Source organism: Polypterus senegalus, chromosome 1 (genome assembly GCF_016835505.1).
Source record: "Polypterus senegalus isolate Bchr_013 chromosome 1, ASM1683550v1, whole genome shotgun sequence".
In the NCBI taxonomy this organism is placed as follows: domain Eukaryota; kingdom Metazoa; phylum Chordata; class Cladistia; order Polypteriformes; family Polypteridae; genus Polypterus; species Polypterus senegalus.
Genome location: NC_053154.1, coordinates 62,763,748 through 62,907,926, shown reverse-complemented (window position 1 = coordinate 62,907,926; position 144,179 = coordinate 62,763,748). Strand labels below are relative to the sequence as shown.

Genomic DNA, 144,179 nt, shown 5'->3' with positions numbered 1-144,179 from the left:
AGTTCTACTTTATCCTTAGGACCCTTGGCCATTTTTGTAATCAGTCAGAGGCAAAATACAGCAGTACCTTTAATTCAACCACATAGTCAATGAGTAACACTCAGAAAAGGTCCTAAGTCTTTAAAGATTACACCTCATCCATACAGATAAACAGTTTGAACCCAGACGAGGCATTTAACATTTTGTCTATTTATGCTGAAAATTCAGTGTTAATAATTAGCCACTTTTGTAGTTGTCAATGTTAGAATGCCTAAATTTGAAAGCCCAGCAGCACAAGAAAATGTTTTCCATGTGACAGGGTTTCTGACATTGAAAATAATTGACTGAACTTGCTGATGATGAAATTGCTACTTTGATATTACATGTCAGCACTAATGATATTTGTTTATAGCAATCTGAGGTATTAAAGAGGTACTTCATATTGATGTGCACACAAGCTAAAAATGTCACAATTTAATTGTGTATGACCTCTTACCAGGATTATATAAAGACTTTGCTCTCCTACTACTCTTGTTACAGACTTACACTGTATCTGAAAGCATACTGTAGCCTATATAAATAATTTTAATGTTTTCTGAAATATCTCCAACCCTCACATGTTTTTTTCCAAAATATGTCTAGTTGACAACTTAGAGCACATTCCAGCCTCAAGCTCTGTGATCATAAATTACAGAGTATTTATTATACCATACTTTGGTTTTCTCTGACTTATATCAATAGTCATTATGTAGCAACATCTCAGAAATTACTTTCATTTGCGGTTTCAAACCAGTTACAAAAGATTTTGCCTGCAGCTTATGAATATCACAAAATAAAAGTGGTTAATTCATTTGTGTTAATAAGATTTATCTATTGCATATATAGTTCACTTACTACTCTACAGTTAATTTAAAACACACCAACAATTATCATGAACAGAATAGAACACACTGCTTAAAAAATTAAGGGGACCCTTAATCATGTGGTGGGCGGCGGGGTCCCATGCCCGGCCGGGACACCCCTTCTACACATGTTTCGGGAGAGCAATCATGGACTGCTCAATACCTCCCCCGGGACGCTTGGTGGCAGCCTCCCTGGCTGAGGAGCAGTTTTCTGCAGGACTCCATGGGAGATGGAGTTCTCCACAGCCCTGTTGGAATCTGGGGTCGCCGCCAGGGGGTGCTGCATGGGTCCCTGAGACGGCCTGGACAACTCTGCAGACCCGCCCGGAAGTGCAATCAGAAGCAGGCGATCAAGCACCTGGAGCAGTGCCGGGTGGAGTATAAAAAGGGCCGGCAACCGGCAACGACGCGCACGTGTGTGCTGTGAAGTGCGAGTCCCCATTTTGTGCCCCAAAAAGTGCAAGCTGAGTCTCAGTACTTTAACACCACCAGCCTTATTCAGCTTGAAACAGCAACAGAGCTGTTATTTATTGTAGCGGGATCTTTATAATGTTCTTCGTATCACCCATTGACGGCAGGCGCTTATAGCATGTCTGCGATCTTATTGGATGCGCTTATACGGCGAACTGCTACAGCGCTGGGAGACTGCGATTGCTTTGGGACACTCTTCCGCGTGTTGTCCCGTTGGGTGGAATCCCACATGAGTTTAGGAACTGACTCACACCTGCCATAATTTTTTTAAAGGTAAAGTGCATGTTAATTTGTTTTATGTATTTTTACTTTATATTTTGTATTAATCATTTTTATATGAATAGTTTTGGGTTGTGGAACGAATCATCTGAGTTTCCATTATTTCTTATGGGGAAATTCGCTTTGATATACGAGTGCTTTGGATTGCAAGCACGTTTCCGGAAACGAATTATGCTCGCAAACCGAGGTTCCACTGTATTTGCTTATTAATTCTGTTTTTAAATACTGTGCTATAGACTCTTTATTCTCTGTCTTTAAGCTCTTGGCAGGCACGCCATTAGTTTTAGAAGACATTATTGGCTTAGCTTTCTCCTCTGATCATCGCATAAGTTGCACATCAGACAAAAGAAGACACAGATCAGGAGCACTGCTAACTCCCCTTAACTATGCCACTGGTGTTGAGCAACATTACTTTTAAAAGTAACTTAGTTGCATTACTCATTACTCACAAAATATAGTAACTTCATATGCTATATAGTTACTTATAAAATGTAATGCATTACATATGATGAATTACTTTTGTACTACTGTTTCTTCTTTTGAATGAAAAACTACACAATTCACTGCCCAGGATTTGTCTTTAAATTATAAGCCCAGAGGCAGCTTATGCCAATATATTGGTGTGTGTAAGCAAAAAAAGATACTTTCATATGCTAAAAGAAGGAAAAATAGTTTAGCTTCACTACATTACAGTTTTATTGTAGTATATGTATACGCACACATATTTATATCTTATATACATTTAAAATATAAAAATTGAACATTTTATTTTTGTTTGAAAATGGAGCTCTTCTTGCTTTCAGTCTTGCAAACTCTAATCTCAATTCATCCAAATTTAGTAAATGCTAAATTTTTATTTGCCATTGATATGATGGCCAGTTCTTTCATTTTTTTTTGGCTCACCAATGACAGGAGATTTTTTTTTATTAATTTTCATTTAAAGAAGCTTTTCTCCCTTAGGCACACAGTTACAAGCAATGTTAGTATAATTCATAATACAATGCAAACATTTGGAAAACGCTCTTCAAATAAATTTTCATAATTAAATTTGAGCACAGATTTTGGAGTTTTGTCCTCATTTATTTTTTGCAATAACAGTTTCAATTCAAAGAATACTGCTGTGGGCTGGCACCCTGCCCGGGGTTTGTTTCCTGCCTTGCACCCTGTGTTGGCTGGGGTTCGCTCCAGCAGACCCCCGTGACCCTGTAGTTAGGATATAGCAGGTTTGATAATGGATGGATGGATGGATTCAAAGAATAAGTCTTTTCCATTTATATCCTGTGAGTCTCCAACTGTCAAATCTGCCTGGTTTGTATTTATTCATGAACGATTCTTCTGGTGTTTCTAAAATTTTGCAAATTTCATAAGAACTTTCATTTCTTATAAAGTTTTCAAATTGCTGTTGTATAGATTCTCTTTGGTGAGGGGGTGATATTACTGCACATGAAGAATGGAACAGTGGAGGGCTGGGGATCTGCAATGGGCACCCTGAAAATGGTCATCATAGAGGAAATTTAGATGTGGGGCAAAAAGACAGTTATGACTTACCACTGGCCATCTCCGGTTTGAACACAAATTCTGGTTGGCTCCAGTTCAAGACCAGTGCATCCTTGGAGCAGATTTATTGGCTACACTCATGAGCTAGATATGTGATACCCAAAATATTGCAGGACTGATTTAAATATGCGAGGGACAAATCAGTGAGTCTGCACAGCACGTCATGAAAAGAATTCCACCTTGTAGTTGTAGGAACTATAACTTTATCTGCTAACTTGCTCCATGCATTCTAATACCACAATGGATCAAATAACTTTGGTCCATGAGGTTGAACACTGTTCATTTTGCTATACACATTTGCCATCAGCCATTTATTCACATCGCTAGTACATATTAGATGGAGAGTGTGGGATCTGCAATCTCCTCTTCTCCCATTTCCTCATCTAATTCCACATCTGCTTGAAACAGGCAAAAAGCTTTAACGGAGTTGGAGCCAATTTTTCTGACTGTACCCATCAGCTTGTTAGTCAGGCAATGTGAGGAATGAAGTTGATCTGTTTCAGCTGCTATTGCGTCACATGTGTGTCTTCCCTGAAACTGTTGGCAAGCGATTACCGCTTACTCACATTGCAAAGTAGAGTGATGAATACAGTGTGCTGTCATTCCCAAAAAACTTTTCTGTCCACATTTCCATGGTGGTGGAGACGTTTTCTAAATCAGCAGTTTTGTTTTAGTTCTGTCTCCATTTCCATATAGGCAGTATTGTGGTAGCTAGCAAATGTTTTATGATCAGACACAGTGCCCTCTCCTATACCTATCACAAGGATTTTACTTAAGAATTTGCAGAAAGCTGATGCTTTCACAGTGCATAGTGGCTGCATCTCCTCTACCACATATGCAACCACCATTTTGTCGAGTTCTGTTGAGGAAATAGTTTTGTTACTACCCGTTAGACCGAATAAAAATATACTTCCTATTGTTTTGTTCTGGTAGGGCCATCATCATCACAAACATCTTTCTTCTCAAGGCATACTTTTTTAAAGTATTTTTTTGTAAGCCATGCTGTATTTATCTTAAATTGTTGCTAATATGCTGTGTCACTTCAAGCAAAAGCAGCAAAAGTCAGGAGGTATAGAAAGTTTTTTTTTTTTTTTTTTTTATTAATTTTATTACAATCCATACAAAGCAATCAAGTTTTACAAAAAAAAATTAGTTAAGAACAGATCGATCCCCACCCTGAGAGAGAGAGCAAGCCAAAAACGTTAAAATTTAAGGCTTGTAAAATACCTAAATTAAAAAATTCTCTGTGCTTTATAAACTTATTTTAAAATATTACTGATTAGATCCTGCCATGTTTTGAAAAAAGTCTGTACAGATCCTCTAACTGAGTATTTGATTTTTTCCAATTTTAAATAATATAACACATCAGTTTCCCACTGACTTAAAAGAGGAGAGTTTGGGTTCTTCCAGTTTATCAGAATAAGTCTGCGTGCCAACAGTGTAGTGAATGCAATCACAATTTGTTTGTCTTTCTCCACTTTAAACCCTCTGGAAGAACCCCAAACACAGCTGTTAATGGGTTAGGAGGGATTGTGAGTCCAAGGCTGTCTGAGAGGTAATTAAAAATTTTTGTCCAGAATAATGTTAATTTGGTGCAGGCCCAGAACATGTGACCTAGTGAGGCTGGGGCTTGGTTGCAACGTTCACAGGTTGGATCATGCCCTGGAAACATTTTGGAGAGTTTTAGTCGAGACAGATGTGCTCGATATATAATTTTGAGTTGTATAATTGTATGCTTTGCGCATATGGAGCTTGAGTGAATTCTCTGCATTGCTACTTTCCACTCCTTTTCTGATATATTAATTGAGAGATCTTTTCCCAGTGTCCTCTTGGATCTTTGAAAGGAAGGGATTGTAAAAGGATTTTATATATTGTAGAGATGGAGTCTAACTCCTTGAAATTGAGCAATAATTTTTCCAGCGGATGAGGGTGCAAGATGAGGAAAATCTGGAAGGTTCTGTTTAACAAAGTTCCTGATTTGAAGATAGTGAAAGAAATGTGTAGCTGGAATGTTAAATTTGGAATGTAATTGTTCATAGGATGCAAAGACGTTGTCTATATAAAGATCTCTAAGCAAGTTAATTCCAAATTTTTCCAGATATTAAAACTGCATATGTTTGTGAAGGTTGAAAGAGGTGGTTCTCTTGCAGGGTGCCACAGAAGAAGCTTCTCCGTCTTAAAATGCTTTCTACATTGGTTCCAGATTCTAAGTGAGTGGAGCACAATTGGGTTATTAGTGTATTGCCGATAACGTGTGTTTATTGGAGGGCACAGCAAGGAATACAAAGAAGTACTGCAGGATTTTACTTCTATTTGGTCCATGCCTGTGTATGTTCTTCTATTTGTGTCCAGGTTCTTATCTCCTGTATATTTGCTGCCCAGTAATAAAACTGGAAGTTAGGTAGAGCCATGCCGCCTTCTGCCTTTTGTCTTTGTAGGGTCGCTCTTTTGATGCGTGGATGTTTAGAATTCCAAATAAATGAGGTTATTGTTGAATCTAATTGCTTAAAGAATGATTTATTAATGTATATTGGGATGTTTTGAAATAAAAAGGAGCTTAGGAAGAATATTCATCTTAACAGTGTTAATTCTTCCAGCTAGTGTGAGATGAAGGGTTGACCATCTATGCAAGTCTTGTTTAATTTTTTCCATGCAGACGAAATTTTGTTGATAAAGAGCTTTATGTTTACTTGTGATGTTTACCCGAGGTATTTAAACTGTTCTGCAATGATAAAAGGTAGGGTGTCTAATCTAATATTATATGCTTGAGAATTCACGGAAAGAGTACACTTTTATTCAGATTAATTCTGAGACCAGAGATCTTTTGAAATTCTGTGAGTGCTGCTAAGACTGCAGGCACAGAATTTTCTGGGTCCGATATATACAGTACCATGTCATCTGCATATAATGAGATTTTCTGTTCCAGTCCTTCTCTGCTAATCCCCTTTATCTGATCAGTATTTCGACAATGTATTGCCAGTGGTTCAATGGCAATTGCAAACAGCAGTGGTGACACAGGGCATCCTTGTCTAGTGCCACGTTCTAGTTTAAAGTAGTCTGAGCAAATGTTATTGATGCAAACTGAAGCTTCTGGGTTAGTATACAGTAATTTAATCCATGCACAAATGTTCGGGCCAAACCCAAACTTCTCCAATAGTAAAAGGTATTTCCATTCAATCATGTGAATGCTTTTTCTGCATCCAATGATAATAATATTTCTGGGGTGTTTGATTTAGTTGGTGAGTATATTACATTAAACAGGCGTCAAGATTTGAAGATAAGTGTGGCCCCTAATAAATCCAGTTTGGTCTTGTGATATTACGAGGGAGCACTTTCTCCATCCTTCTAGCTATGATTTTAGAGAGTATTTTAACGTCGTTATTCAGAAGTGAAATTGGTCTGTATGATGCACATTGTAATAAGTCCTTATTTTGTTTTGGAAAGACAGTGATTAGTGCTTGGCGAAAGGTTTGTGGAAGAGATTGGTTATCTCTGGCTTCTGTAAATGTTGCTAATAGGAGGGAGCTAGCTGAGCGGAGAATTTCTTGTAAAACTCTGCAGGGTAGCCATCAGGGCCTGCTGCTTTTCCACCTTGGAGTGACTTTATAGCATCTAGTAATTCTGATAATGACAGAGGTTTATCAAGTTCCTCCACACTAAAGCGTCAATTTGTGGTATCTGTAATGTATCCAGAAATGCATTAGATTGTATATTGTCTTCTTTAAACTCAGTAGTATATAGGGATTTATAGTAGTCTCTGAAAGTGTGCATTATATTTTTGTGTTCGATGATTTTATCTCCATTCGTGTTAGTAATTACCGAGATTGCTTGCACTTCTTGCTTGTGAATTTGTTGAGCTAAAAGCTTATTAGCTTTCTCCATGTTCATAATAATGATGTCTGGATTTGTAAATTAGTTGTTCAGTTTCTTTAGTTGTCAAGAGGTTTAATTCTGAATGTAGAGCCTGCCTCCTCCTATGTAGAGTCTCGCTTGGTAGTCTGGCATGTTCTTCATCTATTTTAGTAATTTCGCTTTTATCTCTGCTACTTTCTTGGCTTCGGATTTATTTCTGTGGGAAAGATATGAGATAATCTGTCCTCTTAAGAAGGCCTTAAGAGTTTCCCAGAGTATTCCTGCAGAGATCTCGGGGATGTATTTGTCTCTAGAAAGAATTTGATTTGTTTGGATATAAATTCAGTACAATTCTCGTCAGCTAATAGAAGCGGTTGAGCGCCATCTGTGGGTGAGTGTATGGGGCTTAGTAATTTCAGCTCCAAGATCATAGGTGCATGGTCAGAAATAACAATAGCATCGTATTTACAAGATTTAATCTTAGGCAAGAAGTTATTATCTATAAAGAAGTAATCAATCCTTGAGTAGCAATGATGTACTGGTGAGTAGAAAGAATATGTTCTTGAATTTGGGTTTAAAAACCTCCAGGGATCTGATAAGTTGTGATCAGTTATAAACTTTGTAATTATCTTTGCAGTGTTAGATTGTTCCCCTGTGGAGGAAGTCCTATCTAAAAGTGGATTTAAACACAATTAAAGTCCCCAGCCATTATAACTTTATGAGTGTTCAGATTGGGAATGGATGCAAATAAATTTTGTATAAATTCCTTATCATCAACATTAGGTGCATAAACATTTATCAAAATCATTTTACAGTTAGATAAGTCTCCCATGACCATTACATATCTCCCTTCAGGATCCAATACTACATCTGATGCTACAAATGGTACTGTTCTATGTATGAGAATTCCCACACCTCTAGTTTTCTTCATAAAACTAGAATGGAACATTTGTCCAGTCCATTCTTTTTGCAGCCGGAACTGATCCTTGCTTAGTAAGTGGGTTTCCTGTAAAAATACTATTTTAGCATTTAGACCTGTTAGGTGAGAGAGTACTTTCTTTCTCTTTAATTCGTGATTCAGGCCTTTAACATTCCAGCTTACGAAGTTAACTGTCCCATCATGGAGACACTGATTCTGAGTTTTTGATGTCATTTTATAGTCTTAACTGGAAGTGAGAATAGTTTAGGTCTTAATTTCCTATTTCCACTAGAGTTGTTGCCATATAGCTTATTATTATGTTGGTAGTAATAATTATAAAGATTGTGAGGATAGATTAGGTATAGATCAGGCCTGCTCTCTTTCTCTTAGTTTTAATTTAGAATTTAGCTTTTTTTACTGAAGTGGATAATTTTACTTCATTAAAATAAGCATTGCGTTACGTTACTAGCTGAGTCAAGACACCTACCCCATTTCACTTCTATACAGTATCTTCTTTGATAATTTGGCTTTGTGAATGGCTTAATGGTTGCATTGTAAAATACTGAAAACAAAACCAAAAGGTTTTTAAACCCCTTAACGCGCACACGTACCGGTCCTGGGACATAACAGCGTTTTAAAAACGTTATAGTAATGTGTGCATGCCCCTCTGCTATGCACCTCGACATACTACCCATCAAATGAAACTTCAAAGTCTCGTCTTTCCGATGATATAAACCATTTTGACACACAACAACCACAGCACTGACACTAAAGCCTTTTTTACAGAGAGGTAAATACTTTTAAGAGTTGACTTTCCCTACCTTTGAAGACCCCCTGCAAGTCAAACATCAATATTTCCGAGCAGTATTGGTCTCATTCTGTCCGTAAGGCTCCAGCGAATATAATCCAGTAAAACGATTAGGTCCAAAACACATGATAGATCCTCAAGGGGACAAAAACTCCAGAAATCGTCACTTAACTTGAGACTAGCTCCGACATTTTTTTTCATTTCCATTGATCATATCAGACGTAATTTGTTTCTGTCGGTGATAACCATGCTAAAGCATGTTACACAGAAGTGTTAGCTTCTGATTGACACCTAAGTTGGCCAATTACGAGGGTCTGGGGGGTGACTGGCACCTCGTATAGCCAACGAGTGCCACAGACAGCTGGGACGATGACGTACCACTCCAACCCTGGTAGAATCGACCAGTTTGATTGGACGCTGTAAGTGTCACTCTCATCTTATAGCCAATGAGCAGCGGAACACATTGATATGTAACATGCCATGCAAAACGTGTAAACAAAACCGAAGGGAGCCTGTGTAACCGGCATTTCGCCAGTCTGCAGACGTGGTGCGTAAATTACGCGTGGTTGGCATTGTGAGTTCACCAAGTTGTTTCGCTTTGTAAATATGGATAAAAGTACAGGTAAACGTACAGAAAAAAGGAAATACACCGTTGATGAAGTACTGGAGGCATGTACGCGGCGGGACAGTGACGAATCGGACCAGGAGAAGTCTGAGACAGAGAGCGACATTTCTGATGTGGACTCAGTAACTGAGGACATGTTTTTGGACGGGATGGATGCCATGCTTGATAGGTAAGTGTGTTTTGATTGTGTTTTCACACTATTTTACATAAAAATTAGATTGGCAGACACTACAGTATGTACAGTGACAAATAAATAATGACACGTTTGCTCACTTTTACAGGCAAAGTGACCCTGATTGGGAGCCAGAAACTGTGTTGGCTGAAGTCCATGTTGAAAAGGATCAGTAAGTAATAGTTTTTTTATAATAATAAAAGTTTTTAAAAGTAATAAAAGTTTTTTTCTCAGTGAGGCCCACCACATGTCTTCCCAGTGATAATTAGCTTCTTTGGGATAGGGTGTGGTCTGGTCTGGGGGGCTTGCGGGGGTTGAGTTTCTTGAGGCTTTCAGGACTGAGAGGGCGTGGGGGGTTTTAGTGAGGTGCCTCCTGGGGAGTTAGAGGTGTGAATGTTCATGATGATTGGATTAGTGGAGATATCAGGACTGGCTGATGGCCCATCAGAGTGACTGGAGAACTTTCCAGACCTATGAAGGAGGTTGTCTTTGTGCTGTCAGGAGTAGTATAGTAGTACTTGTTTTTATTTTTTTTTTACATATTATATATAAGATTATAATCGTTTATTGTTGTTGATATTACTTTTTAGACCATCTTTAGAGCCAGCACCAGAACCAGGTCCTTCCTCCAAGACTCCGGTTGACAACAACCAGAAGAGGCAGCAGACGGGAGGAGCAGAGGAACGGGACGTGGTGCCTGTGCTAGAGAGCCACCACCACTACCTGCAGAGGGGAAGTGGCTTGATGTTGAAGATCCAGACATCACACCTACCCACCCCCCCTTTTGTCCTACAAGGACTCCTGGACCCCAGATAATCAGCACGTCAAACTACACTGTGCTTGAACTATTTCAGCAGTTTTTTACGAGCACTGTGTTATTGACTATTGTGGCAAATACAAATGTGCACGGCAGATCCATTTACAGCACATTAGCATTAGCATTGAAGACCTCTACTCTTTTCTGGCAGTTGTAATTTACATGGGCCTCTTGAAAGTACCTGCACTAACTGATTACTGGAGAAAAGGCAGATTATACAGTCTTCCATTTCCTCACTCAGTCCTGTCAGGTCGGAAATTTTTTTCAATTGTTCACGGGCTTCATCTAAGCAGTCCATACGAGGATGCTGAAAATGAAAGGAAAAGAGGCACTGCTGATTTTGACCGCCTGGGCAAGATCAAGCCCATCTACAACGACATTAGAACTGCATGTCGTCAGAACTTCCAACCAAATCAGCATATCTCCATTGATGAGATAATGGTTGCTTCAAAAGCTCGAGTGGTATTCAAACAATACCTGAAAAACAAACCTGTTCGATGGGGTTACAAGCTGTTTGTGCTTGCAGATTCTCAAACAGGCTACACGTTGGACTTTTTTGTCTATGAGGGCAAAAGTGCAGGAGCATGCAAAAAGGGGTTGAGCTATGACTCAGTTATGACTCTTGTCAACCCCTCTTTATTGGGCACAGGGTACAAGCTCTTCGTGGACAATTTTTATACAAGCCCAGTTCTGTTTCAGAATCTCCTGCAAAAAAATATAACAGCCTGTGGCACTATCAGGACAAACAGACAGGGTTACCCCAAAACTACTGTCAACATCCTGGACACCAAAGCTACCCGTGGCAGTATCAGGTGGATTCGGAAGACCCTTTGCTTTTTGTCCAGTGGAGAGATACCAGAGATGTCTTCATGTGCTCCACCATGCACACCGCCCATGGAGAGGAGACAGTGCCGCGTAGGGTGAAAGATGAGGCAGGCCGTTGGACCAAGATAGATGTCCCCATTCCACCAGCCATCAAAGACTACAACAAGTATGTATAATATAATATGTATTATATTGTATATTGTATTTACCCCCTGTTGAAATAGTATTTGTATGTTACTAATATATTTGCAATTTTTTTTAGGCACATGGGCGGAGTCGACCTGTCGGATTCACTTATCAGCTATTATGAGGTTCTCCACAAGACAAAGAAGTGGTACAAGACTTTTTTTTACCATTTTGTGGATATCGCCATTGTTAATGCCTTCATATTATACAAAGCCCAGTGCAAGGCAAAGGCAGTAGTTCCTGTGCACCAGAAGGCATTTAGGGAAACCGTAGTCTTGGAGCTAGCAGCTGCGGGATCCACCATGACAGCACAACAAGAATAGAACAGGGAAGACCATCATCGTTTGGTGCACATCAGCAGTGGTGGGGACAAAACTCATGGCCGGCTGAGGTGCAGGAGGTGCCAAGCAAAAACCCCTGTAAAATGTTCTACATGTGACATGCCCTTGTGCTTTCTGCCTACTAGGGGTTGCTACAATCAGTGGCACATGGAAAAGCGCTGAGCTGTGTTGTAATTGTTTGCAAAAAATGTATATAGTTTGTGTGTTTGTGTGCATCTAGAAGAGCATTTGTTTATTCATTTTATTAAAATTCTTTTCAAATATATATATATATTTTGGCCCATAACACTTGTTTTGACTATTTTTATATTGTATTGTGCGTATTTTTTATTGTTTTTATTATGAAATATGAATTTCCATAACTAATAGAGTGACACTGTGTGTAGATATACATTCCTCTAGGTGTAAGCTTTCAGTAGAGCCCTCATTGATATCTGTGGGTTGAAGCATTCAAAAGTGATTGCACTTTTTCCATACGTTCCCAAATTTGTACAATTTGGATAGGTTTGGATAAACCATGGGTACCCCTAAAAAGCGACTGGACATGCCCACATAAAAACTGGTGTAAAAATGTCATTTTTACAGGTATTCTTTTCAAATTTGAAATGTGAGTAGTCAACAAGTTATTCTGTTGGTACATAGTGTGTTTCTGTCCTCACCTACCTACCTCAGCTTTATTTTCCTTTATTTTCACAAAAAAACTTAGGCGAGAACAAAAAAATTCATTTTTTCTGTGAGTTCTAATGTGCATAACTTTTGATCAGTCACACCTACAGTGATTTACTAAGGGTGAAACTAGAGAATGTTACCTTTACAAAGAGACCAAACATGTGTTTATACTCCAGATAGTTCAATAACAGCAATGATTCTAATTTGGAGAGGTCAAATTACAGGCGATTTAGCAAAAATGACCCCGCTTGATAAGGGGTTTGGAGTGATAGATAGATAGATTGTGGTATAACAGGTCCACAGCTCACGTCAAGAGACCAGTTTTAAATAAATAATCGCTGCGCTTGCAGCTTACGAGGGGGCGTGGTGTGGGTGTTTCTCACCTAAGTGCACAGGTGAGAAACCGTCCACATCCGTAATTGTTCCCAGGAGCTGCTGATTGCTACAGCTGCCACGTCCTCTTCATAAATAGAAGCGGGAGGTGGGTTGGGGGAGAAAGAAAGAAGAAAAAAGGGAAGAGAAAGAAAAGAAAACGGAGGTTGCAGGAGTGTGAAAGAGAGCAGGAAGCAGTGTGGCGCGAGAGCGAGTGAGTGAGCACGCAGGCTCGCAGGCAGGCAGCTGGACAGTGAGCTCAAGCAGGGGTGTTTGGCCAACACTTGGGGCAGTTGGAAGTGGTTGCTCCCGTGGAGCATTTTATGAAGGGACAGGAGTGACCGGTAGAAGGACGGCTGGCCACGTAAGGTTGGCAGACATGGAAATAGACGCCCCAACGTGAGCTTCCTGGCCGCTGGGTGAAAAGCCAAATCTTGGTCTGGAGAGTGCGCAACCGAAGCCAGGGATCGGGATGCCTCCAGACCAGCAGAGTGAGTGAGAAGGTCAGCTGCTAAAAGGGAGACTCTCCAGTTGCGGGGCCCTAATGGAGAAGCATAAGAGCCACCAGGTAAACAGAAGACACCGGGCTTATTTGAAAGGACTGCTCCCAGCATTGTTTTAACCTCATCGTTTTAAAGGATTTATTTATTGTTTTAACCTCCACTCTGCACTTATTTTATGGATTATTTATTTGAAGATTTTTGAATGCACTGTACTTATTTATGTACATATTGTTTTTGTTTGTTGTTTTTAGTAAAGCACTTTTGCACCTTTTTTTATACCATCCCCTTGCTCCATTGTTGTGCCTCACTGCTGTGCTCATCGGTAACATTACTGAGGGTGATGGGTTCAAGGGCTCCCGGATGGAAGATGGGAGCATGCAGCCAACCCGCATCATCACATAGATAGATAGATAGACAGAACAAATGTGCAAGTTCAGATTTTTTAACAACTTTTTTATAGCCCAAAAATCAAAGAAGGAATGACTCAATGGGTTTTAAAAGCTCCTGTTTTTTGATAGACCCCCACCTTGACTCCCTAAGAAGACAAGAAGAAAACAACCAAAAAAAAAAAAACTTGTAGGGGAAAAAATCCTGGGAAAGGTAATTTAAATGGAGGCGTGCTTCCAGGTAGGTTGTGTGTGCAAAGGCTGTCAAGAAGTGGGGTGAATACAATACACAAAACAAAACACAAATAATCCTCTTCACAGATCTATCATTGCCACCTCAGGCATACAACATAATAGTACAAACTACAAGGCAAAATGCAAGAATAGATTATAACACTCACTAAATACTGAACTATCACATATGTGGATACAGATTTGTTCAATTAAAATAAATGAAACACAACAATATCTGTCCATCAGTTAGATTGTAGAAAATGAGTCAGACAAGCCAGACACAGTCAAAGTTCTCGAAACCACTGCCAACTAGTCGTCTACCCTCTACTAGCCATTCCACAGCTGAGGCAGTGCTGAGCGGACTAATCTGATGAAGGCCAATCTTACAGAAGTTCAAAATATAAAAAAATATTATGCTGATGTGGGACGACTGGGATCTTTTCCTGAATAAGAAGTGGCATTGCACATGTACTTTGTCAGCATGCCCGTGTCAATGAAACACAGGAAGCTCTGCAGTTTACTTGTGAGTTTACGCTGTAGGAAGCTAAGTAAATAAATCAATGTAAATAACATTTGATGTGACTTTTACATAAGTAACATATAAATGTTTTCATATAAAGACCATCCAAAAACATAATGACAAACAGAACTTTGCACGATACTTTGGCAAGCTCGGCATGCCCTGTTGTTTGTTGAAGGACATGCATGTGTCAGGTTCACTGACAGGATGATGCCCAGTTTTACTGCATCCAAATGGTGCCATCTTTCGCCTTTACGCCTGGTGCAGCTGCGTTATTCTTATATGTGAGTGGACGTTTCTTACAGGGAGGGCTCCTGTTCTCTTTCTGCGATGTAGAACCATCATCCTCATCTGAGTTCACCTCTGCTATAGCACATCTTTATTTGAAAACAGCAGTGTCAGATTGGGGGGAGCGTGAATGTGACTGAGAGAATAAAACTGAATTAAAAAAAAAAACGCTAACCTTTACAAGTACCTCAAATCAAATGTATGTTTTATTGTATAATAGTAACAATAAGAGCAGCTCACTACTCAAAATGGTAGTTCTGGGAAGCGCCCGAAATCAACACCGCGACCCCTTGCTTATGAGTCAGCAGTTCTTCCCGCTGCACCACCCAAGCGGATGTGTGAGCATCTACCCTAACCCAATTTCTTTTTCTTCGGTTATACTCTCGACTAAAAGCACACTTGTTTTGTTATACATGTACCTTTTGTTAAAGTGTTTATTTGACTTCAGTCTTCACACATTACACACTTAATGACAAAATTTTGTCTTTAGTACTTGACATGAAAAATGTTTCTGTTTTAGGTATGTGTTCAACATTTCTTCCTTTGCTTTTCCTGTGATCCTACTGTACATTTACACAGATCGTTGCAGACATGGAACACACATGAAATGCATGTGTTCCAAATCGTGATATATATTATTTACCCTATACAACTCCAGGGGCCTCATGTATAAACGGTGCATATGCACGGAAATGTTGTGTATGAACGTTTCCACGTTCAAATCGTGATGTATAAAACCTAAACTTGGCGTAAAGCCACACATATTTCCATGGCAGCTCATACCCTGTTGTACGCAAGTTCTCCACTCGGTTTTGCAGACTGGCGGCACCCAGCGTCAAAGCAACGCTGCTGTTCCTGTGTGGTTTATCTTTCTTTTTCACATCAACATCCCTGATGCGGCTTTATAAATACACTGAAATTAACTGCATATTGTTTATTAGTTTAATGCATCTGATTGTAATTAACCTGTAACAATATAATGGTCCACAGAATGATCAAACTATTCAAAATACCATAGCTGCTTTAGCATTGTTACTCTCACTGCACCTTCTTCTTCTTTCAGCTGCTCCCGTTAGGGGTTGCCACAGCGGATCATCTTTTTGCATACAGTGGTGTGAAAAACTATTTGCCCCCTTCCTGATTTCTTATTCTTTTGCATGTTTGTCACACAAAATGTTTCTGATCATCAAACACATTTAACCATTAGTCAAATATAACACAAGTAAACACAAATGCAGTTTTTAAATGATGGCTTTTATTATTTAGGGAGAAAAAATGCAAACCTACATGGCCCTGTGTGAAAAAGTAATTGCCCCCTGAACCTAATAACTGGTTGGGCCACCCTTAGCAGCAATAACTGCAATCAAGCGTTTGCGATAACTTGCAATGAGTCTTTGCAGCTCTGGAGGAATTTTGGCCCACTCATCTTTGCAGAATTGTTGTAATTCAGCTTTATTTGAGGGTTTTCTAGCATGAACCGCCTTTTTAAGGTCATGCCATAGCATCTCAATTGGATTCAGGTCTGGACTTTGACTAGGCCACTCCAAAGTCTTCATTTTGTTTTTCTTCAGCCATTCAGAGGTGGATTTGCTGGTGTGTTTTGGGTCATTGTCCTGTTGCAGCACCCAAGATCGCTTCAGCTTGAGTTGACGAACAGATGGCTGGACATTCTCCTTCAGGATTTTTTGGTAGACAGTAGAATTCATGGTTCCACCTATCACAGCAAGCCTTCCAGGTCCTGAAGCAGCAAAACAACCCCAGACTATCACACTACCACCACCATATTTTACTGTTGGTATGATGTTCTTTTCTGAAATGCTGTGTTCCTTTTACGCCAGATGTAACGGGACATTTGCCTTCCAAAAGTTCAACTTTTGTCTCATCAGTCCACAAGGTATTTTCCCAAAAGTCTTGGCAATCATTGAGATGTTTCTTAGCAAAATTGAGACGAGCCCTAATGTTCTTTTGCTTAACAGTGGTTTGCATCTTGGAAATCTTCCATGCAGGCCGTTTTGCCCAGTCTCTTTCTTATGGTGGAGTCGTGAACACTGACCTTAATTGAGGCAAGTGAGGCCTGCAGTTCTTTAGACGTTGTCCTGGGGTCTTTTGTGACCTTTTGGATGAGTCGTCTCTGCGCTCTTGGTGTAATTTTGGTCGGCCTTGCCACTCCTGGGAAGGTTCACCACTGTTCCATGTTTTTGCCATTTGTGGATAATGGCTCTCACTGTGGTTCGCTGGAGTCCCAAAGCTTTAGAAATGGCTTTATAACCTTTACCAGACTGATAGATCTCAATTACTTCTGTTCTCATTTGTTCCTGAATTTCTTTGGATCTTGGCATGATGTCTAGCTTTTGAGGTGCTTTTGGTCTACTTCTCTGTGTCAGGCAGCTCCTATTTAAGTGATTTCTTGATTGAAACAGGTGTGGCAGTAATCAGGCCTGGGGGTGGCTACGGAAATTGAACTCAGGTGTGATACACCACAGTTAGGTTATTTTTAACAAGGGGCAATTACTTTTTCACACAGGGCCATGTAGGTTTGGATTTTTTTTCTCCCTAAATAATAAAAACCATCATTAAAAAACTGCATTCTGTGTTTACTTGCGTTATATTTGACTAATGGTTAAATGTGTTTGATGATCAGAAACATTTTGTGTGACAAACATGCAAAAGAATAAGAAATCAGGAAGGGGGCAAATAGTTTTTCACACCACTGTAAATCTCGATCAGTGTAAAATATAATGCACTTGCACGCGCCTGCTGTCCCGCCCCAACTCCTCCCAGAATTACTCCTCTTTGAATACGTAAATCAATATAAACAGCCCTTAAGCTCAGCATTCTGTGAAAAGACAACGTTAAAACCACAAGGAAAAATAGAACAATTTCAGCAAATACCAAGTGGAGGCAAAGAAAATGTACTATTTGTTGGTTTAAACAGTGGTATAAACAAGAAAAGGAAGCTGATTGAGTGACTTAGCGTGTCGGAGAAACTCAAAAGCACAAGTTTACAAAGTCGCACAAAGAAGTCACATATCAAAGTCACTGTGAAAAGGCGAGTCGTAGCCCACCGTCGGATTGCCAGCTTATTAGGGTACAGAATCAAAAAAAAGCACACAGTGGGGAAAAGCACGAAATGTCAACTTTAATCTTGAAATTTCCACTTTAATCACATAGTTTATTTTGTCATTAAAGTAGAACATCAAAAACTTAATCTTAAAATCATTTATTAATTTCCTAAATCTCATCGTAACTAAAGTAGTACGTTAAATACTTTGTTTTGTATTTGATCTTCTATGTGCTCTATGTGTGTGAATCACTACGTGCTTCTTAAACCGGCTTTGTCTTCCTCCGACAGGACACAGAATCCATTACATTCATGATATTGCAGCTCTCTGAATAACTAAAATACTGAGATGTATAGGTGATATCATTTTTATGATGATAGGAGTTAAAGCATGTTATTAAACATGGGAACACGGTGGCGCAGTGATTGTGCAAGACCTTCCATGAAATAATTTATTGCAGCAGTATTGTCTCTTTCAAATGTACTAACCTCCAATTCCTGTCCTTCCTTTTCTTTCTCCAAATACCCAGTCGCCACACAATCAGCTCTGTAATAGACGTTAAGCCATCTGTAAGCTTATAACGCCGATTCTTCAAAACTTTTAAGGAACACTGAAATATCTTCGTAGTACATGTTTAATTATTCTATCCTTCACGCCAGTCCCAGTGAAGCATACAGTGCGAGGCAGGAACAATCCGTGAACGGAGCACCAGATCCTTACTAGCGTAGCGACACCGTGTCCTTTAATTATTAACAATATAGATTATTTAAATAAAGTTAAAGTTTTATCTGTATAATATAATAAACATATTTTGCTGCATTTCATCTGCAATATTATAACTGTATCACAAGTTTACAGTGAGGTAATTGTACTTATAAGTATAAACAGTTCTACAAGGAGTAGTTGATGGACTAATAGAGTGCGTTTATAGGTCTTGGGATGAAACTGTTTCTGAACCGCGAGGTCTGTACAGGAAAAGTTTTGAAGCGTTTGCCGTGTGAGAAGCAGTTCAAATAGGAAGCATGGCTGAGGCAGCGTGTGCTTGATGCTGCATACTGATAATTCTCTTTTCCGATCAGCTGCTCCGAGTGGTGCAGTGAGAGTAATACAGTGGTGTGAAAAACTATTTGCCCCCTTCCTGATTTCTTATTCTTTTGCATGTTTGTCACACAAAATGTTTCTGATCATCAAACACATGTAACCATTAGTCAAATATAACGCAAGTAAACACAAAATGCAGTTTTTTAATGATGGTTTTTATTATTTAGGGAGAAAAAATCCAAACCTACATGGCCCTGTGTGAAAAGTAATTGCCCCTTGTTAAAAATAACCTAACTGTGGTGTATCACACCTGAGTTCAATTTCCGTAGCCACCCCCAGGCCTGATTACTGCCACACCTGTTTCAATCAAGAAATCACTTAAATAGGAGCTGCCTGACACAGAGAAGTAGACCAAAAGCACCTCAAAAGCTAGACATCATGCCAAGATCCAAAGAAATTCAGGAACAAATGAGAACAGAATTAATTGAGATCTATCAGTCTGGTAAAGGTTATAAAGCCATTTCTAAAGCTTTGGGACTCCAACGAACCACAGTGAGAGCCATTATCCACAAATGGCAAAAACATGGAACAGTGGTGAACCTTCCCAGGAGTGGCCGGCCGACCAAAATTACACCAAGAGCGCAGAGACGACTCATCCAAAAGGTCACAAAAGACCCCAGGACAACGTCTAAAGAACTGCAGGCCTCACTTGCCTCAATTAAGGTCAGTGTTCACGACTCCACCATAAGAAAGAGACTGGGCAAAAACGGCCTGCATGGAAGATTTCCAAGACGCAAACCACTGTTAAGCAAAAAGAACATTAGGGCTCGTCTCAATTTTGCTAAGAAACATCTCAATGATTGCCAAGACTTTTGGGAAAATACCTTGTGGACTGATGAGACAAAAGTTGAACTTTTGGAAGGCAAATGTCCCGTTACATCTGGCGTAAAAGGAACACAGCATTTCAGAAAAAGAACATCATACCAACAGTAAAATATGGTGGTGGTAGTGTGATAGTCTGGGGTTGTTTTGCTGCTTCAGGACCTGGAAGGCTTGCTGTGATAGGTGGAACCATGAATTCTACTGTCTACCAAAAAATCCTGAAGGAGAATGTCCAGCCATCTGTTCGTCAACTCAAGCTGAAGCGATCTTGGGTGCTGCAACAGGACAATGACCCAAAACACACCAGCAAATCCACCTCTGAATGGCTGAAGAAAAACAAAATGAAGACTTTGGAGTGGCCTAGTCAAAGTCCAGACCTGAATCCAATTGAGATGCTATGGCATGACCTTAAAAAGGCGGTTCATGCTAGAAAACCCTCAAATAAAGCTGAATTACAACAATTCTGCAAAGATGAGTGGGCCAAAATTCCTCCAGAGCGCTGCAAAAGACTCATTGCAAGTTATCGCAAACGCTTGATTGCAGTTATTGCTGCTAAGGGTGGCCCAACCAGTTATTAGGTTCAGGGGGCAATTACTTTTTCACACAGGGCCATGTAGGTTTGCATTTTTTTTTCTCCCTAAATAATAAAAGCCATCATTTAAAAACTGCATTTTGTGTTTACTTGTGTTATATTTGACTAATGGTTAAATGTGTTTGATGATCAGAAACATTTTGTGTGACAAACATGCAAAAGAATAAGAAATCAGGAAGGGGGCAAATAGTTTTTCACACCACTGTATGTAGCGGAAGAACGTGGAAGTTTGCGTACGCACAGATTCCTGCATCTGGATTTTTCTGTGCGTACGCACATTCCCGCTTTTGTGCTTACGCCATGTTATAGTATGAGTTCTCTGCACGGCATTATACATGAGGTCCCAGGTACCTCACATTAAGATAAACAGGTTTGAGCTGGGAGAATGTTTTGCCTGCCCCCTCAGGGCAGGGGATGGGACAGCCGGCTGCTTGCTGCTATTGCACATTTATAAAACATAAGACGCTGATGTAGAGGTGTGAAGAAATTTAAGGTGGGCTGGGTTTACGAGTGTTTTTGTATGTTTCAGGAATTCTAGTGTTAAGTCTACTAAAACGTGTGATTGGATTTGTTATTGACTTTATAATAATTAGTGGCACCATCTTCATAAATAATTTTAAATCATCAATTTTATGTCCTCTTGCTGTTGTTCTTAGCTTAGATTTTGATAAAGGTCTCCTGATAAAGGTAATTTACAGGACATTAAGAAACATTTGTCTGTACCTTTTAAGCAAATTCTAGAGAGGCTACAAACGTATTGCCAACCTGGGGACATTATTGTGTCACACTACACCATCTTCATATGTTTAATTGTAATTCTTTTACACACAATTAAAACAAATGCATTGATGTATGAAATTGGGCCTAGTGGATTTGTGGATATGGAAGGCAAAGATATGTGCGGTATACATAAATACTGGGGAAAAATTCATCCGGACCATCACAGATTAAAGTATTGTTAATGTGAATGATTCTGAGAATTTGTATAGTAATCAAAATAAGTACGAAAGTACTGCCTGTATCAGATTAAAAAGTGGCTGATTTTAAGCATAGGAAAACTGCACTAGCCATACTATGAGAATTTGAATCTATCCAGTCTCCTTCAGGCAAACATGTCAATGAACAATATCCCTCTCAATTGCTTAAAACACCTTACCACTGCACTGCTGTTATTAAGTGCCATTTGGGATTCCTGCCCTTCAGCAATGCCTGCCAATTGCATTGTATCTGTTTTGGCATCAGGCTCCTTATTGGAATTGCGAGTCATTATAGGTCATCTTTACACACATGTTTTAAACATAAAAATATATCCTCAATTCTGTATACAGTTCTTGACAATGTAAGGTCAAATAAATTCTCTAAAAGAAGAATCGAGGTGCAGCGATTTGTGTTTTAGTATTTGATTACTATCAGACAGCTAAGCAGATATGATCTTTACTACTGTTTAGTGTCTTGGAAATGCCTACAGTGGCTTCTTACAATTGAGCCTCAAGATTTTCAGTACAACAGTAAAAATAAAGTAAAATGTATAAATATGCAGGCAGCAATAAACAAGATATAAACAGGTTTATATTGTGAGGGAGCATACAAGGTAAATAAAGGAAAGAGAAGCCAGCCATAAAAAAATGACTAAGCTCTTGGGGTGTAGTAGTCCCACTTCACAAATATCCTGTTTTGACAGCATCTCAAATAAAAGGACCAGACAGGATCATGGATCAAATTGTAAAGCAGTAAAAACCATAATAAAGTTGCAGTCTGTTGAGTCATTAAAATATTCTGTTGCTTTGAAAATCCTAACTAGTTTTATGCTTAATTGCAGAGTAGCACAATGTTTGCCTTCAAGCAAGCTTATTTCAGAGAAGGTAAATCATAAACCTGTCACACTCTTTCCATCTGTGTGTAAATCAGCCATAGCATGTTTTTAAATATAGTGTATATATGAACTAATGAGTGAATCTATAAAATACAGTTACTTCTTTGAGGAATGGGAACTTGGTGGGGCGATTTGTGCTCTCCAGAAGGAGCCTTGCAGATATACAGCTAGGAAGCCATCAGATATGTTTAATTACCTTTTCTTTTTTCTGTTGTGTCATTATGTATGTCTATGAAGAATATTCACCCCTTTGGGCTAATTAACATTTTATTACATTACAATGTGACACATATTAATTGGGATTATTTCTCACTAACCGACATTAAATTAAAAAAAAAATTAAAACAAAACTTTACATATTCTTCTAAATGAATAATGTGTACATAATAAATATTCAGCCCCACTCATCCGCTATGAATCAGTATTGGGCAGAAATTATAGTATTTTGTAGGTTCTATCAGACTTGTATATTTAAACACTGAACTTTTTTTCTTTACACTTTTAAGACTTTTAGCTTAGAATAGCTTGTCTTCTGCAAAATGTCATCAAGTTGTGATTTTAATGTCTACGAAGCTCTACTATAAACCACACTATTCTGTGATGTAATCCATATGTCTCTGTTCTCTGTTGTAAAGTAAAAATTTGTAACATTTGTGCAATTTACTCTTAACCAGTATTGATGTGTGCCCTTGTGTTGTTGTTAAGTAATTTATTTTAAAGTACAAATGTAATAGCTGGAATGCTCCATACTAGTTTTCTTCATAATTTGCAAAACATCTACTGTATCGTGTCCTAACCTCCACTTGGTTAAACTGAATAATTCATCTCCTTTAGTCTTTCTTCATAACACATACCTTTACAGTCTTTACGGTAAACCTAATCACTTTTCTTTGGACTTTGTTTGGAGCTGCTAAACCCTCTTGGTAACAGACAGACCAAAGCTGCACACAGTACTGCAGACAAGGCCTTCATTGATTTGTACTTCACACAGCATGTAATGCATTTCAATAACATATTAGCTTTCTTAACAGCTTCTGTACTAATTTTAGCACAATTGCTCAAGCTCCCTTGCCTTGGATGGAGACCATTCTCTAAATAATAGTTTTCTACACTACCCACTTATTCTGCATTGGAGCTTGTGAAACTTATTCTTTTAAGCTACTTCTTCATCTTTCGACTGTTCTTGTTAGGGGTTGCCACAGCGGATCATCTGTTTCCATATCCTTTGTCCTTCACATCTTGCTCTGTCCATCCTTAACATCCTTTTCCCAATATACTCAGCCCACCATACACCCACCACCTTCATTCCCTCTCTCACCACATCCATAAACCTTCTCTTTGACCTTCCTCTTTTCCTCTTACCTGACAGCCCCGTCCTTAACATCCTTCTCCCAATATACTCAGCATCTCTCCTCTGCACATATACAAATCAACACAATCTCGCCTCTCTGACTTTGTCTCCCAACCATCCAACTTGAGTTGACCCTCTAATGTACTCATGTCTAATCCTATCCATCCTCGTCACACTCAGTGCAAATCTTAGCATCTTTAACTCTGCCACCTCCAGCTCTGTCTCCTGCTTTCTGGTCAGTGTGATTTTTTACTATACATTTGAAGTCATTGTTCCACTAGCATATGAAATGCCTATCATGTCTCAGATTTCTTTCTACATGCTAGACAAAACACAAAGCATAGCTTAAACCCCTGTTCAGAGCTCAAGGTTAACCTCTGCTCTTGAGAATGGAGATCTCAGAATGGCAAAATCAAATCTGGCAACATTATAAAGAGATGGATTCAGAGGTGACAGCTGGTGGACAAAGAACATAGACAAGGTGAGTGAATCCTTTGGGAAAGAAGTGAAATGAACAGGTCTGAAGGTCTCAAAAAGTCTAAAGATCTTATGCCAAATGAGCAGATGTAAAGAAAAATTGTTAAGCCAAATATTAAAAGTAATGGGTCAAAATAGGAGAATTCAAATTTAAAAAGAGCACAGGAAACTTGGAAAGACAAAGTGTCAAAGGAAGGAGTGATTGTCAGGTGCCGGTTAAATTATGCCAGCAGGTAAGCTGAAAGGCCTCAAACAATCTGCTAGGTTATTGCAGTTTGGAGGTGGTGGCAATGACCAAGGTGTGACAAGGCTATCTGAGTTGAACATCTTCCCCACTTGCTTTGTAGCAAACTATTACTCAGTATTTCATCTGAGTTTTGTCTATTTTTCTTCCATTGGTTGAAAAGCTTCCCCCGTCTCAGAAATGAAGTACTTTGTGTACTTAACAGTTGTCAGATGCTTTTTGCTGCCATGATGTTTGCCATTCTTACACCAATACTGTGCTTTTTTCAACACAAACTTACTACATTGTCATGTATCTTCAGTTCTTTACCTTGGATCTTATTTTGCTAAGCAAGTCTTCCATTAGTTATAGATTTAGTTTTTTTCTTTTTACAGTATTGCAGTAATATACTATAATAATATGCTAGTGAGATTAGTCAGTTTTAGACTGAATAAATAATGTGGGGATTATGCTTTTTTGAGAGAATCCACAACTTTCCCAAAAGTATAAAAATGGACAAAGATTTTGCTTCCCGAATACCTATATGGATTTTGACCCACTGATAACAAAGATCACCTTTACGTTTTCCTGTCATGTACTGTGATCATTGCATTTGTGAATGGGACAGCCGAACTAAAGAGTCTCGTTACATCAAAAAGAACTGGTAGCTCTTTAGCTCCAGAGAAAAAAAAGCTTGTCATATAAACCACTTGCCAACCCAACAAAGACATTTTTGCCTTCTCTTTATATAAAACTTACACTGATTAAAAAGTTAATGAAATCATTGAAGAGAGAAGGTAAAAGATTTCACTATTTGAGGCCGATTTTTCCATGAATAACTGGTGACAAAATTAAGGAAGACATTTTCATTGGTCGACAGATCAGATCAGTCATCAATGACAAGCAATTCAAAGATCTGCTAATGGGTTTGGAGGAAATCATATAGAAGACATCCATGGATGTTATTGAGAATTTCCTTGGTTACTATAGTGCACTAGACTAGCCAGCTGATTGACAACATGCTTCAAGCACAGAAAACTATGATATGCAACGTGTCAGTAAAGATTCATTTTCTGCATTCATACTTGTAATTTGTCCGTGGTAGTCTTGTTGTAATCGATATCAAATATGACGAAAGATTGAATTAGGATATTGCAAAGATGGAAAAGCAGTTTCAGGGCAAATGGGACCCCATCAATGTTGGTCACTGAAACGCTAAGCATCATATGCTGAGTACAAATGAAAAACAGCAGCAAAACATTTTATCTTACTTCAGCTAATGCAACATGTCAGCTTCGTTAAACACATTAAATTAAACAAAAGTTAATGCCATGTTTCTCCAAATTCCTACATGATACATGCAATCTGAGATCATAGTTGGTTGAAGCTGTTTATCATAATCACCAAATAATTTTCAGGAAGGAAAATTCATGAAAACAAAAAAGTTATCTAATGTAGCAGAATAAAGAAAACTTGCTACCTATATCTACAGTAGGTGATGAAGACTCATTCATATTGTGGCTTCTTTATTTTATAAAAGCTGTGGCTTGTTACTTGTGAAGTGAATTTTATCTTTTCTGGTCTGAGATAAGATAACAAACATCTGTGAACCAGTATGATATAAGAGATGATGTAGGATTTATCTAAATTAGACATTGTGCGATGAAGGCAAATACAGATAGTACATTAAATTGCACATTCTTTTAGAGCTGTGCTTGGAATAATATCAGACGGAATGCTTTAACTGAAATAACACTTCAGGGTGATGACTTCTGTTACATCAGTCACTCTCCATGTTGCCTTACTTATTTGGAAAAGACCCAACCAGTTCACTGTATAACGAAATGTGATCTGTGAAAGTCAGTATCACTTTACAACAGTATGCCCTTTATCAAAGAAATGAAATCCAGCATTTCCTAAACTTACGGTTTATCTTGTTTATTTTTTAACAAACTTGTAAATGCTTTAGTTATCATTGACTGTTTATTCCTTTATTGCAATTTCCTTTCTTTCTTTTAACCTGTCATATTTTTTAGTAAGGACAAGAACTAATGTTCACCGCAAATAATTGTACAATTCTATTAAACCCTGACTGCTCTTTTCTTTCATTACCTCTTTCTGATGGCTTCTTGAAGCTTATGTGAAATTGAAGAGCTTGGTTGGATCATTCTGGGAAAAGCTCTGACATGCGATCATCTCCAATGAGGCTGTGTTGACATCATTGTAAGTGACAACACTGTAGTCAAAGCACTGTTGCTCTGATCACCACTTCTAAATGCTTACCTGTACTTTTCATGTTTGGTTTGGTTTTATTTTATACAATATTGTAAAACTGAGTCACAAATGCACAAAACCTCATATGTGACATAAACATTTTAAAATGATGATAGTGTTGAATGCAACTTTTAAACATTGATTATTAACTATAATTGGGGAGCGGTGCAACCTAGAAAAAGTGGCTTCTGATAGGGACACAGCACAGCAGAGAATGGCATATGTAATTCTGAAAGATTAATTAATGCTTCATAGTGTGCAGTTATTATAAAGTGTTACCAAATGTTACTATGGAGAGCTGTCACTTTCAAGGCTTTTAGTGACTCGGGGGTACAAGGATACCAGGTAACTCTAGGTGAAGCTCTAGCCTAATTTCAGTTAGAGAGCCACCATGACCACAGAAGTAATTCTTGGGCATGGCTGAAAGGGACCTTGTCATGGAGTAAGGCAGCACTTCAGGCGGCATTTGAATTGCAGAGACAAGAAAAAGTAAATGGCAAGAGGGAAAAAGGCCCAATCACAGTGAGAGATACAAGGTGGAAAATGTTAGTTTACAGAGTCCCACAGGGACTTTACCCCCTTGAGGCAGGCCCACAATGAAGTAAGGTTGTTTATTGTGTGTCTGTGCTGTATTTTACATTCTCCCTTTTATTATGCCTCCATTGTTTACTCTCTACATAAACCCCTTAATTTGGAGTGTCTGGTCTCCTTGGTATCTACTGTATGTAGGTTTGGGAATGGATTGAGAGTACTCCCTATGTACCGTAGTATAAAAGAGGCAGCTAAAAAAACAACTAGAACTGCAGTTATCTGTCCAACATCTTCCACATAAATGAAAATGCAAATATAATCAATACATAAGAAATTATCTTTTTAGCTTTCTTTCATGTAATGATGAAACATCAGAAAATAGGTTGGCAGCCTGCTTCTGATTCCTTCTTGGTTGTTCCTGGAGAAATGGTATGACCGTGATTATAGTAAATGAATAACTGTATTTAACATGATAATTTGTTACATATGCTATGTAACACAGTACATCTCATATTGTACTTGTATATCTACTCTCTATATATAAAATCCTAAGCCTAAAAGTGCAACGATTTTTTGTCACACTTTAAATCAGGCTTATTTTAAATCCTACATATATATGTTTGGTATCATTTGTTTCAGAATTTATCGAACCTTAATATGATGTTTTTAGATTTTTAGATTCTTATTCTGTTTTTAAATTATAAACTAAAATATCAAGAACTCATGTCCCACGAGATGAGACTTTGTGCCAAGAGATTTAACCACCCCCGGGGCTGGAAATAAGATTAGAGTAAGATAAGAGTAGATGACAAAGACAGCTGCTGTACAGGCTTATAAATGTTTGGATTGCCACACAAGATACAGATCATGCGACACAGAAGCAGCAACAATCCACCAGCTGATCAAGCAAAGTGGAGGTAAAAAAAAAACTATTTGTTTTCCCATCGTATCACAGGCCGTTTAAAAGGGGATTTCTGTGGAACGACCGCGTTTCCTTGGAGTGCGTTCAGCCCCCCTCTTCACAAAACCAGCGGCAGAGACGTGAAGTAGCTGGATCATAGCACAGGCCACGGGAGTTGGTGAGCGACCTGAGCAGGGTGTAAGCCCCCTAGTAGTTTATAAACTTTAAAAGAACTAAGACTTAATATTGAAGAGTTACATTTCATTAATTATGACTATGAAGGGAGTATACTGTAAGTGATTGTGGATTTATTGAGATATCTTGAGCACTCAAAAGCTCAATTAAAAATCCTTATCATAAAGGTAAAGAATAGGGATTAGGATACCCTGCACTAGAATAGTTTGCATATCTAGAAACAATCCAATACACCTTCTATAACTTTGTGGGAAAGCAATGTTCTATATTGTCTTAAATTGGAATAAAATGTAATTCTTTGTATGAAGATCTGTTCAAAATATTTTTACATCTGGAAAATCTCATTAATATAATTCTAAAGTAAACATGCTGGGCTTGTGCTTAACTGTTTTGCAGGAGGTTTAATTATATACAAAGATATACTGTATTTTAGATGGGGCCTTCTGTTTACATTGTTCTTTTTGTTGGGTGGGGTTGAATGTCAGATTTTTTATTTTATATTGTTTTTAAAGCACATGTTACTTTAATTTGTCTGATTGAGTTATACTGTTTTATAATATTTTATTTCCAAATTTAAAAAGTAATAAAAAAGAGCAGGGCCAGAACCTATTCTTGAAGGAAAGCTGGCATCTACAATATCAGTCAAAAGTTTGATACCTGAAATGAACTTTAGAAATTCCAGTACCTTGGAACACAATTGGTTTAGTGGTGCTAGTGCAATTAGATCAGTTTCTCTAACAACCAATTAACATTAACACTAATGACTGATTAAGGAAAAGCTAAGGGGCTTTGCAGTCACATTTGAATAATATATTAGAAATCAGACATTTCAAGCAGTAATATCCATAATACATACTAGTAATGTGTTGGCCATATTTTTAAATCAGTTTAATGGTATCTTAATAATAAAATTGATCAATTTCTATCAAAACCATGTAAATCTCTGGGTGACCTCATACTTTTGACTGGTATTGTACTTAGATTTATTGTTGAAGAGGGGTAAAAATTCTTAAAGGTGAATATGATGTAAGTGAATTAGCCCATGTCAAACACAAACTGAAGAAGAGTGGACTCACAGACTGAACAAGGCAGGTTCTAAGCAGAGCAGCTTTCTGCACCTTAGCTAGTAAGATGGTTTGATAGTTCAGGTCCAAGGTAAGCCATTCATTGACCACAGAACACATCTGTACCTGCCTGGTATGGTATCGAACATCAAGGAGAAAGATTTCAGTGGTCTCACTTGGGTGAGCTTCATTCATTTGTAGTGAGTATGTGCACATGTGCAACTTCACTCTTATTTTTATAGCGGGAACTAATGATACAATCTACCAACTTAGAGAGTGGTAACTTGAATCTCAAAACTGAGGGAAGGATAAAGGAATATTCTATAAAACATTATGAATAATGTTTATTTAATTAGAACTTACACTTTTACGTTATGGAGAATGGCTTTTGCAAAGGTGGATTGGGTTAAATATTTTTATTTATTTTATTATGTACAAATTTTTAACTCACAGTCAGCCTATTACTTAAAAGCTTTCCCATATAGAGGCAAGAGGTATCTTTGGAGGTTAGACTGTATAATTGTACAGTTGGTTGTTTAAAGTATGACCTTACTTAGCTTAAGAAAAGTTTTCCTAGGCTGTTTTTAAGTAAGTACAGTTTGTTGTTCAGTGCCTCTTTACTTGTTTTTGTTTTGGAGTTGAACAACCACTCCAGATGTACAGACTGATTTGATTGACAACCATCAACTTGAAATTCTTTAATTTTCAAGTCCTGTTACATTTTATTTCTTTCTTATATACTTTATATACAAATTACAATTCTAACTTTTTTCACACCCATCTGCATTTCTATTCTGGTGCCACCCTAATCATAACAACAATCACTGGGTCTGACCTCCTTTAGATGTCAACTCATTGAGTTCTCTAGGCACACAGACTAGAAGTAAGACAAAGTTTTTGCTGTCCTGCTGCAGTGGATACCCTAAAGAATGAATGTACAATACTTCACAGAACTGGCATTTGTGTTATTTGATGCTAGAGGCTTGGTTCGTAATGATACCCTAAAATTGACATGCCACCTACAATGATACCCACTTTTTAAAGAATTCTGAACAACCAGATTTCAGCTCTGATTTACTACATTTTATAAAGGGAGCTGTTAATAAGATATTTATACACCTTAACATTGCAAGGCTGAACATGACTTTTTTTCAATTTTCGGAATGAACTGTAAGCCCCCCATAGGTTTATCATCCCTGTTTTGCCTAGAGGATTGTTTTCTCTGATTAAGTGAGAGACACTGCAGACATTTCTGAAAGACAGCAAGTGTGCTGCATTTTCTTCTTTATCAGTATGTCTTTGTTTTACTGTTTTAGTGAAGCAGTTAATTAGACCTGGCGCTCCCGCATCTATTTAGATGGCAATTTAGATGAAATATAAGGAATTTGTTTGTTTTGTATCTTCCGAAAGAATTTTATTGCCTATATATTTGGAGAAGTTAGCATAAATGAGCGAGGAGAAGTTTATGGATTGCTTTCAACAAGCAAACAGCAAAAAACTGAAGCAGAAAAAAAGAAGTATTTCTCACTTTTCAAAATATAGGGAATGCTATGTTTTGTGCCTCCTCCTTTGCAAAATCTGCCTGAAGTACATGGTACATAACTAGGAAGGTGACTGAGGATGTGATGCCCCAAAGCATTTGCGGTGCTTTCTTCATAAAGGAATGCAAAAGCATTACAAAGGGCACACTATAGCAAGGTGGCCAGATAGACATTGTGGCCAAACCAAGAGTATCTGAGAAGAGGGCAGAGGATGTCCCTTTCTAGGTTGCGCGCCTATATGGGGCTATAAAAGTTATTAGAAAAAGGGGAGAAGGCATTTCTTCTATCTGATTTGTATAAATGCATGTTGTAGGCAAAAGAGCAACCACTTATCCTGATTCATCTCGAGCAGCTTTACAGTGCAGCATAGACTCCTCTGTCAGCCCTAGTGGTCCCACTAATACAGCTCCAGTTAACACGGCCTTGCAGCTAACACTTCATAAGTAGTTAAAATAACAATAGAATGAACTTATAAAACAGATAAATCTTTAAAAAAGATCTTCCATTTCATTTTAAATTGGTTCTTTGTAATACATTGAGAGCTAGGAAAATAAACAGTAATTGAAAAGACAATCCCAAAATCTGCTGAAAGCTCAATTAACACTAGAATTAACAGAGCCTATGAAAAAACTCGTAGATCTGTCCCACCTTAAATCGCTTCCTAAATCCATTCACACCTCTCCGCCAGCTTCTTTTGTCTTCTAAATGTGCCGATAAAGACAAGCTTCAAGCAACCAGCTATTCCATCCCCCCACCAACTTAGAACATGCACGAACTTCTCCCAGCTCATGCCTTGATTGATTATCTGAGAGTGAAGTGGAGTTTTAGAGTGGAAATAATAGATCGTTATTTGGAACACAAGCACATTTCTACAGTAATCTGTGTAAACACATTTTTAAAACACAAATGTTTTTCATATTCTAGTAGTAAATGACAAAATGCAGGCATAAACTATATAATGTGTGAGGCCTGAATTCCAAATATCAAAGAAACACTTTCAGAAAAGGTACAAATAAAACAGAACAAATGCACTTTTATTCAAAAATATAACTGCAGAAAAACAACCCGCGTTTACTTGTAACATTGACATGCCTTCATTATCACAGCTTCGGTGGTGCAACAGTATCAGCCATTGACTGGTAATCAAAGCTTCGTGGGTTCGATGAGTCTGTTTTGAAAACTGAACTGCTTGTATTTTTACTATTTTAGAATAAAAACTTACATTTGATTCCAGTCTGTAACAGCCGGTGTAATTTATGAGACTTGTTTTTTTTATTCTGTTATTTTCTCAGACGCGTTCACGATCCCAACTCCCCATACTACATCTGAACTGCTGTTTTCACATAGACACGCTATAATAGAAGTAAGCTCAAATCATGATGACAATTCTACATCGGATCAAGAATACACTTTTGCCATCGCAGTTCTTTGTATATGTACAAGGGAAGCTCTGCACTCGTGATTTTAGGCTGTAGATCTGGCTCCTACATACAAAGGACGGTGCATGTGCCCAAAACATTAACATTTATATGTTACTTACATAAAAGCCAGATCTAATGTTATTTACCTTGAGTTATTTACTTACATGACGAGGGTTCTATATCGGATCAAGAATGTACTTTTGCCATTGCTGTACTTTGTATATGTACATGGGAAGCTCTGTATTCGTGACTTTACGCGGTAAATAAAATAATGAAAACAGCAATGTTACTTAGAGTCAGATCAGGACAGGCGGTTAGATCATGATCGTCATTGACAGAATAAAACTGGAGCTTATTCAGCACAGCCCTCCAGTTTTATTGTCTGATTCACGTTGAAGCTTCCAGACACACACACCCCCCTTCCGATCTGACACCGTTTTGAAATAAAGACATGCTATAACAGAGGTGAACTCAGATCGGAGAAAACAGAGGCCCTCCCCACAAGAAATGTCCACGCACATATATGAACAACGCAGCTGCTCCATGCGTAAAGGTGAAAGTCCTGCATCATCCTGCCAATCACCTGTTCTTCAAAGAAACAACACGGCTTACAGACCTCGCCAACACTACACTGACCAGATCTAAATTAGCGTGGTGTATGTGTCCAAAAAAAGCCTAACTGCATTCTTGTACCATTGCTCGCATACTAAAGTGTCAGAAGGTATTTTTCGTGGCATTACACGTGTAATTTGTGAGCACGTCCTTGACGATCAAACAGAGGAAGCTCTGCAGTATACTTGTGACTTTATGCACTAGGAAAATAAGTAAATAAAGTAAAACTAGTAAAACTAAAAAAAAGACGCCAACTTTGACAAGCACTATACATTTGTACAGCGGCTGTTACAGACGCAAATCAAATGTATGCTTTTATTGTATAATATTAACAGCTCACTACTCAAAACGTTTATTTTGGGAGACATTAAGACTCAAAACCCAAACCTTCTGAATTGGAGTCAGCAGCTCTAACCACTATACTACCCAGGACAACAAGCAACACTAACCTGATTTCTTTTTCTTCAGTTATAGTCTTGGAGGGGAAAAAAGTGCATTTGTTCTGTTATATTTGTATCTTTTGTGAAAGTGTTTCTTTGATATTTGGAATTCAGGCTTCACACATTATACACCATGTCTACATTTTGTCAATTATTACTAAAACATAAAAACCATTTCTGTTTTAATGATGTGTTTACTGTGCATATAGATCGTTGTAGACACGGAACACACATGAAATGTAAGTGTTCAAAATAACGATAAAGTATTTATAAAAGGTGTAATTTTGCTCGACTTCTCACTCTATACAACTCTAAGCAACTGACACGCAGGTAAACAGGCTTGAGCTAAGAAAACTGTGCAGGGCGGGGGATGTGATAGCAGGCTGCTTATCAACACATTTAAAGGACAAAAGATGTTGACGGAGAGGTGAGAAGCATTTCAAGGTGAGACGGATCTACGAGTTTTTTTCTAGGCTCTGGTAATTCTAGTGTTAACTTATGGAATTTACTTGGGCCTATGGAATTAGCTGACCACTACGACATTCCCATTAATGTTTACTAATAACATAGTTTTTTAGGATTATTATTCATTTTTTAGTATTAGTTAGTTATTACTTTGTATTTGCCAATTTGAAAGAAAAAAAAAGCGGCAAGGAATTATTTTTCTTTATCTCTCATTTACACTGAGTGTATTAAAATTATAAACAAATTTAAGTCAAAAGTGCCATAGAGCCCAGTTTACATACAGCATAATTTCATGCTTACACAACAGTGTAGCACGTTCTTTTGTAAAGTTGGCCTTTTTTATTTTATAGTAACTGTAATGGATACTGGATAATGGACTTCTCATTCCCTATGCTGTGATCATAGGGTTGGACATGAAAGAGTTTCACTGTGTACCACTCTTAGAACTGGCACGATTATAATATACGCCGCCCTCCTAGAGCAGCAGCAAAGGAAAAAGAAAAAAAATAATTTGAGGCATGAGTGACCAACACTACTTTCCTACTACACCACCCCAAATATAAAGACGCACCAGTGAAAGCAGGGTTAAGTAAATAATTGATTATTGGAAGACGATACACACACTTACTGTATCAAAAAAACCTTATATACATAATATCTCACTGCAGCACTTCCCATCCAACACAAATCATGGCACAAAACATTTAAACACTGTGGACTATTCGGACCCGGACACAAACAGGGCGACACAGATTGTCCCATTTGTTTATTTACAACCCTCACCACAGTACACAAAATAACAATAATAAAAGACTTTCTCGCTCTCACTTTTGCCACCTCCAACTCGTCCCTAACAAGCTCCGTCCTCCTCCACCCGACTCCGGCTCCCAATTGGAGTGAAACGGCCTCTTTTATACGGCACCCGGAAGTTCTCCAGGTGCTCCCTAATAAAGATCCGGCAGCACTTCCGGGCGTGGTGGAAGTGCTGCAAGCGAGTTCAGCAAGTCTTCTGACAGCACTTCGGGCTGTGGTTGAGCTGTCCAGGCACCCCCTTGTGGGGGCCACATCCCTCCATAAGGTTGAGCTCCCAAGCTTTGTGGCTCCCATGTAATCCAGGGAGGTAGCCCTCATGTGGTCCAGGGAAGATACTGCCCTTTTCCCGGTCCTTCACTTCTTCCGGCATTTCGGTGGGGCAAGGTCCCTAGACATCTGTCACAACACATACACTACTAATACAGAAATTTGAGCAAGAGAAAAAAAAATAATGTACTCATAGTCCTTTAAATATTATCTGTACAGAATGTCTAGCTCAGTTTGCGGTGGGGAATGATGCGCAGACCGTACCTCCTGTTTCGGGAAATGTACAGATCAACAGTTCCTGTGCTGGCCCATCAGGTCCTCTCCTGAATACCTTTTACCAGAAAGTAAAAATAATTTGTCTTAAAATGAACCCGGGTTCACATGACGTTTTCCATGCAGTGTCAGTCCTTTCCCTCTTGCCTTTTCCTGTGATTGCGTCCACTTCTTTCTTGGCTCTGCACTTCCCTTCTCCTTTTTCTGCCACCCATTTACATACTGTTGGCCCTCCAAGCCAGGTGCTTCCCTCCCCCTGTGCAATTGGCCGGCCTTACAAATTAAGCCATTCCACTAATAACAGGAATGGTAAAAGGTACAAACTCACAGTGAAACACACATATTCCAGACGACCGTTACTCTGCATAAGTAACAAAACAATACATTTATATTTATTTATTTATTTATTGACATCCTAAACATCAATCAGTTACCGATCTTGTGAGATCACTGCTGAAATCGACCCAAATCCAGACCCAGACCTTCCCCATGGCCATTTCTTACTGTCACATCATTTCTGTGTGCAGGAGAGAAGGAACCACTTCTATTGCCGAATGACAGGGAGATGGCAAAGGACCAGGACACTACTAAAACTGTAGTATGCAAGACAAAGTGATATTTTGCTTGACTGAAGAAGAGGGCAAAAAGATATTGAGTGAGGAGGAAAGAAAAGCCAGTCATGATTTTTTGTGCTCCTTATAACTGTCACAGCTACGCAGTAAATGAATTTGTTTTATTTCTTTTGGTATTACTGCACTACTACATGAACTGCAAATGGAATCGTTAATCTTACATTATAATAAAAACATAATGCAAAGGTACATAAACTATGCGGGAATACAGAAACAACATTACACATTGATATGTTTTATTCTGCATTTTCCATTTGATGAGAAGGATGCAAAATATGCCAGGTGCTTAAGTTCACTCTCTTTTTTCAATATACTTTCCCAAATCCACATATTAGTGACTCCATTTTGACTGAGCCTCATCTCTTCTAATGGCATACATGCTGAAGATGAATTTTTGCCAGATTCAGGTATTTTGCCCTTAATGTTTTAATGAATTTACAAATAATCAAGTAATAACATTAGTTTTCTGATCTTTGAGGCAAACTATGCATATATTTGTAGTTCCTGTACATCCTTTCTTGTTTTTCAGAAGTACCAATTAATATCCAATTATTTGAATGCTTTTTAAAAAAAATAATGACAACAGGTACTGTGAACACTTTTTCAGCCCTAAAATGACATTGCTGCTGCATTAAATATGCAACACATGTATTTTTAAGCAAAAAACAAAGGCCACATAATTTGAACTTTAACTCATACTTCACAGACCGATGCTTCAGTCACACTGTGAGGAAAAAGCAATTATTGCACTTGAGCTAGCACTGGGAAGAGACTTATAAAAAAAGGTCATTGACAAGTCGTTTCATTGAAGAAAAGACTTGTGGTAAAAATCAATTTTGCTAAAAGCACTGTAATTGTGCCTCTCTGACTGAAGGACCTTTCAAATGTGAAGGTATACTGATAAGATATTAGCTGTCTGAAACTCTAAACAGAGTTGTACCAGTAACTCTGAAATTAATATTTGCATTGTAGAATAGGAAGCGGTCACATAATTGTGATTTAGAAATTGCCATTATCAAAGCATGGTAAACCAAAAATACATTAAATAAAAAGGATGCTATATAATTTAGAGTTTTAAAATGGCATCTAATAAGCTCAGAGTGAATCAACTTCTTCTGACTATGGCAACTATGAAAATGATCTGCACCCCAAATACCTTTTTTAATGTAAATATTTTCTTGCAATTAAAGAAAGTCAGATTTTAGATATGAAACATGTTTTTCAGAAGCCACCAACCCACAAACTAGTTTTTGATGATTCTTTACAGTATTCAGAGTGGCTTGCTGTAGATCACTTCAGCTGTTTAGACATATATATGTCTGTATGTTTATATATATATATATATAGTGAGTGCCACAGGGGATGGATGGTCTTCACAGAGGGTGATTATTTGCCCACATGGGACACCATAGTAAAGGAAACTGGAAGAATGGGCTCTCTGATCAGATGGGAAGAAGAATCTTTACCCAGCAGGGAGGCTAGTATTTTGGAAATAGCAGGGGAGACTGCAACATGGGGTATTGTATCCTCTGATACACTAGGGGGCAGTGTCCCTGGAGTTTTGCGTCACCTTCTGATACCCACAGGGCATCATGAGAGTTGGAATCCTAAAGTACAGCCCTGTTGTGTTCCATAGATGCCACCAGGGGGCACTGCAGGGGAGTATTGTTTCTATTTTGTAGAAATTGTATTTCTGCATTGCTTATACTTTGATCCTGCTTACCTCTTTGTTAAGATAACATCTATATATAATTCACTAAGGCAAGACACCCATGGAAAGCACGCCAGAAGGGGCGTGGATTCACTAAGCCGCCGACAAGTAAGATGCCCATGGCGCATGCAGGAAGGAGCCACGCCCACCAACTCTAAGACCATTGGATACGACAACAACTCGCAGAACCACGCCCACCAACTCGGATGCGACGACGCAGAAAAAACGGCATCATTTATGTTTGTATGTCGTAGAGTCTACATGCAGCTCTGAGCCACGTTGACTATTCATAGAGTCATGTTTCTCGCGGAAGTGAATCGCTGTATGCAGCGTGTAAAACGCTGTATTGTATGTTGCCCTCTCCAGAGTTACATTTTTTCATTCACCTACAGTCGTATACACAATGAAGTAAGCAGTCTTTAGAAACCGAGTTTTCGGTTACGACACAACAGCAACCTGTTTTACACACTACATACAGCAATTCGCATCCGCGACAAACATGCGTCTTCTTAGATGCTTCTGCACTTTGTACACACCCCCCTCTCACCTCGCTACTACCATGGTCGGGTGTCTTGGTGGATTATATATAGAAAGGCAGCCAAAACTGCACAGAGCAATGAAAAGTCTACGTGTGTCACAGGTGCATCTGGACTGTGCAAAGACGACAACGACTCGAGTGACTAGTTGGAGGTGGGCACATGAGCAGGCAGTGCATACTGGACGAGAAATCAGCAGACTAGCATGACGGAGGGAGCGGAGTGGACGTCCTTCTCCTCTCCTCCTGTTCCACCCTCCGCGCCTGAGTGCCGCACAGACAATTGTGTGTTGGTTCGTTACGTGCATTGTTCCAATGTTGCTTTTCTTGCTGATTTATTACATTACCGATTTTTCAAATGTTAATTTTCTCCCTGTGCTTAAAAATCATTAAAAAAACCAGCCTGATTATGTGGCATATGGTACGCCGCAGGTTGACTAGTTATTAATAAAAGGGACAATATTTGAACCCATGACTGTGGTGAGTTTGGCTGTGTCTGGGATTTGAAACTAGGTGGTGCCCGTATATAATGTATTTAGATCTCAGTTCATTGACGTATAGTTATTACATCAAGGTAGTTTGCAATTCCAGCGCTTGTCAGTAGAGGCTGATGTATTACATTTAAATACTTATTGGCTGTGTAAACAAAAATCAGACACAACACTGTGTTTTTTGTTACTAAGAGATATGAGTAAGGCAATGCTTGTTTAAGGCTATGTAAGAATAAAACAACTCTTGTATTAAACCATACCTCTTGATTTATACATAAATAAAATGGTATACACCTTTATAGAATAGCATGTGGAGGACAAAACCATTTACGAAAATTCATGAAAACTGATTTTGGAGATCTATGCAGTTGCAGCATGGCAAGAAGACAGAGAGATATGGCATAATGGTCAAGCAAGCATCATACTACCTTGCTTAACCCAAAATTACACTGTGCTGACTTGCTTCTCCAGCCTACACCAGTATGCACTGTTCTACATCTATGTAATAAAGAAGTAGGATAGTTTTAAAAACAAGAAAACATTCTGAAGATGGGAGAATTCTGCCTTAAAAATTTAGCAGACTGGATTTAAATTGTGGCCAGTTCACTGTCTGTGTCCAGTTTGCATATTATCCTTATTTACACGTGAGTTTTCTTTCACATCCCAAAGAGGTGCATTATAGGTTCATATAGGCCCTATATGAGTGAGTGTGTGTACTCTCCAGGGTGAGTTCCTGACTTACATCAGTATATTCTTTGGCTCCAGTGATCCTGAATTGAATGGAGTAGGTTAGATAATGGTCACGTTTTTTACATTGAAGACAGAGTAGTGTGATATAATGGGGAAAGGGGACTCATACACCCCATTAATCCAGAATTCAACCATATAACAGCAAGATATCCAATTTAATGTTTTTACGAATCAAATACTTTCCAAGAAAATACCTTTTTTCCTCAGAATACTTTACTTTTTCTCTCCATCTGGAGCGCTTGCCACTCCTACCATCTCGAATGCAAACTCATGTGGCCAAGTCAATGAGGCTTCTTTTAAATCTAAAAAACAACTGTACTTCCATCACATAAAGGGCATAGCTTGGAAGCATTCCTCAATCAGAAAAAGCATCCAAGGAACAGTAAAGCTGTCTCCTCAGAGTGCTGTCCAGCAGCCCAGGAAGTCCCCTGCCAAAATTTAAATTCCCAGGCAACTCCACAGTAACCCAAACTGGAACAGCCAGAGGAAGATGCCACCACATGGCCATGGTTCTGTTCTTCCATTATGTTGGCTTCTCATCCTGGAAAAGTACCACCAACCAACCAGGACTCGTTACAAAAACATGTCATTACTCCACTCCACTATTATTCAGTTTATTTTTGTATAGTACTTTTCACTGAGTGCAGACACAGAGCACTGGCACAGGTTCTCAGGTAAAATGCAAATAAAACTTTATAAATTACTAATTGCATAATGAGTACAAATAAAGATATAGACTTGTTTAAACAGACAGGGAAACACAGCAGTTTGAAACTGAATAACATAAATGGAGCTCAGAAATATCTGTTCATTAATTGTTGAACTATGGTCAGTTGAAAAAAACATCGAAAAAGCAATGCAATTATGTTTCCATAAAGATGTTAAATAAAAACAAGAAGAATTAATTAAGGAAAAACAAAAACTGGAACAAGAATTACAGGAAGACAAAACTAAGATTAAAATAATTGTGAAACCACACATAGCAGGACAGCTATAATTTAAATTTGTTTATTTAATAATTTTTCTGTTTGTGATTATCTCTCATTTTGTTTCATACATCTATAAATATTGACATAATTTTTCTTTTGACCTCTTTCTTCCTGTTTAGGGAGGCCCAGAGAGGTGCCACCATTACATATGGTCACATATTATAAACACATATTGTTGCTCCAAGAGCTTAAACTTCTTAGTCACCATGTAAACTTATTTGCAAGTTTCCAGTTACATTTGACTTTCATTTAAGTTAAAAAAATTAAAATGAATTAATATGTACAAAATTCTCATCTAAATATTAAAAAAAAGATTGCTTACCAATTGCCATGGATATGGTAAAGCACCCACATTAGGATTAAAGTAGGGGTTCCTCATTCTTTGCTGAGGATTCAGTCCAAGATGTTTCTTAGGATACTACATGAAGTAAAGAAGAGTAAAATGATGTTGTAGGTTTAGCCTTATTTCAAGTTTAAGTGCAGCATCAGAAGTAAATGCAAAAGCAAATGTCTTAGAAGGAATTTCAAAAACAGATAATTTATATGCTCTACTCTCTTGAAAACTCACCTATGTGTGTGTTTAAATTAGCCATTTACTAAATGAAAAGAAAATAAGCTGCAAATCTAACGCTGGCCTTTTCACTTCCCCAAAGCTTGCGCTCCATCTTTGGCAGGCAAGGCAACCCCAGACAAATAACAAAGACAGGCAAGATTTTATTCATAGATAAAAAGACTATATTGCACAAATGATCATACAACAGCTGTTCTGTCTCCACTTGAAGATGTCTGTGCTCCATGCATATATTACTGTAAAAGGCACTCTGCTTACTATTTCACTTTCTTTCACTCTCATTTGTTTTCAGATTCTGTTCTCGTGAATTGAGATGCTGGTCTTCAGTCTTTGGTTTTAAAGGTCAGGTGTCAACGTTCTTGCAATCTGACTGGTCACATAAGAATTACGGGGAGAAGAAAATCTAGTTCGATAGTTATACCTATCAGAATCAGTATAACTTTCCTAATGCAGGTGTTTAAAACAGTAAAATAGGAAACAGAAAGAACAGCAAATTACAAAAACAGAATTAAAAATAACAATATGTCAGACTTTCAGGGCCTACCTAAGAAAGGATTGATTCTTGCTTAGCCAACTGGATGAGTTACCCAACTCAAAATATTATAAAAGCACGCCTTTCACTTTCTCTGTCTCTCTTCTTAGTCCTGTCTTTGTTCCCACTGTAATACTCTTGCCCTTAACTCATCAACTGTAAACTCAGGGTGACTTTAAACCATGAATTCCAACCTAAAGCAGGAGAGGCAACTAAAAAAAGGCACTTATCAAAATAAACAGCATTCGCTGACTGGGAACTGAGTCACAAAGGTTTAGCATAATAAGAAACATTAACGTGATCAGAAGTACTGTAATGTTTGGGAGAAACCAGAAAATACAGAATCAAAAGCAAGCAGAAGTTAAGAACACCTCACTTTATAAACTTCCAAATTGTATTGCAGATTGGTTTGTTCACCAGAGGAGTAGGCAACAACAGAGCATTCCCAACAAACAGCATACTTCACTATTATCAATAAATGAGACAAAACACTGCAATGAAAATTGAAAAGCAAAATATTTATTACAAAGAAACAAAGCAAAAAAATTTTTCAGAAAAATTTTGAGTCAAAAAGGGTCACCAGAATACACATGGAGGTTTAACACTAGAATTACCAGAGCCTACGAAAAAACTCGTAATTCCGTCCCACCTTAAACTGCTTCTTAAATCCCTTCACACCTCTCCGCCAGCGTCCTTTGTTCTCTAAATGTGCTGATAAAGAGAAGCTCGGAGCAGCCGGCTATTCCATCCCCCACCAATTTAGAACGTGCACGAACTTCTCTCAGCTCATGCCTTGATTGAGTATCTGGGAGTGAAGTGGAGTTTTAGAGTGGAAATAATAGATCGTTGTTTGGAACACACGCATTTCATGTCTGTTCCGTTTCTACAGTAATCTGTGTCAACACATTGTTAAAACAGAAACTTTTTTTATATTCTAGTAGTAGATGACAAAATGTAGGCATAAACTATATAATGTATGAAGCCTGAAGTCCAAATAGCAAAGAAACATTTTCACAAGAATAACACAATTGCACTTTTATTCAAACATATAACTGCAGAAAGAAAAAGCCGCCTTAACATGCGACATTGACACCAGTTTACTATAACTGACTCCGTGGTTCAATAGATACAGCCCCCGCTTGGGAATCAAGGGGTCACGGGTTCGATCCTGCACTCCTCCCCTTTGAGAAGTAAACTGTTCTTAGTCTTACTGTTTTAGAATAAAACATACATTTGATTTCAGTCTGTAACAGCCGGTGCAATTTATGATCTTTGTAAAGGTTAGCTTTTTTTTTTTATTCACTTTTCACTCTCTCAGTCGCGTTCAGAATCAATCCATACAACCCCATCTGACACGGCTGTTTTCACTAAAGACGCGCTATAGCTCTGCAGTGTACCACGATGCATACTAACGCCCCGGTTCTGACACACAAGCGCTGGCGAAGCTGCCTTCTTCGTATCTCACCGTCACTTGCTTTTCTTTTTATTCAGTTTTATTGAGTGTTCCTGCCAGTCCCGCATGTTGCTGTATGCTTTTCTTTTGCACCCAGGACATGCAGAAGAAAGAATGGTAAAGACCAGTAACCGGCGCTATATGCAATCATCAGACACTCCCCATCTGCCCGTGTCGTTCAAACACAGGAACATATATTGGTGTAAAAGTATAACAAAAGTGCACTTTTATTCAAGTGCACTTTTTCCATCGCCTTTTCCTGTAAGAAGCAGTGTACACACTTCTCTCTATGCTGTGGTTTCTATTACACACCTGAAAGAAAGACAATATATGTGAAAATATAATCGCACTAATGCAATATTATTTGAAAACGAACAGCGTCAGATCGGGTGTGAATTTATGCAGGAACTGGAAATTCTCTGATGCGGACCTTCCCCAGGGAAGAAAGTACAGTGTCAGGTGCTCATTCAGTGTAATAGAAACCATAGCACAGAGAGGTGTGTACACGGCAACAAGTACACGTGTCGTAAATGTAGGAAGGACGGTCCTTGGGTGTGTGGAACTGTTAATATTTGAATGTGATGATTTTATATAGCACGGAATGAAAATCTTCACTTCTTAGCATTGCACCATGCAAGATGTCGTATCAATCGCCTACTGTATCTTGCTTTCTTTTTTCTTCGGTTATACAGGTAGTTTTGAATAAAAGTGCACTTGTTTTGTTTGCGAAATGAAGTGTCTGCGTGCACTTTTCGTGGCATTACACGTGTATTTTTTGAGCATGCCCGTTTGAGCAGTATAAAAGTATTGAAAAGTATAACAAAACAACGGGCAGATGGGAGTGTCTGATGATTGCATATAGCGCCGAACTTACTGCTCTTTACTATTCTCTCCTCTGGAGTACAAAAGAAACAGAATACAGAGCGCTATAGCTCTGTGCTGTACCACGATGCATACTAACGCCCCCACCGGTTCTGACACACAGGCGCTGGCGAAGCTGTCTTCGTATCTCACCGTCACTTGATTTTCTTTTTATTCAGTTTTATTGAGTGTTCCTGCCAGTCCCGCATGTTGCTGTATGCTGGATATGTTCATATGTATTGTCTCTTTCTTTCAGGTGTGTAATAGAAACCACAGCATAGAGAGAAGTGTGTACACTGCTTCTTACAGGAAAAGGCGATGGAAAAAGTGCACTTGAATAAAAGTGCACTTTTGTTATACTTTTACACCAATATATGTTCCTGTGTTTGAGCGACACGGGCAGATGGGGAGTGTCTGATGATTGCATATAGCGCCGAAGTTACTGGTCTTTACCATTCTTTCTTCTGCATGTCCTGGGTGCAAAAGAAAAAGCATACAGCAACATGCGGGACTGGCAGGAACACTCAATAAAACTGAATAAAAGAAAAGCAAGTGACGGTGAGATACGAAGAAGGCAGCTTCGCCAGCGTTTGTGTGTCAGAACCAAGGGGCGTTAGTATGCATCGTGGTACACTGCAGAGCTATAGCGCGTCTTTAGTGAAAACAGCCGTGTCAGATGGGGTTGTATGGATTGATTCTGAACGCGACTGAGAGAGTGAAAAGTGAATAAAAAAAAAGCTAACCTTTACAAAGATCATAAATTGCACCGGCTGTTACAGACTGAAATCAAATGTATGTTTTATTCTAAAACAGTAAGACTAAGAACAGTTTACTTCTCAAAGGGGAGGAGTGCAGGATCGAACCCGTGACCCCTTGATTCCCAAGCGGGGGCTGTATCTATTGAACCACGGAGTCAGTTATAGTAAACTGGTGTCAATGTCGCATGTTAAGGCGGCTTTTCTTTCTGCAGTTATATGTTTGAATAAAAGTGCAATTGTGTTATTCTTGTGAAAATGTTTCTTTGCTATTTGGACTTCAGGCTTCATACATTATATAGTTTATGCCTACATTTTGTCATCTACTACTAGAATATAAAAAAAGTTTCTGTTTTAACAATGTGTTGACACAGATTACTGTAGAAACGGAACAGACATGAAATGCGTGTGTTCCAAACAACGATCTATTATTTCCACTCTAAAACTCCACTTCACTCCCAGATACTCAATCAAGGCATGAGCTGAGAGAAGTTCGTGCACGTTCTAAATTGGTGGGGGGATGGAATAGCCGGCTTCTCTTTATCAGCACATTTAGAAGACAAAGGGCGCTGGCGGAGAGGTGTGAAGGGATTTAAGAAGCAGTTTAAGGTGGGACGGAATTACGAGTTTTTTCGTAGGCTCTGGTAATTCTAGTGTTAATAAAGTCTCAGAGGGTGCTAATTTGCTACTTGATCACTTCAGATAGATAGATAGATAGTGTAAGACGCTAGGGGTTGTTATTGCCCCTTTCATCCTAACAGACAGACACACTGAACACTCGGTAAAATCATGAAGAAGGTTTTTAATTATTTTCCATCTTGTTGTAGTGCCCTGAAGCACCTCCGCCACCATAAACAGGCAATACAATAATGATAAATACAATCAACCAATACAAATCTCTCCTCACCACTTCCCAGCAAGCTCTGTCCTCTACCTCCCAACTCCAGCTCGCTTGCTGGGTCTCCAAAAGTCCTTTATACAGTCCTTGACCCTGAGGCGGTTCTCCTCTTTCATTCTTCCGGTCAGAAGGAGAACTTGCTTTTTCTTCAGCCCGGAAGTACTTTGGGGCTTCCATCTCCGTGACTTGGAAGTACTTCCAGACTATACAGAAAGTAAAGACTCCCTGGTCTCCCTGCAGCATCTTCTGGCAGCAACCATGGTACCCAGCAGGGCTGTGTAGCCAAACTCCAAACACCATGCTGCAGGGACATCGCCATCTGACATCCTGAGGAAGTCAGTGACCCTTAGTAGCTGCTTTCCCCCATCTTTCTTGAGCAGCCAGCCATCCGATAGATAGATAGATAGATAGATAGATAGATAGATAGATAGATAGATAGATAGATAGATAGATAGATTTTTTTTTATTTTATCTGATATACATTGCTAATCCCCAGGGGGAAATTATAGATTAGAAGATCTTTTTTGATCTAACAAACTACTCATAAATACTCCCTGTGGTTAAATAATGACAAGATTAATTTATATTGCTAAACATGACTCCGTCTAGAAAGACATGCCTATGTGCCATGTGCCCATTCAGAGACTTGGAAAAATTATAAATCCTGAAGGATATTTTGGGGTTACAGCAATAGGCATAAAAGTACAAATATACATATAATAAGAATTATCTTAAGTATACTAACAAGATACAAATACATATATAAGGAGAATAATCACTAAATAAATTCACAAGGTATAGGCATTTACTAAGTGTAAAGTGACTAAGATTGTATATACATATCAGTTCCAATTTCACAGTACAGAATGTAAATCACTGGCACAGTATATTGCATATAGCATCATTGTAGGTTAAGATGTCTGCTAGACCAGCTCAGTACCATTCAGCACATAATAGCACCTTGGCTAAGGGATGACTTACTATAGAGTCTGATGTCTGAGGTTAGAAACGACCTCACATAGAGGAACTTGCAGCAAGTTAAGTTTCCATGGCAGCTACTGGGTTCCAAGCCTGCTGGAGAAACATTACCTGACACTTCCCAGGTCACATTTCAATCTTTCATTCACAGGCACTCCAATCAGTTTCATTTGTCATGCAATTAGTGCACTGATAGGCACAATATCCCAGGGGGTGTGCCAGTCTTTACCCAGGCATACTGATATGGTAACACGGTCTTTGTGTGTGTGCATGTCTGTCTGTCTCTCTCAGTGTTTTGTTTGGCTCTGTCCCTTTTTTTTGTCCTGCTAGGTGTTATGGTACAGTCAAGGATGCTGTCCCAACTAAGGATTATTCCTTGTTTATTTAGTCTTTTTGTTGCTAATTCAATAAAAGTTTTAATTTTTATTATTATGTTTTTGGTTTCATTTTGTTTTTATGTGACATTATTGCTTTGGTATAGTATTGTGTGTTAAGATATCTGTAGGGGTTTTTGTTATCTGCTATGTCTTGTCAATGCGGACACCAAGAAGATGGGTCCCCCTTGCTCTTGGATAAGGTACTATTTTTGGACTCGGAATTTATGCAAAAGTTATGTTTTGCTATTTTGGTCCAGTGTTTCTTTCTGTTCTCCCTTTTATGTATTCTTTAAAATAAATATTTCAGTATCAAAGGAAATTTTCTTTATGTATGCATTAGACGCTTTAATGATTTTCCTCTTTCACATTTTTGATATTTTCTGCTAAAAGCCTTTTCCCCATTTGGGCTTGGGCAGTCTTGAAACTGCCTTTTGAGTTTGGGGCTAGACAGTCTGGTAATGAGGCACAGAAGTCCCTGAATAGAATTTAGGAAATGTCTGATTTTTTTTTTTTGCATTTTGTTTTGATGCCTGCTACCCCTTCTTGTGCTTTATTGTCAGGAGAACATGACACTAGGCATCCAATCATGATGTATCTCGTATATTTGGAACTATATGCAGTATAGACACAACAGGTGACAATTTATACCAAAGAAGGAACAATTTTCACTCTGCAGTTTTCTTCTCTTTTAAAACTTGTTAATATTATCATTAACTTATGTTTTGTTCTGATATTAGCCTTGAGGATTCTTCAAATGAAACGAACAAATAGCACTACGCTTGCCCCCTCCCCCAACTATGACATTTGCTGTTTGTCCACCTGTATCTGAAACTGACATTTCTGGATTTCCAAGTAACTCCTGCTACCAATACCACTGTAACAACATATTGATGTGAACACTTGTGGTAACAGCACCAGAGTGTCTTTCGTGAAGTTGGTCTTTAAAATGACAGTGACTTCCTGTATAATATCATCTTTTATTGGCCGTCACTGGGAAAGAAGGGAATTGGATGAACTGGAGGAAGTGCAATGTCGCTTTTCTTCTTATAAGGGTTCCTCAAGGTTAAATGTTAAAAGTTAGTGATGGTATTACAGCTAGTTTTCCCTGGTATCACCCTAAAATTGGCCTCCATAAGTGACTCGCCTTGTACACTCTGTGGCATTTGCCTTTTACGTGTCTATTGTCAGCTATGTCTTTAGTAAGAGTGTAACTGTAGAGTGCCATTTCTTTGCTTATCTCTGTTAATCATGTAATATGTAGCAGTGTTTGATTTCTTAAAATAAAGAAATGGGCCGCATAACTGAGTAAGGTAAGGATATGAAATGATGTGAAGTTGTCTGTAACTTAAAACATCTGTTGCTGTTCTTAGTGTAAATACAAAGAATTAAGTAGAAAATAAGGCAGCAGGGTATAGCGTTAAAAGATAGGATATAGATGTTTAAACACTGCCTTAAAATCTAGATTTTCAAGGACATTATATGAATTATTATCTTGGCTTCATAAGGACAAAATTATTGGCCAGAACTGACTAACAAACTATGTCCATGACTCTTATCCCCGTGAAGCAGGCCTTTTAAATTATTGAAAAGCCAAATAAAAAGTCAATTTAAAATTGGATGGTGCAGAATAACAAATAATACATTCAATAAAAAGCTCTATTTTTGTAGGGCTGCCGCTATTGTACTATATGTTTCTAGAACAACTTCATACATAATATGTTTAACACCACAGAATAGATGATACTTTTCGACAACTTTGACATTAATTTAAAAAGGGGGTGCAGTCATGTACACTTGCCAAACAAAAATCTTCTGAAACATTTTACTTTACATTTTAATAGGAATTCAGTGCTACTAAAATAATATATTTTCCTAGCAGTAATCAAAGCACTCACCTTTGTTTGCTATCAAAAAATTGTTTTCCAGTAGTTGCTCTGGGTTGTTTAGATACTAGATGTGCTTTATTAATTATGCCACTATTTAATGCAGCTCCCTACGATGCACAGCAGTAAATAATCAGTATGTAACTGGTCTATACTTTAAATTCATTTATTGAGAATGTTTGCCTTATTTTTGCTACATTTACATATTTACACCTACATATATCTCATCTTTACATATACAAAGTGCTGTTTCTGCAATTAGGTGCCAAAATAAGTGGAAAAAAAATAAGCTTCTCTTATTATTAAAAGGTTTATAACAACCCTTCAGCTTTATCTTCTTAAGCATTTTTCCAATACTGGATTATATGATCAATGTAGTTACTTTTCTAAAAAATATTCCTTTTGAAGTCTATGAAATTGCTATCATCCCAGGTGCTGCAAGCCTATTTCAACTGGACCAATTGGCCCTGCAGTGTCCTCTATACTCTAAAGTGTTTGTGCACGTATATAACCTGAGCTTTTCAGTTTTGTGAATGGGTTAAAAAAATTTCATCAACTACAGTAAAAGGAAACACAGCCTGTTGTTGCTGTTTTAATTTACAGTGTTGTTTGCATGAGATTGTGTAAAATGAGGTTGTTTTTTTTAGCTTGAGGTGGAATGTTTTTTCAAGTAGCGAGATACGAGACAAGTAGGGTTCATGCACACTTACTCCTACTTGAGGAGTAGGAAGTCTGTAGAAAATATGAATTATTATGAAGTAGGGAGTATTACGTATTGCTTAACCTATTCATAAACGTTCCTTCTTTTCTTTATTTATGTTTTATTTATTGTAAAGTGGTTATGCAGATATATACTAGCAGAAATTGTGACCATTGAAGGATCTTGAAATTGAACGCAGTTAGATGTGGACTTGGTCTTATTAGAATCTAGGCAGTTTACCAGAACAAGTGATAGAGTAAAGTAAATGAAGAGCCGCAAGATTTCACTAGGATTTCTGAACTGATAATTTCTTAAATTGGCAGAAAAACTGATGTTAGAGCCAATCTTTCAGCAGGTGACCATTTAGCACAATAACATTTGTTTGAACTCTATTCAAAATGTTGTTGTGCAGACTTTTGGAATGCTTTGGTTTGAATGATTGTCTCATGGGTGGCATGGTGGTGCAGTGGGTAGCGCTGCTGCCTCGCAGTAAGGAGATCCGGGTTCGCTTCCTGGGTCCTCCCTGCATGGAGTTTGCATGTTCTCCCGGTGTCTGCGTGGGTTTCTTCTGGGTTCTCCGGTTTCCTCCCACAGTCCAAAGACATGCAGGTTAGGTGCAATGGCGATCCTAAATTGTCCCTAGTGTGTGCCCTGCGGTGGGTTGGCGCCCTGCCCGGGGTTTGTTTCCTGCCTTGCACCCTGTGTTGGCTGGAATTGGCTCCAGCAGACCCCCGTGACCCTGTAGTTAGGATATAGCTGGATGGATGATTGTCTCATACATCATTATTTTGTGGGAAGGTATCCACAAATATCCATTAGTTAAGGAAACAAGTTTCATGATCAGAAAAGACATCTGCAACACTTAGGCTTTACTAGAGCATCCAAATTGCAGGTTTTCCTTAAGGCTGCAATGAAAAACTGCTGGCAGTTCATGTTAAGTCAGTTGATTTAGTACAGAGTGTACTGAATTAGATTAATGGCAATGCAAATCATTGTTTCATTTGTGATTCTTTTACAAACTACTGCTTTTAAATAACTGCCTTTTACAAAAAAATATGTTGGATGATATACAATATTCAAAATTATCTTTATTTTTATTATTATTAAAATAAACCTTTAATTAAGGTGTAAGGATTTGTAGTGAACAAAAATGACTTAAGCTGCTTATTTACTTTATGAAACTATGCCTTCTTTCAATTCTTAAAATGCATTGCTTGATTCACATCTTAAAATTTTAAATGTTCTGATTTTTAGTTTGGTGCAGCTGTTGCTATCCATACTATGCACATGAGACAATTGAAAAAATGTGGAATAAGCAAAATGATGCTATTGAATTTTTATTGCTTCCTCTGACCCGTGGCGCCGCAGTTTAGTGCGGTTATATAGTCATACAATACAGAAAGGCCGCCCAGAGGAATATGACATATGCATGAAAATAATTGAATCTGAGTTACTATCAGAAGTATTCCAAAAGCTGCCATACTGCAAAATTGCAACTTCCTGGGCTTAAACGTCTTGCACTTCTGTGGTCCGGCAGATGGCACGAAAAACCGGAGTATAAGTTTAAAAAAATGTTTTTTCTTTTTATTTTGAGAGTAACAAAGTCATGTAACAATATGGTCACTTAGGTTGGATAGATGTTAATAATTTAATGCCATTCATTTCTGGTTCTATTAAATATAATGCTTGCTTAAATATACAGTGCAGCATGAAAGTACTAAACCATTTTATTTTTCAAGTATTTATCATTATTGTATATTTGATTGGATATAATCCAAGGTGGCCTAGAAGGTCAGGAAACATTTTTTGACAATTGGTGCACAGGGCAGATTAGATTTGCTCAGATTCACCCTGTGAATTGCAGGCAGTGGTTTAAAGTGCAGAGGCTTAACTAGTGCACCACACAATACCCTACAGACATCATCCATACTGCATCAAGCTTACTTTACTAACAAAAACTTATCACTATGCTCAAAATGAAGGAACTTTTAATTCAGGAAATGACTGTATATCCTTTAACAAGGAGGACTACAACCAAACATTTCCTGTAGTTGCATATTGATCTTGCAAATCTGCTTTGGGATATTTTTTCTCATACTGTCTTACAAAACGTCTTCTACAGTAATTGATTTTTTGCCTGTTTTACATGAACAGTCCATTTCAGGTATTTTCATAACATTTCTGTTGGATTAAGAATTAGGCCAGGCAAAAGTTTCTTCTTTAAATACAGTAGTTTCATTGAACTATCGGCTGAGATGTTTAGCATCATTGCAATGCTGGAAGACCCATGTTATGCTCAATCTTATCTTTTCTTTAGCACAGTTTGTGATAGCTGCATCCAGGTAATAGCATGAGGGTCTACACTTTCTCAGGTTTTTGTACTGTGTGTCTTACCACGGATTAAAGATTTCCAAAATGTTTTGGTATGGTTTTATAACCACTTCTGAGGACCTCTGTATTCTACTTTGCAGTCTACCTCTCTATCCAGAATGGCTAAGACAAAATCAAAAATGTTTACTTCCTTTATAATCTAGATATCCTATTTATCTGTGTCAAGTATAAATGCCTCTAAGCAATACTTAGAATTTTTAAATATTAATTATTTCAGTAAAAGATGACATCATTAAATATAGATTTCAAAGCAAAAATATGACATTTTTGGTTCACTTTAGGTTGGTAGGGCTATTGCATGGCTGCAGTTTCCCTCTCCAGCATATTTATTTTCTTAATTGTTTAAAATAAATTGTTTGCTCTTTCTAAACTCTTTTTCTCCACTGAAGAAAAGTAAACATGGCCTATCTGCCTACCAGTATACTGATTTGTGTCCTGCACACGTATTCATACAAAAGGGTTCTTTGATGCATGTTAAATACTAAATAAGCTTACTGAAGCATTTTGTAATGCAGTGCCCTCTACACCTGCATGGATACAAAAATGCTTAAGGACAAAATAACAGAAGACATATATATATATTATATATATTATATATATTATATATATAATATATATATTGAAATATGGAATAGAAAAAAAACATAATCCTGACTATTATAGGAAAAGGCTTTTGTTGTTCTCATTCTGCAGGTCACAGCATTGCCACACTAACATCCCACCAGAGTGCTCTGAATTCCATCTCCCAATTACAGGAAATGTAGAATTACTTTTGAGATCATAGTCTTTAGGAAGCCATTGAATGCTCAAAAATATATTCTTATCAGACTTGGCACCAAGAGCAACATCCGAGCAGTGCACTCACCTTGATATTGTGCAAGGTCAAGTACTTCCTTGCTGTGGCTCCCTCTCAACTTCCTGTGAACTAAGAATGCTGATGTGGAATAGAATATGTTGTAGTAAAATCTAAATAAATGTGCATTCTGAAATCTGGACTACCACCAAATGTCTCATGTACAAAGCTATATATAATTAGTGATGAGTGAAGCAACCAAGTTTCATTTGTATACAGTAATTGATGCTGAAATGACTTTTGCACAAGATTTCTCAATTGAAAAATGCAAAACTCATGAAAACTTTTATGGGGGGCTCTTAATTTTTTTTAGAGTGTGGAAAATAAAGGATATTGCCATGTTCACACTTCTGTGTTTACATGTATTTTTCTTCAGGTGAATAACACAGCTAATCCACAGCACATCACTAAAATCAACTATATTTTATAACTTTTGTTGACATCACAATGGAGTGCTGTGCATTTTTTAAAAAACGTGACTTGGTATAAATTTTCCACACAAAAACACTCATGCACTCCTTGCCATTACCTAGCAATCACCCTTTACTGCTTCTTGATTTTTGCAGATGAGATGGAGGATATGCATGCTCCAAGTACAATGGAAGAGTATGGCAAGTATCGCTTCTGTCTCCAATACATCTTTAGGATTGCATTTGCCAGGATGTCCATGATAATTAATAAAACAGGCGTTGTACTATCAGAACAAGCATAAAAAATGTCCAACTGCTCAAAGAAATATCTACTTATGACAGGACATTGTCTTGATTGAATTCTGATATTTTTTATGGTCATTTTTATATTATTTTTATTGATTTGTTGTACCCAGATGGGAAATTCAGGGTTAACAATTCCCTTTTTGGTGTTAATTTGCCCTGGCTTCAAGTATTTAGAGCTTGTAATTTTATTTTGTAGTACTTTTAATATTTCATTAGAACTTATCACAAGGTTTCTAGGGGATGTGTCCTCAGAGATCAAGAACATGACATTACAATGTGACGAGTTAAAAGGTTGGCAATTAACGTTATGTCCTCATTCAAAATTGCAGGCAACATGAACCTTTCTGAATGACTATATCTCTAGTTTTGAACTCTTGATCTATACTTTTGATTATGATTTTTGCATAACATTCTAGTTTTCAATCCCTTTGATTTTCAAGGTTTCATCCCTTGCTTTGTGATTTATCTACTTCTTATCTTCTGGTCACTTTATTTCTTCCTGGTAGGCCTCACTAGTTTAACTGAAATGAGTCAAATGATGTTTTTTCATAAGATAATTTTATTTAATACTAAATGACAAGGCAGACACATGCTGAATTAGCACAAGAAATTGCATCCATTCAGGGACTAAACACTCAAGTTTCACTGCAAACTCAATTTCATGTAACTCACTAACAATAATTAAATGTTGTTGATAGCAGGGAGTTATAGATGACATATTTGGAAAACATACAGTATATCAAAGCTTTCTCAATGCACATTATCAACATTCGATAGAAGTTTTAAAAATGAAATGTTTGACCTCCATGAATAGGAAGGTTTAGGTTTTTTGTTGTTTCTTCTGTTGGACATGATCCTAAATATACAAGCCGGACACAGAATGTTCTGTAGCAAACTGACAAAGTGGAAAGAGCACAGGGCACACAGTGGTAGAGGTGGTCACTTTAATGGCATGCTGAAAATCATCATAATGCATAAGGTGATGAAAGGCAGATGAGGTCATTTGGACCTGAAATTCCAAGCACTGTATATCTGACCTATAGTGTCAGTACATGTCCTTGTCTACTGCGAGATCATTGCAGCTTACCTACAGTTTTAATTTTTATCAGGAGCACCAGAAACCACAAAGCTAATGAATGACGTATGAATGGAGATTTTCCTCATTCTGCAAGATTAACTGTATTTTCAAACAATAGCTTGAGAAAAAGCCAGAAATTCTACACAGTACACACTGAAAAAGCATTGCAATGTTGTTTTCCATCCTGGATTCCTGAACAATTCTGTGATTGAGCACATGTTCTATATGTTCTTTTTAAACATAAGTCATATTTAGTAAAATAAGTTAATCTTTTTATTATTAACTTCAAGGACTATGTATAGGTAGTTAGATAGATCTTATTTGATCTAACAATCTATCTATCTAATTGTTTATCCAGTAACTATTAACCCATTCCCTGCTTTTCTCTGCAGAAGTACACATAAGGAAGTACATTTTTTGTTTCTTGACCTTATTCAAAAATGTGCTACTTTGTAACTTGTAGCACATCTGATGTGACATATACTGATTATAGAGTCAGGAGGGATTGAGTCAGGCAAACAAGGACATAAATGTTAGCTTCTGCCTTGCACTCATTGCCTTAAAGTTACTATCTGGCACCCTATGATCCTGAACTTGGGTGAACTGATGAACATTTATACTTAAATTTGTTTGAGTTTATTTGTATTTTGGGTTTTATAATAATGTACAAATTGGCCATTTGGATGTGCAGGATGATCATCTGTTGAAATTCTGATAACTACCCTGTCTCTTTACCGGAGAAACAAAAAATAATGAGGCATCCATCTTAAAACTGTTTTTTCTTCATCTCTGGAGTTTAGAGATGCATTGCTGTGTAGAGGAAGTGGAGCTGACAGCTATTTGATGTAAACTCTGCCCTGGTGACTTTATTCTGATAAAAGTCCAAAATTTAACTCTAGGTTCTTGACTGTTATCAAATGTTTTGAAATCAGATATTCAATGTTCAATACATTTACATGCTTCCAAGATTTTGCGATAGATTTTAAGCATAGTCTGTAAGGTTACTTCAAAGAAAGGTTTATTGGTCTTCATGGGAGTTTAATTTTGGCTTTAAAATGTGAATGTTAAATGTTCACATTCAGAATGTTAAACTTTATTCTGCGCAAAAATTGAAGTAAAATTCCTATGTTTGTAACAGATAATGGTTTCAAAACAGGTTCTTCCAGTGATTACACCTGTCATCATAGTGAAAAGGTTTGCCATCTAAAGCTTATCAAAAAACAACAAACACCCTCTCAAATACACACCAGAATGACTATAAAGAAAGAAAATTTCAAACTTAGCTAAAGATAAGAAGAACAGTTCCAGTGCCAGTGAGGCATTATACAGCCGAGTTGCTGGTGTAAAGGAGTCCCAGTAGCATTCATTCACACAGTTTTGTTAAATAACTTGTTGGATGAAAGTGTTAGTGTGTCAAAGAGAGGATGTGCAGCACTGTTCATAATGACACCCAGTTTTGTCTTCATCCTTTCCTCCACTACTCCCTTCAGCGGGTTAAGAGTACATCCCATAACTTAGTAGCCCAGCACACCACAGCACAGAAAATTGGTCTGGCCACCACAGAGCTGTAGAAGATGTAAATACATTTGTGACTTATTTACTTTCATTAGATGAGTTGTGACGTTCATGTTGTTTGAACCATGGAGCATAAATGTTTTGCCAAAAAGAGGGATCAAAGTACAGAAAAAATGTGTGAGACTGGTCTTTTAAAACTTAGTATAATATTATATAAGAGGAAGTAGATGGCTTACATAGTACAGCAGCCAAAGTTACCTACTTAATGAGGCAATTTTTAAACCTAAAATAATGTGCATCATGAATTTTATTTTTCTTTTCTTTATGTCACACTGCATAGTAAGGCTGGCATTACATAAGCTTTAAATTGTCTTGTTCTCATTTCATGAACTGTCTTAGTGACTTAATCATCTATATATATATATATATATATATATATATATATATATATATATATATATATATATATATATATATATATATATATATATATATGGTTAAGACGGAAGTAAAAAACTTAGGGGTAACCATTGACTGTAACCTGAATTTTAAATCACATATTCATCAGACCACTAGGACAGCATTTTTTCACTTAAGAAATATAGCAAAAGTTAGACCTCTTATATCATTGAAAGATGCTGAGAAATTAATTCACGCTTTTGTTTTTAGTCAATTAGATTACTGTAACGCACTGCTCTCAGGACTACCCAAAAAAGACATAAATCATTTGCAACGAGTGCAGAATGCAGCTGCTAGAATCCTAACTAGGAAAAGAAAATCCGAACACATTTCTCCAGTTTTGATGTCACTACACTGGTTACCTGTGTCTTTCAGAATTGACTTTAAAATTCTGCTTATAGTTTACAAAGCCTTAAATAATCTCGCTCTATCTTATATATCGGAATGTCTGACACCCTATATTCCAAATCGTAATCTTAGATCATCAAATGAGTGTCTCCTTAGAATTCCAAAAGCTAAACTTAAAAGAAGTGGTGAGGCGGCCTTCTGCTGTTATGCACCTAAAATCTGGAATAGCCTGCCAATAGGAATTCGCCAGGCTAATACAGTGGAGCACTTTAAAACACTGCTGAAAACACATTACTTTAACATGACCTTCTCATAAGTTCACTTTAATTTAATCCCGATACTCTGTATGTTCAATTCATCATAATAACTATTCATGGTGGCTCTAAAATCTGTACTGACCCCTATTCTCTCTTTTGTTTCTTTTTCCGGTTTCTCTGTGGTGGCGGCCTGCGCCACCACCAACCTACTCAAAGCACCATGATGCCCCAGCATTGATGGACTAAAAGCCAGAAGTCCACATGATCATCATCATCATCAAGTCCTTCCGTGAAAACCATAAATACAAAGAGGACTGTTTCATTTATGTTAGGTAGATTGCCCAGAGGGGACTGGGTGGTCTCATGGCCTGGAATCCGTGCAGATTTTATTTTTTTCTCCGGCCGTCTGGAGTTTTTTTTTCTGTCCCCCCCGGCCATTGGACCTTACTCTTATTCTATGTTAACTAATGTTGACTTATTTTATTTTCTTACTGTGTCTCTTATTTTTCTATTCTTCATTATGTAAAGCACTTTGAGCTACATTTTTTTGTATGAAAATGTGCTATATAAATAAATGTTGTTGTTGTTGTATACAGTATATATAATTCACTAAGGGCATGCAAGACAGCGAGCGCAAACAAGACAGAGAGCCATGCCCGCCAACTCACAGAGCCCCGCCCGCCAACTCTAAGACCATGGGATACGTTCGACAGAGCCCCACCCACCAAATCTAACCCTCCTCCCGCGTCATGGGATACGCACGACAGAGCCCTGCCCGCCAACTGTAACCCTCCTCCTGCATCCACCGTCGTTCTCGAGGCATGTGGACTGCCTGCTCATGTGCCCGCACGCAACAACTCACCAAACACAGCCTCAGTCACTGTGTCGTCTGTGTTACAGTCCACATGAGACAGACACACACAGAGAGAGAGAGAGAGAGAGAGAGACACACACACACACACACACGCGCGCGCACGCAAGAGAGAGACACACATACACACAGAGGCGAGAGAGAGTGAGACAGACAGACAGACAGACAGACACACACACACAAAGGTGCGCACGTGCATTGTTGCCATGATACTTTTCTTGGTTGTTTATAAATTACGGATTTTTCAAATGTTCATTTTTTATCCTGTGCTTAAAACTCATTAAAAAAAAAGTGTTTTTAGCACGCGGTTCGTAGCGCTCTAGCACGAACTCTTGCAGTGTTAGTTTTCTCTGTTGTTCAAGGTTTTCTCAGTGTTATTCAATGTTTTTACATTTAGTTTACTATTACGCTGTGCATTCTATGGTGTAATTAACTATATTTGTGCTTAAAAACTTAAAAAAATATACATTTACATACAGTTCGTATGGTCTGGAACGGATTAATTGTATTTACATACAATCCTATGGGGGAAATTACTTCAGTTCACGACCAAATCGGTTTACGACCAGAGTTTTGGAATGCATTATGGTCATGAACCGAGGTTCAACTGTATATATAATCGACCAAGTCGGTCGACCATGGGGTATACACGACAGAGCACCAACCGCCCACTCTAATCCTGCCGTGTCATGGGGAACGCACGACAGAGCACCAGTCGCCAATTCTCACCCTCCTCCCGCGTCCACCCTCGCTCTTGAAGCATGCACACTGCTTGCTCATGTGCCTGCCCCCAACACGTCACCAAAAACATCTCCTCACTTTGGTCTGTGCTACAGTCCACATGCAGCTGTGAGCCACGTTGACTGTTCACGTTGATAATTATGCAGTGTATGATATGCCGCGGGTTGGCTAGTCTATTCTAATTATTCATAAAATTTAATTTATAACATTATATGCCACAAAAAACTACAATGACTACAAATGATTAAAACGAGTTGAGTGATTGGAGTCCATCAATTACTATATGGAGACTTTTTTCCTAATAAGCTCCACTTTATCATTAAAGATCCTATTCATTTTCTGTGCTATAAACTAATTTCTCTGTAGTTTGAATTGGAGAACCCTATTATAAAGAATAAACACATCACATCACAAGAAATTCATGCTTCTTTCCACAATTCAGCTTTAAGTGTTAAAATGTACCTACTGTATGTAAAAACTGCAAAAGATATTTTGTTTATCCTGTAAGACTTTTTCCTTTTTATCTTACTGTTTACTTTCTTTTTAGTTCTTCTTTTATTAAATTATAATGTGCACAAATAACTAAATACTTCTCTCAGAAGTAATGTTTCACTTTGACCTTGACTGTAAAATAATAAATTGTTGCTTCAGAGCTTGACAAGTGAGGTTGGGAAGGTTTCAAGCATGTGCTTTTCAGTGACATAATTTCAGTATTCATTATATGCATTCCTGTTGTAAGCCTGAAAAGAAATGTTTATACAGATTTTTTGTTGAGATTCTGGCCATCTTTCCTTTCAGTCATCAGTCATTTGGAAATGAAACGATTTCTATTGTGTTATTCTTTTTCTTCAAAAACTTCTGGGTATATATTCAATTAAGGGCACCAGTTGTAACTTTGCAGGTTAACAGTAGTTTTTCAATGCTATTATTTTAGAATGGTCTTGCAGCCTATGCAGGGTTCTGTTCACAAAGAAAACTAATTCACAGCTGACAGTGCCTTTTTCCAAAAGAGTAACGGCACACAGCTATTTGTACTTGAAATGAGTCCTTTATTCTACAGCATGCATGCTTCAGCTTGTACTGCAATGTTACCTGTTTTATAAAGCACCACACACATGGAGCTCCATGAAAGGCAATTTTAGTGTCATTATTTTGCTGTTACAATTATGAATGTCAGGGAGAGACATATTTTAGCAATTACTGTTATTGCATTTCATATGTAAGAACACCTGCTACTCTGAGCCACTAATGTCAGCACTGTGTCAGCAATATTTTTACGTAAAAAGTTTTATTCTCAGCATTTTCTTTATTAATTTGGTTGCAAATAATTTTTCATTTTTTGTTTCAACAATTTTCCTACATGCGTTTAGCTATTTCATGTCTTTACAGTGTAAAACCATCTATTTATTCGCATAATTAAAACACTTCATTTAGTTTCACATTTGCTAGGAGCTGACACTTAGTTTAGCTGCTTTGGGCTCAAGCCATGAACCAGCCCTGAAATGACCGTGCACATGCTTATATATGGACAGTGAATGAATTCAGAGTCTTAATTTAGAGTTGATCGAACATACTTATCTTCTGGATGTACACAGAGTTATACCCAAGAAGACACAAGGAAAACATGTAAAAGACTGTGTCACACACATGCGAGTAGGAGGCAACTAAACGGCACAAGTAATTGTAATACCACATTGGACCAGGAGGTGGCAGGGTGCACTGACTGTCTTTCTCAATTCCTTGCAGACCCTTCCCGCTGAGAAAATCCCAGCGAGTTCTGGCGCCTTTGATGATGTCACTTCCAGTTCTGGTGCCATCAGATGATGTCACTTCTGATTCCAGCGCATTGGATGACATTCCTTCCAGTTCTGATAACATCACTTCCAGTTCTGGCTCCCAGGATGATGTCATTTCCTATACGGTGCTTTAAAGCCGCCATCTTGCCTTTTGGACTCAGTCTTGTAATCAACTCTCTTTGAGAATTCAACCATTTTGCAGCCAGGACATATTATATGGGTGACTGCCCCAAACCTTTATTATGTCTGTTGTCTTATTGTGTCACAACTGTAACAGAGCAGGATTTAAATCCAGTCTTGTGTTTCTGTGAGACAGGATAGCTAACCCCTGTGCTGACTTCAAAATATATTCATGCACTTATTTTATGGACTTTGAAAACTGCTGATTTTAGCTATTTTTTCCAATTTTGCAAAATACATTTATACAATTTATAGTGTTGCATATTCTTAGCAGCTAGTATGGTGCTCGGTTACTGAGAGATCACTGCTGAAACCCTACCATCTTACAAATTATTGAACTAATGGGCACAAAATTGCTTTCGTCCATCTATCTCTTTTCAAAGTCACTTATTCCATACTAGAGTTTGAATTAGTTGTCTGTTCTCGCAGCATCACAAGTAGGGGAGAAGCCAACCTGTGATGGGACATCAGTGAAATACAGTAGCTTAGCAATGCAAAACCATAGTTTGAAAGCAAAGTGTGAAAATAGATTTTTTTTCCAAAGTAAAAATATGGAGTGGAATTGTAATTTGTTGTACTTGATCTATTTTACATGTATGACGTTTAATAACTCAGAGTTTTACTTCTTAGTTATACAGATATTAGCTATGGAGTCCAATAGTCCTAGATATTCAGTGCTTTTTCAGCATATTAAAACTACCATATTTTTTCCTTTTTTACAAAATATTCATTCAATATAAGTAACAACAAGCAAGAGAAAAAAAAACAATAGTCACCAGGGATCTCATAAAATAAAAGACAACACTGATAATGATAGTAATAGAAGTGAAAATACATCTCACCCCATCTTACGCTAACCATTCACAGAAATTTCCCCGTAAAAAAAAAACAAAAAAAAAGTGAAAGTTGCCTGAGCAAAATCTACGAGGGAATCACAACTCAGATGTCAGACCCCGTTGAGATAAACTTTAAATAGAAAAATAAGAGCATCTGCAACCACATGCCATCTGCCTACAGAGAATTCGCACCACAGTATGCCATTTTGTAATACATGAAGCAGATGACCCATTGATGACTCCCACTGAGAGTTCCAGAAGATAAAGATCAAACAATGAAGCTTGTCCAGACGTTAATGAAACAAAGACATCAGATTTCCAGCAAGAGCCTAGAGACATATTTGCAGCGACACAATAGCCTCCAATGGACAGAAGACAGGGATAATAATAAGGGATAATACTTTGAAAGAAAGTTGAGAAAAATTTAGTGATAAAAAATAACTGGGGGGCACTCCCAAAAGATATGCAAAAAAGTACCTGGGATGATCGGCTGGGAGAAGGGACCAAAGGGATTGGTGGATAGGCGTCAAAACACTTTTGAGGAGGAAAATAAATGCAATGAACAATCCTCAATTGAATGTTTTCAAGATTGTAGTTCTTAAATTAATATAATATTCGTAAAAATAGATTTCAAGAAACTGGGGTTGTTGAGGGAAAATCCCGCTGCCAAACCTGTTGATATTGTAGCGATCTCCGTGTAAGGTTCAAAAAGAAGAAGAAAAAAAAAACAGACAGAAGAAGTAAAGATCATCAAACATTATAGTTGAACAGTAAAGAAGAAAAAAACCACAGGGTTGTAACAGCGAAAAAAATGAACAACTTTGACTTTGAACTATTTACAGTCTACTAGCTTTCTCTCATTTTTGTGGTCCTGAGAGATGCCGTTAAAGAAAAGCAAAAAAAACGCCAACTTCGTAACCCCACAACGCAACCTTCTCGCCCCTTCTCCCATGAACCTCTCAACCCTCCTCCCATCCCGGGTCCGCCCCCACTTTCCTTGTCATCCATACCCCCACTGTCCATCCTCCGTGCTGTACTCCACCCTCTCTCAATCCAACCCAACAGTCACTCCAAAAGGCCTTTAACCTGGCTGGGATGTTACAATATGAAGCATTGTACAGACTACCATAGAGAGATGCCTCTGATCTTGAGGTAGAGACCAGAAGTTGTGAAGTCGATGGGAGGGAAGAGCTGTAAATGTTGTAAGTTTTGAGAACATACATTAATTGAAAGTAAAAAGAGAAGGACTGAATTCCAAACTCAGACTTTAGGGACTGAAATGTTATGGAGCCAAGCATCATTAAAATGTTTCCTACAGCTGAAATGTCTACCAAAGCCCAAGACAGAAATAAAATGGGATGACCACCTATACATAAAAGCAGGGTTGTTGAAGATGGAAGTATCACTTGATGACAATGGCAATTTGGGCACTGAAGCACAGCACTGTTACTGCTCAGTTTATGTCATTGCCTAATAAACTCATTAAATCAGTGCTGTTTACACATATACTTTCACATATAAATGTGTACTTCACTTGTATATCTGGCAATGTTTTACTGCCAACACTCTGTGTAGGACACTTATATTGGAGTCTTCACTGTCCTCAATCTCATCTGATGCATCTTTGTTCCCACTGCCTCACTACCATTCCTTTTATCTCTAAACCTCTATCTGCACCCACTGCACCATAACTAGCTTTTTTCACTAAACTAAATCTGATGATTTATTTTGATTTGTATGGTTTGCAGTGTGGGTACATTTTTTTCTTTTTCATATCAGCCAATCAAAAAACATATATAAGTAATGTTATATAGGCTACTTTTATAAAGGCTAAATAAATTCAATTAAACTAACTCTGTCTAGTTAAATATTATAAAGTATTGAAAAAAACATTTTGGGGTCCTGGAGCATGAGTGGAGTTCCTAGAGTATGTGTTTGAAGGTCCCCCATTGCTGAGGGACCAAAATCTGAGCTCCAACACAAATTATGTGCTGACTATACTACCGTATATACTCGCGGATAATTTCTCCCGCGAATAAGTCGGGACTTGATTTTACAGTATAATTTCTGTTATTTTATAATGTTGGTCGTATAAGTTGAATGCAAACAACTCACTCTATTGGTACAAGAGATTATGATATGCTAACGCCCGCCTGAGAGAGTAATCACAGAGCACGCTGCCTTTTTTTCTATGTGGGTGCGGCAGTGCGCTGTATCAGCACATGCTCCTAACCTCTCTCTCTCTATTGTGCTTACGTGACCACATGGTAATACCCAAACTATTCTGAAGCAACGTTTGCACTGCTTTGTGTTTTTTGTATCTCACAACCTCATATACCTTTATTGTAAGAGCATCCCTTATCTATGATGGAGCGTTCGATCAGAAGAAAATCTTAAGCTGGCTTTAAATTAAGTATAGTATAATTAAGTAGCAAAAGAAATTGGTAACTGTGCTGCTGCAACAAAATTTGATGCATCTGAGAAACTGATGCAAGATTTGGGGAGGCAAGAAGATGTAAAAAAAAAAATAAAAATTAAGTGTTGCATTTTTGAACGGACGTATGAGTTGGGGTCTGATTTTATGATCGATTTTTTGGGTGTCAAGACCCGACTTACATGTGAGTATATACGGTATATTTAAATTGAATCTGAATGTTTTTATGCATGCGTGTGGGAAGATCTTCTCACGGGCTTGATTGAGGTATGTAGTAACTTGCTGGGTTTAGAGTGGGTACTGTCACTAACTTTCCCCTCTCCTTCTCTCCCCTCTGCTCAGAAAAAACAGCTAGTGAGGAACTTAGCCCGTCCACTTCTGGTTCATCTGCTATAAGAAACCTGGCTACCAAGAAGGAGGTGTCTTTTACGATGAAAGCAACCCACAGGATAGTGCTCCAGTGAATGACCCTCATTTCGTCGGCTGAGAGCCGAATATATTTATATTTCTCTTGAGGGCTTGCAACATAAAAGGCATTTCATATGTTGGACATTTTTCGGTTGATTAAATGGAACCTATCATTCCAACACCCGACCACAATGTCCATAATAAACATAGGTGTCTGAGAACAAACATTGGTCACTGGCCTGTGCCAGGACCCACAGCAAGACACGATGTTCATTACTTTTTCCAATCTCAGCATGCTAATACATATTATTTTACTTAATTCAGATGCCTGAAGTGGTAGGAAAGTTGGTGTTGTGTTAAAAAGTCAATGGGGCAGGGGGTAGATTGCTTAGAAATATAAATATTTGCCTTCTACTTACAGTATAATAGAAAACTGGGCTTAACACAGGTGCTTTGAATTAACTTTTATTTGCTATTAAATTTCCAACAGGATTTGACAATTACATAACACTATGAAATATCTGCTGATCAAATATGTTTTAAATTTCATCTTTGGACTTTAATTCCATAAAATATTTAGCAAAGAAATGTGCTGTTTAAAATAACCTAGAGTGCTCGATGGTCTTATTTCAATAAAATTCAATATTTTAAATAAAACATACATTCACTAACTCAGCTTGCTAGAGGCTTATAATGGGTACTCAAGGACAATGGAATTTTTATTTAATTGAAAAATCCAAAGAAAAAAGGTTTTAAATGTTTAAATTCTTTCGCAAAATGATTTGACTTTGATAGTATTAACCTTTCAATAACTGACCTGATGCCACTGATTCAGCTAACGCATTCTAAACGTAACGATTGAAGTGACTGTTCCACTGTAATTGGTACAATGTTTACATTAGAGTTGCACTATTGGGTCACATTTAATAGCGGCAGATAAGTGTTACCGCGTACTCACACAATCAGACAGAACATATTTCCCTTACATTAGATTTTAAAGCAAAGAAGACACAGCACATTCTAAAGCACTTACAAAAAGTGTAAAATACTTTTCAATTCCACAGGGAGAAATTGTGGGATTTTTGCCAAAGGGAACTTTTACAAAAGGTCTGTCATTTTCCAGCTAAGTAAGAATAAGCCCATAGGAGAAGATTTACAATAACATACAGAAAGAGCTTGATTTATTGCTGGCAACAGTCCTGCTTTGTCAAAATTACACTATCATTGCAAATAACCTGCAGTATAGTCTTTTAGAAATCCTAGCTGTTTCACTCTAATCTGCCAAAATTAATCTGAAATTGAATGGCTTGCAAAAGTTTTGGAGTGCTCTTATTTAGTGGCCTGCAATAAAATTTTAAGAGAAACTATTTTTTAAAGAAAACCTAGATGTATCTTGAAGGGACATTCCTACACATTATATTTGTAAATGGTGTACTAATTATTTTTAAAAATGTGCTAATTTAAGAATATTTTTGGAATAATCAATAAGGGAATGTCACACTGGTTAGTACTAGTGTCTAAAGCCCCAAGAGACTGAGTTCACATCTGGAGTCAAGTTACTGTCTGCAGAGTTTGGAAGTCCTCCCCTTGTCTGTGTTAGCTTTCTTAGGGACATTCTGGTTTTCCTCTCTCATCCCAAAGACATGCATGTTGGATTGACAACTGTAAATTACTCCAATGTGAGTAGGTTTGAGAGTGGGCCCTGTGATGAACTGGTACCCACTCCAGAGTTTGTGCTGCAGTAAGATCAATGCTGCCAGGGTAGGCTCCAGACTCCAAGATCACTAATTGGACAAAACAAATATAAATAAAGGATGACTGTATAAACAATTAATTAAAGAATAATAAAAGATGCTGAATTGAACATATACAAAGTACTTCTAAGGAATCATTCATATGAGTCAATGTATCTACTTCTAAAGATATCAACTTTTGTGTTAATTGTACATTTTTGCTAAATTTATATTTTTGCAAATTAAATTACTTCCAATTAAAACATATTTTCAATATTTCCCTTAATTTCACATATTTGATAGTGTAAAAAAATATGCACAGCCGAGGATTTGAAAATTAAATAACACTAAAAATGCACCAAGACATTTTCTTTTTGCCAGCCTTCTTCCTGTAACTTCTCAGACTGTGGCTATCAGTTTTCTTAGTAATGAGCCAGATGTGCCACCTTGTTCAGAATTTAGTGTGAATGGATCACAATTATAACTGAAACTTGAAACTTAAAATACATACACAGTTCAGCAGAGGAGGGATCACTATAGCTTATAATCATTAGGCACACTATTAGTGACACTATAATAAAACTGGGTAGGGATTTCAAAAGAGCCTCAGTTCTTCAGGGCATGGGTTCTATAAGATGCTGCAAACTTTCCTTTGATATTTTTGTCCTTGTTGATTTGATTGTATGACGGATTTATCAGCTCTTGTAGCACTTTGAGCTACATTCTCCTGTTTTCTTCATCCCAAAGGTGTTCTGTTAGATTCAGATCCAGTGACTGCAAAGGGCATGGAAGAACACTGAATTCATTGCCATGTTCATGAAATCAGATTGAAATGACTTTTACTTTGTGACCTGGGGCCTCATGTATAAATGGTGCGTACACACAGAAATGTTGCGTAAGAACGTTTCCACGTTCAAATCGCGATGTATAAAACCTACACTTGGCGTAAAGCCACGCACTTTTCCATGGTACCTCATACCCTGTCGTACGCAAGTTTTCCGCTCCGTTTTGCAGACTGGCGGCACCCAGCGTCAAAGCAGCGCTACTGTTCCTGTGTGGTTACCCTTTATTTGTTAGAACCATATTACTGACGCGGCTTTATAAATACACTGAAACTAACCGCATATTGTTTATTAGTGTAATGCATCTGATTGTAATTAACCTGTAACAATATAATGGTCCAGGGAATAGCCATAGTATTCCAAATACCATAACGGCTTTAGCATTGTAACTCTCACTGCACCTTTTTTCCTTCTTTCAGCTGCTCCCGTTAAGGGTTGCCACAACGGATCATCTTTTTCCATATTACTCTCACTGCACCACTCAGAGTATTTATATCACTGTATCTGAGTGGGGAATCACAGCAGCAGCTGATCGGAAAGAGAATTATCTGTATACAGCATCAAGCCCACTCTGCCTCAGCCATGGCAAAACAAGAACTATAAACACACACAATCAATTGCTCCTTGTAGAACTGTTTGTACTTATAAGTACAATCACCCCACTGTAAACTTGCACTACAGTTATAATATTGCACAACCTGCACCACTTTATAAAGCATGTATTTACATATGATGACGATATCATTTTTAAGATGAAATGCAGCAAAATATGTTGATTATATTATCCAGATACAACTTTAACTTCATTTAAATAATCTGTATTGCTAACATGTGAGGACACGGTGCCGCAGCGCTAGCAAGTTCACATATTGTTCCAGCCTCTTGCTGTATATTTGCTGAGGATGGCGTGACACTGGAAGGATAGACGGATAGAATAATTAAACACATACTATGAAGATATTTCAATGTTCCTTAAAATTTTTGAAGAATTGTCGTTGTAAGCTTACAGATGGCTTAACGTCTATTACAGAGCTGATTGTGTGGCGATTGGGTATTTGAAGAAAGAAAAGTAAGGACAGGAATTGGAGGATAGTACGTTTGAAAGAGACAGTACTGCTACAATAATTTCATCGAAGGTCGAACACAATCACACAACGTGTTCCCCTGTTTAATAACATGCTTTAACTCCTATCATCATGAAAAAAATATCACATATACATCGCAGTATTTTAATTATTCAGAGAGCTGTAATATCACAAATATAATGGATTCTGTGTCCTGTCGGAGAAAGAGAAAGAATGGAAGCATGTAGTGATTCACACACATAGAGCACATTAAGGATCAAATACATAACAAAGCATTTAACAGACTACTTTAGTTACAATGAGATTTGAGAAACTAGTAAATTAAATGATTTTAAGATGAAGTTTATGTTCTACTTTAATGACAAAATAAACTACGTGATTAAAGTGGATATTTCGAGATTGAAGATAACATTTCGTGCTTTTTTCCTACTCTGTGCCTTTTTTTCTCACTGTACCCTAATAAGCTTCCATATGACACTCTGACGGTGGGCTACGTCTCACCTTTTCACGGCAACTTTGATATGTGACAACTTCTTTTTTATGTCAGGCACTGTGTGACTTTGTGAACTTGAGCTTGTTTCTCCAACATGCTATGTCACTCGATCAACTTTCTTTTGTTGATTATACCACTGTATAAACCAACAAATAGTACGTTTATCTTTGCCTCCACTTGGTATTCGCTGAAATTCTTATATTTTCCCTCTTGCTTTTGCCATTGCCTTTTTACAGAACGCTGAGCTTAAGGTCTGTTTATATTGATTTGCATATTCAAAGAGGCGTAATTCTGGGAGGAGACGAGGCGGGACAGAAGGCGCGTGCACGTGCAATAGTTTTTACACTGATCAGGATTTATGGAGCGGAAGAACTCGGAAGTTGGAGTACGCACAGATTCCTGCATCTGGAATTTTCTGTGCGTAAGCACATTTCTGCTATTGTGCTTACGTCATGTTATAGTGCGAATTCTACGCACGACGTTATGCATGAGGCCCCTGGTGAATTATCATGCTGGAAGTAGCTGTTAGAAGACTGGACAATTGTGGCCATGGAGGAATGCACATAGTCAGCAAAATACTCCAAAAGGCTGTGGCACTCAAGTGATGATTAATTAACATTAAAAGGCTCAAAATATCCCAGTAAAACATTCTCCACACCATTACACAACCACCACCAGCACTGTTGACACAAGTAAGTTATGGTGCATGGATTTGTACTGTTGGTGCAAATTTTGACCACACCATCTGTGCCTCAGCAGAAACTGAGATTCATTAGACTAAGCTACATTTTTCAGTCTGCAACTGAGCAGTTTTGGTGAGCCTGCATCAACTGCAGTATTTCTGTTTCTGGCTAACATGAGTGGAACCAAACATGGTCTTCTGCTGTTGTAGCCTTTCTGCCTCCAGGACAGACATGTTGAGCATTCTGAGATACTCTTCTGCACACCACAGTTATACAGAGTGGCCCGTCTCCTTTGACCTCTCTCATCAACAAGATGCTTTTGTTCACAAAACTGCTATTCACTGTATGTTATTTATTTTTTGCACCATTACAAGCATTCTCTAGAGACTGTTGTGTGCGGATATCCCAGGAGATCAAGTTACATGAAAACTCAGATCAGCCTCTCTGGCACCAACAACCATACCACAGTCAAAATCACTGAGATCACATTTTTCTCATTTCTGGTGTTTGATGAGAGCATAGATTGAAGTTCTTGACCAGTATCTGCATAATTTTATGCATTCTGCTGCAGCCATTTCATTGGCTGAATAGATAATTGCATGGATAAGCAGACGTACAGGTGTTCCTAATAATTTGTTAAGCGAGTATACATAGTGGACTACAAATTTAAAAAATACATTTTCAGAATTTCTCTGTATTGTAAATTAATTTAGGAGTGACAAAAAGAAGGCTAGGTTCAGTTTTGGCTCATTTAAGTGTCACTTCTGTTGTCTGCATTGAAGCATAAAACTGACAGCCACTGAAATGTAATTCTGCTTTGCCAGCACTTCAAATCAACATATGCAAAACTAGAATCTGACATGAGATTTGGTTGTAAATATAATAACATATTGCTAAAAGATCAGATATTTCTGGATAAGAGGGTACTATTAGTTTAGGCAGTAATTTACAGTTATGGTGACTTCATATGATTAAAAAAGCATAATGCTGTGAGGAGAGAGATAATTTAAAAGAAGCCAAGGCTGTAAAGATGAAAACGCTTTCCTTCTCCTTAGAATAAGTGAGAGCTAGACAGTATCAGGGAGGCTTCTAACATAGAAGAAAAATAGGTATGGGCTGAAGAGAAAGATGGGATAAAGAAAGGGATTGGGAAGAAAAGGTAGACACTTCATACAGCACCTATAAAAAGTATTCAACCTCTTGAATATTTTCATATGTTATTGTTATACAACATTGAATCACATTTAATTTAATTTGATTTTTTTACACTCTTGCTTTCTTGTCTTGATCCCCTGACTTGAGCTTTTTTACTCACCTTTTCATGGAGATGCTTGGGGTTATTCTTTTTGTCTTCATTGTATAGGTTAGGCCACAATACTAACCTGCCACCAGTTAGACTTTCTTGATAAGCTACATGTACATTTATACTGTGTGAAAGCAAGGTGGCGACAGAGAGCCCTAAAACTCAAACACGAACACACAAGACAGTTCCGGGTTCAAACAAAGGATGTTTAATCTACAATACCTCAGTATACACAAGCACAAAACACAGGTACCTTTCCTCCAGTTCACCTCTACTCTCTCTCACCACTGTACTGCTCTCCTCTAGTCGAGTGTTGCCTTTCTTCCACCCATCATCTGACTCGCCTGGACAAGGCAGTATGGTCCCTTTTATTGAGAACCTGGGAGTACTTCTGCTGCCAGGGCAGTTGCCCATTGGAAGCACTTCCAGGTTACACAGAACTCCCAAATAATAGGAAGTACAACTCCCTGCAGCACCTTCTTTCAGTTCTCTGTTGCTGGACTACAATTCATGGTCTTTCCTGCTGGTTCCCATTTTGACACCGATATCTAGGGCCACTGCCATCTCGCAACTGGGGAGATAAACATCCCCCAGAGAGAATACTTCCCTGTCCTCCTTTTCTATCTTGGGCAGGGAAGGTGTCAGACACATGTCAGATCAGGACGCTTGTCCATTTGCCTGAGGCTTCCTGCCTGGGCAAGGAACCATCTCCTTCCAATGGGCTCTCCGTCCATCCACTTGGGCAGTCTCTTTCAGGTCTGGCACTTCTCTCCCTTGGCTGGCATGTCTGTCTGTCTGCCTGCCAAGAGCTTCCCATCTGGGTAAGGAACCATCCCCTCTCCTGGTCGGGATGCCCGCCCATCCCTTGTGGCATTTACAACTACAATCAGTTGAAAACCATTAACTACAAACAGATGATCGCTGTTTAACAGATTATGTGACTTCTAAAACTAATGGTGATGATTTAGGGTTGTCACATTAAAGAGAGGTGAATACTTATGTGATCAATTATTTAATGTTTTATTTTTGTAATTAAATTAGACTATTTTGCAGAAATCTGTTTCCACTTTGACATTAATGAGTCTTTTCCAATTGATCAGTGTCAAAAAAGCCAAATTAAATTCTCTGTGATTCAATGTGGTATAACAATAAAATGTGAACATTTCAGAGGTGGTAAATACTAATTTTTATAGGCACTGTAGCAAAAATGATTTTGTATATGTGAAAATGAATACATATTTATGTTTATTGGCAAATAATTAAATTTTATGATCAAAAATGTATTTTATTCCAGAAGCAATTAATAATCAGTGGTTTGAAGTATGTATACTGTAGTTTCTAACCTGCCTTTCTTAAGTAAACTTCTAGAAAAGGCAGTTATTAAGCAGATTAATTGTTACTTGCTTTGGTTTCTATGGTTTCAGAACAAACCATAGTACAGAAACTCCACTGGTCAAAGTAGTGAATGATTAGCAGGTCAATGCGGATAGAGACTGTATATCTGTTCTTATTCTGTTGAACTTGAGAGCAGCATTTAACATCATAGACCACAGTAATCATTTAAATCCCTTTAGGCAATGGGTGAGCCTCTCCGGCACCATCCTCAAATAGTTCTAGTCATATTTAACAGGTAGAAAATTCTTGGTTAGTTGTGGTGATTGTACTTTGGAGATACATGTATATAGATATATTTAGATATTGTATATGGTGTAACACAAGGATCTATTCCGGGTCTGCTGCTCTTCTCAATGTACATGCTTCCATTAGGCCAGATTATCTCAAATCATATGATGAGCTACCACTACTATGCAGATAACACACAGCTTTATTTATCTATAGTGCCTGATGACACTGATGCTCTTAGTGGTTGGCAAACATGGATAAAGCAAGGGCATTAGAAAAAAACGTAATCTCTTAGGTTTAATAATCAGGGCGATAATAAAGAATTTAGGGGTAATCATTGACTTTGACCTAACTTTAAATCACATATTCACCAGATTACTAGGACTGAATTTCTTCACTCAAGGAATATAGCAAAAGTTACACCACTTATAACTTTACAAGACACTAAAAAATTAATTCACGCTTTTTTTTTTTTGTCGACTAGACTACTGTAGTGCACTCCTTACAGGGCTACCTAAAAAAAACATCAATCAGTTGCAAATAGTGCAGAATGCAGCAGCGAGAATCTTAACTACAAAAGGAAAATTTGATCACATCTCCCCAGTTTTAGCGTTGTTATATTGGTTGCCCATATCATTCAGAAATGACTTTAAAATACTACTTATAGTTTATAAAGCCTTAAATAATCCTGCTTTGTCCAATATTTTAGAATGCCTGTCCTCCTACACTCCAAAATGTAACCTTAGATCTTTAAATGGAGGTCTGCAGATAATTCCAAATGACAGGCTTAAACGAAGTGGTGCGATGGCCTTTTACAGTTATGCACCTAAACTTTGGAATTAATTACCTATAGGAATTTACCAGGCTAATACTGTGGAACATTTTTAAAAAACTGCTGAAAACCCAATTTTTTAATTTGTCTTTTCATAGCTATATTTCAGCTGTATTACTAATAGACAGTATGGGTATAGGATTATATTCTTCAGGGATCCACAATCTTTACTAACCCCCATTATTCTCTGCTGTCTTTTCTTCTGTGGTGGTGATAAGGAACCATGCAGCTAACTAAGATAATGGAAAGAAGGACAGTGTCTCATCTGTCCACAAGACCAACTTCATCAGAATACTATCATGGAAAGTATGAAAACAAAGAGGACTGATTTTTGACCATTTATTAGGCAGAATGCCCAGTGGGAGCTGGGTAGACTTTTGGCCTTGGAACCAGTGGAGATTTCTTTTTTCTCCAGAGTAACTGGAGTTGTTTTGTTTTTTCTGTCATCTAGGCCATTTAACTTTACCTTGTTTTGTTAATATTATTGCCTTATCTTAAATGTTTTTCTTTTCTTGTAACTTTTTTTTGTTATCTTGTAAAGCACTTTGAACTACATTTTTGTAGGAAAATGTGCTGTACAAATAAATGTTTTTGCTGTTGTTGAAGGAAAGGTGGGCAAAATTTATGTTCAAGGAAATATTGGTATCCTGATCATGAAGGCAGAATAAGATTTAGGTTAGACTTGTCCTGTGGCTGTATAAACTTCGTGGCTGTATAAACTCCTTGGCGCTATATATATATATTGGCCATCTTAATTCAAGATTTGAATAACTTTCCTGCATTATTGTTTACATTTTAATTTCAGAAAACAAAAGGATCTGCAATTGACAAAATTTAGCAACTTCCTCTATCCAGATTGTCTCCTATAAGCTTTATGTGAGGGGCATACACCATGTGGCTGGAAAGCCAGTCCATTAAAGAACTCATTCATATGTGCATATGTATTCACATAGTTTTATTTTAATTATTCACTGGAGTACCCTAATTGTCTTTTTCAGTTGTCTCACTGTTCGAAATCTTACTTCTCTATCATCTCCCAGTATACAATGTGTCTTTCTTATCTCATCTAACTGAATTACTAAGTAGGTTAAGTTCCCTTTCCCAGACAGTCATTCTGCTTGGTGATTTCAACATCCATGTTGACATTTCTATTTGAAAACTGAGGAATAAATTAACTGTTTTGACTTTGGTTGATTTTCCAACCCACTCTGGTGGTCATATATTAGACCTGAACTTCACGTCAGGCTTATCTGTTGGCAACATTTATAGGGGTGATTTGGGCACCCTGACCATAAAGCAGTATTTTTCACTGTCTGATTACCTCTCCCGTCTCGTTACCTGTAAATGTCAAATTTCTTTCAGAAACCGTAAAAATATATGAAACTCTAACCTTGCTGGATCAATTTCTGAACTTTTTTTGTCTTTCCCTATTCCATCTGCACTAGATAGTCTTGTTGACTATTATAACTTAGCCCCTCATTCAGCACTAAATAAAACAGCTCCTGTAAAACATAAGGAGGTTTCCTTCAAGTGTTTCGCTCCTTGGTACAACTTAGAATTACGGCCTATGAAAGCAGCTGGCAGACATCTTGAGAGATTGTCACATAAGACTGGCCTCAAAGTGCATGTCCAAACTTTCTCTAATAATCAAAGGGCTTACCGAGATGCATTAACTGCACCCAAGAACATGCATTATGGCAGAAAAATACAAAGTGGCCATGATAACTTGAGGGTTTTGTTCTCTGTATTTAATAAACTACTTCAACCTGTCATCTTATTCCACCAACATGAACCGTATTAAGAAACTTTCTTACTTCCAACTCCGTAACATATCCCATGTTTGCTCATTCCTCTCCTTTTCTATTGTTGAAAAACTTGTCCATGCTTTTATCACATCCCACATCATTAATTTTAACTCCCTACTGGCAGGTGCCGCTTCTAATCTTAAATCACAGCTCCAGTTGATTCAAAACTCTGCTGCAAGAGTCCTTACACAAACCCGCAACAGTGAGCACATCACACCCATCCTGTTTTACCTTCACTGGCTCCCTGTGTCTTACAGGATTGAATATAAAATTCTATCAATAACTTGCAAAGCTTTAAAAGGCATTGCACCAGCCTACATCAGTGACCTGCTACATTGCTGTGCTCCTGTTCGCCCACTAAGGTCCTCTGAATCTGGCAATCTTGTAGTGCTCCACAGTAACCTGCCCTCTGTGAGTGACAGGGCCATCAACTGTATAGCACAGAGACTTTGGAATGACCTCTTGAAATTAATTAGATGACTCAATTCATTCTTTTAAAAAACAACTTAAAACTCATCTCTTCAGGAAGGCTTTTAACTTAAACCTGACATTCTGCCCCTTCTTCCAGTTTACCTCTCTGTCCATATGATCAGGATAATCTGTGTGTATGTTATATCACAAATGATGTTATTTGTTCATGCTTTTCTTTTAGCATTGACTTTAGTATTTAAACTGGATTATTGTATTTTATTCTATTTAATACTTTATATAATTCCTGTATTTATCTTTTTTAGTGGTTTATGCAGAAAATAGTTGTATCCAATGTTACATATACCCAGCTGTTCTTTCTGAGACTCCAGAAGAGCATGGGAAAGGTGCTATATAAATAAAATATATTATTATTTATTTTAAAATGTCAAATAATTACCAGTTTAAAATGCTGCTGCACGTGTTCTAGCACTAACTAAAGAAAATATAGCTGAAAGAGCTTGGCTTCTTGCACAATACTGTGTGAATTTCAAAACTCCCCTAATGTCTTACAACACTCTTAATTTGCTGTTAATTATTAAACACATCAACCAGCCAGACAGCTGAGGTCCTCTGACACCACCCATCTTGCTGTTTCCAGGAACTGTTGTACAAATCTTAGTGACTGCTCATCTAGCTTTACAGCTCCTGCTCTCTGAAGAGATTTGGTATTCCAGTTGAAGTTTAAGGAATAAGCAAATAAAGATTAAAGATAAAAAAATAAAAGACTTGGCCAAGAAATAAATTATCACAAAACAAGCCTTAGGGTGAACGTTGAATTAACATAGTGAGTAAAATCTTAAGAAATTTGTGGAGAGACTACTTGGTTCTAATAATTGCATTTAATCCAAAAAAGGCTGTTACAAAGCAACTTTTTTTTTTTAAGAAAAATTGCTTCCTATCAAAGTTTTATATTTTGATGGGCTACTGTAAGAGTCTTTTTGGGCTGTAGGAATGTATCAGGTTTGTATATTAAAAAAAAAAATTCAAACTTTATAATTCTGGCTGTTATAGGCACATTTGCATGTGCGTTTTTATACTTTATTATTATGGTAGCAACAGCAAAAATAAAAAAACTTGAGGTATTGTAAAAATAAAACCCTTTTAAATCCCAATAACCTGCACCCTATAAAAGGGAAGTATCTGCATCACCATCTTGTCCTCAGTCTAAGGGCTCATTTATACTTCACACTCAGAACGCGTACGCGCCCGCATCATGGCTGCCACGCATTCCCAGCGTTCATTTCACGCGTCATCTGAGCAGATCCTCAGAAATTAACGTGACGCGTGCGCGAGTTGTAGTACCAGCAAAAAGTCAGGGGGGCGCAGTGTGCTAAAAGTCGGAATGTGACGTCAGAGTCTCTGTTTACTATCTACATGTGACAGCAAGCCTCTATGGAGATCATTCGGGGATCGATGTGCGCACTTTGCTGTTTGATGAATGGCTCAAATACAGCGCTCTACATTATGTAGCCGATGTGAAGTTGCAAAAAAAAAATAGAGGGCACAAAAGATGGTATGTGAGACTTTTAAAATGTATCGTGTCATTTATATATGTCTTTTTTATTTTTTAATTTTTGCAACTTAACAACAGCAACATAATGTATAGCCTTATATTTGAGCCACTGAGAAAAAAATAAAGGACACGGTGAAAACGTGTATTTTGTGATTAAAGTGGAAATTTCGGTTTTAATCTCGAAATGTCCACTTTAACCTCGTAGCTTACTTTATCATTAAAGCAGACGGTCGTAAACGTCATCCCAGTTTTTAATCGCTACGAGCTTCTTGGACCTGGCAGCAGGTAAAGTAAAACAATAAAAAATAGATGGCACAAAAGATGGTATGTGAGACTTTTAAAATGTATCGTGTCATTACGATCAGGAATATGCAACGCTTGAATATAAAAGCACCACGAATGCATCTGTATGTCGGCTTTTTGCTTCAGCAGTGGAAAGCAGCAATAGATCGCCAAACAGAACAAATTAAATGTATGATATTCCAACTTTCTGCACATTTAGGATCTTTAGATTTATACTTGATATCACTTTCATGATGAAATGCATTAAAATGTGTATGTTACATTTTACATATAATTTCATTTAAATAATGAGTACTGTTAATAAATACACACATGGGGGTGTCACGGTGGCAGAGCGATAGCACTGCTGTCTCGCAGGGAGTTATGTTGCTGGTATTTCCTGCTTGTATTCCACACTGAGCTCCGGTTTCCTTCCAAAGATATGCAGATTTGGGGATTTGGTGCTGCTAAAATGACGCTAGTGTATGTGTGTGCTTGTATTCACCTTGCGATGAGCTGAGGCCTTGTCCAGGGATTGTTTCTCACTCGTGCCCAATGCTTCCTGGAATGGACACATACATCCCTGGATTTATGGATTTAATCAATAAACATCCTTTTCAGAGATATTGGGGTAAGGTGTTATCGGAATTTAATAGGTGTTTTAGGCAATTCACAACACAGAGAAGCCGAACATGTTCTCACCACGATAATATCTCGCACTGCCACCTGGTGGATTCCTCCAGATTTACGTAAAGTACGCGCGCAAGTATAAACACTACAATGCTTGCGTAGCAGGAGCGTCCGCTGCAGCATGCGTCGCGTCGCGTAAAGTATAACTCCGGCCTAATACTGACAGCTGAGTGTGCATGTCCATGTCAGTACAGCGAGCCAAGAAAGCAGCCATGAATAGGTGCTTTAATCCTTACAAGTTACTTGTGCTGGCCCCTCGATCTACTACATTATCATTAACATTTTTAAATGTTTAGTCTTTCTTACTCATGGTACATTTTCAAAGCATGAAGTGCTTATGCAAATGTTGTGTGGGTCCCGCTTGCAGCACTCAGCTGGCGTCCTGCATTACAAATGTGTTGTGATGTGTGTTTCTGCTACATAGACAGCTATGAATAGTTTTAATTACATCTCATTGTTTTTAGGCATTATGTGTCAAACCAGCAGCCACATAAGATGAAGAATAACTGTGTGGACACGGCATGTTGGCGGACACTGAAAAAGATCTTTAAAGTGAGGATTTTAAAACATTATAATAAAACATAAATTAAAACATAGCATTAAAACAACAGTTAGGGATGTTAGGTTTAAGAGTGAATGGGACAGAATCAGACACAAAATAATACTTTTAGGACACCAGAGAAGCGTTTAGAAAAATTGCCGTGAGTACACTTGTAAAACACATTGCAGAGTAGGATAGAAAATGCAGGATAGAAAACCAAATGTTGTTAAGGGGCCTGGCTGTAAGTTGTACTAATGAAGACAACAAACTGATCATGCAAAATTACAAAAAGGCAGATTGTGGAAGTGAAGCCTAAAAACAGATCTGTAAAATACTGCAGCTTTATATAACACATCTTGGGTAACTTGATGACAAAATTATTGTGAGTAAAACAAAGAACAGTTCTTTTTCAATTGAATGTCAGCTTTTGAAGTGATGGAGTCACTAAATGTCATATGAAGGTAGGAATATTGCTTTCTTTCATTTCTATTTACTTTGGTTCACTGCTTACAGTATGTGGAGTTTGCACATTATCAACATGACCATTCAGTTTGTCTCATTATGCTCTGGCTTCATTGCATGAGCATGTCCCGTGTGTTTGTTATCAGTACATCCATCCATTATCCAACCTGCTATATCCTAACTACAGGGTGATGGGGGTCTGCTGGAGCCAATCCCAGCCAACACATGGCGCAAGGCAGGAAAAAAAACCCTGAGCAAGGCGCCAGCCGACCGCAGGTTATTTGATTAGTGGCTCCTACTTATGGCGGACTGTGGGTGTACATATGAGTGTACTCCAAAATGGAATGGTGGCCTGTCCTGGTTTTGGTTTGTCCTATTTCCAATGCACCAGACATTTAGTGACATTGTAATGGCTAAAGCTGGTTTAGAGATAAATGAAGTAGAGTGCAAAAAAAAAAAACACATTGTAAAAAATATATAGAGACTTAAACATTATATACAGAAATAGTAAATCACTAGTTCTTCACATTTTTATCATAAATACAGTAGGCTTTGTGGTCTTTATCAAGAACCTTGATATTTTCCTTTAAAATAATAGTAAATGCATAATTTAAGACACATTTAATCTACATGGCAAAATCACCAGTGTTGAATTTAAAATGATAATAATTCTAGACTTATCTTGAGCTTATTCCAGTATTCATTAAAATGTAATTAACACTGATTATAGTTAAAACCTTTCCACAGGATGGGTTGTTTGATAGTGTCAGAATTGAAGCGTTTTTTTTGGGTCCTCCCCACTTCTTCGTCCTGTTGGATGAAAGAGACCTGACAGAATTGAAGAGATTTTTAGCGGGTAAGGTAACAAATAAACCGATATATATTCATTGAATTTTTAGTATGTGTAATGTTTTCTAAAATATATTATACATAAACTTGTACTGTAATATATTCACCTAATAAGATTTTATGAAACGTGTCCTAGGTTAATTTATGGGATTAGCTACCTTACCCAACTTGTTAGTTTATTTCGCCTTTGACAAGTTGACCAAAGCTGTCTGAAGTTAAATGCATTTACCTGTATATGCCACGATAAACGAACAAAGAAGCTACCTAAATTCGTCAATGTTAACTTTCAAAATAGCATCATAATTGATATTCTGCATCATTGTTTTAATTTCTCCTTTTCTGATGCTCAAATAGTTTGTTTTAGGTGCCATTTTCCCATAATTTAAATGTAGCTTGTAAACTAAAATTTGCCAGCTACATCTGCTAGGTAAACTAAACAGCTTTGAAGTAAAAGAAAAATTAAAATTTGACTACTCGTTTTTGTGTTCAGCACCTCTTTTTCAGTTCTCTCTCTTTCTTGTTTTTTCTTTTAAACCTAGGTTAAAATTATTTGCCAAAACATTTTACTTTTGCTTTGGTGGGCTTTTGAGCAACAAGTGACATGTAACGGATTAAAAGTAGGAAGCTTTATACCCTAAGCATAATAGGGCTCATTGAGATTACTGCTCAAAGGGGCTCTCCCATTCACAAGGTCTATGGGCTTTGTGTGCCAGCGGGTTTGTTAACATACTTTAGCGTAACAATGGCGTATTCAGTTAAGAGGCCTTACTGTGCTGTACAACATCTATCAGACAAAGGTGCTACATTTTTAGAATTCACTATCCAAAAATGTCACCCTCCTTGCACTGCTTAGTCTCTTTTATTAAAACAAACATGAATTGCATGCCTTCAAGGAAAAATTGAGACTCATCCACTTGACTCTTTTTGAAGTCCATAAAATTTGTCAGAGTTTTCAAGGTATGTAGGCTGTATAATACAGTTTTTGTAACTTTTCAAGGAAGACTTCCTCACAGAACCAAAGAGAACAATAAACCCTAGGTGTTGTGATACTTTTTGTATCATTGCAGGATACATTCTCAAAGAAAGGCTTCATAGGTGTAGTTGTATATTTGTGTTTGTTTCACGGTAACTATGACCACCTTGATCAACAAATCTTGTGTTTCTAAATTTTGCAGGAGCACTTCAATGACGCTCATAGTGGAACTTGGCCATCTTGCATGGCGACTAAAGACAGTGCAGAAGAATACATCTCATCGTTCCACTAAGGAAAATAATGCTGGTTCTGACTTGGGAGGACTTTCCTTGAAAAGATATATGGACCTTAAGGAGTAGCTTAATGAAAATGCTGTACGAGGGGCTACTGCCTTCCTAACCCATATTTCTAATGAAGCTCAGATCTTCCATAAGATGATAGGAGATGTTTCATCACAGACATGAACTTGTCTTTAGATACTTGTCTTTAGGTTGGTCAAATATTTGATATAATAAAATATATATAAATATTCATAAATGTTGAATGTAATTGTCTAACTGTTTTCACTTTTTGCATTTTAAAGATTAATCAAGACTTCACACTCCACTTCAGTGCTGAAATGGCCTCTTAGATGTTAGAAAAGTGGGACACTGCACTTAAGCCAAGAATCATTGAGGTAGCCATGGGCTTGATTATGACTCATTCTTTGCATTCACCTTTTTCGTCAGAAGAAAACGAAACAGACAGGTAAGTAAGATGTTATTCTCTTACACTGTGTTATGTCAGGACAGGTACATGAACATGCAAGATCTGTGTAACATGAGAAAAACTTGTTTAAGTGATGAGTTAGTTAATTTGATGAGAATTTAGTTTCATCTTTAAAGTTCCATCTTTGTCATTCTCAGACTGGGACAGTGAATTGGCCACTCTGCCTTTGCTTATTCACTTCCATCCACCTCAACCTGTAGGTGACAGAGCTGCCAGAAATCAGTGGTGCAGATACTGCTGATAGATTTGTGTTTCATAAAGCAACAATATTGTGCAGAATAAATAATTTGCTTAGTAGTTGTTAATATTAATAAACTGTAACTGGAATGCTTGTTTGTTTCTTTATAGTCTTGCCAACAGCATTAATGTACATCTTCCACAAACAGAGAGACGGTGGCCATACCTTCTTGCTGTATGAAGAAACCAACAGCAGAATGTCAACTTTTACATAGCCTTTTGCAAGAAAGTCCTCCCCTGTCAGGCGATTGATTCCCTGTGTGCATTTAGTGAACTTTTTAAAGCTCACTTTTTTTTTATTTAATATATGACAATGCACTCCTTAACTTTAATACTTTCATTGAAGCAACCATCTAGAGAATAGATGTTGGAAAAATGAGAGTCCCCAAAAGTAAAAGAGCTTACAGAAAAACTACTAAATGATAGGATTTGCACCAAGTAAAGCAATTTAAACCTTTGTCTTTTTTAGATGTAAAACATTCTATGCATCTAGTCAGTTACTCATTACACATTTAAGGTTGCACCACAACCTTTATCCCACTGCAAAGTTTAAATTGATATGTGGACAAGAAACATGTAGTAAACAAATTTAACTCCTATCCTGGGTTTAGAAAGCATTTAGAAAGTAGTCATCCATTCGAGAATTGCCCTGAGAGTACCTAGAATGCATGTAGAGATTTACTTCTTCATGGCCAAATTCTTTATCTGGAGAATCTGTGTTAAATATTACAAAGTAGCTGTCCCCTGCGGCTCTGCCTGAGTAGTAGTGAAACAGGACATACTTTAAAAATCAATTAAAAAATGTAAAAAAAATGTAATAATTTCTATTGAGAACAATTTATATTGATAGTTTTCATATTTGTGGGCCTCTTGATATACAATATTTTTTGTTTTGCTATCAGGGGTAAGAATGTAGCTGTGATCTCTTTGCCAAAAATGTAAAAAGTTGGTAAGGTATCTCTGGCCAAGCGGAAGGTAGGTATGCTCCAACATCAAAATCAGATGCTCCATATGTGTTTAGTGAGGATGGTCATAGTCATAATGCGTGATGAGTGAAATTTTGAGATGCATTGTGAAACTCTTCACTCAGACTCACAGCTTAACAATGTGTATGGAGACTAGAGAAATTCAACACTAACTTCTTCACAGATTTTTTCATGCATGATGTTCTTGAAGTAGTGGCTCAATATGAGCTCAAGTTATTGCCTATTTGGCAGAATAATTTCCCTCAAAGCAGGAGCTATTTCCACAAACAAGTTCATTTGACTATGGATACTTGGAACATAAAAACCAACCAACAAATGTAAACTTGGAGCACAGTGGAAACAGTTTGGGGTTGAATTCAGTTCAAACTTTCTGCCTTATAAGAAATACCCCAGTGCTGTTTGGGGATGTCGTGCCACTTGTAAATCAAAACTGGAAATGCTGTGTCTCTTGTTACAAATAATAAACATCATTTTTGTCTCCAAATGTTACTTATGGCATGACTGTGGCACTTACGTGTTTAATACAGGTACAACACCAACTTTTTAAGCTGTTGTACCCAGACCCAAATTTAATACCCAAGCCTCATTTCATGACACATTACTCCTCATGTACGTATTAGGAAAATAGGCCCTCTTTTACAGGAGTATGAGGTTTGAGGCAAAACATAAAAATTTCAAAAATATTCTTAAAAACTTTAAGAATATAACAAAGTCACTAGCTAAAAAGCACCAGCTGGCAAATGGGTATCATTGGGACATATTAATATTATAATGCAAAGAGTATGGGCCAGTGTTTTTGTGCTGTTTGGAAGAGTCTGATATTGATGATGAGTTGACCATTTGTCTCAAAATTTCAAAGGATGAAAATATCTATTGCACTAACTGGGTTAAAATTAATGGCACAGAGTATAGAGTTCATCTTATTGTTTGAAAAGAGGTAAAGCATGAGCTTCTAGTTTTTTCCAGAATTACAAGAATTCTGTTGGTATGTGAATATATCTACTTTGTACTTGATCCATCGGTCATAGATTATTGTTATTGCTGTGACTGTTATTGAGGCACATAGTTTACATTTTTATGAGCCATTTGACCTTCAATATTCATATGGACCAGATGATAACACATATATGGTGTTTGTTCATTGTTTAACATAAGGTGAGAGCCTTGTTAGCCAAAAGTAATACCTGCAATTTTTGATTGTGCTACATTGTTTACAGATGTATGACACAGGCTTGCAGTGTGTTAAATTGATTGAATAGTTCAGTCAGTTAAAAGCCAGATGTTTGCATTGTTAACATTTAATGGAATGCTTCATACTTGTTGCAAGTACCACATGGCATGGATAAGCATTCTGACCAAGAGAGGGGAAGGTTCCTTACCTGAATGGGAGACCCCAAGTGGACAGATAAGCATTTCGACTGAGAGAGAGAAAGGTGCCAAAGTCAAATGAGACTCACCAGGTGGATGGATGGACATCCCAGCCAAAAGAGAGGAAGGTTCCTACCTGGACGGGAAGTCCCAGGCAGTTGGATAGGCGTCCGTATATTTGTAGCACCTTCCCTGACCAGGATAAAAGGGAAAGACAGGGAAGAACTATCTCTGTGGGACGTTTATTTTATATAGTGTCCTTGAATTACTACTTTTATTGTGATACTTTCTGTCTACACAGCAAAATCACCTCTAAATCAACTCTATAAGTGTCAATTTTAACACTTTTACAGCGTTTATATAATTCTCACTGACCAGTGTTAATTAACTCTCATTCCAGTGTTAAAGATTTAACTCTAATTCAGTGTTGTTTAATTTGCTCTGCTGTTCTTTAAGATGAAACTCTGAACGTTTTTTTTAACTCTTAAGGGTGAAGGATGAATAAGTCTGGAAAGTATCTATGTTGTATGAAGGGTAAATATAAACTCTCAAAAGTGTTAACACAAATTATGAATCATGTTAAAAAAGCCTTAAGAAATATCCCATTAAAATGTGAAGAAATCAAAACCATGCAAACTAAACTCAATTATGATTAGCCATATGTCATTCCTGGGAAAAATCTTTTGTACTTTCATGTTTTTATTAAGTAGATAAATTGAAATCTTCTTCTTCTTTCAGCTGCTCCTGTTAGGGCAGCGTTTCTCAACCTTTAAGTAAGCTGCCACATCCTCTTTATAAATAGAAGTGCAAGGCAGCTAAGGAAAGAGAGTAAAAGAAAAGAAAGCCGGAGGTTGCGGAGTGAGAAAGGAAGCAGTGTGGAGAGAACCGGGGCGAGCGAAGGCTTTCAGGCTGGCAGCTGGAAAGTGAGCCCTGTGAAGGGTGTTTGGCCGACACTCAGTGGGGCAGAAGGAAGCGGTCACTCCAGCTGAGCAATTAAGGAGCTGGAGTGACCAGAATTAGGACGGCTGGACGTGTAAGGCCGAGAAGGCAGTGGGAGTTGGGAGGCTTGGGCGGTGAATTCCCTGACGTGGGCATCCTTGTTGCCAGGGAAGCCAAGTCTCGCTTTGAAGAGTGCACAACCGAAGCCAGGGATCGGGAGGCCTCCAGACCAGTGGAGTGGAAAGAAGGTCAGCTGCTGGTAGGGTGACTCTCCTGTTGTGGGGACCAGATGGGAGAAGAAGGGGAGCGGCCAGGTAAAAGAAGCATCAGGCTTTGTGGTGTTTTTAAGAGACTGCTTCCAGCATTGTTTTAACCTCGTTTTAAAGGATTTTTTGTCTATTGGATTTTAACCTCCACTTTTCACTTCTGTTTTTATGGATTATTTATTTAATGACTTTGAATGCACTGCACTTATTTAATTTGGACTTTGTTTTTGTTGATGTTATTAATAAAAGCACTTGGCACTTTTTTACAACATCCCCTTGCTCCATATGTTAAGCCTCACTTCCGAGCTCATCGGTGACATTACCGACGGTGTTGGGTTCAAGGGCTCCCGGACGGAAGATGGGAGCATGCAGGAAACTTGCATCGTCACAATCATCTTCTTCCATATCTTTCTGTCCTCTGCATCTTGCTCTGTCACACCCATCACCTGCATGTCCTCTCTCACCATATCCATAAACCTTCTTTTAGGTCTTCCTCTTGCCTGGCAACTGTATCCTTAACATCTTTCTCCCAATATACTCAGCATCTCTCCTCTGCCAAACTAACACAATCTTGCCTCTCTGACTTTGTCTCCCAACCGTCCAACTTGAGCTGACCCTCTAATGTACTCATTTCTAATCCTATCCATCCTTGTCACACCCAATGCATACTGTATCTTAACATCTTTAACTCTGCCACCTCCAGCTCTGTCTCCTGCTTTCTGGTCAGTGGCACCGTCTCCAACCCATATAACATCCTGTAGCTGGTCTCTTTACAAGTCTCACTTTTTTATCAAAATATCAATACATTGTCAAGTTCACTATAATGATCCCACATATGTACATACATACTGTACTATACAAGGTAAGTACCATACAGGATGGACAGACAGCAGTGCTATTTTTGATGTGTTCAATTTATTAAAAAATATTTCCATTCATAAGCCTAGTGCAGTATTTCATTAAAATTACATGCAGAAAAAACACAAAGAAGATATTCTTTTATAAAAATTTGTTCTGCAGACTTGTCTTTGGTAGTATTTTTATTCTTTTAAATGAAAAACTCTTATATTACCAAAAAAAAGCAAGAAACTAATTTATGATAAGCTGCAGTATTTGACCTTGAGTTACAGACATATCTGTTTAGTATAGATGGGTGAATTGGTGAGCACTGATGCCTCACAGGAACTGGAGAAGAAAAATCAGCCATGTTGTGTCTATGAGAAGTTACCATTATCTCGTCTAATCTGTGTGGGCTTTACCTCTCACATTTCCAAAGATATTGGCAGCATTAAATTAGCCTGGTGTTAGCAGACTATGGAGTGGCACCCTATCTGGAGTTGGTGTCTACCATTTGCCAAATTCCATCCTTAAAACGATTCATTAAATGAACTAAGTATTTTTTTTCCTTTTTTATATCAGGGGAAATATTTTCATCTGGATAAGAAATTAGATCAGAGAGAGGATGATTTGTTATAGCAGATTAATTATTTTCATAAATTACTGGATAGCTATTTAAATTAGAGTCTTGAAAGATTTAAAATAGAATCACGCATTTAAGGAATATTACCAGAGACATGTATTTGAAGTAAAGAGAAATCATAAGAAAAGGACAGAAGAGGAACAATATTTCAAGTCATTAGGAACCACTTTGGGGGGCAGCATCACCACTGGGAGCAGCCTGAGCAGAGGTAATAAGTCTGATCCAATCTGAGCAACTTGTCATTATTTTTCTGTGGCAAGATGCTGTGACAAAAGCATTCATTTTATTCAATATATTTATCTCAACAAAATGGAAAAGAAAGGCAGTTTCAGGTTCACATTCAGGCTTCATTCCTTGTAAATTACTACATGACTTTTTGTGAATTTATTTATGTTAATTGTTGCTTATTAGGATCTCCACAATGGACCATCCCAAGCCCGGCTGTGAAATGAAATCAATATTGAAAACAACAAATCTGGCTTGAGAGGATTGACCATTCGGTGATGGCACTGGAAGAAACCCAAAAGGGCATCCAACTCCCTACATGGTCAAATGTCATTAGTGCCTTACTCGAATTGGAACCTGGGACATACAAGCACTGTACCGTATCAATATGGTAAATTGGGCCAATTGCTACAGAAAACAGACAGCTACTATGTGGAAATTTTGGGTGTTAGCAAACTGTGATGGACCAGTGGGGAAAACTGATTAGCAAAGGGAAGATGATCCAATATGATCAACAACACACATGTGGTTCCAGCTTGATTCTGAGCGAGGATGGGGTGAGTGAACTCTTCAGTTGGAAATTTGTTAAAGTGAAATCCCTTTTTTTAGAATATTTTTGGGAAGGTAATGAAATGTTAATAAAGCTTCAATAAATTCAGGAGGTAATTTTATAGACTGATTACCATCATTGACATGTAAATCAACCAAAAATTATTCATGGCTAAATGCTGCAAGGCTATTAGAATACTGTTTTGTATTAAAAGGCATCAATTTCTACACAATCAATACTGTGAGTATGCAAGTGTCAAACAAAAAGACCAGTCTTTGAAAAAAAAAATGGTGAAATTTTTGTTTCCATTTCCACACAACTTTTTTTCAACTGGAGCTCTAACTGTTATGTTACCATCTTTACCAGATGACTAATAGACAGGTCCCCAAAACAGTACTGTTTTCTGATTTGTGAATTTAAAGATCAATCGAGGTAGTGTCTCTCTAAAATAACTACATATTTCAACTGAGCTTACACTGAAAGAAAAGACCAGCAATAAGCTTTCCAAATATGTCCCGATCATGCATTTGTTTATATCTGGATTCTTTGAAGGCCAACTAGATTAAATGACTTGCTCAGGGTCACACAGTGGGTCAGTGATATTGTGATCTGAAGCACAATGCCATTGCCGCATTGCTTTAGTTCAGGGTAAAGCATATTAACCACATTTTTAGCTTTAATGATTATTTACTTTCTCACTATTTCAAACAGGAAAACTGCTTTACATCTAAAATAAGCAAACAGTTTCATTAGAAAAGCATCAACAAAACTTGCCTTCAAAAAGAAGAAAATCAGAGAACAAATATTTTCTGGAAATACAGAATATTTAAATAGCAAGGTTTCTTATGGGCTTTTCTACAGAGATCTGAGCTGCACTGAATTTTAATACAATTATTGATTTCTTAAATGTTATGAGTCAATGGTTTTCTTCTTGTATATCTTTATCTATAAGCATATAAGCATAGAACTAATAAATACTGTCTGTATCTGATTTAATATTTGTAAATTTCTTAAGGTTCTCATCTTCCAGACTGCAAGGAGCTCATAATGAAAACATAAGATTTTTTTTTTTTTTTTTATTAATTTTATTATAATCAATACATAGTAATCAAGTTTTTACAAAAAAGAATTATGCTAAGCACAGATCGATCCCCACCCTTGAGAGAGAGCAAGCCAAATGGTGTAAAATTTAAGGCTTGTAAAAATACCTAAATCAACAAATTCTCTGTGCTTTATAAACTCATTTCAAAATATTACTGATTAGATCCTGCCATGTATTGAAAAAAGTCTGCACAGATCCTCTAACTGAGTATTTGATTTTTTCCAATTTCAAATAGTATAACACATCGGTTTCCCACTGACTTAAAAGAGGAGAGTTTGGGTTCTTCCAGTTTATCAGAATAAGTCTGCGTGCCAACAGTGTAGTGAATGCAATCACAATTTGTTTGTCTTTCTCCACTTTAAGACCCTCTGGAAGAACCCCAAACACAGCTGTTAATGGGTTAGGAGGGATTGTGAGTCCAAGACTGTCTGAGAGGTAATTAAAAATTTTTGTCCAGAATAATGTTAATTTGGTGCAGGCCCAGAACATGTGACCCAGTGAGGCTGGGGCTTGGTTGCAACGTTAGCAGGTTGGATCATGCCCTGGAAACATTTTGGAGAGTTTTAGTCGAGACAGATGTGCTTTCGATATATAATTTTGAGTTGTATAATTGTATGCTTTGCGCATATGGAGCTTGAGTGAATTCTCTGCATTGCTACTTTCCACTCCTTTTCTGATATATTAATTGAGAGGTAATTTTCCCAGTGTCCTCTTGGATCTTTGAAAGGAAGGGATTGTAAAAGGATTTTATATATTGTAGAGATGGAGTCTAACTCCTTGAAATTGAGAAATACTTTTTCCAGCATGGATGAGGGTGCAAGATGAGGAAAATCTGGAAGGTTCTGTTTAACAAAGTTCCTGATTTGAAGATAGTGAAAGAAATTTGTAGCTGGAATGTTAAATTTGGACTGTAATTGTTCATAGGATGCAAAGACGTTGTCTATATAAAGATCTCTCAACAAGTTAAGTCCAAATTTCTCCGTCTTAAAATGCTTTCTACATTGGTTCCAGATTCTAAGTGAGTGGAGCACAATTGGGTTATTAGTGTATTGCCGATAACGTGTGTTTATTGGAGCGCAGAGCAGGGAATACAAAGAAGTACTGCAGGATTTTACTTCTATTGCGGTCCATGCCTGTGTATGTTCTTCTATTTGTGTCCAGGTTCTTATCGCCTGTATATTTGCCGCCCAGTATTATTTACTTTCTCACTATTTCAAACAGGAAAACTGCTTTACATCTAAAATAAGCAAACAGTTTCATTAGAAAAGCATCAACAAAACTTGCCTTCAAAAAGAAGAAAATCAGAGAACAAATATTTTCTGGAAATACAGAATATTTAAATAGCAAGGTTTCTTATGGGCTTTTCTACAGAGATCTGAGCTGCACTGAATTTTAATACAATTATTGATTTCTTAAATGTTATGAGTCAATGGTTTTCTTCTTGTATATCTTTATCTATAAGCATATAAGCATAGAACTAATAAATACTGTCTGTATCTGATTTAATATTTGTAAATTTCTTAAGGTTCTCATCTTCCAGACTGCAAGGAGCTCATAATGAAAACATAAGATTTTTTTAATAACATTTTTACAAAGGAATATTCTTATATTACTTAATTATGAAGATAACTAACATTAAAAGTGGTCAGAAAGACTCCAGAGAAAGCAAGAAATTACAATAATTTATTTTGCATGGCTGAAGTTCAAGTCTAATATTTCCTGTTCATTAGAGACCATGCCTATATATGTGGAATAATTTTTCTTTGAAACATAAGCTTGGCTAGTATCACAAGTCTCCATGATTATTTCTTTTACTCTTTTAGTGATGATTTTGGTATTTAGCAACTGTTTTTTTAATTGAAAAGAATAGCTATACTGATTCTTTATGTATTTATAAAATTCAGTACTCACGTTCTCCGTCTGCAGTTTATATGTTTGTTAGAAGGACTAGTATATAATAAAACTGTAATAACAGTTACATGTTCTTGGGAGAAGACTTCTCAGACTAGTGTTGTAGTAAATGCGACACACTATACTTGTTTACACAAACTAAAACATCCAAATATTCATTTGGTGTTATCTCTATACATATAAAATCCAGCATCTGTCTGTCTGTCCGCTTTTCATGAGAGAACTGCTTAACGGATTTAGATCGGGTTTAATTCTATAATTTGCTTGAACATTCCGGTTGATTTTGTGATCCCTCTTATCAAGCTATGCAGTGGCAGTTTTTGATATGGGCAACATGGGCCGTTGCCCAGGGCGGCATCGTGGTGGGGGCAGCATCTTGGGTATCGGCAAATTTTTTTTTTTTGCACGCGCCCATGCTGCCCCGACATCATGCCAGAGCATTTTTGGGATTGCATGGGCACTGATCGGCTTTCTATTGCCCATTTGTAAGGAGTAAAAGAGCGCCCTCCATTTGCGAGGTGCGCCTGCTGCTTGCAGCACAGGGAGGAGAGGGGCAGCAGGGAATTCTCTGGCTGGCTGGCGCGGCATCTAATAACCAGCTCGCAAAATAAAACAAAATAAAAACAAACACAAAAGCACCAGACATTATAATTTAGACGTATAATTTGCACTGATGTGTTTTCTAAATTCAATCATACCCATACAAGAGGGAAGTGAGCGCAAGGGCCCTCGGTGCACCTGCTTGCTGCTGTGCTTTGCTGAAGTCTCACATACAACCTGTTGAAAGGGGGCGGTGCTTCCAAATAAAGCAAATTACATTCATAATATTGCCAATCCAAGCCCATTATGTCACAATTAATTTTTCCTGGGTTGTGCGAAATCGCAGAAATCGTTAGATAGGCGCTCCTTGCACGAGCAGCATAGAGCAGAGTACAGCAAACAGGAAGAATAAATTCTCCTGTGTGAAGCTGACGCCAGGGCAATGCGTGTGTTCTCTCTATTCTTTATCACAGGTTAGTAAATTCGCCATAATTGGAGTGCACATTACATGCTTTAAAACGGTAAAATATCGTCAATGAGATTTTGAACATGTTGATAAAATGATTTAAGTTAGTAAGAGTTTTTTATTTGTATGGATATATATGTTTGCGTGCTAACTTACTAATGCAATTGACTCGCGTAGTGGAGAGTGGTAGGCGGGGAAAGTTAACCCGAAATAATAAACTGACTGCAGCTCTGAGAGAAAAGGTTTATGTAGTTTTTAGTGACCTGGTGAACTGATGACTGGAGATGCTACTAAAGTGAAAATTCTTTACACTATAACGAAATATTTTGGTGCTGTATAAATGTAAAATTTGATTTTGTCTTTGTTAGACATTACATTTCCAATACTGTAGTTTGTTTTATTGCACTGTATTTTTTCATTGTTTATTAAAACGCTTAGCCAGAGGGGGTGTTCGCCCAGGGCACCAAACAAGCTAGGACCGCCCCTGGCGCTATGTATCATAGTTTGATTGTGGTACTGATTTATTTGTGTGAATCCGAGAGACATGCAGCGGGCATAGGGGAGGGGGATGGGGCCCTCCTCACTCATTCGCCAACCTCGGGGCGTACCTTACCTCCACTTAGCTAGCAAACGAGAGAACTACTTAATGGATTTAGATTGTTTCTTTTTCTAGAATTTGCTTGAACATTGATTTTGCGACTTCTCCCATTGCGCTAAGAATCATATTTTGCTTGCATCAGTGATATATTCTCGTTAATCCAATACAGAGTCTGCAGGCCGAGGTGACGGGGAAGTGTGACTTCAGGAGTGGAGAGTCAGTCAGTCTAGCAATACCTTTTGTTTATTGATTTTTAAAGTTTTTCCTCTTTCACTACTACGCGGGCAGAGCTGCGGGGGATAGCTAGTATAACATAAAAAACAGAATTATGTCAACAATTGTTTACTGCTAACTCTTCAGAAAGAAGACCTTAAATGAGGAAGAAGGATGCCTAATACTGTTTGCCCAGGTAACATTGTAAAAACACCAAATTTAAATATGAGAAAAATATTAGTGAAATGGCATATCTGTCAGGAAAGAGACAAATCAGAGAAAAGGCAAGAAGAAGCAAAAAAAGACAAATATGCCAGGTTTAAAAATAGTTACCCACCTGTGGAGTCTGAGCTGGGAGAATTGGTTGAAAAACATAATTTTCTTGAGTTTCCAAGGGTGCCATTGTGCTGAAATAGAAATGAATAGTTGATGGAGAGCTGCTTTCTCTTTAAAAAATTTTTTTTTCTGTTACTTGGAGGAGCACAAAACTGGAAATGAAAGGAGGAGTTTCTCTTAACATAAAATACTTCAAAAATAAAATTTGTAGGTTTTGTGCTATTCCATTAAAAATTAGAGATGAATTCAAAGTAAACATTAGTCTATAAGTGATAAAAGATTCTAAAGGTAAAGGAAAATACATGAATATACTAATACAACTTTGATTTATATACATCTGTTGATATATTAATATTGCCTCTGCAACAATACACAAAATTGATAGATAACAGAATATCCATACTTTCATTAATAAATAAATAAATCCACTTAAATAACAGACAGAAGTACTCCATTTGTCACTAATGGGAAATTAGAAATTTACAGAAGCTCGAGAGAGAGAAAGAGAAATATATAAACAATACATAAATAATAAAGCAACCAACAAACCCCTACTCACACATAAGAACTGTCTTTCTGCCTTTTTGTATGGCAGTCTGGTTGCCGTGTCTCTGTCATTCTAAAAGATGGTGCACCACACATTTTTAGTAATAAAATGCATTGCATTTGTCATTCCAATAGGTGGCATATCACAAACATTAGCACTGCTTTTATGAATCCCATACGAAATGGCATATAACAGAGACATATACATTGCAGGGAACATAGCAAACAATACACTTAGGTCTACGCTGATTACTTGGATGTCAACTTATCTTAGTTGAGTAACACAGCTAGTCACTATATAATTGTATAGTTCATAAATGTTGTATTTATAAATTTAATGGTGTACTGCATTATCAGAAGATTTCCCTTGATAATCCATCCATCATTAAACTCACTTATTCCAGTTCATGGTAAGGATTATCCTGGCAGCATCAGGTGCAAGTCACGAATCAACTCTGCATTGGGCCCCAGTTGCCATTTTGTCAGTAATTATTAAGCCACAACTGCTTATGAACATCTAACAATATAAACTGCCAAAGATGCACAGAACAAGTTGCATGCTTGTTGTACTCTGTGTGGCTATGCAGTCAATGGATAATGAAGAAAATCGTGAATTCATTTTTATACTACATGAAACATAAAACTACATGAAGCAAAAAGAATTCTAAAAACTTTTTTGCATATTTTTAAATTTTAATCAAGAGCCTCATTCATTCATTATTTTATGTAGTTTTTCTTTTGTTCTCAAGAAATTTAAGAAAATGAAAATATAAAAAACCCTGTAATTTAAAAATGTTAGTATATTATAATAAACCTGCATGAATTCATTGAAGAATATTTTTTTTCTCAGCCACTTTCATCTGAAAGTTATTATATTTTCAAATAAATTATGATAAGTGGGTTTAACAACAGTTTAATACCTAACATTCATTCTTGTTTGATGTCAGTAAAGGTCATTAAAGAATCCAATTGCAAGTCCATATTAACTTTACGAGTGATTGTGGACTTCTACTGCGACTGCGACACCAAGAATACCAATCACTGCCAAGCACTGGAGACCAGGGGCCTCATGTATAACGGCGTACGTAGAACTCACACTATAACATGGTGTAAGCACAAAAGTGGGAATGTGTGTATGCACAGAAAAATCCAGATGCAGGAATCTGTGCGTACGCAAACTTCCACGTTCTTCCGCTATATAAATCCCGACCAGCGTGAAAAGTAACGCATGCGCAAGCACCTGCTGTCCTGCCCCAACTCCTCCCAGAATTACGCCTCTTTGAATATGTAAATCAATATAAATAGCCCTTAAGCTCAGCATTCTGTGAAAAGACAATGGCAAAACCACAAGGAAAAATAGAACAATTTCAGCGAATACCAAGTGGAGGCAAGGAAAAACGTACTTGGTACAGTGGTATAAACAAGAAAAGCAAAGCTGATCGAGTGACATAGCATGTTGGAGAAACTCGAAAGCTCAAGTTCACAAAGTTGCACAGTGCGCGAAATAAAAAGAAATCACAAATCAAAGTCGCCGTGAAAAGGCGAGTCGTAGCCCACCGTCTGAGTGTCATATGAAAGCTTATTAGGGTACAGTGGGGAGAAAGCATGAAATGTCAACTTTAATGTTGAAATTTCCACTTTAATCACATAGTTTATTTTGTCATTAAAGTAGAACATCATAAACTTAGCCTTAAAATCGTTTCATTTACTAGTCTCTCAAATCCCATCGTAGCTAAAGTAATACGTTAAATGCTTTGTTTTGTATTTGATCTTCTATGTGCTCTATGTGTGTGAATCACTATGTGCTTCTTAAACCCAGAGGGGACTGGGCGGTCTCTTGGTCTGGAACCCCTACAGATTTTATTTTTTTCTCCAGCTTTTGGAGTTTTTTTTGTTTTTCTGTCCACCCTGGCCATCGGACCTTACTCTTATTCTATGTTAATTAATGTTGACTTATGTTTATTTTTTATTGTGTCTTCTATTTTTCTATTCATTTTGTAAAGCACTTTGAGCTACATTTTTTTGTATGAATATGTGCTATATAAATAAATGTTGATTGATTGATTGATTGAAACCGGCTTTCTCTTCCTCCGACAGGACACAGAATCCATTACATTCGTGATATTACAGCTCTCTGAATAACTTAAATACTGAGATGTATACATGATATCATTTTTATGATGATAGGAGTTAAAGAATGTTATTAAACATGGGAACACGGTGGCGCAGTGATTGTGCGCGACCTTCGATGAAATAATTTATTGCAGCAGTACTGCCTCTTTCAAACGTACTAACCTTCAATTCCTGTCCTTCCTTTTCTTTCTCCAAATACCAAATCGCCACACAATCAGCTCTGTAATAGACATTAAGCCATTTGTAAGCTTATAACACCGATTCTGCAAAACTTTCAAGGAACATTGAAATACCTTCGTAGTACATGTTTAATTATTCTATACTTCACGCCAGTCCCAGTGAAGCATACAATGCGAGGCAGGAACAATCTGTGAACAGAGCGCCAGATCCTTGCTAGTGTAGCGACACCGTGTCCTTTAATTATTAACAGTATAGATTTATTTAAATGAAGTTAAAGTTTTATCTGTATAATATAATAAACATATTTTCCTGCATTTCATCTTAAAAATGATCTTGTCATCATATGTAAATACGCGCTTTATAAAGCAGCTCAGGTTGTGCAATATTATAACTGTATCGCAAGTTTACAGTGAGGTTATTGTACAGTACTTATAAGTACTAACAGTTCTACAAGGATCAGTTGATGGACTGATAGAGTGCGTTTAGAGCTCTTGGGATGAAACTGTTTCTGAACTGCGAGGTCCGTACAGGAAAGGTTTTGAAGCATTTGCCATGTGAGAAGCAGTTTAAATAGGAAGCATGGCTGAGGCAGCGTGTGCTTGATGCTGTATATGATAATTATCTTTCCGATCAGCTGCTCCGAGTGGTGCACTGAGAGTATTATGGAAAATGATGATTCGCTGTGGCAACCCCTAACGGGAGCAGCTGAAAGAAGAAAAAAGAAGGTGCAGTGACAGTAACAATGCTAAAGCAGCTATGGTATTTTGAATAGTTTGACCATTCTGTGGACCATTATATTGTTACAGGTCAATTACAATCAGATGCATTAAACTAATAAACAATATGCAGTTAATTTCAGTGTATTTATAAAGCTGCGTTAGAGATGTGGATTTGAAAAAGAAAGATAAACTACACAGGAACAGTAGCATTGCTTTGATGCTGGGTGCCACGAGTCTGCAAAACCGAGTGGAGAACTTGCGTACGACAGAGTATGAGCTACCGTGGAAATGTGCATGGCTTTACGGCAAGTTTAGGCTTCATACATCGCGATTTGAATGTGGAAACGTTCTTACGCAACATTTCTGTACGTAGGCACCGTTTATACATGAGGCCCCAGCTATTTCAACATACTTTATGACATCTTCCCCAACAAATATTACTTTAGATTTGGTAGTGAAGATAGATAGATTTGAGTTGAATGCACACAAACAATCTCATGTCTGGGTCCTCTATGTTGACAAATGAAAAGACTTCATATGGACTGTGAAACTTTTTTTCTTTATTTTTGAATAATGATCCATTTTTGCACATATAGTATACATATCTCAGTTCTTACTGGACCATTGTCACAACAGTAAAAATATTAACTATTTAGACCATGTTAGTTTACAAAAGCCTAAAAATATACTGTATTTTCAGCTTAATTGTCATTTTTTGTGTTATCAATTTTGTGAGATTTCAGTTCCCCACTAAATGAGTGATGAGTGATGCATCAGGAGTGGGCAGGAGGAGAAGTATAGGAAGCTAATCAAAGACTTTTTTAAATGGTGCGACTCAAACCACTTACACCTGAACACCAGCAAGACCAAGGAACTGGTGGTGGATTTTAGGAGGCCCAGGCCCCTCATGGACCCCGTGATCATCAGAGGAGACTGTCTGCAGTGAGTATAGACCTATAAATATCTGGGAGTGCAGCTGGATGACAAATTGGACTGGACTGCCAATACTGATGTTCTGTGCAAGAGAGGACAGAGCCGACTATACTTCCTTAGAAGGCTGGCGTCCTTCAACATCTGCAATAAGATGCTGCAGATGTTCTACCAGACGGTTGTGGCGATTGCCCTCCTCCATGCGGTGGTGTGCTGGGGAAGCAGCATAAAGAAGAAGGACGCCTCACACCTGGATAAACTTGTGAGGAAGGCAGGCTCTATTGTAGGAATGAAGCTGGACAGTTTAACATCTGTGGCAGAGCAACGGGCGCTGAGCAAGCTCCTGTCAATCATGGAGAATCCACTGCATCCACTGAACAGTGTCATCTCCAGGCAGAGGAGCAGCTTCAGTGACAGACTGCTGTCACTGTCCTGCTCCAGTGACAGACTGAGGAGATTGTTCCTCCCCCACACTATGAGACTCTTCAATTCCACCCGGGGGGCTAAACGCTAACATTATTCATAGTTATTGTCTGTTTTTACCTGCATTTTTATTACTCTTTAATTTAATATTGTTTTTTGTATCAGTATGCTGCTGCTGGATTATGTGAATTTCCCCTTGGGATTAATAAAATATCTATCTATCTATCTATCTATCTATCTATACAGAGCACTGATACAGAGCATTGCTGCACCCACCACATGACAAACCAACTCAGGATTCCAGATTAGGACCTAAGTGCAGTTATGCAACAGGTGACACCTCATCACCACACTAGTTCAGATGGAATAGAACAGTGTGAGGTTTTTTATGGGGGCCTGAGTTCCAATTCTGCCTACATGCAGGACTGGATGCAGATTAACATCATACCCACATTGCAATTGAGCAATTGCAGGTTATGGGCCTTGCTCAAGGGCCCAATGAAGTAGAGTCACTTTTGTCATTTACGGGATTTGAACCGACAACCTTCCTAGCCTACCAACCTAGCCTCAAAGCCACCACTCCACCTATATACAAAGAAGGAAAAAAACTAAACTACTCTTATCATCTGACGTATATATACTGAAGAATCCATTTTTGTAGTTATTAGTTATATTTCAATTTTTTTATTGTTATCCTTATGACACCATTTTGTTTTCTGTTTTATTTTTCTAATGGTCACCATTGTTGTATATTCAGTGACTGCACATTGTCAATCACATGACAAGTGATGTGTTGAGTCATCTTCCCCACCTTAATAAAATGGTAGGATTTAGCTTCTCAAATCCAAATACTGATTTCAGAAAGAAATCTAAGTTTTTGTAATATTTGTGTTTGCATTGCAAATAGTAAAAAGGTGTAAGGCCTTCAAAAAGACCCAAAAACCAGGCCGTGGTTTCATAGCCTGCCTAGAATAGGGCTCACTCTAGGCATCTACAGTATGCTCCACAGGCAGGCTATGGCCTACAGTGGCCCAAAAAGAGGAACAGGTTTTAAAAGTTAAAATATATTCTAAATGTCCCAAATATATCAAAAATGCCCTTCAAAGGAGAGTCGAAACCACAAAAACCTCCGGCTTAAAGACAAGAGAATTTATCATCTTTATAGTGTACATAAAAATATTTATCTGCAAATCACAAAAAGAAGCATAAAAAGGAAAAACGCAAAAAGATAAGGGAAAAGGATTTGCCAAAAAAGGCAAGCCAGAGCCATATCCCATTTTGTAATCCAATAAACAATCAGTTGGATGAAGTGGTGGAGAGTGTGCCCAAGGGAGAGAGTGGTAATTTGAGTGTATTTCAATGGACATGTTGGTGAAGGGAATAGAAGAGATGAGGAGGTGATGGATAGGTATGGCGTCAAGGAGAGGAATGCAGAAGGTCATATAGCAGTGGATTTTGCGAAAAGGATGGACATGGCTGTGAATAATATGTATTGTAAGAAGGAGGAACACAGGATGACACACAAGATGCACACATGTGAATTATATCCTATGCAGGAGGGTCAGTTTGAAGGAGATTGGAGACTGCAAAGTGGTGACAGGGGGAAGTGTAGTTAGGCTGCATAGGATGGTGGTAGGTAGGTGTAGGATGACATTGGAGATCAAGAATTGGAGAAGATTGAGGGCACAGCCAACGATGAAATGGAAGATGAAAAAGGAAGATTGTAAGGTTGAGTTTAGGGAGGAGGTAAGAGAGGCACGTGGTGAAAGTGAAGATAGTTCAGCAACTACAGCAGAAGTGGTAAGGGAGACAGCTAGAATGGTGTTGAACATAGGAAGGAGTACAAGGAAACCTGTTGGTGGAATGGGGAAGTACAGGAGAGTATACAGAGGAAGACGTTGGTGAAAAAGAAGTGTGATAGAGAGATGCAGAAAGTGGAAGGGAGTACAATGAGATAAGTTGTTAGGTGAAGAGAGAGGTGGCGAAAGGTTGAAGAAAAGGCATATAATGAGTTGTAGTAGAGGTTGGACACTCATGATGGAGAAAAGGACCTGCTAGACAGTGGGACCAAGCTGGGAATAATGTGCAGCAGGTTAGGGTGAAAAAGGATAAAGATGGAAACATACTCACAAGCGAGGAGAGTGTGTTGCGCAGATGGAAAGAATACTTTAAGAAGCTGATGAATGAAGAGAATAAGAGAGAAAAGGTTGGATGATGTGGAGATAGTGAATCAAAAAAGTGCAACGAATTAGCAAGGAGAAAGTAAGGACAGTTATGAAGAGGACGAAGAGCGGAAAGGTTGTTGGTCCAGATAACATACCTGTGGAAGCATGGAGGTGTTTACAAGAGATGGCAGTGGAGTTTTTAAGCGGATTGTTTAATGCAATCTTGGAAAGTGAGAGGATGCCTGAGTAATGGAGAAGAAGTGTACTGGTGCCGACTTTTAAGAATAAGGTAGATGTGCAGAGCTGTAGTAACTACAGAGGAATACAATTGATGAGCCCTGGAATGAAGTTATGGGAAAGAGTAATGGAAGCTAAGTTAAGAAGGGAGGTGACTATTAGTGAGCAGCAGTATGGTTTCATGCCAGGGAAGAGCACTAAATATGCGATGTTTGCATGTTGTGTGTTGATGGAGAAGTATAGAGAAGGACAGAAGGATTGCATTATGTCTTTGTGAACTCAGAGAAACCGTATGACAGGGTGCCTACAGACGAGTTGGGGTACTGTATGAGGAAGTCGGGAGTGGCAGAGAAGTATGTAAGAGTGGTACAGGATATGTACAAAAGAAGTGCGACAGTGGTGATGTCTGTGGTAGGAGTGAAAGATATGATAGGTAGAAGTGGAATTACATCAGGGATCGGCTCTGAGCCCTTTCTTATTTGCAATAAAAGAACAAGAAGAAGAAGATTCTTATTTAGCTATTAATTTAAATACATACAGTAATAATTTAAGTAAACATTTTAAAAATAATAAAAGTAAATATCTAAAGTAAAGCATTTTCTCAAACAGTATTTAGATTGATAACATTCATCTAAAAAGGCAACAGTACCTAAGAATGACAGAGGAATTCAGCTATGAGGTTAAGAGGCAGTAAAACACTAACATATGTGTTAGATGATTACCCAGCTGAGCACATCTTGCACACATGAGAAATTAAACACCTTGTCTTCTTACAACACTGCAGTTTTGCACGGGCACACCTACCTGCTAGTTTATCTTTTTTCCAGAAATCTGTCAAAGAAAATGTGCATGGGCTTCTTGCCAAACACTCTGCCTGCTGAGCTTCATTCGGTGCAACTAAAGAACTTAGTCAGCATGGATACAAAACAAGAGCATCCTTGCACCTGTGTCACTGAAGTCAGGAGACATTCATGGTTTGTTGTCACATGCAAAGTGTATATACTGTACACTGTGTATTTAGAGATAACTGACACTGAAATCTTCAGTCTATACATCTGTGTAAATTCAGAAGATATATACTATATATTTGTCTTACTGTACGAGATGTAACAATAATTCACCAATAATACAAAGAGAGGATACTGTTCCATAATAACTCATAGTATTCCATCCACGCCAACTTGGGCTGCTAAGAATGATTTAGTTTTAAAAAGTTAGCCATTGTCCTATCTTTTACTTCCCTTAACCAGGATGGTGGCAGTCTTATATGCTCTCTTACTGTAGCTCTGAAACTGTCTCATCCACAGAGCAGGAACAGTTTGTCCTTTATTGCTCACCGAGAGGGGACAGCATCATTGGAAACCAAAGGTCTAAGGTCTGCAACTGGTGGGTAGCACTTAGCCACGACAACTCAGAGTTATTTCAGGACAAATGATGCAATGATATAGATTTGCACTTTTGGTTTTTGTGGGTAAGTGTAGCAGTCCTGGCATTTTTTGGAGCAAGAGCCAGCTTGATGACATACAGAGAAGCATGCAATTACAGCTTAAGAAGCTGTCACATTAGCAGAGCAGGAGGAGTTCTACTTTTATTGCTGAGTGAAGGTTTCAGGTTCACGTCTCATGTGCAACTTTATTCTGTGACAGAAAATGTTAAGACAAAATTTTAATGTGGAAGAATTAGGAAATAAAAAATAGTCTAAAGCCTTTCAAATTTCGAAATCAGAAAGTCTAAGTGATTTGTTGACAAATCTAATCATAATATCAAAAATCAGAGTCAAAACAAATAAAGATATCATAATCAGAAGATTGATAAAGAAAATGCACTAGGCACTAAAAAATTTTATCCAAAAACTCAAAATGGTGGCACCAGCAGAAAACAAAATGGCATCTCTGAAGGATGTTAAAGTATTTTACATGCCATTGAAGTGTTTGCAAAAAAAGTTATCAAAACAACATTCAGCAACCTTCAAAATACCAATGTGAACCCAAATGTCCAAGAAAAAACATAGCTGTAACAAATGTATCTCATAATCGAATCATTACACTCAGCCGCAACACCACAGATTGCATTCCTGTTTATTTTTCAGTTATACCACCAAGACCTCACTCGTAGATATATTCTTAGTGATATTAAGCTTCCATGCAACATGAAGGTCACAAGCTGGATTTCATTTTGCACAAGCCCTTCAGAATTTTAAGTATTTTCTGTAACTCTTTAAATCTCTTGAGGTGGTCCTGCCTGCCACTAGATTTTCAACCAGCCAGGGGGGTATTTTTCGTATGTGGATTACTCATTTAGCCGGATGTAATTGTTGGCGATTTGGCATGATTCTGGATCTGTCGGTTTTTCGGAACTCTTGCTGGAAGTGTTGTCATAGCTGCACATCCAAATCCTCAAACCTGCTCGGAGTAGGTTTGTTCTATGTAAACAAGGATTAGCTCACACACTTAATCAGTGTCCGTGCTTGGAATTCATTCAGTCACGGCTTCGCCGTTCATGAATGAGTGACCAGCTGGTATTACTGAGCAAATTATAAGAAGAGAATTTCATATAGAGAGGGTTTATTACTCCCAGACGAAATTCTTTTCGAAAGAGACTGCTTTAGCCGGGGGTTGGGAATAGTGTACCTCAAAGATTTATTAGTACCTTATATTCGAAGTCAAACTTGGTGAAGCCGGGCTCTTACAACCTCACAGACAGTATGCATTGCTTTGAGGTGTTTTGCAAGCTGCACTTTTTTATATACTGTAGGCGATGCGGAAAATCTATCTAAAAGTACAGTTTGCCAGGCAATTTTTAAAGTCTGTTTGGCTCTGAAATATTTCCTTCGGGTTCTCATAGTGTTTCCTGGACACCTGCGTGTGCAGACAATAAAAGAGGCATTTCATGCCATTGCAGGTAGGTAATACACAGGCAAAAACACCCACAGTTCCATAAAAAATCACACAATCAGCCTAACATTCTCATTACCCAGGATTTCCAAATGTGATTGTGGCACATGGGACTGATCAGAGTGGAGTTTGATCAAACATTATTTGGAAAATTTACCTCTCCTCCTGATGAATAATCAGACATCAGAATTGATGTCTTCATCAAATATTTGACCCTCGTCAATATCTCGTTGGTCAGACACAGGTTCTAGGGATATGACATTCCCTGCAACTGACCCAACAAAAAAAGAGGGCTATATGGAACATACCTATGGCACACATTGAGGACAAATATATGCAATGACCATCATTTACCTGAAATGAAGTGACCACTGCATCCTGCCACTGGTTCTGAGGAGGAGCTAACCCCTGGAATGCCTTCAGAAACAGGGCGATGGTCATTTTGCTGGAGAGCCAACTCTTCTGCAGGGGTTAGGTCTGGACCACGTGGACCTCCACCTGTTTTTTGCTTGTCTGCCTTCTTATTATTATTCTTAATGTTTTTTTATATTATATATGATTCTTTATGTCAACAATTCTTTAAATAGTTATATACCAATATTTACCAGTTTGAAGTAGTGTATATTCTTGTACTTCACTTTAACCTGTTCCCATGTTCTCCTTGTGCTCACGTTAGATCTGTAATAATTAATCTGACACATAGGAAATGAAGCACTGCATTCAGTAAGCACAATGCACACTTCTTACGCGTTTAATTTGTCGGCCACTTTTTGCCAGCCATCTTTTCTGGTTTGGGCTGCTTTTGCATGGTTACCCCTTGTGCAAATTAAATCTTGAAATTCTTCATATCCTTCAAGTAAAAGGTCTTGCTCCGCTTGTGTGAAAAAATAGGCCCTTTCTTTCGTCTTTTTGTTGCAGCCTATCAAAGCCTTTGTAATCATGTTTTCTAGACTCAATATATATGGGCTTTTCAATCAGTGCAGACGCACGCAATCAACTTGGATGATTAGATCTAGCTAGACTCATCTACTACATGGCTGCGTTTGAAAAAACAACTTATCCCAGATGAGTTTCACCGGCCTTAACTCATCCAAGATTAGGCATCTGATCTCGGATGATTTAAGCAAGGTATGGAAAATACCCCCCAGGGGCCTCATGTATAACGGCGTGCGTAAAATTCGCACTATAACATGGCGTAAGCACAAAAGCCGCAATGTGCTTACGCACAGAAAAATCCAGATGCAGGAATCTGTGCGTACTCCAACTTCCATGTTCTTCCGCTACATAAATCCTGATTAGCATGAAAAGTAACGCTTGTGCACGTGCTTTATGTAACGCCCCAACTCCTCCCAGAATTACGCCTCTTTGAATATGCAAATCAATATGAATCGCCCTTAAGCTCAGCCTTCTGTGAAAAGACAATGGGAAAAGCACAGGGGAAAATACAGTATTAGAATTTCAGCGAATACCAAGTGGAGGCAAAGGAAAAACATACTATTTGTTCAAATAAACCGTGGTATAATCAACAAAAGGAAGTTGATTGAGTGACATAGCGTGTTGGAGAAACTTGAAAGCTCACGTTCACAAACTCGCACAGTGCCGGAAATAAAAAGGAGCCACATATCAAAGTCGCCGTGAAAAGGCAAGTTGTAGCCCACTGTCTGAGTGTCATATGAAAGCTTATTAGGGTACAGAGAAAAAAAAAGGCACATAGTGGGGAAAAAGCATGAAATGTCAACTTCAATCTCGAAATTTCCACTTTAATCATGTAGTTTATTTTGTCATTAAAGTAGAACATCATAAACTTCATCTTAAAATCGTTTAATTAACCAGTTTCTCAAATCACATCGTAATTAAAGTAGCACGTTAAATGTTTTGCTTTGAATGTGATCTTCTCTGTGCTCTATGTGTGTGAATCACTACTTGCTTCTTAAACCGGCTCGATTCCTCCGACTGGACACAGAATCCATTACATTCGTGATATTACTGCTCCCTGAATAACTAAAATACTGAGATGTATACGTGATATCATTTTCATGATGATAGGAGTTAAAGCACGTTATTAAACATGTGTTTCACGGCGCAGTGATTGTGTGTGACCTTCGATGAAATAATTTATTGCAGCAGTACTCAGGGGTGGCTCTAGGTTTGTGGTGGCCCTGGGCAGAGGAAGAATCGGTGGCTCCTTCACCCTCCAATATCAATATGGTATCTTATGCACTATGGATGGCCATGTCTGTTGCGGACACTGCATAGCTGCCTCTTGCTCATGACACAAGCGTTTAACTTTTGCCGAAATTTGTTGCTGCGTTTTTAGCTGTGTTGTTATTTTCTCTTTCTGTTTTATATTCAATATATATTGGCGTAGCCTGCAGTCCTTGCTTTTCTTTCTTTTTTTTTTAAATTAATTTTATTACAATCTATACAAAGCAATCAAGTTTTTACAAAAAGAAAAATTGAGTTAAGAACAGATCGATCCCCACCTCTGAGAGAGAGAGCAAGCCAAACGGCGTTAAATTTAAGGCTTGTAAACATACCTAAATTAGTAAATTCTCTGTGCTTTATGAACTTATTTTAAAATATTACTGATTAGATCCTGCCATGTTTTGAAAAAAGTCTGTACGGATCCTCTAACTGAGTATTTGATTTTTTCCAACTTCAAATAATATAACACATCGGTTTCCCACTGACTTAAAAGAGGAGAGTTTGGGTTCTTCCAGTTTATCAGAATAAGTCTGCATGCCAAAAGTGTAGTGTAATTATTCTATCCTTCACGACAGTCCCAGTGAAGAATATAGATTATTTAAATGAAGTTAAAGTTTTATCTGTATAAATAGCAGAATACCCACGCTTCGCAGCGAAGTAGTGTGTTGAAGAAGGTACGAAAAAGAAAAGGAAAAATTTTAAAAATAACGTAACATGGTTGTTAATGTAATTGTTTTGTCATTGATATGAGTGTTGTTCTCATATCTATCTATATATATATATATATATATATATATATATATATATATATATGTATCTATTATATATATATGGCGGAGGAAGGGCGGAAGTTGTTCTCATATCTATCTATATATATATATATCTCTATCTATCTATATATATATAAACCCGCTTGGCATACGGCTGGAGAAGTAGTGTTAAAGAAGAAAAGAGAAAGAAAAGGAAACAATTTGAAAATAACGTAACATGATTGTCAATGTAATTGTTTTGTCACTGTTATGAGTGTCAGGGCTTTAACAGGTTGACATGATAGATCCTCTCACTTTCGGTCGGCGATTGGGCTGTTTCACCAAATAGTCGGCAGCTGTGATATATATATATATGCAAAATATTTGGATTGGTTCCCCCTTCCAGGTGACATAGCAGTGAGCGGAACGATATGACCTAGTCCCCCCATGCACACAGGTGACCAAAAAATGCTGTTTTAACCACTGTTGCGGTAAGACAAAGCGGCGAGCAACAATGGTAATGTTGCTGCGGAATCAAACAAAGCCACCATGCCCATTTAGCAACACCATTCGGACTCGCCAAGGGATGCGGCGGGTACAATACCTCTCCGTGATGTCCAGCTGCAGTCCATAGGCTCCGGGCGATGTGATGGGGCAGTTTGGCAGCAGGTGACGGTCTCGCCACACTTGAAACAGCGGGCGGACCCGGCCTCTCTCTGGCTCTGGCTGGCGCTTCTGCAGCGCGTCGAGGGCTTCGGGGTGGCCGCCCGTCCCTGCGGTTCCAGCGAGCAGGCTTTTCTGACCCCCAAGTCGGAGGACCGCCAACTGGCGCTCCAGGGCGTCGAGGAGGCCCGACATGTTCTGATAGGCGTGTCCCGGACCTGCTGGGCGAGGGAACTGGGCATGCGATTGACCAGGCCTTCACAGGCCACCCGCTCGACCACTTTCCGCCCGTGGGGCTCTCTGGCCGTAGCCAGCGGCCCATCTTGCCCCAGAACTTCGAGCGCCTGGGCGCGGCGGGCGGGGTCAAAGACCCAGTTCCGCCATTCGGCCGCCTGCTGGCCCGGGCTAATGCCGTAGCGGGCCAGTATTTCGGGCTTGAGGAGGTCGTAATTAGGCCTCCTCCTCAGGGAGGTCATAATAGGCCCATGGCTGTCCCTTCAGGTATGGCGCCAAGATGGGCGCCCTCGGACCGCTGCCACTCGTTCCGGGTGGCGTCCTCTCAAACATGCCCAGGTAGGCATCGGCGTCCTCCGAAGGGCCCGCCGGACCATAGGAGGAGGCGGCTGCCTGGCGGGTCTGGTCTCGCCCGTTGGGCTTCCACTAACCTGGCCTTCGTGGCCTCCAGCTCCCGGTGGTGGCGGCTTGCGCTGCTGCAGCGCCTGGAGCTGGTCATTCATCCTGCAGCACGTGTTGAGGTCCTGTCCCTCCGTCATTCCGGGATCTCTATCCTGCCGACTCGCCACTTGTAAAGGACCGAGGAGACAGTAGCAAGGGTTGGGGTTTTCCGGCCCGTATATTGTAAATCACAAACAAAAACTGGTCAAAATTATAAACAAACACGCTGGTCACAATATATATATATATATATATATATATGTATCTATATATATATATATATGTTCTCATATCTATCTATATATATATATCTCTATCTATCTATATATATATAAAGCAATTTGAAAATAACGTAACATGATTGTCAATGTAATTGTTTTGTCACTGTTATGATGTCATGTGTTAAAGAAGTTATGAAAAGAAAAGGAAAAATTTTAAAATAATGTAACATGATTGTCAAAGTAATTGTTTTGTGTATTTGGCGGCAGCGTCACGAAGTTGTTTTCGGCAGCTGCATCAGAAAATGTACCACGACGTCTGACACGCCTCCTTTTTACTGTTTTCTCACAGCTTGGATTGCTGCTGTCATATATATACACACACACACACACAAACATACATACATACATACATACATACATACATACATACATACATACATACATACATACATATATATATATATATATATACATATATACACATACATATCTTCATATCTACATATCTATATACATATCTACATATACACATATATATACTAGCAAAATACCAGGCTCAGAGTGGAGAAGTAGTGTGTTAAAGAAGCAATGAAAAGAAAAGGAAACATTTTGAAAATAACGTAACATGATTGTCAATGTAATTGTTTTGTCACTGTTGTGAGTGATGAGTGTTGCTGTCATATATATATATATATATATATATATATATATATATATACACACAAATACATATATATATATATATATATACATACACACACACATATATAAACATATATACATATACATACATATCTACATATATACACACACAGCTATTTCGTATCAGTGCAATACGCTGCTTGTTAAAACGGATAACTCCCGCTCTTACGTGCAAGTCTGCGTGGATATTATGAACTATCGATTTATTCAAGTTCTATTTAAATTTTAAATAGAAGGAATTTTTATTTAGTCGACAGAAATATCTTTGGTAGGAATGGTAAAACAGACAGGAATATTATTCGTGAATAAATCAACTCAAACCTTAAACAACTTATAATATTTTGCTCTCCATAAAAATATATCCTGTCTAAATTATACAAGTTAGAAATAAAGTAAACGTTAAAAGAACAAACATTCAAATTTCTTTACTCTTATGTAATTTTATATAAAAAATAAACTTAGATTTTAAATATCCCAAAAGATTTTGCTCTCCATAAAAATATATCCTGTCAAAATTATACAAATTCAAATATGAACATGCTGCATAACAAAACCTAGAAATATAAATAAAATGTGTTCCTTTCAGCAATAACAAATCAAATCATTCAGTTGTCTTTGCTCATATGTCATTTTAGAGCTGGACGCCTGGCATCTTTTTGGCACAGGTTCGTTTCTGTTTGGTGTGAGGTTCTGTGTTGTGGAGATTCTCAGGATGGATTGCAGGTGCTCATCAGTGAGGCGACTCCTGTGTGCTGTTTTGTTAGTCTTTATCACTGAGAAGAGCTTCTCACACAGATATGTGCTACCAAACATGCACAAGGTTCGAGCCGCATGTAGACGGACTTTTTGTTCTTCAAAGTCACCAAAGCGCCGTGCAAACTCAGTGCGCTCAGTTTATCAGCAAAGTCGCGATTTGGGAACACCGTAGTGACGACTTGGTTTAACATTACTTGGCAACAGGGAAAGTGGGGCAAATTGCACTGGTGCATTTGTGTCTCCCATAAAAGCAGCTTCACTTGAAATCACTTTGTGATTGTGCACGGTAAAACGTCCGCTGAAGTGTCAGATTCTTATTTAATTCTTACTGCTTTCTGTATCTTCTGCATTGCATTCAGGTTACCCTGATGTTTTGTCTCATAGTGCCGTCTTAGATTAAATTCTGTAATTACAGCCACATTAGCTCCACAAATGAGAAACACGGGTTCAGTAAACATATACTCAGCCTCCCATCGGTTTTTAAAGGCTCTATTTTCAGAATCAACTTTTCTCTTCAGCATCGTGTGAGCTAGCTTCGCAATAACTTGCAGCATCATAAGCTAGACTTGATTAACGGTAAGTGTTGGCAAGGCAGCTGAAGCGCTGCATTATGGGATCTGTAGTTTATTGTGTTACCAGCGCTTCATATACCCGGGCCATTAATAACAATAATACAGTATATAAAATGATCTCGGGCGGATATAATTACGCGCGGGCGGATGTGGCCCGCGGCCCTTGAGTTTGACACATATGGACTAAATAGAACTTGAAAAGATTGCGCAATTCAGATAGAGTTGGCGCGCACTACAGCCTGCATGCCTCAATAAGTCATCCTCCCCTCGCTCTTACTTTTTTACCGTTCATCTAATGAATACACCGAGTATGGCTTTACCAAAACAATCATTGATGGCGAATAAAGTATCCATTATTCGAGTATGTAGATCGGGATATATATATATATATATATATATACCCGTATCGCAGCGAGAAGTAGTGTGTTAAAAAGCTAGAAAAGAAAAGGGAACATTTTAAAAATAACGTAACATGACTGTCAATATACAGTATTTGTTTTGTGAGTGTTACTGAGTGTTGCTGTCATCAAGGATTTGATTATCATTATTTCTTTCAATCAGGTTCGTATTTGTAGGATGTGTTGTGTTCAAGTTACATTCCGTGTTTGTCAATCGTTGTAAAGATGACAGGTTTCATTCATCGATTCATTTCTTACTGCATCAATAAACAGCTCGTCTTCTTCTTTATCTGAGACCTGACACACTGCATGCACGGGTTTTTTACACTGTCTTCCTTTAGCGGGACATTGACTTTTTCCACCGTGTGCTTTGTTTCGCAGTAGTTGGATTTATGAATATGCTTGTATGTATCAGGCGCTTCATATTTTTGCTGCCTTTTCAATTGTGTAATTCGGTTTTGTTCAGCTCTTTGGAACTGTTGCTTTTATCTGTGCACTGCGTCAGTTCACGTGAGCCACTCGGTGTACATGCATCGAAGGTTCCCAGCTGTGCTGGTGCCATCTCGTGCTATGTCCATGGCTGTATTTAATGTTACCTTAGTCCTGGCACTTAAAACTTTCTCTCGCAGTTTCGCTGAGTTTGTGTCAAACACCACCCTGACCATCTCATCTTCCTCTCCATAAGCACAGTCCTTCACCCGTGAATATTTACCCGTGGCAGTTTGCTATTGGATTGCGCTGACGGACGGCCTTATATGGGCAGGCACTAAATTACAAACGCCAGCGCAGCCTGTCTATGAACTTAATTTAAAGTGTAGGTTTACATCGTGCTTTGTTTCCGAAGTAGCAGAACTCATCAATATGGTTGTATATGTCACTCGCTCACTTCTTATTGTTTCGCTGCCTTCTCAATTATATAATGCATGTTTTCTTCAGCGCTTTTTTGAGGTCTTCCTGGTTTTCTATGTACTGCGTGATTACGTGGGAGGCGTGATGATGTCACACGAAACTCCGCCCACGGCGTTGAAGCTCATCTCCATTACAGTAAATGGAGAAAAACTGCTTCCAGTTATGACCATTACGCGTAGAATTTCGATATAAAACCTGCCCAACTTTTGTAAGGAAGCTGTAAGGAATGAACCTGCCAAATTTCAGCCTTCCACCCACACTGGAAGTTGGAGAATTAGTGATGAGTCAGTGAGTGAGTGAGTGAGTAAGTGAGTGAGGGCTTTGCCTTTTATTAGTATAGATATATATATATATACATACATACCTATCTACATCATATATACACACACATACATACATACACACACACAAATTATATATATGTGTGTATGTATGTATGTGTGTGTGTGTGTATATATATATACACATACATATACTTGTGTGTATGTTTGTATGTGTCTATATGTGTGTGTATAGGTTTGGTCACTGAGTGCAAGGGAAAAATAATAAATTATAGTCTATAAGTTATTAAACAGTAAAACATTAACGTTTTAAGAAGTACAGGTACATTGAAATTACATTTTCTATGTGAACGTTCAAATTTGTGCCTCTGGTAATGTGCCTTACCAGCATTTAAAGAAAATTAGTTTTGTGTCCTCTGCAGTGTTAAGAGAGAAAGGCTTTGGTTTGGGATAAAAGGAAAAAAGGTGTAAAGAAAGGAAAGTTGACTTTTTCTTTTATATAGTATAGAGAGATGTGTTCGATGACGTTATGATCGCCTTTTGGGGACAGTCGGTGGGTCTTGTGTAGACTGGTGAGGCGTCCCGCCATTAATCGGCTGTGATGGCACTGTCAGTCCTGCACTCGTGTGCGTGTCTTCATAATTCGAGGTGAGGACCTGATAATCGTATACGTGCAAAAGAAAGTGTGAATCGCCTTAATATTATTTTGCTGTGGTGTAGAAAAGGGGTCCCGTGGTTGCACTTGTCTGGGCTATAGCGCAGGGGGAGGATGAAAAAAATTAAAAGTGCTCACTTTGACTTAAGGCAGAAGCGCAGTCAGCGTCTCAAAGGCCGGCACAGCTATGCTTGCTGGCTGGCTGCTCGACTTTGCTGGGCAGGAGACCCCAGTTTGCAGACACGTTCATGATATCAAAAGTCTCAGCGCTCTTTGGAGGTCATTCATATATATATATATATATATATATATAGCAAAATACCCGCGCCTGCAGCGGAGAAGTAGTGTGTTAAAGAAGTAATGAAAAAGAAAAGGAAACATTTTAATAATAACGTAACATGATTGACATTGTCATGAGTGTTGCTGTCATATATATGCCTGCCTAAATAAGTCACCCTCGCTTTGCTCTTACTTTTTACCGTTCATTTAATCATGGCTAGTGGCGGAAAAATTATAAAATGGAAGGAGGATGGCTTTACCAAAACAATTATTGATGGCGAATCGATTATTCATAAAGCTTGAATTGGTGATCTGTTTTTCTGTGTTAACCTCATATTTTTCATACTTCTTCTCAAACTAAGGTGGTGCGAGGGTAAAATGAATCATGATCGCTGATCAATGTAATCCGTGTACCAGGAAATCATGCATTGACAAAAGCTCCCTTTGCTTGTAATGCAAAGTGTGATTAAATGCATTATTTTTAGCGTTATGGAGCACATGCATCGAAGCTTCTCAGCTGTGCTTGTGCTAAGAAAAGGAAAGATTTTAAAAATAACGTAACACGATTGTCAATGTGACCTTTTGTAAGTAGTGCCTGTAGGATTCAGTGTGTAGAAACTCTAGAGACAGCGTGTGTATTAACTTGTGGATTTTTCTGTGAGTATTTGGTGGCAGTCTGAGAAGTTGCTTGGAAGACAGCGTTAACTGAGCTCAGCTCAGAGCAAAATGAGGTGGGAGGGAAATGATGACGTGACTCCCCCACCCGCCTTAACTGTCAATCCCCCACAAACACAGTCTCGGAATTTGCATAAGCAACACCCTTCACCTACAATTTTAACTTAGTTACAAAGTGATCAAAACTCTCGTTTATATCCTGCGTCCTCTCATTAAACTTGTATCTCGCATTACCTGTGGGTATGTGAAACGCCAGCGGTAGCCTGTCTATGAACTTAATTTAAAGTTTAGGTTTACACCTTGCTTTCTTTCCGAGTTGGCAACACTCATGAATATGGTAGTATATGTCACTCGCTCACTTCTTATTGTTTCGCTGCCTTCTCAATTATAAAATGCATGTTTTCTTAAGCGCTTTTTGGAGGTCTTCCTGGTTTTCTACGCACTGCGTTGACAGTCAGTTCACGTGATTACGTGGGAGGCGTGATGATGTCACACAAAACTCCGCCCCCCCACGTCATTCCAGCTCAACTCCATTACAGTTAATGGAGAAAAATACCTTCCAGTTATGACCATTAGGCGTAGAATTTCGAAATGAAACCTGCCCAACTTTTGTAAGTAAGCTGTAAGGAATGAGCCTGCCAAATTTCAGCCTTCTACCTACACGGGAAGTTGGAGAATTAGTGATGAGTGAGTGAGTGAGTGAGTGAATGAGTGAGTGAGTGAGTGAGGGCTTTGCCTTTTATTAGTATAGATATAATAAACATATTTTGCTGCATTTCATCTTAAAAATGATATCGTCATCATATGTAAATACGCGCTCAGTGGCTCAGGTTGTGTAATATTATAACTGTAGTGCAAGTTTACAGTGAGGTAATTGTACTTATAAGTACAAACAGCTGTACAAGGAGCAATTGATTAAGTGCATTTAAAGTTCTTGGGATGAAACTGTTTCTGAACCGCGAGGTCCGTACAGGAAAGGCTTTGAAACGTTTTGCCGTGGCTGAGACAGCGTGTCCTTGAAGCTGTATACCGATAATTCTCTTTCCGATCAGCTGCTGCTGTGATTTACACTCAGGTACAGTGATATAAATAGTCCGAGTTGTGCAGTGAAAGTAATATGTAAAAAGATGATCCGCTGTGGCAACTCCTAACGGGAGCAGCTGAAAGAAGAAGAAGAAGAAGGTGCAGTGAGAGTAACAACGCTAAAGCAGTTATGGTATTTGGAATACTATGGCTATTCCCTGGACCATTATATAGTTACAAGTTAATTACAATCAGCTGAATTACACTAATAAACAATATGCGGTTAGTTTCAGTGTATTTATAAAGCCGCGTCAGGAAAATAAGGTGTAACCACATAGTAACAGTAGCATGGCTTTGACGCTGGGTGCTGCCAGTCTGCAAAACCGAGCGGAGAACTTGCGTACGACAGGGTATGAGGTACTGTGGAAAAGGGCGTGGCTTTACGCCAAGTATAGGTTTTATACGTCGCAATTTGAATGTGGAAAAGTTATTACCCAACATTTCTGTGCGTACGCACCGTTTATACATGAGGCCCCAGGTCTTATTCATGAAGTCTGTTTATTTAACTTTCCTGTTCTGTTATACTGCAAAGGATTGGTTCCCTGTTCAGGGTATGTTTCTGGCATGTGTCTCAGGTGGTTGAGAACATTTTTGGGCTGTTTTGGCTTTTTTGTGTCACTTATTTTTTGAATTTGTCATTTTGTTAAGTCTAATGATATATTATTCAACGGTTTAAGATGGCTGTTACATAATTTCGCATGGGTGTGAAAATATGACACAATGGACATGGCCCTATAGTTGGTTGTTGATGCAACGGGGTTTGTTCCACAGTAAAAGCAGGAATAGATAGTAATAAGATCACCAGAAGTTCTGATTTTTTTTAAATAAAAGCTGGAATTTAATATTTTCACAGTTCTTTTTGTAACTTAACAGGTTTATTTGCACTTTGCATTGTGGGTGTTTTTTTTTAAATACTGTGGTGGTTTAAGTACATCATTAGAAGATAGTTCATATAGGCAGGCACTAAAAATAAGGTGAAGCAAGATCATCTTGGGGGTTCTGTTTGTAAGCTACATTTTAAACAGTTAAAATTAAAATCTCAAGATATTTGGACAACATAGCTATTTGTTCTGTCAGTACAGAAACCAGACAGATTTGTTTATTATGAGATATGGAAATGAAGCTTTATCTTGTCCAGGCTAAAGTTTGTTACTCTTAGATCCAAAACATGAAGCAAAAAGTGTGATCAGGGTTTTAATGCTAAAGATCTTTAATCAGTAATTCAAAAATACACAATAAAAATTCATAATCAAAGAGAATGAGAAAATACACCTGACTGACCTTCATACTATCACTTCAGTGACACCCCTGCCACAAACCTGTTGTCAATTCATAGCAGCTTAGCAGCAATAGTACACATATAATAACATGAAAAACATGAAAAATTTCCAAGCATCCCAAATCAAAAAATAAATTGTCATATAATTTGAAATATTTCAGCTGGCATTTCTCCCCTGCCCGGGGTTCACAGCTGTGTTACTTGTTTGTATTGTTTCATTTTATGATATTTCATTGTATGTTTACTTTATTCATTATTTACATTTTTCTTTGTGTTTATTTGTAAAGGGGAATGGTCTAGCTTATGCCCTATGTGTTTTGCTTAGTTATTCCCCCAGTGGTGGGGCCACTTGTCAATCCTCACCAGGAACGGCCATCCACACTATTTATGGGAGGGCCTTCCTTAGTTCCCAGTGGTTCATTTTGACCACGTCTGGGAGTGGAGAGCTTCTTATGAATTTACTCTGCCATTGCTATTGCCTTGTATTTTCTGAATTTTTCATCCTGTGCACAAGTTTCTCAACTATGTCTTTGGATTCTGTATTGGGATTTTGTTTATTGTGATTGCCTTGCTTTTTCTACCAGTTCCTTTGAGCTTTTTGGAGCTTCATCTATTGCAGAGCCTTTTGATAAAATGCACCTTTTATTTTATGAATATTTTTCAAGGCACTTTTTGGTGTCTACTTAGTGTTTTGATGGTAGTTTACCCCCCAGTGGGAAATATTTGAAAGTGTTTTGGGATTTGTGCTTTTGGGACTACCCAGTTATGACACAAACAGAATGAAACAAATTCAGCTCAATAACTTAAGCAGTTAAGCTTAAGAAGTTACCAGATTTAGTCACTAAAGAGCAAGTATTAAACTAAAAAATACATATATAATAACACTTTGACCTAACCAAATAAGCTTGATGGCCTGAATAGTCTCCTATCATACTCCTCACTTTCGTATCTGAGAAGGGCTTTCAATACCATGTGCCACTGTCTTTGTCCTTTTTCCACAGCAGCATATTCTGTGCATTTTAATATTTTTTGTTCATTTTTATGAGGACTGATCATGTGCTAGAATATGTGCTTGTCATTACATGGTCACAAGGAGCTAATGCTAGCAGCCTTGGTTATGAGATCACAGTCACGATGGAAGTTCAATATAAGAACTATAAAAAGACAACAATAGATAACAAAATGTTGCTGCTGAAACTCTGACTTGTACAAAACGGTATGGTAGTGTTATCCCTCAGCTTGCTCCATATGTGTTTCAAATTTAATTTTTAGACCTTAATGTAATTTAGAAAGTGTACACCTTGGAGAACATCTCTACAGCAAACAGCTGGACCAATGCAAATATGCACAGCTGCATTGATACTCTAAATCCAGTTTTCCTCACAATTCATGTCCTCTGATCCTTCCCTACCATATGGTGTGATCTTTACATCCCTATGAAATAAAGAAAGCACTGCTTGTAACTGTAAACATTCTTAGTTTTAATGTCAAGGGAAGAGTTACATTGTAGAATTACTTTTTTTCAACTGTGTTAGAGCATAGAAGAACATAACATTTGTTCTTTGAAAAACTATTGACAGTAACAGGGCTTTTAGGACTAGTCCAAAGCAGAAATCAAAGTTAATGTGAGCATAGGTAGCACAATTTAAAAAAGAATATGGTCAAGTAATTGCTAAGGAATGAGGAGCATTGGCACTGAAGAAATACAATCATGGACAATAATCTAGCAATGTGTCAAAGTGTAGTTGATTCCTATGTAATTTTGCTATGCATTCATGCACACATATAAACCTAATGTCTAATCATGATAGCATGATTGTTTTATTAACTGCAGGGCAAATGACATTGATCTGGGCAAATATGGTGATGAGAAATTATTTCAGGAGGAATGCAAAAAAATCTGGATGAATTTCAGGCCATTTTGGATAATCTTTCCAGATGCTGTATGAGGCAGTGCTTCCAAAACAAAGCCATATTTCTTACATTAATTTATCTGTCTGTTGTAATTATATTATCTAATTCCAGTGTATTTAAAACATTTATGGTGTGAGCTGAGGGTCATCGTGTGTCCTCAGTATTGCACAATATGTATTATTCTATTTCATGCTTTTAAGTCATGGTTTTCATCCACACATGACCAGTTCATAGAAAAACAAACAATTTCTTAATATTTAATAGTGTCTTGCATAAGCTATATAAGCTGTGTCAACATATTCTAGCAAGAATCACTTCTAATTTTCTACACAGTTGTTTTGCCATTTTTAATTTTGATAACTTCCACACTGTTGATATCTTTCCAAGGATGTATGTGTGATTACATCATCTGCTTTTACTGATTGTAAAAGCACAAAGCCAATTTCACTAGTAAAAATAGGACAGTTAGGGATATGCTTCATTCTGCTGTCTATAGAGCAAGATGAACAGTCCTACGTAATCAGACCCAATGCAGGTCACACATAACATTTTTGGTCACAACTGCCATGGGAAATGTTGCTATGTAGGTGCTGTCTTGCCCTACCTTCTCTCCTAAGCTATACACACCAGAATGCCATTGGGATGTTCTTGATTGCAACAATCAGAAATGTAACACTCTTCCTGCCAATGGCCAGAAATTTCATCAGGCCTTTCTACAGGAATGGAATAACATCTCACAACTGTAGATTTAGAGGCTCATTGACTCTGTGCCTCTGGGGTGTGATGCAGTGATGGCTACCAAAAGACTGCAAGTAAACTTTTGTTAAGGTTCAGAGTTATTATCTTCTTGTTGTTTTTGGTTTTGTACTGTTTTGTTTTCCTATAATTCTCATTTCTGTATTGTCAATTCAGTAATGAAGGGTGAAATCTTAGTCCGAAAACAATTGAGAGCAGGACTGAAAGCAAGCATTTTTTCCATCTCTATATTTTACTGATTTAAAAATGCATTTAAAAGAGTAAATTATGTGTCAATAATATTTACAATGCTATGTCTTATTTTAAATAGATTGTATATCTATCTCCTACCAATCTTGACCACATTCCTTTATGGACAAATCTTCATACAAGTTAAAAAATTGTTTTACTACTGTTATGGGATGATACCAGATTGTAGCACAAAATGGGGTGAACAGGTTTCAAAACAAATAAAAATCTGACTAAGATGTTACTGGTCAGTCTCTAAAACTGGCCTCACCCCAGACAAGCAGACACCTAAACTATGCAAAATAAATCAAATTCCTTATTTTTAAAATATAAAATGTATACAAATGATTACAAAAATCTAACAAGAAAATATTAATGCACTAACAAACAGGAGTAAAAGCAAACAAATCCAGTAAATTTAAACTGTAAACAGTACATTAAGTAAAATAGGGGTCAAAGTCAGATAGTCCAAAAATGAACAGAAACATAAATCACAACAACAGGTTTCCAAACAAAGGTGTAATGCTGAAGCTTTTGAGTCTTCAGCAGCTTTGGCTAAAATGTTGCTGAAGTCAGTACCCCAGCTGCCTAAATAGGTGGTCCTGCCCCTTTAGGCTCCACATACAAATCGATAGCAAATAAAGTACATAACGTAGAATGTAACAACAAAATAAAAAAAAAAAACACCATATCCATAAAAAAAATTAATAACATGATATGAAAAATTATATTAAAAAAACAACAAAAAGATTAAAAATACCACAAATAAACAACTCCAGGTGTACCCTAACACCTGCTTAAATATGTTATCTGACTTTCTTGAATAATTTGCAATTTCATTGCTTGTAATTTTGGATGTTTATAAAATGCTAGCCACAATGCCTGTCAAAAACAGGTAATAGAACATATTTAAAAATTATTCTATCTCTTGCCCAATGTGTACCCTTTCTCTGTATTCATTTGTGTCTGAACCTCCTGTCACCAGAGCTCCCACTCCAGCACATTTCCCTAAAGCCTGCTTATTTTCCTGCCACTTTTCTCCCTTTCTATCCAGTTTTAAACTTTCTGTGATTGAAGGCGACTTTCTTAACATACCTCATGGTCCTTTACTAATGTCTCTTCACTGACACGCCTTCTCTGTAGTAAGTTCCTGTAAAGCCTGCTTCTCAGACTCTCCCATTATTTTCGAAGCGCCTTTGTCACCTCCTGTTTGGTTTTCTACTTTCTGTCTTTGAAGGTGACTCTCACAGCATGTCTCCTTTTCATTTGTGTAATACTTGCAATTCGTTGTGCAGTCACGTCATCAATGACAAACTGAAAAATCACACCAAAGCCAAACCGACCAAACAAAATGTCCTGAGGGACTGGATACACAAACATTAGTGTTTTATTGTATAGCAGACAGATAGATAAATAGATTACATAGATAGATAGATAGATAGATAGATAGATAGATAGATAGATAGATAGATAGATAGATAGATAGATAGATAGATAGATTTTGTTAGCATTTATTCTTTAGTTTTATTCTGACTTTTATTAATAATGTATCTTTTACTTTATCTAATGATGATACACTGCTATAATAAGTACAAGATCATTTACCTTTTCTGAGCCCTAATCATGTTAAAAGTATAAATTTTGTTGCTTATGTTTTTATGCAGTTTACTAAAAGTATTTTTTTATTTTTTTATAATACACTAGGTTGTTTACACCTATTTCTATCCCTCAGCACTTACACGCATAATCCAGTTACAGTTCAGTATTGCTGAAAAAGGCCACTTTACATATACAGAAATGGTAATGGTTTTATGTTCCACTGAAACAGATGCTGATAATCCAATGTAATGCCTACAAAATACACCAGCGTGAGTAGTTAAGGGTTAAATGAAATAAAAGGCACATACTGTAAGTATCTGTGGCCTCACACATTAGTTTTGTTTTAGATGTATCCTCATTTTGGGTGGCTCCTTTTCATTGGCAGATATATCAGCAAACCAATCATAATATAGCAAGATACAAAGTACTTCAATTCAAGTCAGATAATTAATTATTGAATCGAAAAGGTTTTCTTTTCATACTGTATGCAGTAGACATAGTGATAGCTTCAGGTAGTTAAATTAATGTCTTACTACAGTATTATTACCATTACCTTCTTATCATTTATATAATATTGACACTGTATATTATATTGGAAGTGAAAGTACCAAAAAACTTAGCCCAGGCACTTTAATTCTCAGACACCTGTCACACCTTCTCCTAAAGAAGTCTGTTTCTCAGTTATCCAGCCTTTTGTTTACAGCCTGACAGATTCATTTCATTATTTTCATTAATTCCATGATGTGTTTATTTGGAGCAATTTGTCTCCCAATGCTCTAAAGCATGTCCGTTCTAAAATCTCCAGCTGGGCAAAGTATCAAAAAGGAAAAGAAAATCTGACTGTTAGTGTAATAGACTGATTGACTTTGGACGCATTTTCACCAAAAAATCATTTGTGCATATTCTTTGAACATTTATGATTTCTCCAAATGGTAATTTATTTTTTTTCCATTTTCTGCATCTTCTAATGCGACCTTTCTACATTTTTTTTTTCTTTTTTTACAATTTTGTATTTTCTGCCCTAGTTTGATGTTTACAGTCATACCCTACAGCGGCTGGTAAAAAGAAAAAGATAGTAGCACATTTGATGTTGTAATTATCTGCATGGGAATCCGTGCGTTGCAGACTAATAACAGCATGCCAGTTCTGAAGAAATGAAAAAGTAATAAAAAAAACAAAAAAATAAAATAAATCAGTCTCAAAAGTTAATAGATTATAGGCTTCACACATCTTCAAGGAATACCACAATGCATTTTTTTACTAAAAGTATGCAACCTTTGGAACTTAAGGAAAACCTGCATAAGTGGGGTCAGTGTGAAAAAATAATCATCTAGATTGAATAACTGCCTCTCTCTCTCAAGAGAACACGCTAATAACTAGCGATGACAATAAATGAAATGCCAGGCTCATTTCATAAGAGTGTAAATACTTTTTATTTTAAATTTTATTTATTTTTATTTTAAAATATATTTTACACATTTAAAAGGATGTTCTTTTAGCTTACACTAGTGGCAGGTGGCATCTCTGAAAGCAAAAGTAGAAGAGACACATTTTTGGGATGTGATTGTGGCTGCAATGTGACCAAAGGCAAGTCTCTGTTACTTGCAGGGAACAAAAACAGTTATTTAATCTACAGAATTAAAATAAGAAGGAATACTTGAGGTCAATGGCTGAACAATCACAAAAAAACAGAAATGTTTTCCACCACATGTGGAAACAAATTGCCTGGAATATCCACCAGAGCAGCATTTAGAAACTGTGAAAAAGTGATCTACGGGTGTCAAACACATGTCAGGCAGCCATGGCCTTTACAGGCACAAAGGCACTAGGAGGGAAAATTGACCAGTGGAACCAAACAAGCATGGCCAGCAGTGGCATCATGTCACTTTGTTTTCAATACACGCCTGGTTGACTAGGACTTGAGTGAATAGTCAAATACAAAGCAGGTAAAAATCCAAACTATTTCATTAATTAAAGTAAACTGATACAAAATATTCAAACAAGTAAAATAAACAGACAGGAGGTTGGCCAAAATTAGTCAAACATAATGAAAAGCATCAAGAGAAGAATGAAAGCAGGGTAAGAAGGACAAAAACAACAGTTTACACCTAAACTGATCTGAAAAGGCTGCCACAGACGTAGAGCACATAATGGCAGAGCAAAGTGATTTTGTCAGTATCCCTTTATTATTCTCACTACTCCTTTCACATGACTTCCACGTAATTAGTATTGTCATACAACAGATACAGAAAGGGGGAACCAGGAAAATACAGAGCAGGAAGAGCCCCAGTCAAATCTTGATCAAAAGAAGGAGCAGGGGAGGAGACTGAGTTTTACCCTGACAAAGTCCTCTCTTGAAACTGTATTTTAGTCACCCGTAGTGTTCTTGCATCCTTCATGGTTCAAATACCATGTTCAAGAGTACATAAATTATAGAAGAACTATGGTGGAGCACCAAAGTATTGAGAGGGTGGACCACCATGTTACTCACTAAGGTCTAGGATGGAGATGTCGAGAAAAGCATCAAATATTAAAATAAGGCTGTTTAAGTTTGAAGTGAAGAAAGGTTTGGCTATGAGTATGAGCTGAACAAGGCAGAGCTTCCTGACATGTAGCTTGTCTGTTGCCTAGAAGTGTAGGTTCTTGTCACTCTATATTGTGTTAGTTAATAACAATAAGAAGCATGTGTTTCCTTTCCTCGGTCATTAAATTAAGAGGGAGTATTCTAAGAAGGTTACATTGAGAGTAAAATTGATTTGATTGAGACGTCGTCCTGCTTTCATTACATTTCTCTGTGCTACTTGACAAAAAAAGAGTGTGAATGTGAAAGGAAGTATGTGGAAGAAGGTGGGTGCTGAGAGAGAGAAACCTTAGCTGGAGTTACTTGAAAGTGTTCTGCTTGCAGTGCTTAGAGGGATATATAAGCAAAGGAGCTCTCCTGTCAGCTTATTGTTTAAAAGGAACTTCTCAGTGCCTTTGTGATCCAGACATTGTGGGTTTGCAGCTGAACCCCAGCAGTTACCAATCTGCAAATGGCAGGATTGAGACAGACTGCGGCGTGATCCATGACAAAACAAGCATCATCAATTTCCTTCTGATATGAACCTTTTCTTTTTTGTATTGCTGTAATAAGAACCATTCCAAATCTGGAGTCTTGTGTGGGTTTGGGATGGATTGTGATGTGATTCCATGACAAAACACTTGGCATAGTAAATGTGATTTCAACTGTGGCTGGGTGGAGTATAGTGGAAAAATTGACTGACTGCAATCTCAGATTATATCATCTGAAGTACCCTAGAATATAGTAGTTCTCCTATTGCACACAACAACAACAACATTTATTTATATAGCACATTGTCATACAAATGATGTACCTCAAAGTGCTTTACAAGATGAAGAAAGAAAAGTTTATAAAAAAATATATATATGCATATATAATATATAGTATATATATATATATATATATATATATATATATATATATATATAAATATATATATATATATATATATATATATATATATATATATATATATATATATATATATATATATATATATATATATATATATATATATATATATATATATATATATATAAGATTAAGCAATACTAAGTAACAAAGAATAAAGTAAGGTCTGATGGCCAGAAGGAGAGAAAAAGCAAAAAAAAAACAAAATCTGCAAGGGTTCCAAGGCCACGAGACCGCCCAGCCCCATCTAGGAATTCTACCTAACATAAATGATCTAAATCAGTCCTTATGGTTTTCAGGCTTCACGTGGAAGAATTAAGATAATGATGGTCATGTGGACCTCTGGCCTTTAATTCATCAATGTAGAGGCTTCATGGTGCTTTGATCAGGTGGTGACGGAACAGATCGCCACCACAGAAAACAGGTGAAAAAAACCAGCAGAGAAAGTAGGGGTTAGCAGGGATTGTGGAACCATGATAAAAATGATAATTAAATGAATATACAGAATATCAGCGTTACATTAAAGTGAAGCTATAAGAAAGCCATGTTAAAATAATGTTTTTTTAGCAGTTTTTTAAAGTGCTCCACTGTATTAGCCTGGCGAATTTCTATCGGTAAGATATTCTAGATTTTAGGTGCATAAATTACAGCAAAAGGCTGCCTCACTGCTTCTTTTAAGTTTAGCTCTTGAAATTATAAGCAGAAACTAATTTGAAGATCTAAGGTTACGATTGGGAGTATATGGTGAAAGACATTCCAAAATACAGGATGGAGCGAGATTATTTAAGGTTTTGTAAACCAAAAACAGTATTTTAAACTCAGTTTTAAATGGCATGGGTAACCAATGTAGTGACATCAAAAATGGAGAGATGTGCATTAGATTTTCTTTTCCTAGTTCATGTTCTAGCAGCTGTATTCTGTAGTACTTTGATGTCTTTTGCAGTGAACCATAAGAGTCGGGGTCATCATCTTCTATTGATAAATACAGTTGTGTGTCATCAGCCTAGTTGTGGTAGCCCACTTTATGCCTTGATATAATCTGACCTAACTGAAGCACATAGATCAAAAAGACCAGTGGACCCAAGATAGACCCTTGTGGAACACCATACAGAATATCATGTGTCTTTGAAGTATAATTACCACAACTAACAAAGAATTTTCTGTTAAGTAAGACTCAAACCAATTTAAGACATTGCTGGAGCAGCCCACCCACTGATTAAGGCGATTTATAAGAATATTGTGATCAGATCAGATCTAGGAGGATGAGAACAGATGAATGGCCTCTGTCTGCATTACCTGCAAGTTATTTACTACTTTAATGAGTACAGTTTTGAACTGTGATTTGTTCTAAAACCTGACTGAAACTTGTCAACAATAGAATGAGTGATCATTTAGCTGCATAATGACTGCCTTTTCTAGGATTTTATTTAAGAAAGGCAGGTTAGAAATGGGTCTAAAATTGTCAAAAACAGAGGAGTGAGATTATGTTTCTTGAGCAGGGGTTTAACAACAGCAGGCTTAAGACAATCTGGAAAGATCCCCATATCTAATAATGAATTTGCTATGTCAAAACATAAAATTAGCTTCTGAGGGACTTTGAAATTGAGACAAAACAGGCAACATCATCAATTGCCTTCTGATATGAACTTTTCAGTTTTGTATTGCTGCAACAAGAACCCTTCCAAATCTGGAGTCGTGTGCATTTTAACATCAGGATATCCACATAACTAGTCAATGTTTTTGTAGCTGCATCACTTGGTTACTGGGGTAGTGAAAGACATTCCAAAATACAGGATGGGCGAGATTATTTAAGGTTTTGTAAACCAAAAACAGTATTTTAAACTCAGTTTTAAATGGCATGGGTAACCAATGTAGTGACATCAAAAATGGAGAGATGTGCATTAGATTTTCTTTTCCTAGTTCATGTTCTAGCAGCTGTATTCTGTAGTACTTTGATGTCTTTGATGTCTTTTGTAAATTTTAAGCAAACACGTAAAGATAGAAGGATTAACACATTAAAAATAGCTTGCCTTAATGCTAGAAGTATCAAAAATAAGGTAAGTGAGTTGGAGTCGTATGTAGCAGAGCACAATTATGATATTATAGCAATAGGAAACCTGGCTAAATAACAAAGATGGGGATGAGTGTAACATAGAGGGATACACATTTTTAGGAAGGATAGACAGAACAGAAAAGGAGGTGGGGTTGCTGTTTATGCCAAACAGGAATTAAATGTAAGTCATCTTCAGTTGGATGATGAGCCCCATCTTAGTGAGGACATGTGGCTTCGCCTGGAAAATATTAGGGAAAAGGTCTCATTTTAGGAGTGTGTTATAGACCACCCAATTCAGACAGTAATTTCAACACACATCTTTTTAGTAATATCAAAAAGGCAAGTTTACAGGGGGATATTATAGTCATGGGGACTTTAATTATCCAAATATTAACTGGGATAACCTTACAGATGGAGGAGCACAAGAGCAGGAGTTTTTAGAAGTAATCGTGACTGTTTTTAACACAGCATGTTAAAGCACCAACAAGGGGTGAAGCCTATCTGGATTTAGTATTCTGTAATAATCAGGATAGAATTGAGGGTGTAGAGGTGATTGAACCACTAGGGTCAAGTGACCATAATGTAATACAATTCTCAGTATTTTGTAAGAGTACAGATGCAAAGACTAAAATTGTTAAGTTGAACTTTAGTAGGGCTAATTTTGAGCAGATGCGACAAAGTCTAAGTAGGATAGACTGGGATAAGCTTTTAAATGTGGAGACAGTCGAGGAGCAGTGGAACAGGTTTAAAATGTTTTACATGTAATGCAGGACAGATACATACCTAAATTTGGAAGTAATAGGAAACTAAAAAATCTCCACGATGGATTAATAAAGATTTAAAAAGAAGTTGCAAAGGAAAAACTGCTGTATAAGGCATATAAGACTAATGACTGCAAAGAGAACCGTAGCGTATGAGAAAATGAGGGCAACCATTAAGAAGGATATCAGAGAGGCTAAAAGACAGTTGGAGAGGAATATAGCAGATAAGGCGAAAGAAGACCCCAAGAGATTCTTTCAGTATTTTAGTAGTAAAAGAACAGTTAAGGAGGAGGTCAAGTTCATCAGGAATAGTAAAGGGAATTAAAAGATACAGACAATGAAATAGCAGATGCCCTAAACTTACATTTTTCTGAGGTGTTTACAAGTGAGCAAGTGGATAACCTGCCAGAGGTAAACGCAACTACTAAGGAGGTACTGAGGGATTTGGAAATTGTAGAGGGAGAAGTGCTGCTCAGATTAAATAAGATGAAATCAAACAAATCACCAGGCCCAGATAATATTTATCCTCGTGTTCTTAAGGAGGCTAGTGAGTACATATATAAACCCTTGACACACATTTTTAGGAAGTCACTGTGCACTGGAGAGATTCCAAAGGACTGGAAAATGGCAAATATCATCCCATTATATAAAAAGGGTGACAGGGCAGATCCAAGCAACTATAGGCCAGTAAGCAACAAGCATCACAGGAAAATTAATGGAAGGAATTATTAAGGATAAGATTGAGCAACACATGACAAGGACAGGAGTTATTCTGAACAGTCAGCATGGGTTCAGAAGGGGAGGTCGTGTTTTACTAACATGTTGGAATTCTATGAGGAGGCAACAAAAGGATACGATCAAAGTGGAGCTTATGATATTATTTATCTGGACTTTCAGAAAGCATTTGATAAGGTGCCACATGAGAGGTTGGGCATCAAGTTAAAAGAAGTGGGAATTCAGGGTGATGTTTTTAGATGGGTGCAGAATTGGCTCAGACACAGGAAGCAGAGGGTGATGGTGCGAGGAACCTCATCAGAACTGGCGATGTTAAGAGTGGTGTTCCACAGGGGTCAGTGCTAGGGCCGCTGCTATTTTTAATATATATAAATGATTTAGATAGGAATATAAGTAACAAGCTGGTTAAGTTTGCAGATGATACCAAGATAGGTGGATTAGCAGATAATTTGGAATCCGTTATATCATTACAGAAGGACTTGGATAGCATACAGGCTTGGGCAGATTTGTGGCAGATGAAATTTAATGTCAGTAAATGTAAAGTATTACACATAGGAAGTAAAAATATTAGGTTTGAATACACAATGGCGGTCGAAAAATCGAGAGTACACCTTATGAGAAGGATTTAGGAGTCATAGTGGACTCCAAGCTATCAACTTCAACAGTGTTCAGAAGCCATTAAGAAGGCTAACAGAATGTTAGGTTATATAGCACGATCTGTGGAGTACAAGTCCAAGGAGGTTATGCTCAACCTTTATAATGCACTGGTGAGGCCTCATCTTGAGTACTGTGTGCAGTTTTGGTCTCCAGGCTACAAAAGGACATAGCAGCACTAGAAAAGGTCCAGAGAAGAGCGACTAGGCTGATTCCAGGTCTACAGGGGTTGAATTATGAGGAAAGATTAAAGAGCTGGGCCTTTACAGTTTAAGCAAAAGAAGATTAAGAGGTGACATGATTGAAGTGTTTAAAATTATGATAGTCCTGAGAGGAGTGCATTACAGTCATCTAGTCGACTGAAAACAAAACTGTGATCTACTTTTTCAGCATCTTGCAAAGTTATAAGGAGTCTTTTGCTATATTTCTTAAGTGAAAAAATGTTATTCTGGTAATCTGATTAATATGTGATTTAAAATTCAGGTCAGAGTCAATAATTATCCCTAAATTCATTCCCTATGTATTGACTTTTAAGCCTAATGGATCAAGTTTATTTCTAATACCCTCATTATATCCATTTTTGATATTCACTAAGATTTCTGTTTTCTCCTTATGTAGTTTGAGAAAATTTCTACTCATCCATTCAGGAACAAAGTAAGACAATGGGTCAGTGAACCATAAGAGTCGGGGTCATCATCTTCTATTGATAAATACAGTTGTGTGTCATCAGCCTAGTTGTGGTAGCCCACTTTATGCCTTGATATAATCTGACCTAACTGAAGCACATAGATCAAAAAGACCAGTGGACCCAAGATAGACCCTTGTGGAACACCATACAGAATATCATGTGTCTTTGAAGTATAATTACCACAACTAACAAAGAATTTTCTGTTAAGTAAGACTCAAACCAATTTAAGACATTGCTGGAGCAGCCCACCCACTGATTAAGGCGATTTATAAGAATATTGTGATCAGATCAGATCTAGGAGGATGAGAACAGATGAATGGCCTCTGTCTGCATTACCTGCAAGTTATTTACTACTTTAATGAGTACAGTTTTTGAACTGTGATTTGTTCTAAAACCTGACTGAAACTTGTCAACAATAGAATGAGTGATCATTTAGCTGCATAATGACTGCCTTTTCTAGGATTTTATTTAAGAAAGGCAGGTTAGAAATGGGTCTAAAATTGTCAAAAACAGAGGAGTCGAGATTATGTTTCTTGAGCAGGGGTTTAACAACAGCAGGCTTAAGACAATCTGGAAAGATCCCCATATCTAATAATGAATTTGCTATGTCAAAAACATAAAATTAGCTTCTGAGGGACTTTGAAATTGAGACAAAACAGGCAACATCATCAATTGCCTTCTGATATGAACTTTTTCAGTTTTTGTATTGCTGCAACAAGAACCCTTCCAAATCTGGAGTCGTGTGCATTTTAACATCAGGATATCCACATAACTAGTCTAGGATGTATTAGAGTTTAGGTTGATATTCCATGATCAAGCAAAAAAATGCTATCTCACAGTCTTATCTGAACTTTAAAATACAGTGGAACCTTGGTTCACAAACATCTCTGAACACGTACAAATCAGGTTATGACCAAAAAGTTCGCCAAACTTTTGCATCTGTTCACGACCACACACTCGGTTGCCGAACAAGCCAGTTCCCCTTCCGGTTTGTACGCGCCGATGATTTCCGCACGTGTTCAGTCTCTCCGTGTGCATTCGCTGTGAACTCTTTGTGCTCTATTTCATTTCCATTCTGGTTTGTACATGCCGATGATTTCTGCACATGTTCAGTCTCTCCCTGTACTGTACATTGTTCTCGATGCATAACGCAGAGGGATTCTCCCTCAAAACTAACCTCCTCTCAACCCAGCTTCCTCCTGTGGTATAGCAGGTCCACAGCTCCCGTCAAAAAGGCCAGTTTTAATAAAAAATCACTGCACTCGCGGCTTAGCAAGGGGGTGTGGTGGTGTGTGGCTGAAGCGGTTCCTGAGGAGTTTGTGATGTGGGCGTTTCTTACCTAAGTGCACAGGTGAGAAGTGATCCGCATGTGTAATTGTTCCCAGGAGCTGCTGATTGCCACAACTACCACGCCTCTTCATAAATAGAAGCGCAAATCGGCCAAAGGGAAAAAGAAGAGAACAGGAAAGAATGGGAGGTTGCAGGAGAAGGCAGGAAGCAGGAGGAGAAAGCCGGTGCAGGATAGAGAGCAAGAGAGAGAGAGAGAGCGAGCGAGCTGCTGAGCAGGGAGCCTAGGTGTTTGTCTCAGTGTTATTCAATGTTTTTACATTTAGTTTACTATTACACTGTACATTCTATGGTATAATTAACTATTTTTGTGCTTTAAAATATATTTACATACAGTTCGTACGGTCTGGAATGGATTAATTGTATTTACATACAATCCTATGGGGGAAATTACTTCGGGTCACGACCAAATCGGGTTACGACCAGAGTTTTGGAACGAATAATGGTCGTGACCCGAGGTTCCACTGTACATAGCTGGAATGGGAATGTATTACAGCTCACCCTCATTCATAGTTACACCCAGCAATCAAGGCTATCTCCAAAGTATGTATTCATTATTTTCTGCAGGCAATAATAATAATACAGAAAGGATAAATCGGGTAATTGGTACTACATTACATCCTAAACCTTCAAAGTTTTATTTTCAACTAAAATGTTTATCATTATTTTTTTAGTATGAGAGGCTTTGCCCTTAGTCAAAACAAACATTACCTGTCACTATGGGAAAGCTCTTCTGCTGCTAAAGCCAGAAGTTGTTAATAGTCATTAAAGAATAATTACATTATTAGGTAACAGATTTTATGTTTTTTTCTAATTTTTTTTAATATTTACTTTTACATCTAATTCACACAAGCTTATGCATTGTTTATTTTATATGGGTGCTGCTCATTAGCTTCAAACCATGAACAATGCACTCAAAATAGTCAAATAGTCCTCACTGTGCCCTTAATCCTCGTCTATTGCATCCACTGTGCCTCCTGCTGTTAATTACTTTTTTATTTAATAAGATGCCTCTCTCTTTTTTTGCTAGAACTACTGTGTGTACCACTTGCCTATAAAAGGTTACAGCTGTAGTGAAAACTTGTGGTTTCAAATTCACAGAGAGTGTGAGTAGAATTTTTATCCTTTTAATTTGCTGGTTGCCCTCAGAAAATAAATCACACATTTCTTACATTGTTTGTTAGGGTTAATGGACATATTTTGTCCATATTTTTTTATGTTATAAAATCAATTAGTTTTGCAATGAAAGGAAAGCATCTCTTCACAAAAAAAATAGTATTCTGTTTGTGTGATATCTACCCTAATGCAATATAAAAGTTTACACCCTTTACACTTTCTCCTTGCCTAGGTTCCTTAAAATTCACCCAGACAATTTGGTGAATTTCACTGGGTCCCTCTACACAATGAAATCTCAATTATCAACAATGGCACAAAACTGCAGCAGAGCATCCATGTTCATTTGATCTTGGCTTCAACTAGATTAATGGCAGAGCGCTGCACTATGTGTGTTCAAACTACCCATAAGCCATCGCAAATATGATGTATTGCGTCAGCTTCTGTCCATTGCAGTTACCTTGTAATTTTCAAATTGCCTTAACTTTTTAAATTATTCTCACATTTTCTTGTACTTATTCATTTTTTACCACTTTGTTTTTGTTCATTTTCCCACAATGCAATTTTATTTTATGGAAGTTGCCATTTTCTGCATTCATCATTATGATGCTTTGCTAGATTGCTAAGGAGCATGTTCTGTGATCAGCTCTGTTCAACTTATTACAATCTCAAAGTCTGTGGATATTCTTTGAGAAAGTACTGAGCATGTGTGAAAGTTTCTCTGGAAAATTAAACCTTCGCTTACTCGACTCTTGACTATGATTTTTGACTCTTCTTTTGGCCCTACAAAATTACACTTGATCTCCCAATATTACCTCCTGCCTGCTTTAAGATGTATGTGCACTTCCCGGACTGCTTTTCATTACTGTTCTGCTCTGTTTTGCAGTAGGAGAACACTGCTAAAGCACTGCAATAGTGCAACCTACAGACATGGAATAGTTGATGTAAGCTGTTGATATCATATGCACTATAGAATTAAATGTTTTTATAAGTGAGAGCACAGCTATTTCATGTTGTAATGGATGGACTAGCATCCAAGCTGGTATGGACTCTCTTCCCTTAACACGCTGGGAGGACAACAATAGGAATAATACAGAAGAAATGTGCATCAAGTTAGGCATCTCAGCATCAAAGGATACAAATCTTGTATGTCAACATGCACATTGACGAAATTTATTGAGCATCCTGAATGCGATAAGTAATAGTCCCTGTCCCGTTTAGGAGGCCACACATATTTGGCAACTGGAGATGTGACAGACGGAGGGGGCCCTTGCCTGGCCAGGATGCCTCTTCTGTATATGGTCCAGGGGAAGAGGCATGGACTGATCAGTACCTCTCCCCGGGACGCTAGATGGCAGTTTCCCTGGGTGGCAGTGGTGCCTCAGATTCCCACAGGGCTCCATTGGAGATGGAGTTCTCTACGACCCTTTTGGGATCATGATGTGCCACCAGTGTGCACTGCAGTGGTTCCTGAGCCCATGTGGGCAGCTCTTCTGGGTGGGCTATAAAAGGAGCCAGCAGGCACCACTTCGAGAGCCATCCATCCTCGGTGGCAGTGGCACAATGGATTCCCGCACGGCACGCTGGGACTTGGAGTTTGGTACAACCCTGTGGGGGCTGTCAGGAGAAGCTGCAGAGCCATATGATGGATTTCCACCCCACCTGGAAATGATTCCAAGTAATCCTGATGAACCACCTGGAGCACTCCCAGGTGTTTAATAAAAGGGGCCGCCTCACAACAGTCTTAGAGCGAGAATTGGGAGGAGGGAGACAAAGCTTGCTGGAGAAGAGTGGTGGAGAAAGAAAGAGAAAAAGAAGAAGAAAGTATTGGGATTGTGTGTGCTTAGTGCTTGGACTGTGTTGTGCCTGTGGGAACTGGGAAGACGTTGCCAACCAGCAGAAGAAAAGAAAAACAAAGTTAAAATTATAAGTGTGCCTCCTGCATCTGTCTGTGTCGGTTTAAGTGCTGGCATAACGCATTTTGTCACGGAGAATACCCCCCATGTGCAGCTTGTTTCTCCATATGATGGGTGGCAGCATCCCTCATGACAAGCTCTCATATGATCACCCACAGGGCAGCTTCAGAGTTGCTTTACCATAGAATTGCTTTGGGGGCCGCCAGTGAGGAAAGTTTAAGTTTCTGCCTGACCTGCTCCCCAAAGATGGGGTTTCAACACCAGAATTACTTCTTGGTTGAGCTGAAACGGAGCCTTCAACTTTACAATGCAGGTCAGAGTTGGGAGAAGACTGAACAACATTCGCCTGGGAGGAGTCGAGGAGATAGAAAGGGTTTGCTTTGTTCAGCTGTGCTGGGATGTGCTGACAAGAAAAAAAAAAAAACTGTTAAAGGTACTTTGAAAAATAAAAGTACATGTTTGAATTGAGACTGTGCCTGTGAGGTCGTTTTCAGGATTTGGGGGGTGCTGTTATGCCCCCCTATTGGTCACAATGTATATAGATATTTTATTTTTCTATTTCACAAAAACAAAGTAATATCTTTAGAACCTAAAATGAATATAAATAGAGTAGACACTGGAGAAAAGAAATGCCATGTAGCAGAATCAATGGTTTTAGCACTCTGCCATGAAAGGAGCTGGTGCAGAGTGTTGAAGAGGGCAGGCAGATAGAGTGTACCTGCAGGCATTTAGGAGGCACTTCTCCTCTACTTAAATATACTGGCCACTGACAAGGCTCTATAACTTTCATTTCTGCCTTGGGACTTGAAGGCTAGAGCCCCTTTAGGTGACCTCTTTGTTGATTTTTCTTAACACCATTTAAAGCATGTGTGAACTTGTAAATCTCACTATTTTGAAGTAGCAGTCATCATTATCATAAATCACGTTGACCACATATATACAATATGATTTGGTACTTTTCTCATTGAACACAGATTGGAAGTTTATGAATATTTAATTGTGTTTTTGCATTCAGTATTGAGTTTAGAGATGTTAATGTTGAGATATAATTGGTGGATGTATTATATTACAATAGTAGATTCATTTTGTTGTTTTTTTACTTTTTATATATAGCATTATTGCATCACTGTGAAACACTTTAATGTGGCTGACCTTTCAAAGCTTCTCTCAGTTACTTTCAAAAATCTTTTTTCTGCTCCATCCCCTCCAATCACATTTACAACGTCATCCCTGCCTTGTGTCAGTCATTTGGAGTCCAAGGCAACACCATCTGTGCTCATTTTCACTAACTCAGTTAGCTGAGTTAATTCAAACCAGGGTCCTTCCTAAGATAGCCACTTACGCAGGCTAATGGATTTAAGAAGAGCAGTGGGTCTTGTTAGTTCTGCTCTGTAAGTGCTTGATCATCTCTCACTCTGTCTCTCTCATACAAACACACACGTTGCATGGCTTCTACCTCTGTTGGCATCCTCTCTTTCCCAGGTTTGCATGGCCCAACCAGAATTTTCATGCCAAAAATACAGGTAGTAGGATATACATTTTTGTAAATGTTAATATCTTTTCATGTAAAAGTGTGTGTATGTCAGATTCTGCAGTCCACCAAGTTTACTAATTAAAGTTATTTTTCATTTTTTGTTATTGGGCTAGTGACATGTGTGGTGAAATGGTCAGTTTATGATATCTTATGGTTACTTAGGGCTTGAGGCTATTTTTCTTACTGTAATAGCAGATGTAGAAGCACATTAGGTCTCCTGATGTAGAAACCAAACTCATTTTTGACCTATTTCTTAGTAGCTACTGCTATTTGTATTTGTTAATTTCCATTTTAAGCGCATGATATTGAGAGTTATTTCTATTCATAATGTTCAGGTACTAAAATACTTAGTTTTTGGTTAAGGATTTTGATTTTTGAATCACATTTTTTTATTTATTCGAAAGATAAACTTGATCTTTTGTTTTGAAGTTTGTCACTTTTCTTATCGCATTTTTTCTCTCTGCCCTTATTAAAAAGTCCCTCTGCTGACAGAACATATGAGAATGTTTAAAAACTGCATGCTCAAAAGGACTGAAGAAGAATTTTGAATGGCAGAGGTTAGCATATTTTGTATTTAGGGCTGATCAAATGAGAAGTCAAAGATTCTGGCAAGGGTGTTAAGCAGAGAAGTTAAGGATCTCTTTCACCAAAACCAAAATACCATTCTGTAGCCTTAGTCTTAAGTCAAACCAAAGTCATAACCAAACTAAACATAGTATTTCTTTATTTCACTTTGTTTTTTAATTATTGAGGTATTTTGGCACTGAGCTATCTTCGATCATTATTTAATTGATTGGCCCACAGGGCTATCACCGGATGTCATTGCTGTCAAAAATATAGCAACTCACAAAAAAATAATTCACAAAATAGTGGTACTCAAAAAGAAAACTTTAAATAAAACGGCATTGCAAAAATATCACAAAAATAACAGTAAAAATGTTATATACATTAGGAGTTCACACACTGCCCATCACCAATATGTTCCTGCTTGGTCTTTTTTTTAGGTAAGTGTTAGGACCTGTTAGGTTGTTTTGCACTATTTGTGGTTTCTTTGATTTTTTTGTTCCTGTTATTATCTAAAAATACATGATTCAATGACATGTGTCTGTGCTATACGGTTTTTTGTTTTTCTTTTCTTAACATATCTAGATGTCTTGACTTTATGCAGTTTTATTGTGTGGGCTTCATTTAAGTTCACTTGTTTTTGGCAATTCAGAAAGCTAAATTGCTACTTTCTTCCTTAATCATCAAGCAGTTAACAATAAAGTTCAAATAACATGGAACTACAAATGTACTGGTGAAATTACCATTTGCATTAAAGAATGCTCATCACAAATTGGTAGAACCAGTCAAAGAAATTATTTAGAAAGAAGTAAAAGAAAAAATGGAGTGAAGCTAATAAACATCGCTTTTTAAACATGATTGATTTTCTTTGAAATGTAAAATGTATATTGCTAACATTTTGCAACAGCAGACTTAGAGTAGGAGTGAACCATTTAATTAAACGACATGTTCCATTAACAGCATGATTGGCTTCTAATTAAGAAATTGGCTGCAAAAGATAGCGAGTACTCAGGACCAGGGTTAAAAACCACTGCATTAAGATACACAGGAGTACATATTAAATAGCACAGTATACTATATTTAAAGTGACATTATTTTTTGACACTGAAAAGGTTAAGTAGTTAAAGAATCACATTTCTTTTTCTTCTCGTTTTGTCCTTGTTGCACCCACCACTGACATGCATTCATTAAGAGTGTTCATCTCACAAACTATGCATAAAATGTTGAAATGAAATATTTTACTGTGCTTCAAAACAATTTGTTAAACATAAATTGCATCTGAGCTCATTTTTTTGGGTGATAGAATTTCTCCCTATAAAATATTTACTAGTTGTGGTACTTTTCATAAATATTTAAATGAATTCATACTGATGCCATAGCTCCATTCTGTTACTGCACCATCTCACCAGAATCCCCTGGATCCCCAGTGAGACTCCACAGCACGTTTCAATTCACCAGTCCCGTTCCTTTAATTGCTAACCTTTCTACCTTTCCAAGCAATCATTGTATTTTCCTCAGGTCTGATAATTGACTAAAAAGTTGCAAAAATCTTTTTCATTCCTAAAATGATTCCTGTTACATAATTCTTTCCGCACTTATTGTAACCTTGCAATTAATTATACATCAGGCACATTTCTCATGCTCAGCACACACTTCATCATTACCTGGTCATAGTGGTGTAATTAAGTTTATTTGTCACTGGTCTCACTGAGCCTTTAACCAGTCCTAGAAAGTTTTTTAAACTTTAGTTTAAAAGGGTTTCTGTTTGTGTGGAGGTTACAGGACTCTTTTTCAGTTATTCCAAATTAAAACAGCCCTCTAAATGAATAATAGGTGCAAAGCAGTCCAAAGGTATGTATGTCAGTGAAGTATTTCACGGTTATTCTAAAAGAACATCACAAATACTGTCTAAATACATTTTCTCTTGGAATTATTTGTGAGTGTGTACGTCCTTATCTTATTGGGTGAATTACAAAATGTCTAATGATATTTAGTAATTCTTATTTTTAACGGATCATTGTATTTGTGTAATGATATATCACACTTTCTATCTTGCTTAATCCAATCCAGGGTTGCGGGACACTAGATTCTCTGTCAGCTTCATCTCACACAACATATGAACTAGGCCTGGACACAATGCCAGACCATTGCAGGGTTCTTTCATACACTTTCACACTCCCACTCACCCAGTGCTCATCTGAAGTTGCCAATCAACCTAAACTGCACACGTTTTAGGATGTGCGAGAAAAACTAGACGACCCAGAGGAAAACATACACAGACACAGGAAGAACACGGAAATATCTATTGATAACGACACTACCAGGGAGGTGGATGGTTGAAAAGAGTAATAGCAACCTTGAAATAGACATTCATACAAAGCCTGGTTCGTTGCAAGAAAATCAGCCTTCTTTCTTCTAATGATAAATCAAAGTCAAGAAAATGAGCCAGAGATTGAAAATAGAAAGTCATTTTACAAAGATAAAGACTGCTTTGTTTGAATGTCCGCAGACTCAGGTACTAGGGTGTCAAAGACACTGATGTTTAAATATAATCGCCTAATACGACTTCCAGTACTCAATCCCAGCAACGCTGGAACACCAACAGCAACATGGCAATGACTAAAAAAATATGCATTTCACAAGACATGAATGACATTCATTTATAATTTTACTTGATATATAACACATCACTTTGTGCAAATATAACCATAAAACCATAAATGGTCCAGAATCCGCCAAAAAGTAATGCTGCAATGATGTAAATAAACAAACTGAAAAATTTAATCATAACATCTATAACTCTAAATCCATTAAACACCAGTGCTATGTGCTGCACTTCTCTGAATTTGCTTATTTATCATTAAGAAAATTAATGCAAAACTGTCAATTTATTCCCCATGATTCTCACCAAAATGAGTAGGTTTGAAAACAGATGGATGGGTGGAATATCAATATTTCTTTAAATATGTTATATGCTATGAAAAGTATGGCACACAATCTGAAATAAAACAAGTGACAACATTTGGACAGCATGTATTACGAATGTTGCAGGAAAATGTTATCCCAAGACAATATGTAAAATATCCACATTACCTATTAAGTCCATTGTAGGCAGGTGCTGGCATGTTGAGGAGAGACCCAAGCTGCAAAAAAATAAGAGGAGATCACTATGACGAAAGCAATCCCTAAGACAAATATTTCAATAAAATTACTCGTTTTTGCAGCTCTTTTACATTACAGATAATGACTGCCAAGAAGCAGCAGATTGTTCATATTTTTTTTCCTTTAATATCTGTGAAATTACTGAACTGTACAGTAAGAAATTAAAGTAAAAATTAGGACAATCCATCATTGTTTATGAGCCATGAAAAACATTATGTAGAAAATAAATCTTTTCTGTGTTAGACAAATTATTCTAGAATTGTGTCACACTTCACGTGCATTAAGTTTTGAAAACGAATGACCTGTTCGGTAGTCCACCAAACCTTTATAGATGAAAACAAATAAGCCGTGCCTGCCCTCTGTAACATGACTTGGATATGCTACAGATGACACACAGAAAGCTTTCCTTATTTAAATATCTCAATTTTGATGAAAGCCCATTAAATGAAAGAGGAATAAACTGATGATGCAAAAAAAGGCAAAGCCTGCTATGAATAAGCAACCATGGCATATTCCTTTGGTGCAAATAGAGGCAAAATAGAATAAATGATTTAATTTCCCAGACATTCAGCATTAAAAGCAGAAATCAAAAAGACAGGATAAACTGTGATTCTTGCAAAGCTGTTAGATCATTTAATAAGCAACATGGAGTTGTAGGTCTCTGTGGTTGCTTACCCTACTAATTGAAAGTTGGATTTTCAAGAGATATCCATAAAGGCTAAACTGGACTTAGTGTGTTAACTCTTACTTTGCTCTGTGAAATTTTAATTTGCCAAAATATCATGTTGTATAGATAAGTAGAAGCATTCATTTTCAAGGCACTACAAGGGTCTATAAAGTAGGAGAAGCCATTCATTTTTGACTAAGCTTGCCTTTATCTTGTATTTATTTCTTAAATTGTAAAACATGTTTGCTACAACACCATGCTTGGGAAGTTCAATTTAGACTCTCACTACCCTTTGTGTAAAGTGTGTTGTTTTCATCTATTAACCCATCGCTTTCTCAACCTTTTTTTCCCAATATAGAGTGGAGTTGAAGCCTAAACTAGCACACTAACTTTTACCAAGCAAGTTTAGGGTCGCCATGTAACTTAGCATCACATCTTTGGCATATGAGAGAAGTGCCTACTCAAATCGCATCCAAACTCTGAATGAAGAGTGCCTAAAGCTGTGAAGCTGGTAGCTATTAGTCCATAAAGGCTCCTGCGTTCATATCTTTAAAACAAAAAGATTACAAATGAAAGAGTATAATTCTTTATATTGACCCACTGAGATTATAATTTGGCCATTAGTTTAGAACATCATGCTACCTGGGTACTCTCTGCGTGGAATGCTTTAATTAGTGAAAAAAAAACGCTATATAAATGTAAATAATAATAATATTTATATAGCACCTTTCTAATAGGGACAGTATCCTACCACCATTTTTCATGCTTTAAACCTAAGGTTCCTAACAGGGGCGGTACCACCCACCGGTGGGCGCTGAAGAACTCTAAGGAAGCATTTCGGAATTCCTTCAGAGCAAGTGTGAACCTAAAATTACAGTGTGGTACCTACAGATCACATTCAAAGGAAAACTTACTGGACCTACATATTAAAAACTAGGGGGCCTCGCCAACCCCCCAACCTGCGCTACACGGCAGCTACTTCGTGTCTCTGCCGCTTGCGTATGTGGATTTCACTTTCACCAAACAACAAATCTTGTGGATATGCCTCTTCATTGGGAAGAGACACTACTTTTCCATGATGGCAACACAAATTAGACGATCTACAAGTCTCCTATCATCATATTTAGCCGAAAGAGGATTTAACATGGTCAACAATCTATTAACAAAGAAAAGAAACAGACTTGTCAATAATGCAATGGCGATTTAAGATTGTTGATGAAAAAATGGCACCAAGCATCGAAAAATTTGTGTCATCACATCAAACTCAGCCCTCTAACTAACTAATATTATATTCATTTTTAAAATATTTTTTTAATCACACTTTGAGCAATACACCAATATTGTTAATATCTTCTAATAAAATAATTAAAAAAATCTGTCCTTGTTTTTCAATATATAGTATAATATAGTTCACACAAGGGGGCTATCGAATCACTCTCTGAAAAAGTGGGCTCTGACCCAAAAAAGGCAGGGAACCTATGCTTTAAATGGACTGATCAAGGAAATGAAGAGTTACTAGATACCAACACATTATTGAAACAACATAAATATGCAGATGCCATATTGATGCTGACAAACCTAGCTGGGGAGGTAATTTGGAAAGTTATTGTCGTGGCTGGGCCTATTTTCAAGCTACAGTTCATATTAGGCTAATTTGACAAAATTTCATAGTTGTGGGTAAACTATTTATTGAACTTTCAATTGTTAAGTGTTTTTATGATGGTATCAGTCTGGATTGAAGACTGCAGATCATGAAAATGTTCAGTTACATTTAGGACACAACAAAAATCTTCATATTGCCCATAGCTAAAAACATACAAGGCAAAAATGTGTAAAAAAGGCGTTCAAATATTAAGACTCATAGAGCAAAAAAATCAAATTAGATCTAACAGCAAAAATTGTGGCATTTGTCATGTTTCAGCCAGGATTCCTCCTCTGGCTGCAGTTTTAAATATTTATGTCCTTTTTGTTTACATTTATATTGCTTGCATTTTTTGTATTCTTTGTTTTTCATTTTGTCTATGAACCAATGCCTTGGTTATGTACCACGTGTTTTGTGGGTGGTCCCCCAAGAGGCGGTGCCACCTACCAATCACCACCAGAAACTGCCCTCTGCCCTATAAATCCAGAGGGTCTTCCATAATTCCTGATGATTCATTTTGAACGTGTTTACAGTACAATGCACAGGTGTATACACAAAGGAAGTAGAGTGTTTACATGTGTTTCTATTGTGCTTACTGTGATTTCCTGGATTTCTGAACCTTGGCTCTGACTTTTGACCTTTCTTTGGTATTTGTATAGGCTCTGTGTTTGCTTTGGATTGCCTTACTAAACATTAGGCAAATTCCTCTTTGTTTTTTTTTTTAATTTTTGTTAAAAATAAATCTTTTACTTTGTAAAGAATTTTTAAACCACTTTTTGTATCTAGTCAGGGTTTTTCACAGCAATCCCCTCAGTGGGCAATTTTGGAAGTATTTATGGGACTTATGTGCTTTAGGGACTCCCAAATCACAACACCTCTGACTCAAATAGTAGTTGTGCTGATAGGGGGATGTAAAAAAAAGGAACACGTTTGTTGCTTTTTTAAATATTTAGTAAATATTGCTGTTAATTTTGTTTTTGTTTTCTTGTTTACTCAATGAATACTTTAAAGTATTTTGCTATGTCATTTTTTTTTGTTATGTGCTTTGTGCACTATTTAAGGTCTGGTACTCCATTGATGGGCTACCTTGGCATTGTTGTTGTTATTTTATGGATTTTTGGATCATTTTATATTTTCTGGTTAGTAGACCCCACTCTCATTTACAAGTACTGCTTTTAGGATTCTAGATTTGGACTTGTTTGCTTTTAGGTTTACTTTTTTTTTTTTAAATCCCGCCCTTGCTTCCTGGTAATAATTCCCTAAATAAATGTTTTTTGTTCCTGTTACTAGGGCTAGAGCTTTTACAGTTTTCCTCTTTCCAATTTCTATTTTTATTTTTAAGGTCTTCACCTTTTATTGTTGGGCAAGTGCAGTTCATTAAGCCTCTTTCTACAGTTTAGGATAAAGCTCATGTTATTGATAGGCCTTTTTTGGAGGCCTAAGACCTATATCTGAAGGTAAAGCCTCAGCTTTTCAGTTTTTTAGAACCGTGGAAATCATAACTTTCTAATGTAGAGTCATTTGATCTGATATGGTTGGTTTCAGTACCTGCCTACTTAACTATTTATGGGGGGGAGCTTGGGGTCAGATAGCATATTGGCTGTGATGGCGGTGTAGAGCAGTTGCATCTTCACATGTCTTTCAACCCTTAAATTGTCCTAACCCTCCTGGCTATTGGCTGTAAGTGTCTGTTCCATTGCTTTGGCATAGTCATTACTAGGGAAGCCATATAGTGTGATCTCTCATAACTTATGTACTTTCTCATTCCATTCTGACAATGATTTGTGGATACGCCTGGGCATTGTATACTTCATAAGTGTACTTTATTAAGTGGTTTGGGATAAACATGTATGCATGGATTATATTTTTTGGAAGGAAAAAAGTACTTGTGAGACTGTATTCATATTTTGTTATTTTGTCAGTTTTTGCACTATAATTTAGTTAGCACTAAATCTGATGAAAAATCACTTGCCTGTGCTGGGCAATAATAATGAAAAATACAGCAAACTGGAAAACAAAAAAAAACCAACTTATCTTCAACATTTAACACAGTTGTGCTCACTTATTATGTCTCTCTTTCTTAAGAATCACATATTATTGAAATATAAAATATAAATGTCATTAAGCAAAACTATCTTTCAAAATAATTTCTGTAAGATAAAGTGTATTGCCCACCTGTGAATAAATCTGACCCATTCTCCTGCCTCCGCATTCACACCACCCACCATCTGATCAAGTAATCATCAAAGCATCACAAAGCACTTGCCTTAGAATGATTCATATGATTATAATTCAAACTGTTTCCATATTTCTGAATTCTCTTCTATGTTTTTTAATCATGTTGGCATTAGAAAACACACCCTTATCATTTATTCGCATCAGTACTGCTAAAACACATACTGTAAGAGGTCCCACTCAGAGCATGAAGGCTATGTTATTAGTGTATTTTAAACAACATTTTATTACATGCACCACATCAACAACGATAACAAGAAATTGAACCAGACCACCACATTAAAGGTAAAACCCTAAACAGAAACTCTGAAATAATATTTCAAATGTAGTCAGCAATATTACGAAACCTTTACAAAAGCTGCAGAATTTAAACATGTTTATTTTTTCTTAAAAAAGATGGTGGGCTGATCATTTTCTGTCTGGGAGCTGTTGTTTATACTTAAAGAAACCTTTTCTATTTGAATACAATTTGCAGTCATAGAGCACCTGTTTACTCAGCTCTTTTCATTTTTTAAATTTTATGTAATAAGTGGTTGAAACTAGTGTACTTAGCAAGGTGTTGTTTTCATGTGCAGTATCTCCATAAGTTACTATTGTGAGAAATTAATCACAACTAAAATATATGATGATTAGTATTTTCTAAGACTAAATAGAGAAACCTAATTGGGGGCTTATACAGAAGGCTGTCATGGGAAAAAGGCTTACTCCAGACATGCCTGTTACTACAGGGGTGCATTAGTTGCTCTTTTCTCCACAATGTCCACTACTTCTAATAGTACGTTTTTGCATAAGATGCTAAACAAAGCTAAACAAACTGCTGTCAACATAATCCCAGAAATGCTTCTCTCTATTATAAAAAAAATCCTGGAAAGGAAAAGCAGGGCGACGATACGTGATCTTCTCGAAAGTTCTCGGAAGAGACTTAAAAGACCTGTGAGGCAAAAAACAATATCAAATAACAAACACTCAGTCGTGTAAAGGTATGTAGCACACACAGATCCTGTGCTCTCATGGTATGATTTGAAATGATTGGGCAGCGAGACAAGCAGAACAGGCAGCTCGCCAGCAGCAGAAAGACAGCAGATGATCCGACAGCATCTCCTTAGCGTGCGTTCAGCCGCTCCCCCTTCACAACGCGAGCAGCGTTGTATGTCCTGCGAGAAAGATATTTAACCACGCCCGGGGCTGGAAATAAAGTATTGTTTTACAAAAGTTTTAAAATAAAAGTGAAAATAATGCATATGTAACAAATCCCATGAAACTAACACTCTCTTTAAATTGTATATCCGGTAAACCAAACCTGGGGGTGGAAGAGTGAAGTCAGGAGGGGGCAGAGCCCCCTAGTTTTTTAAATTAACAGCTTAATAAAGAAAGCATAAAAAAATGAATTTACCAAGGAGGAAGTTCAAAGCCAACCAATGGTCAACAGCATAATGAGTCTTCAGACAAAAAAAGAGAACCTGTTTGGAACTTCAACTAGTAGTAGAAAAAGCAGACGGGATGAAATGGACATAGAGAGAAAAGGGGAGAAAGAGAGACTGAACGAGAGAGTTTAAAAAAAGATGTTTTGGTGAACAAGTGGATAAGCTGCGCCATCCACCATGCAACTGTTGCTTGGCTTATAATTTGGGTTCCTCCTCTGTTCCCCCTGCCATGTGTATTTTAGCTTAATAAAAGCATTACATTTTTGTATCCATGGTATGATTCTATGTATAGAGTAGTGACAGGTAATCTGTAATGATTCATTGCTTTTGAATGTCTCTCTTCAGTGAGATGTACAAATCAGTTTGTGAGCACGACAAAATTGATTCAGTAGAGCTAAACAGGGGTGCTGTAGTGCGTTTGTGATGTTGCCACTATTGCATTTGCTATTAAGTGATATAGAAGTACTGCTTATCTGATTCATGATCCACGTTTATTTCACTTATGATTCTTTCATATTCAAACTGAATTATTAATGTCAAATTAGAACTCTGTCACTTATACAATACAATACAATATAGTTTATTTTTGTATAGCCCAAAATCACACAGGAAGTGCCACAATGGGCTTTAACAGGCCCTGCCTCTTGACAGCCCCCCAGCCTTGACTCTCTGAGAAGACAAGGAAAAACTCCCAAAAAACCTTGTAGGGAAAAATGGAAGAAACCTTGGGAAAGGCAGTTCAAAGAGAGACCCCTTTCCAGGTAGGTTGGGCGTGCAGTGGATGTCAAAAGAAGGGGGTCAATACAATACAATACATATGATTTCTCTCATTGATCATATAAGTACAATACAGATTCAACACATTTATTTTAGGACTAGCTTTGCTACCCATCTAAGACAAGTTGAAATCTAAGTTTTCAATGTAGACTTCAGTGATAACATTTGCAGTGCACCATGCAATGCATACTGTATGTCTCTGTTATATGCTATCTGGAATGTGATTCGTAAAGGCAGTGTTAATGTTTGTGATCTGCCAGTTAGAATGACAAATGCAATGGATTTTATTACTAAAAATGTGTGCAATATTTGTAATGACAGAGACATAACATCCAGATGAAGACACACACATACTTATATTAATGTGTACTAGGGTGCTTTGCCCCCTGCTTGCTTCGCTCACAAACCCCATCAGCCTGAGCTATGCGTCTGCCACTTCACA

General features: G+C 37.7%; 1 long non-coding RNA gene across 1 annotated transcript; it reads right to left on the bottom strand.

Annotated features, from left to right (window-relative positions):
• Positions 1-40,469: 40,469 nt before the first annotated feature.
• Positions 40,470-136,976, bottom strand: LOC120517900. The gene is made up of 3 exons (XR_005631132.1): positions 136,924-136,976; positions 92,169-92,238; positions 40,470-40,529 (listed from the first exon to the last, which is right to left on the bottom strand). It is a non-coding gene; the product is annotated as an uncharacterized LOC120517900 (long non-coding RNA).
• Positions 136,977-144,179: the final 7,203 nt, after the last annotated feature.